This window comes from Falco rusticolus, chromosome 2, assembly GCF_015220075.1.
Source record: "Falco rusticolus isolate bFalRus1 chromosome 2, bFalRus1.pri, whole genome shotgun sequence".
Taxonomy (NCBI): Eukaryota; Metazoa; Chordata; class Aves; order Falconiformes; family Falconidae; genus Falco; species Falco rusticolus.
This window is the reverse complement of record NC_051188.1, coordinates 65042557-65186735: the sequence shown is the minus strand read 5'-3', so window position 1 is coordinate 65186735 and position 144179 is coordinate 65042557. Positions and strand designations below refer to the sequence as shown.

The 144179-nt window shown below is 43.1% G+C and overlaps 2 protein-coding genes across 4 annotated transcripts; one reads left to right on the top strand and one right to left on the bottom strand.

The window, feature by feature from the left end:
• The first annotated feature begins 23263 nt into the window (after nt 1–23263).
• On the top strand, nt 23264–64694 carry GAS6 (growth arrest specific 6). The gene is made up of 15 exons (XM_037378136.1): nt 23264–23562; nt 23957–24123; nt 38021–38045; nt 38858–38920; nt 44029–44151; nt 45714–45833; nt 47870–47995; nt 49126–49247; nt 50039–50157; nt 50548–50737; nt 56198–56362; nt 57901–58069; nt 59786–59958; nt 60493–60721; nt 64107–64694. The coding sequence occupies exons 1-15, from the start codon at nt 23493–23495 to the stop codon at nt 64256–64258; spliced, it is 2013 nt and encodes a 670-aa protein (XP_037234033.1). The 5' UTR covers nt 23264–23492; the 3' UTR covers nt 64259–64694.
• A 2035-nt stretch (nt 64695–66729) lies between these two features.
• On the bottom strand, nt 66730–142828 carry TMEM255B (transmembrane protein 255B). 3 transcript variants are annotated; one of them, XM_037375719.1, is made up of 9 exons: nt 142673–142828; nt 135007–135149; nt 130156–130218; nt 112053–112142; nt 86283–86363; nt 82276–82361; nt 79123–79282; nt 73536–73679; nt 66736–68396 (listed from the first exon to the last, which is right to left on the bottom strand). In XM_037375719.1, exons 1-9 carry the CDS (start codon nt 142731–142733, stop codon nt 68229–68231), a joined length of 996 nt encoding a protein of 331 aa, XP_037231616.1. In that variant the 5' UTR covers nt 142734–142828; the 3' UTR covers nt 66736–68228. The 3 variants fall into 3 exon arrangements, with proteins under 3 accessions (XP_037231618.1, XP_037231617.1, XP_037231616.1); XM_037375720.1 differs by lacking the exon at nt 112053–112142 and having other exon boundaries at nt 66732–68396; XM_037375721.1 differs by lacking the exons at nt 79123–79282; nt 82276–82361 and having other exon boundaries at nt 66730–68396.
• Nucleotides 142829–144179: the final 1351 nt, after the last annotated feature.

Below are 144179 nucleotides of genomic sequence, written 5' to 3'. Positions count from 1 at the left end.
AAAAAGAAAAACACAAAGCCCGAGAAGATGGAAGAGAACTGTAACTCTGAAATTAAAACAGCCAAAGGAATATCCCTGTGTCTTTCCCAAGACTCCCAACCTTTTCCCAGTTCCTTCCCATGTCACCTCTACCTGCCTGTGTCACCCTGCCAGCTACGCTGTCTGACACCCTGGCTACTGCAACATGGGGCTGGTAAGGATAGAGTTCTCTGTGGTTTCCCTTTCACAGTAGCTTTTATTTAAGTTTTCCTCCCTTACATGGCTGCTGATTTTGTAAGCATGTGGTACCTTTGAAATTGCTACCTGCAGCCTTGCCTACCCAAAACTGACAGGGGAGCATATGTGCCAAGATTTGTTTGGAAGGAGGTTAAAGACAGAGACAGGCTCTACGGCTGCATAGGTCACATTGCATTTGGAAATCAGGCTAATATGTACTTTACTTTTTGTGTGTATGAGATCTTTTGTCTTTAAATAACTGCTGTTCCAGAACTCTCTTTTCTTTGGCTGCTTTAATTATAGCATTGCAGATTTTTCTTCCCCTTGTTTGACTTTTTCACTTACTGTACTTTGCTGAATTTCCTCAAGCATGCAGGAGTGTGTTAGCTGCAAAATGACTGTCTATTGAACGAACCATGATCCTTCATTTCTAAACTTGTTTCATCATTAAGGGCTGGACTGCAGGATACATGCACAGTTGGACTGCTGCAGGTTTACTCAGAGAAGGCAGATTTCTCTTTAGAGCTCTTTGATACAGGGCTGTACATCTGACACCACAAGCAGAAAATGCAACAAGACAATTCAAACAATGCCTACTTCCATCTAAATCGTGTAGTCTCTGCAGAGTGAACGCAGTCCAATCTAAGCTGGAGAATGCTGACCGGTGAGAGGCCACAACCTACTTATTTCCTTCACAGAGAAGTGAAGAGAAAGTAAAGAGTCTAAATAACCACAGTCCATGCTGTGGATGCACCACCAAGACAGATGCAGACTGAGAGAATGACAGCAGTGAGAGGAGCAGCTGCTGTTTAGACACTGCAAATTACTTTTTATGTTTCCTGTCTGATAATGAGATACAACTTGGACTCCAAAATGGAGTCTGACACTGATAGCCAGATGGGTTGGGTGAAACTCCTCCCAGTACAGTCTTTCAGGTGATGAGATGCTGTCCCAAAAACCCTTACAGTTGAAGAAATCGAAAGCAAAGCAATATCTGTGTTAGTCTGGAAGATGGACAGGAGAACCTGACTGGTCCTTCTAATCTGTAATTATTGTCCTAACATTATGTGGAAGGATAGACCCACAATATGAATTTTATTGTGCTAGTCTCAGCCAAAACATGTTGCAGGTCCCACTCTTTCAGAGGCATGAAACAACTTCTGTTTATAAAATCCTCTGCCATTGCAGCATTGTCACCAGGACTGAAGGTCGTTTCTGCTGACATACCCAGCTAAGTCATCCTGAACCATGTTTGTCTGGGATCAGTGGTTTAACTGCTTTCCTGCTGGCTAGACATGTGTGTGCTCCTCTTCCTGTGTCTTGTACAGCAAATAATAATTAAATTAGCGACTCAGCCCTTCAGACACATGCATGGTGCACAAGCATCGCAGGCAAAGCACTGTCTTGCCAAATATTGTAATACAAAGTAGTGAACTATTTTGGATTTCCAAAACTTACTGTTTCAGCAGGGCGCTGAGCTGCACGATGAAAAGAAAACATGGTCATTAATCCAACATCATCCATGCACAAAACAGAGCTCACTGTTTTCTTTAAAAAAGAACAGTTGAAGACATTAAATGGAAATTAAGGGGTTTGGATGCCTAAATGCCATGAATATGCCATGAAAACAATTGCTGTGGAGGCTGTGGAAGTTCAGCTCTTCCAGAGAAGCAGGACTTGGAGGATGGTTCTTCACAGCTAAACTGACAAGGGAGGGCCATGTATGAAGGCTAAGGAGCACTGAAGGGCTCATGTCACGTTTGTGCTGCTTAGGGCTCCTCTAGGTCAGGCTCATGCCGCAGGCAGCTGTGCAGAGCAGTCCAAACATGCTAAACATCCAAACACAGCTAAACATGAAGTGTGCAGGCAATCAGATGTCTAGGGCTCTAGCTGACTCTCCAGCTCCTTTTCTCTTGAGCAGAATAGATGTTATTCCCATAACGTCTCACCCTGAAGACTCCAAAACTGAGAAGCTAAAACCACAAGATCCTGTCAGGGGAAAAGAAAAAAAAAAAAAAAAAAAGAAGAAAAAAAAAAAGAAAAGATGTGTTGGTGCTTGTAGTGTTTTTAAGAGTACAGGAGTCTTCTCACCTGACAGCAAAGGTTGAGCTAAACAGGACTTGCTACTGAAGCCTGAAAGCTGTCTGTGTGTTACATTTGTGGATGTGCCTTTTTGTTCAAATGGAATTTGGGCAGTGTTTTGCACTGAGTGATTTCCAGAAAATCTTGTTCTTCATCCTGCTGGAATTTTTAAGGAGGTATTTGCCCAGGCTGTCCACATAAGTGTCTCTTGTAATGTTTGATCCCTCAGAGAACAATCAGGGATGAAATCTCAAAAAACGTTGTGCAACAATGTTTTTCTCAATTAGGAGCTTGGAAATAACAAATACACTGGAATGTTGTTTCAGTCCATTTCCTTCTTTATTCGACCTCCTATCAAGAAGAAATAATATATTCTTATTCTGGAATAGAAACTGTGTTAGCCAGTAGATTGGCACGTCTGTGAAATGTACAGACTTACTTCAAAACAGTATCTTCTTTTGGAAAGGAAATTGCACTGAATCTCTTCTTGCAACCACACAATGACAGGACAGGAGTTTGTCTTGCTTTTCACCAGATCTCTGCAGTCCTCAGTCAGCTGAACCTCTTTCAGAGTGCTCTGCTTTGATGGCTCTGTGGGTTACAGCATCCCTATCCCTCTGTTTCAGCAAAGCCAGCCCTCCACCCCAGCTCCCAGCAAACCTCTTTTCACAGCCTCCTTGATCACCAAGAGCCCTGTACCTCCACCGGCCCCTTGCCCTCCCATGCCAGTGCAAGGACCACCAGAGCTGGGACCCTTTTGGGAACCAGCTGTCCTCCCACCCACCCCTTCCCTACAGCTGGGATATGCTGCTGCCACTGTGAACCCCAAAGCCTGTGTGGCCCATGGCCATAGCCAGACACTCCTGTGGGCAGGAAAAGCCATCCTACCCGCCTCTGTCTCAGCAGTATCATTGGGTTGCAGCTCCTGCAGTCTTCTCCTCACCTCCAAGTTTGCTGAAAGCAGAGGGGGAAAGCTGGGAAAAGGGGGTACAGCCAAAGAGACCTCCTATGGCTGCTTGCACCTTCTCCTAGCAGGCATTTCATGGCTCCCACACCCACATGAGGCCCTACTGCTGCACATGGGAGCACTGGTGGAGGCAACGATTCCCTCTTTGGACAGCTTGGCAAGCTCACCACCTTCACGGGCGTGTCCTCCCCCCACCCCCCCACCCCCAGCCAAATGCACACCATCCCCCTCGGATCTGCATAAAACATCTCCCACACTGCATTCACCTTTTCATACCAGCAGCACATCATTTTGGACCTATGCTTTCTCCTCACTTTCCTCTTGCCTCTGAGAAAACTTGTTTCCCAAGTCAAATAGCAGGGAGGGAGGAGGGAAATCACTGGGACATTTGAACAATTGCAGGAGGATTCCTTGCTTGTCGCCAAGGATGAGCAGGCAGTTGCTGCTGAGGTATTTCAGGAATGGACACGGAGAGAGACAAGGGCTGGAAAGAGGGTGAGAGGACTCTGTCTAGACAAAAAATTGATCATGATGTTTGGCTTGCTGATTTAGCAATTGTATTCCTAAAGACCTGGCAGGACTCTGTAGTGGGGTATTTTAAAAGCTCATAAAGGCCTTTTTTAGTCTACAGCTGTTTTTTCCAATACTCTGTTTGCTTTTAAACCATCACCAAATAACAAATAATTTAATCTTTTGGGAAGTCTCCCCCTCCTTAAATCTAAAACTATTCTCCAAACACCACAGTCGGCTGCTTAATAATCAAACTGGGAAAATGTTTGTGTTGCTATTATTGTATTTTTTCTGAAATTGTGCCTGTGTAAGGTAAGAATTTAAAATAAATCTGAATAGACAACCCAAATATATAGCAAACGTGTTCATAGACTCCTGATTTCTCAGGAAAGGCAATTTCATCATCATCCTGATCTCTCAACAGGCAAGATCCTGCCTACACTTCATTACAGGGCTATTTTGAAAACACTGACTGCTTCTTGAGAAACCTGTGTGTTAGCAGAAGAAAACGGAGGTGAAATAATTGAGAGAAGAACCACATGCTGCCTATTCGCACAATTCATCCACGCTAATCAGCTTCTCAATTTGCCCAGCATATATAGCAGCTGATGTAACTGCCCTGAAATCCACTATAGATGTAATTGAAACCTGCTGCAAAACTGGCGTTTTCTTACCAAGTGCTTGCTCAGTGGAACTGTGAAGTTTCAAAATTTTACAAGTGTGTTTTATTGCTTGTCCTGTATAGTAAATAAAATGCTGAAGAACTGGCTTTCTCCTCAGGTTTGTTGTTTTTGTAATGATTCCAGTAACCACCACATCACTGAATATCTCTTAATATGCTTGCACAGACACGAAAATTTATGATAAACAAATGGATTTTGAGAAAAAGTATGTCAGTAACTCACAGCCTTGCCTTTCCATGTTGAGCTGCATGCTTTCTTATTATTATCCTCTGTGTGCTTTTTTCCCAACCACTCAGTTATACGTTTTTAGAGAAATGCACATTCTTTTCAACTTGGAACCATGCAAGTGTAGCAAGTCACCTAATAGGAATATATAGGTCATGGTATTACATGACTTACTAAGCTCTGATTCAGTGATTTATGCTTTTTCAGTTACTTCACCAGCACTAGCCGCTGTTGAAAGAAACAAAATGGATATAAATCATGGTGGTTTGAAATAACAAAAAGGAAAGGTCTTTTTCATGACTTAAATATCTATTCTGGGTTCATTTTTTAAGATATTATTTCCATTTATTTTCAGAAGGAAAATATTATGTTTAGTTTACTTTTGTTAAGTCAAATATATATTTGGCTATACTTACTTGCTACCAAGGGGAGTATTTAGTGCTACCATTAGTCCCAGTAAAATCAGAAATAGCCTTGAAGTGACCTGCAGAACGGAGCACTTTGGTATGCAATAAAAAGCCGTAATTCTGCCAGCTCTGATGCACATGAGGAGGCTACAAAACTTTTCAGGGCTAAAAAATACATATTACACTGGCTGTGATTTGCCACCGTGCCCCTGAGTATCGCCTGCTAAGATGTGAGCTGTGGCAGCCCTGGTTTGGAGGGGACAGTAAATCATGAAGTTGCGGTTGGCAGGGGTGGTTTAAGGACAAGTAGCCACACTCATTGCATTTTTAAACTTTTCTATTCTAAAAGTCAGCCTTGACTCTCGGGATGAGAGGCCCCTGTATTTTCCAGAGCTCCCCCCAAAGCCCTGGTGGGACAGCATGGCAGGCAGGAGGGACAGGGGTCCCTGGGTGCAGGGGACGCCACGAGGGATGACAGCGCTTCCCACATCTGTTGCCTTCCTTGGCAGAGGGACTTTACATCTTCCAGCAGACCAGCTTTGGTATGTGCGAGGGAAGAGGTGTTTGGTAGGTTCTTATTTAATGTATGTATTGTTCAGCCAATTAACTGAGCAGGTCAAATACAAACCAGCTTTAAAAATCTGAGAGATCAGCCAACTTTGCCTTCACCACAGTCAGCAAGAGTTTTGACATGGTTTTTACTGGAGCAGAGGGATACTCTCCACGATTTTGAAATCTGCAGGACTTTGAATACTGCAGGACTTTGAAATCCTTCCCATACAGTGTACTCTCTAACTCTTCCTACTACAGGCTGCAGTTTGAAAGCCAAATATAATCAAATAACAGCCATTAGGAATTTAGGTGTTTTGTTAAATACTAAATGATTATCCACAGTGTGCTTTGACCAAAAGCACATCTCTGAGGACGTGCAGGTGAAGGGATGCCTATTTGCATCAGCACTTGCTCAGCTTCTTCATCCCCATTGTACATCATTGTATACCTGCCTGCTGCAAAGTGGATTGTGACCATCTTGCTTATTTTGCAAGATTTGAGCTGAATTTGCTCAATTCAGCTATTGAAAAAAATTTCCATTTATTTCTGATGGGCTTTGAATTGGCAATCTCATTTACTCATGAAAGGCTTTACATCCAGATGCAATCCAGCAATTTATAAGTCTCAGAAAAAAAACCCCAAAAACCAAGGAAAAAAGTAAAAGTTAGCACAAATTTTTCAAGGGTAGGTCATGCCAAAATAAGGCATTATCCTTTCAATTGAAGGTAATAGATTTATTGATTTATTCCAATGTACTATTTGTAGATAGGGCAGGTACAATATCTCTTCAATTTGGCAAGGTCTTGCAACCAGCTCACATGATATACTCATGCACGTTACATGTATACGGTAAATCAAGAGTTGGAAAACTGTATTCAGAAAGTTGTTATCAAGGATCTGTGATCAGAATAGAAGAATGTATGAAATGGACATTTACAAGGGCCTAAGTCTCATTGTGGACCACTATACAGGGAAGGGTAGCAAGCACTCCAGTGAACAGGACTGGAATTCAAAAAGATCTTGATAAATGAGCATTATCATTTGAAAAAATAATTCAGTAAGAGGAATGTGAAGTTTCACAGTTAGGTTTGCAACTTTCAGTGGCCTATAGGATGCAATGACTCAATATTGTCAAGCTGTTATGAAAAATAATAGAGAGTACGCTGGGCTATGCATGTCTCTTCTGTACAACAGATGACAGACTCCTCATCTCCTGACTCAGTGGATACCCGCTGTGAAAGAAGAGAAAGGAAAATAAAGGCAGAAGGGGAAAGGAAAGTGCTTTTTGCGTATTTCAGATGGATAAGGGGAACAAGGAAGAGCGCACAGTAAAACAAGTTTCAAGAGAAAATTAAGCAAGGATGGAAATAGCGTTCCTTGCAAAAAAGACAGAAGCAGAAAGATTTGTAGTAATATATAGGTTTTTCAACAAAGGGTTCGAAAATATTTCAGTTTTGGATCTCCACTTGCATTGTGGAGATGTCAGAAAAGTCTCAATTAGTGTGCTCTGAGCCAGATTATTTCTATTGACTTTGATGGAATAACAGTGGAAATGCTGTCAGAGAGAAGAAACCCCAGCACCTGAAGAAGTTATCTCCGTTTTGCTGGTGTCACTAATCGACATAGATTTAGTAGAAACATGCTCATGTCTTTAAGACATGCTTTTTATTATGGGAGAACATGTTTATATAATGGGAAAAGTACACGTTTCTGTTACTTTCTTTTTTGGGAAAGAAAATCAACTTTAAAACAAGTCAAAAAAATAAGAAGAAACCCAACTATTCAAAATGAAGAGGTAGATCTAAACTTTGCAACTACTCTAAGATGTGCCAGGTATTCTTTGCCTCTGCCACAGAGGCAACAGAAGAGGGAGAGCTGTGATATTTTGTCTGAAAAATGGAGTACCCTCAAAACTCCACTGCATGACCCCTGCACTGACACGCAACTTCCATACCAAAGTAAAGCCTTGAAGGGAAGGATCATGTGGCTGTGATGGAAGGAGGAGCTGGGAGATCAGTTACTGCCTATGAATCTTCAGAAGACTCTGAAGATACAAGCACCTCTTAGCAATGTACCAAACTTTGCTGTTTCTCTCAATGACAACAAAAATTGTCTAAACAGTAGAGAACTCCTGGAAGACTCAAGAAATCCCCTTATGTACAAAAGAAGATGTAAATTTATCATTCTTCTCTTGCAGGAGAGAAAGTGCTTAGAGTAATCCCAGACAGTCACCCTTGTACTCTTGATATAGTTGACATTTCAGGACTTTTTTCAAATATGTTGCAGTCACAGACACAAAACGCAACAGACCCACAAAACCAAACCAAACCAAAATATTAACCAGATAAGAATGTGTAAGTATAAACAGGGCTGGCAAAAAGTTCAGTCAGTCCCATTTATAATTGCAGGGAGCCATAAGGCCCTTTGAGTCAAATAGGCTGCATAAGTGTGAAGCCCACACATGAAAGAAATCCTGAGCACACTACTACTACTGGTTGTAAGAAGAACTCCATTTGATACTGGAACCTCTGTCAGCATGTACCTTTCCATGAGTGCCCTAGCCTTTCCACTTTAAGATGTTTCTATGCTACAGTGCTCCCAAACTCCCAGATAATGAGGAAAAAATAAAAAGGAGGAGATGTAAACAAACTTGAAGTCTTTCAAACCAGTCAGCATCCCTTGGGGTTTTTTATTTTCCTTACTGCAAACTCTTTGATTCCAATTATAGTCCTCTGTACACTTCCCACAGATGAAGAAACAAAAGCAAAGACTGCCCCAATTTGGGTTTCCTACTGTTACTGCCCGTGTCACTGTTAGGCCAATGGATGAGAGCAGTCAAGCTGCTGGGCACAGCAGTGCTGGCTGACCAAGCCCAGGTGCTCTGATCCTGAGATTTCTTGCATGTATTATAACTGGATCCATAAAACAACCTGTTAAAGTTGACTGTGCCAATGTAAAAATACATTTAAAGCAGATGATTCTCCAAGCTGCTCTTCTAGCTCCACGTGAGCTCTGAACCGATGTTCTGAACTGATGTGCCACTCAGGACACTGCACCTGGCAGGTGGAGGAGCATGGTACGTGGGGATGAGCTTTTTCTGTGTGGGTACAACTGCTGTGTCCCCACAGAAATGGTGAGCAGCTTCTCCTGCACAATGCAATCCATCTGTCGGCTTGTTTGGTTTAGTTTTGTTTCTTTTCTGCTCACACTCACAGAGTTGTTGCTGTTCACAAGACACAGTTTTAGTTACTGTGGCTCTGAAGTATCCACTGGGAAGCATATAAATGCTTAAATATGTATATTTTTTACACTATTCCCTTAGACTTACATGTAGGCTACTGAGATATAGTCTTCTATATGTTGCTTTTTCCACCTCTACATGCACAGAAGTTTACACATGCTTCTCTTGTTAATTTTCAGTTCCAACTGAACCAAACTCAAGAAGCCACAGGCAATTTTGGATGATGTCCAAGGACTGCTGGCAGGGAATGAGATGACTCTATGGTGCTCTGTTCAGCCTTGAGGTTCCTTGGGACCTACTGCAGAACATGTTTTTGCCATCAGCACCTGTTTGATGCGCATAAGGGTTAGCAAACACATTTTTTGCTGCAGTGGCGATGAACATCCTAGCTTATGAATGAGTATATGCTATTGGAAAAGGCTGTGTCTCACCCTACCCAGCGTAACTGAAAAGGTATAGGCAGGAGCTAGAACTTAACATGTCAAAGTACATTTTCATGCGCACAGAAGGCCCATTGGCATAGAAATTATCAGTGAGGAAATGGCATCCCAGGTCATGGCTTACTGTCCAGGCAATGGGATAGCTGGCGGGGTGCTGACACAACCTGAGGCATCCCTGGAGTCGTCATTGCTCCACCACACAGAGATTTCACAACCTAGACCTTGTTCTGGACATTCAGCCAAAGCTTTCCTTTCATAACCTCACTTAATTCACCATGCACACCTCACACTAAATCATAGTTAATCAACAAGAATTTCAAGCAGCTGTAAATCAAATGAGAATGCCCATGGCCTCTGAGGTGGGTAGGATCAGACTCTGCCCACCCTCCTTGTGCTGGAGTGTGCATCACCTCCCATGTGCTAAGGGAACTTGGCTCTGCTCGTTGTCTTCCAGCCACAGAGATACTGGGGTGCTTACTGTGCAAAAACCCTGTCTCAGCCACACAAACCTATTTCAGCCCTTCATCCTGGAAAATCCCTTTGGTCCTTTGTATATTATCTTGGCAGCATAAAATTTTATGCTCTTAAGAAACAGTTGTGCAGTAAAACCGTTGTGCTAAAGACTGGTTTATAGTGGTAATGAGTAACACTGTACTGTATACTCTTCTAAATTTTTCTGTAGGTCCATTTTGCTCTGAAGCTCCTGGCCTGGAACGCACTGGAATTTTCTAAATACAACTGTAGGACTCAAGGATGGAGGGAAAACTGTGAAACTGCATTATCTGGGGAGATAATCCCTGCCAGTCCTCCTTGTCCCAGTGCAGCTTTACACATTTGCTTTGGAGGGTTAGGATCTTATTTCTAGGAAGTGAGGTTTCTGGTTTCCTGTTCCTCCCTTTGCCACCCAGGTGGGCAAAAACTGTACAGCTCCAAATGGCCAAAGATGATGGCAATGCCACAAGGAAGTCTTGTGCTGACCTATGGGCTCTTTTGACGAAATACCGATGTTTATAACGCAGACATCCACTATGGAGTAATCTCTTTTAAACTGATAAGAATGTATTCAGGGTGTGAATCATTTAATACCAAAGCAGACACTTGAAATAGCTCAGATGAATTGTGCCCCTCAAGGTGTCTACATTCCTTTGCTTGCCATGAGGAAAGCCTGGGGTGAGTGGATCAGAACCAAACATCTGTTCCAGACATGTCTAAAGGTGGGTGAGACTTTTGCTTCCTCCTGTGCATTTTCCAAACCATGAGATCTCAGATATGTCTTCCCAAGTCATCCAACCCAACCCTGCACAGAGCGCCTGTATTTCACAACTAACCCGGGCTCTGCGAGAGCTTTTGGCTGCTGGACAGCCACTTGCTCTGTGCTTTAGGCTTTCTTCTCCAATGGAGACAATTCCAGCACAGAAATCAGTAGCTGGGCTCTTTGAGGAATGCTTAGTTTTATCTGTTCCCCCTCCACCCCTGCTTCCTGCCACGGTAAGCTAAAATAGTTAAACGCTTGGGGTTTGGTTGCATGCATTGTTTATCCATACTTGCTCTTGCTTCTATGTTTAACAGAGGAAATAACTCACTACGATAAAGTATCACTGCATGCTGGTAACATCAGATAAGCTAAGCTGGACAAAAATGTTTTCTTTGGCAATTCTCCACTTTCTTTAATTTGGCTAGAGAACCCGCTTTACTTCTCGAAATGTGAAGGCCTCAGTTACACTTGACTGTAACAAAGAGTTTCACAGGTTTTCTTGTTAAACTCCATGTAGGACAAGGAGAACAATCCTGTCATTTCTTTCCCTGGCGTACAATTGGGCTGATAAGCATCAAGCTGCACAAATCAAAAACCACAGTGAATGTCGTTTGCATTAGTTTTCTGCCTTTCCAGAAAAAAATGAGCCTTTGCAATCTGCTTACCAGCCCCTATTGGAAGCTGCACAATACTATAGTGATATATATTTAAGTTGGGCAAAGGGGATGAATAAGGGAGAGCAGCTGGAGGCAGCCTTTTTCGGGGGGAGGCAGCATTCCCAGGCACAGTAGGAGGAGCTGAGCATCTCCCTTGCAACTGGAGGGCATCAGAGGAGTCGCCCATGCCCCTCAGGAGTGGGACAGGGGCACTGCTCCCCGCACAGTGAGGGATGGGGAGAGAGGATCAGCGTGCAGGGACTGTCCCATGGGAATGGCTTGTGCTACAGCTTCTCTGTGGCTCCCATTGGTGGGTATCAGGCTGCAGGGGTCACTCAGGAGATATTTCAGCACATGAGGAGAGAGGGAAGGAGAAGGCTGCTGGAGGCTGGATGCCTCTGCCCCCTGGGTAGGCATGTGCATGGGTAAGCTTGGGGTGGTTCTGGGGTCAGGTTTTATCACTCCCTGTGTGGTGCTCTGGATGTGGCCACAGCTGAGCCTTGAGTCAAGAAACCTGACGCACCGCAGAAGGCAGTTATCTTCACCCTGTGCAATGAACATACATAGCTATGCAGGATGTATGCACATGGGACGACACATGAACTCGTGTCTGTTATGGGTTAACTGGCATGCAGGACTCACACCAGTGGCATTGCCACAGCCTCTTAACTTTATGTTTTGCACCTAACACAAAGCTTTGATCTCATGAGCCCTTTTTTGCCTGAAGGCTAGAGCATGGCACTACTCATGGGAGACACAGAGCAGCAGCAATGCAGCAGGTACATCACCATTCCCCTTCATCTCCCACCAAACACCTTGAAAAGCTCTGATTGGCCTTACTACAGCCCCCCTGCACGGTGAGGGCAGCTCCTCTGCTGATGGCGTGTAGCTCATACAGCCCATGCTCAGTGAGTCCCCTGCTTTTGGGGGGATATTGCATGCGCGATTTAGTGGACTTCACCCCAAAAATGTGCATTGGCTGTGCATTTACTGCACCTGCCCTAAGAGTGGGTGTCTGTGCAAGTGATGGACATACCAAAGATTTCTAGTTTTGACAGTGTTGCCAGTGGTATGGAAAGCTGAGCTACATTTCCAGGCAGAAAATGCACCTGGCGTATAGTGAGTCATGCCATGAGGATCCTTCCTGAAGCATATGTACAGACTGAAAGCCCTAAATAGGCTGGATTTATCTGTTGGTTTTTTCCCACCCTTTCCTCCCTCCCTCAATACAAACATTTATGTAATAAAATATTTCTAGAGCACAATGTATAAACAATGCACACTTAATAAAAATAAGAACTGGAAAACTTTAGCAAGAAAACAGCTGACCTTAATTTTCTAGCCAGATAATGACTGAAGGTGTTTTTTTCCCAGATATAAGGTGTTTTTCTTGCGATAGGTTTGACCTACCCAAGAGTATTCTGCTTAACACTGGCTCCTTAAAGAGGTACTTGGATTTTTTTCTTTGTTATAACCAACGTGTAATTTCTGGGGCTTAAAATTTGAATCTCTGGTTAAATAACTTAGAAGCAAACTGTAATTATGTGCCTTTTTCTGATGCAGCTGGTGCCAAACCATAGATGAAAGCAAAGTGATTATAGACAAAGGGCAACCACTGGGTGACTGGGTTTCCTTTGGAGAGAGTCAGTACAAGTCATTTATGAGTAAATCATTTATGAGCTCAGTATCCAGTGTTAGGCTGGGTCCTGTATATAATATACAGTCAAAAGATAAAATACTGAAAAAAGCTAACATAGGAGATACCTTATTCCCTTCTAAGTGTCCTTTCCATATGCCACAGTATCCCAGTTCCCCTCTCTATCACCTCCACTGCTTCACAGTGGTACTTTCAGGAAGCGAGGGTGCATTCCTCAGGGACAAGGGGTCAGCACCTCAGGCTGAAGAAAGCCCCAGACCGTGTCCTGCAGTGGGAATGGATTAATCTGCCCCTTGCACGAGTCTGTAAAAGGGGTTGCTGCCCCTCCAGGCCTGCTTTGCCCTGTTTATTCCTTTTAAAGGGGTGTTGCTGCTGGGGTTTATATGGCACACTGGTCTGCCCACACCAAAATACAGTGATGCTGAAATGGGTCTTTTGGACCATTGTTTTTCTGGTTCCAGTCCTTAAGATCCAAGAAGACCTTTAATTATTGTGGTCTGAGTGTAACTCATTCAGAGGCTTTCCCAACCACTTATTCACTTCTTCCTGTGGTAGAGCTTGCAGACCCAGATGTCATCAATGATATCAAAAATACGTTGTTTTTTGAAGAATCAGACCTTCATTCTTAAATAACTGCTCTGGTACAAACTAAGATGGAGAAAAGGTTTTCTCTCTCTCAACTTAAAAGGAAACAATAATTCTCTCCTTTTGTTTCAATGCTATTCTATCCCATAATTTTTCTCTCTTTGCCATAGAAGTTTTGAAATCAAGTTAAGTACTGGAAAGAGAAGATGGTATTGTAAACCTTGGACATAAAAAAAACACCTTGAACTTAAAAAAAATAGTCAGTTCCAGTTCTTCCTGGGTTTTACGTTTGAACTTCCTCACCTCCAGGCTTCAGCTTTCTAGTCTGTAAACAGGAATAATACCTTCCTGTCTCAAAGAAGTGCTGTAAGAAGCTTAACTGATTCGAGTTTGTAGGATGCTGAGACATGGCAATACGTATGTGGCTATGGGGATACATATATGTGCATATTTGTATTTATCTATGGATGGAGGTACAGACTGGTTTTATTTTTGTGTATGCATCCTGGTTTTTGTTTTCATAATATCACTGTCTTCCTAAACCACAAAGATTTCTTACAGAGCAGAGAGCGTCAATAAGTTTACCTGAAGACCAGCTCGCACACAAATGAAAAGGGTTTTCTTGATGTATACTTCTTGCATCATTGTAAGTATCAATATTAGAAAGTTTTGGTATTTGATAAATGCAGCACAACATGCTCAAAAACAGTTCTCACTACAATGTCTTGTCACATTACCATTACTTTCAGAGTGATCTGTAATTCAAAAGGGAAGCAATACTTCACCTAGATATCCCTCTCCCTCCCTAATTTTCCTGGTTAAAATAACATGTTGCTGAATGTCGTGGTTTAATCCCAGTTGGCAACTAATCCCCACACAGCTGCTCACTCACTACCCCCAGGTGGGATGGAGGAGAGAATTGGAACAGTAAAGGGAGAACACTCGTGGGCTGAGATAAAGACAGTTTAACAGGTAAAGCAAAAGCCACGCATGCAAGTAAAGCAAAACAAGGGCTTCATTCACCACTTCCCATGGGCAGGCAGGTTTTCGGCCATCTCCAGGAAAGCCGGGCTCCATCATGCATAGTGGTAGCTTGGGAAGGCAAATGCCATACCTCTGGACGTCCCCCCCTTCCTTCTTCTTCCCTGAGCTTTATACGCTGAACATGACACCATGTGGTATGGGATACCCCTTGGGTCAGTTGGGGCCAGCTGTCCCGGCTGTGTCCCCTCCCAGCTCCTTGTGCCCCCCCAGCCTGCTCGCTGGTGGGGTTGGTGAGGAGCAGAAGAGGCCTTGAAGCTGTGTAAGCACCGCTCAGCGATAATGGAAACATCCCCAATTACCAACAGTGTTTCTAGCACAAATCCAAAGCATAGCCCCATACTAGCTACTATGATGAAAATTAACTCTTTCCTACCCAAAACCAGCACACAGAACTATGATTCTTTTAATTTAAACCAGAACAGATCTTCTTTTCTTTCTGTTGACAGCACCCTCCAAAAGAGTGGATCCAGGCTCCAGGAGCAGCTCTTTGTTGGGCTGCCTACCACTCCCAAGCCCACATCAATGCCACCTTTTGTTCCCAGGACTTGTAGGCCGTTCTCTGTACCTCCTATCTCCTTTTGGTTTGCTGCTTTGGGATTTTGCAGCTTTGGGATATGGAAATTTTATGGCAGCCAATCACACAGGCTGCTCAACAGCATGACATCTGGAACCTCCTTCCCTCGGGGATGGCAGGCTTACAGCAGGATAACCATCTGCTCTGGCCTGACCACCACGACCATTTTTCTTTGTCTCCCACAAAGATGTCAACAGGCCTCATTCACTTCTCACTCCCTCCCAAACCAAACAGCTAGAATTTCCCTTCCAGAAAAAAGCAAAACCAAAACAGAACACCTTCTGTTTTAGAAATAAACTCAGAACCCTTGTTTTTATTATTACTGTTATTATTAACAAGGAAATATAAATATGCTAATTTCTATTTGGATGGAGAAACCAGCACATCAGCTGTTCTATTTTCCATTCAAAAAGTAAATCTAAATTTTGGTATTTTAATACGTATCTTTGCATGCACTTTCCAAAAACTACTTTTCAGTTCCTCAGTTATGTCTATTTCTTGTCCTGCTGTGGTACAACCCTCTCTGCTGTTACCTTTTTCCCATCCTTCACACACACCAGAGGTTACAGCATCCCACTGACATACCTTGTTGGAACAAGGAGCTAATCAATAAAAGATTACAGAAAGCCCTGTTTTCATTTTGCAACATGGACCAGCTAGAAATCTGCTGCAAAAACTCATCTCCTTCAAATAAAAAATAATTAAGTTGCAGTCCAGAGGGCAAAACGCGGTCTTCACCATATCTAGTAAACATATTTTCAGCCACTGAATCTATATGTCTAAACATACACACAAACAGGAGGCCAGGGGTGTGTGTGCACATAATATGGAAATAGTGACTGGCTTCTGTTTAAGGTTCTTCACATTTGTGGAATTTTTACTTATGTTACCTGTTTTGTTTGCCTTTTAATTAGGGACAATAAAAGAATGGATGCACTCGGCTTTGGCAAGGAGGTCAGTGTTTCCTGCTGCTAATAGGAAAAAGGCAGGTGACAAAATCAAAGTGCTGCTGCCCTGATCAGCGCAAGCGCTTACTGATGAATTACCAGCTTTTCCACCTGCCTAAAATCAAATGCATCCACAGGAGAAATGGTTCTTGCGGCAAAAGGTTGAAACGTTTTTGGTTACTTTGCCGGTAAGGAACTATGTTATCTTGGTAAACGATTTAGAGATGCCATTAAATGGCTCCTATTTTGTTATATTAAACCTGACAAATGCTAAGTAAGTTTCTATTCTGGTGTTATTTGGCTTCTTTCAATGTAACAGCTGGAAATGAGAAGGCGGCAGCTCCTTGTTACCAGGCAATTCTCCCCAACAACCAGCAGCTGCCCCAGGGACCAGGGTTTGGGAGCTGCTCTGCAGTGACAGCTCTTCTCCTTTCTTTCAAACCCAGATTGATGGACAGAGGCTGCTTCAGCGTGGGGTCCCCTCTAAGAGCTCAGAGCATTTGCAAGAGATACATCTCATTAAAGCTATGGTTTCGTCTCTCGCCATCCCATTATATTGTGTTATATAGCTGGGAGTTCACCCACTAACTTCCAATAAGCCCATTTTTTTCTATATACAATCAATCCTTAAGTTATGTGTTTATTGCTTTGAATTAACAAGCACAATAAATACATCACGGTCTTCTGCTAAGAAGCCCATTTCAAAGGCAGCCACGGGTATCGGCACAATCCCTCCTGCCTCTGAGAGACAGCTCACACTCGTAATCTCTCAGCAAGTCCACTTGCCAGCTCAGTGTTTATGTTATCCCTGGTGCAGTTTTGTAGGGCATAACACACTGTGTGGTCCTATATTTGTTCTTACCATTTTGCTGCAATGTTCTTTTACTCCTCATGTCACCCTTGAATTTATTTATATTTATTTTAGGCTTTATTCAAACAACTGAAAATCCCCTAGGAAACAAGCACATGTGGAATGCATAGGAATAAAAACCATGATGACCTCATACATAGTATATTAATATATAGCTGACCTAATAAAACACAAATCACATCCACTAGCAATATTTCTGAAAAACCTTGCATCACTCATAAGTTCATTCATACTCAGAGAGTCTGGTTTGGGATTCAGGTTTGTTGAACTCTTGCCCTCAGTGTAAGTCTGAAATGGGCTCCGTATGTTGACACTGCCTTTTCTCTTGATGTTTTCCTGACAACCAGACAGTTCACTGTAGTTTCTTCATCACCTGGATGCCCCATGTTTTAGCTCAGCACACTTCCAGCGGGATGGCAACAGAAGACAGATGTGAAGGAGAAACAGATCCTTCGATGTTGGTGCAGTGCTTCAATGCAAGATCCAACTGCCTGGGCTGCAAAGGAGCATTCAGAAGGCAAACCAATGGCCCTGAAGAGAGATTGGTCCCTTGCAAAAGTTATTCCTCTGGTCATTCAGTCCAGTGTATGGACACGGGCTTGACTAGCACCTGCAGGAAAAGGAGCCTTTCTTTTTTTCTCCTCCAGCACAATGCATCACTGTCAGAAAACTGGGTTTGGATCCCTTATTGAAGACACTAATTAGGAAGTCTTCTATAAAAATTATTTTTGAGCAAATGATGTGTGAAAGATGAATGACCTTTCTTCTACAGCTCTCTCCGTGCACCCAGCTCCATTTCTTTATCCACGTCTGTCTTTCTCTAATCTACATTTGCCTATTCTTCTCACCAATTTCTTCCTCCACTAAATTTAAGCATATTTTGGAAGTTGACCCTTTTCTTCTTGAGTCAATATATGCTAGTCGCTCAAAAGAGTTAAACATTATAATGAGACCTTTTCTCTATTTGTTTTTATTAGAAAATATTTGATTCCAACACACTGAATAGGAGGAACTTTATGCCATTAGCGTTATTGGCGACTTCTTGATGAAATTTCACATCCTCCCAGAAAAACTTTGGCCTGATCTAAACAAAGACACATGTTTGTGTGGGTCCAGGAAAGTTTTATATTTGGAAGAGGGGAGGGGAGAGTAATTTTTATATGTATCCAGGGATCTGAAAATAGCCTGCATCAAAGCATCACTTCTAATTGGTTTTAGTTGCAGTTACTCACCTTTCTGACAGATCCATTTTTATTGCCATTCTCATTCTACATCAATTCATATCTTTGAATAAGGTTTCACACATTCTTTAGTAACATTTTTCAGTGGAGCTGCATGACCATGCGTCCTTAGCTGTGCCTTGAAATCTTCTTAGAAGGTTTGCATCCTATTTTCTTACCCTTCCACCTTTCTCTTCTCATTAATAAAAACCCTTTACAATTTTTTTTTAATTATAGTCTGTCTGCCCACAGTGGTTCCAGTTTGTGCGTTCCTTTCTTTGTCTGCTCAGATGTGGGTGAAAATCAAGATTTTTTCAACCTCTACAGAATTTTAATGCCAAATACCAACATAAGGAGATATGATAGAAATATTAAGTGATGGAATGATGGGTGCTTTATCTTCAAGCCAGAAATCTATTACACCTCAATGTAATATCCTTAACTGCATAACAGACATGCAAAGGTAGGTGCATGGCAAAGGAACTGGGCTTCCTTGACAAAGCAGTTAACACCCCTATCTAACGCTTGGATCCCAGGGATCCGGAGGTCTTTTCCAGAATGGAGGAAAGCAAAGGTATCCTTTTCAAAGGGAATACGAAGTGAAAAGTTACGTAAGGGCCTCTTCCAGTTTCTCCTTCTCTGCAACCTCCTGTCATGACAAATACAACAGCCCTGTTAGGCTTCCCGTCTCCCAGTGGAAGACTTCTTCTTAACACCCTTCTCCACAGTGCTAACCGCACTACGGTGACACAGATTGCACAGAAAACAGACCTGCTGGTCCCCCATCCTCACCTCATCCTTTCCATGACCTGCAGCGGTGTTTAATGAACCAGGAGCTGTGAAGTACTGTAGGCTGGGTCAGTAGTCCTGATGCTTTTGCTCAGTGCCACTTAGGCTGACAGATCACCCATGGAGGATGGTGGCATGTTCTGCCCAGGAGTTTGCACATTGCCTCGCCTGCTGCAGAGGGAATGCCACTGCCCAGATGATCAATTTTTTGCTGGTGCTGCTATCTAAAGCCATTTTCAGTCACCATTTTGACCTTTAATAAAAGAAAATCCCATTGACCTGGAACCAAGACAGCTACAGAGGGGACAACAACAGTTGAGAGATTCCTATTCTTGAAACCTCCAGTTTATTTCCTGGCATCAGGCTGCGAATTGTAGTTCACACAACTAAGCGGCAAGTTCCAGATCTTAATGTGCTGAGCTTGTTTGGCATGTGCCCAGCCCGTAGTGTATTCAGGTCAAGGATCGTGGAATTAGCTTGCTTACTCTCACAGGGATTTGCTGGTTAAGTATCCTGCCTTCCACAATAATTTGATTTTTTTAATATTCTGATGTAGTCTCACACCCTTTTACTCCTCCCTCCTCATAGGATAGAAAAAAAATGTAGGAATGTCATCTTTGGAGCACTTTTGAAGGGAAAAGAACAAGAAGTGAATGTGGAACGAGTATGTGAAACAGTCACTTGTCCCTAAAATCTGAGGTACTTTGGCAGTGTGAGACAACCATAGGACATAGATCTAATCAAGTTTTCCTTGAGGTCAAACAAGTACATCACATGGAAATGCTGGTCCTTCAGAAGTCAACAAGAACCACCACCACCCCTCCCCATGGTGCCCCTGCCTCAAGGAATGACGGATGGAAGGAAGGAAGGGCACACTTGGGAATACCTTCCTCTTCTACATAACTCAATGTCTTTGACTCTAAAATTGTGAGGCCTGTTTACTCTTTTTAGGACATTTTAGTTTCATTCTACAGTTTGGTACCTACAAATGTAATCAGTTGCAGGAACCTAAAGGAACGTTGCTTAGTTACACTTCCTCAGCATGGCTACATACTACGCACTGGTTTTCACTGGAACGTAAATGCTACCTTGGATTTTGTTTTGGGGTTAGGTAGGTAAGAAAGACAAAGCAAATGATACTCATCAGAATTTGGAATAACTGACTCAAGTTCTGTTACCTGGCAAGTAATTTTTCAATTTTTGGTCTTTAACAAACGCCGTCTAGTGGTATTTTTAATCACTTCTCTCAACATTTGTTAATTTTGGTGCATATTTTTGGTTAGTGTCTAGAAACCAATGGAATCTAATCCTACAGTTTCAGATTTACATCTGGAAATTTCTGTGCCTAGACTACTTTAAAGTCAAAAGGGAGTCTAAAACAGGACATGCTGAGAGCACAAGCAGTTCATATAGTGCTGTTTTACTATTTTCTGAATTATTTTTTCTATCCTGTTTTTTATTTTCCCTAAGACCTCACTGGGATAGCTGAGATCAGATGGTATAAAGCCATGAATTCTGAAGAAAATTAAACTGTTGCTTTATGCAACTCATTGCTTAAATCTACCTTAAATTTTACAGTGCCAGAATAATAGAAGGTGGAAAATGTGACTGTTAAGAAGGATTTCTGGGCTCACCCAAATCAGTGTTTGATGTCTGTGCCAGGCAACTTACTGGAAACTATAATAAAGAATAGAAATAGTAAATTGAATGACATGCTGGAGAAGAATCAGCATTGCATATCAAGTGGGATGTCATGTTTTGCAAACCCATTAGAGGTTCAAGGAGTGATTTTTATGTAGATAAGGCTGGTTAAGATAAAATTACATACCTGGATTTCCAAAAAGTTTTTGACCTGGTCTTTCTCCATAGGCTCTCAAAGCGTATTCATATGGCATAAAAGGAAAAGGATAAAAAAAGTCTAAAAGAAAGGAAACTCATCATAAGATTACACAATATAAAGTATTTTCCAGAACCCACAAAAATCTCTGCTGTTTGACACCTTCAGAAATTTTATGGAGAATTTTAACGTCATGAAGACAGTTGGCAGATAATACAAAATTCATTTGCAATCTGAAACTGGCAATCAAGAATTTCAGAAGACATTAGAGAAAATAATTTTTTTCTGCCGGCTTAGTGAGCTGTCTCAATTTGCTGAGAGGTCGCATCAGTGACAAAAGCATACAAAGATCGGGCAGGGAGAACTGAGCATCTAGATACACGGCAGAAGCATAGAGGGAAGGGAGAAACAACCTGTTTTGGTAACACGAAGCTGTTAGATTAGCTTAACTGTATTGCTTGATAGCAATTTTGATATGACGGTGATAAATGACAAGTGACATTTAATACACGGATAAACAAAGTGATGCACCCATGGAAGGCAACCCTTGCCATATGTGTCCACTGGTAAAACAGCAACTCCACTCAGGGAAGAGGTTTCAGACCTTTTGTTCATAGCTCTTTGGAAAGAACAGGTCAGGAAGTGAAAAAGAACCTGCACGATGTTTGGAAATATTAAGAAAAAACAAAAGTAAGACAAAAGCAGGACAGTGCCGCTGCAAACCCACATCTTGAATATCACATGTAGTTTTGTCCACTTAGTCTGAAAAAAAAGGTATAAATAGAAAAGACAGGGAGAAGGATGAAAACAAAGACGGGGAATAGGGTCTGTATGAGGGGCACAGGCTGCAGTTCCATGGCCGCCAATGGATTTACTGCTGCAATCCCACTCCACGCTTCTCTGCCATCACTGAGCTGGTTCAGCCCAGTAACCTGGTAGAAAACATATGCACACTATGAAAAAGGAGGAGTTTCCTGCCAGGTGAGCAAGCTGAAACGGCACAGCCACAACTCCAGATGTGGGCAGGGGGACACACAACGGAGGGAGCAAAGTGGCAGCCAGTCCTAGGAAGCCTCTGCCTGCATCTGTAGCTTCACAAGCCATTTTGGCCAGCTCTGCTGCTGAAATCAGCAGGCCCACATTCCCTCCACTTGCGGCTACTCACTGCCACCCCTGAAAGGCTCTTCCTTTTGGTGTTTGTGCAGCTGGGTGGGAGAACTGTTCTGAATTAAAATTAATCATTTTTGCTGATCAGGTTCGCTGCATGCCAGCACAAGAAGCGGATGTGACCGAAGGACAGGAACAAGCAACGGGGACTGGTGGGACTGCTGCTTCAAGCAATGCCAGCTCAAAGGGGGTTGGAAACAAAGAACAGACCAGGGCTCCATGGTTCAGGAAAAGGGATGGTTCTGAAAGCATATAAGAGAGGTCTATAGAATTTCATGGTGAATATAAACAGGCATGGTAATTCAGTTTTTTAGATGATGAAAATTCAAGTACCCTATAAAATTATTAAGCACTGGATTTAAAACTGGTGGGGAGAAGTTCCTGTCTAGTCTTTGGGCGTACTTGGGACCTTACTGCCACTCCTGAAGGCCAGAAGTACCAACAGATCAAAAAGCTGTTTGACATATTAATGGAGAAGAGGTGCATTTGTGGCTGTTAGTGTGACAGTGGGCACGGTTTTGACCTAAGAAAGCTCTTCCAATGCACTTCAGAAGCTGAAAACAGAAAGACCACTCCACGGTGATTTGTATGTTTTCATACCTCTTACCTGTGTGTTTACCACTGGCCGTTTTTGGGCAGAAGATGCCAGCCTAGGAATGGTTGCTGTGAATGAGTAGGCTGGCTCTTAGGTTTTCATGTACTTCAACTGTATGTAATATAAATATGTTGTTTACATTTGTTACATTACATTTTCAGTAATTTATTGCGGAGTCAAAAAGCCTGTCTTAGGTATACCTAAATACTAAAATTACACTTTTTTCACATCACAGTTTTCTTGAAGAATGTATAGCTTCGGTGTTACTCATGTCACCTGTGCCACTCGCCCACCTGCAGGGCAGCGCAGGTAACTGGGGTGGCTGTAAAGCGGTGGCAATGGCCAGGGTTAGGGCAGCTCTGAGCTCCCACCCCACAGCTCCAGGGTACGGCTAACGGGGGACGTGTCCCACGTAACTACGGCTGGACACGGGACAGTACGGGACGGCTTGCAGTGTGTTGGTATAAACCACATCCACCTCTTCCCCCAGGAGTTTATCCTAAAACAGTGGGATAAACTGAAAATCTAGCCGTGAAGGGAAGAGGTATCGGGGTGTGGGGAGAACCCGAGTTCCCAGCATAAGGCGGCGCTGGTAGGTTTGGTGCCAGCTTCTGCCCCTCCAGTGATGGGCCCGGAGCCATTAAAAAGAAGTGGCCGGGGGTGAGGGCGCAGCCGCCGCCCGCCCATCGGCCCGGCTCCCGGTAAACACTCCCCCGCAGCTGGGCACGGCCTCTCCCCAGCGCCGGGGCAGGTACGCGGGGCCGGGCCGCTGCCCGCCGCGAGGTGTGTCCCTGTGCCGCGGCTCGGCGGGGACTTGGCGAGCGATTGGGTAGGACGGGCGAGCGGCTCCCCGGCTCCCCTGCTGGGCTCCCCGGCGCCGCGCTCCCGCAGTAGCAGCGCGCTCCCCGCCCGCGCCGCCGCCGCCGCCCGGCCCGCTCCGCCAGCGCCCGGCCCGGCCGCCGCCGCCGCATCATGCCGCATCCCGCGGCGCCCCTCGGGGCCGCCCTGCTGCTCGTCCTGCTGGCGGCGGACTCCTCGCAGAGTGAGTACCGCAGGGCGGCCCGTCCCCGCCGCACACGCCGCCGAGCATCCCCCACCGCCCCGCGCGTGTAGGTGCGGGCCGGGGGAGCTGCCGAGGCGGCGGGGGGGATGCGCGGCTTCGCGGCGGCGGTGCCGGCGGGGGCTGCCGGTGGGCGGCGGCGGCCGCGGGGCTGGCGGCGTGAGGGGCCGCGCCGAGGCCGCGGGGACCCACGGGCGGGGAGGGCGCACGGTGCTCCCCGGGCGGGGCGGCTCGGTGTGCGGGGAGGGGGGCTACGGCGCGGCCAGGCGGGCTCCGCTGTTCACCGCTGCCTCTCCTTCCTCCCGCTCCTCTCCTCCTCCTCCTCCTCCTCCTCCTCTCCCCCCCCATCCCGCCGGCCCGGCCACCGGCGGCCCAGCCGTGCTGCTGCGTGCCCCGGAGGCTGCCCAGTTCCTGCGGCAGAGGCAGCGGCGAGCCTACCAGATCTTCGAGGAGACCAGGCAAGGGCACCTGGAGAGGGAGTGCGTGGAGGAGCACTGCAGCAAGGAGGAGGCCCGCGAGGTGTTCGAGAACGACCCCGAGACGGTGAGGGCACGGAGCCGCCGCGGGGGTGCGGGTGGGCTGCCCGGCGCTGCCCGCCCCCGGCCATCTGCGGCTGGGTGCCAGCTGCATGCACAGCTGGGGAAGGCGGTTGGGGGCGGGGGGGGGGGGGGGGGGGGGGGGAGGATGATGAGGAGGAAGAATCAGAACCATTAGGTGCATGACTGAAAGCCACATGGCATAGCGGGTGCTGCCCGGTTAGAAACACCGGGGCGGGGGTGGTGGGGGTGAGCAGCCCAGCCCGGGCCTGCTGCCCGCGGGGGGAAGGGCCCTCCTCACCCCTGGTGTGATACCGTGGAGCAAGACCAGCGCGATACAATGCGGTGGGTGCCCTGTCTGGACACCTTACTGTCCCTCTTCCCTTCAGCCTCCCATCCCAGCTGTATTTAAAAACCCCTTAATGTTGTGGTGTGTGTCAGAATAGGGGTTTCTCAGAAGAAGTGTGTTGTAAACACACTTTAATCCTCTTGGGCCATGTTGAGCTTGGTCAGCATTCTGGAATCAGTAGGTTCAGGACCTGCCACTACAGCAGCAGGACAGTGTGTGTAGGGGAGGGTGGTCCTGCCGTGCTTCTAACCCTGAGTGTGGAGTCCCGCAGGCAGTCACAGCCCACACACCACCGGCGTAGCGGACTTTTCCAGCCTTCTCAAGGCTGACTTTTTCTCTTCAGTCTTCTTCTCACTTTGGACAGCATGTGGATGCAGTTGTGTTGCTTTACTAAGCTTGGCTTACTCTTCCAGTTACTTGACACCTCTCTACGCTGTTTCGGATCGGCTGTTCTCATCTCGGGGATTATCTGGCTTTGATTTAGCAGTGGGAAGTGGATTTTCTTGGTGTTCAAACTGAAGCTTGATGCTGCACAGCGTGTTCCTGTTAATAATATGATGCTCTAGGGAGAAGATAGGACAGAGCACGAGAGAGTGAGAGCGAGCGTGTGTGTGTGTGTGTACACAGACACACACACCCCACAGGCAAGGGAGGGACTCATCTGAGGAGATGTTTTATGCTTCAGTCAGACAAGTCTTGACATGTGTGCTTCATTAGCAGGCTCAGCGCTGGATATAAAGTGCTGTAGCTTGTTGTCACAAGGCAGTAGCAAGTATGGCAAAAACATTGTGATGCTGGCTTTTCTTTTTGACAGTTTTTAATTTAAAGCTTAAGGAGCACTTGCCCAGGCAGCATTTAACGGTACACCTCTTTGTGTACGTGTAGTCATATCTGCATGCAGCAATGTTTGCTTCTGTCCTGTAAAAGTGAGCCAATACATAATATGCATAACTGTAATGTGGCGAGAATGGCAGGCACAACTCTTCCCAAATTCATGTTGAATAACATAACTTTAGCTCGGTGTAAATACTAGCCGTATAGCAGCAAATGCAGGAAAAAATAACCCAAATGTGATTTTGTAGCATTCTGGAAAAAAGGTGATCTGAGGTCACCAGTTTTGCTGACTGGCTTCTGGCCAAGAAAGTAGCCAAAGGCGATGATGCATTGACAGATCAGTTTAGAGGGTGGTAAACTGCGTAAATGTGTCAGGAGTTTTTAACAATAGTCAGTACTTATTTTGTGTATTGGACAAAATATACAGCTCTCCAGCTGTAATGGAAATAGTGAAATAAAATTGGTTTAAATCTTACCATGTATAATATGATAGTTAAATATGTAAGTAAGTGTAAATACATAAATATAAGATCCAGTCATGCCGTTTAAGTGTGTTTTGCAGGACAATGCAAAGTTTCTGTCATTGCAAATGATTTTGATTTTTTTGTTGCATTTTCTTTGTTACTTCTGCTAGGTCTCTCTAGTTCTGAAAACCTCTGAAGAAATATCACTTAGGCTAGAGGATCTTCGAGTGTCTGTGCCCCCTAGCTTATTTTGCACACACTTCTACCAAAGTACTGTATCTTGTAATACTTCTAGGCCTGCAGTGACATAAGATTCTAGCTTTTCTGAGACATACACTTCCAAAGAGCTGTGAACTTGTTACGTGCAGCATGTCCTACTCCTTCCTGTTATTTTGCTTCAGTTTGACTGGGAAGCAAGTGAGCCACCACCTATCAGGGGATTTATGGCCTTTCCTATCCATTTTGCAATCGGTATGTGACATGAAGGCAGCAGCCGTGGTTGAGTAGTAGTTTTCTAATGCATGGTGGCAGAGTTCATGTGTGCAGGTTGTTACTATTCTACACATTGGATGCCTTCAGTGCTTTGTAAGGCATAGGTGACTACTCCTCCGGCAGTATTTGTGGATTTGATGGACAGACTATTAATACATACCTGAGGTAATGGAAGTGTCTCTTAAAGGCTAGGAAGTTATGCTGTCATTTCACTGATGCTGTGTTGTACGTCCTGTCCTGTTGGCTGACAGGAGAGGGAAGCTAGCTGAGACAGACTTGACTCAGGAAAGGTGAATACTGTTGATAAACAACACCTAGCAGTTGAGGAATTACAGTAACTGCAGTCATACTTAAGCATATTGTCAGGCTGTAGCTGATCCGTGCTGGTAAGGTGAGGACTTCTTATTGACCAGGGAAATGTACAGATTGCTGTTGACAGCTGCTGCTGATTCCTTGTAGTTTAGGAAGGCTGAAATTTTAGTCTTTGCCTGCTGAACCTGGTCACCGGGGCTAACTACTTAAGTCATGGCAGAAAGAAACACTTCTTGCCCTGCGCTGAGCCCTGTGGCTAACCTCGTAGTAGGCAAGCCGTGAGGAACACATCAGTGCACTGCTGATCTGTGCTGTTGTGTCTCCCAGGTTTTATGCTTTAAAGCGTCGGATGAGCGTGAATGTAGGTATTTAGCTGTTTTTACTGTCCCGTGAGAGAAACGGTCTTGCAGCCTTGACAACTGAAGGTTAGTTTGAGACTATATAGCTTGCTGCTTCTCTGTTCGACCTCAAGAAAGTGTTGTGATGTGAGCACAAGTGTTGTCTCTCTTCCCTGTCGCCCCCTTCTGCCTCGCCCCCCCCATCAGGTGATGTAATGAAATGTATGAGTCCTTACAAATCGTGCCATTCTTAACTCTCCTGTGGTTGTGTAAAGAGAATTTCAAGGTCTAATTTCAAGACCTATGACTTAAATATGTGTTAGGAAATTGCATAAACTGATTCAATCAGACAGCTCCAGAAGTTCAGGCAAGATGAAGCAAGGCTGTAGCGTAGCTTGCGTGATGCTTCCCAGGTAAAACCATAGCTTGATCCAGCCAATTATAACATCTAGCCAAGAAAAACATTTTACAGAAAGATGCCTGTTTACAGGACAGACCAGTAAATAGAAATGAAACATCACGTACCTATAGCAGAGCACTCTTTCTCTGCGCCTTCATTGTTTCAGTGATCAGCTTTCCAGAGCAACATCTGCAGGCAGTCAGCAGCAGATACACATTTTCTGAAACCTGAATGTGGGTGTTGCCACATGTGTGATTACTTACTTCAGCTGCTAAGAATAGTGTATTAGGCGGGGCCAAATGGCCATTCATTTGTAGGCCAGTGCAGCTTTTGTCTTTTATGTTACGGAAAATATAAATATCAGCTTGCCCAGACTGGAGGAAGGAAGATCAATTGAAACGTTTTTAGATTGTGGGGTTTTTTAGGAGGCAGAACAAAACTCAGTCTGTGCCATTTGTATGACTATACATGGTAAAAACAAGTGTGAGCCTGGGTTAATGAGTCTTGCAGCCTATCTTTTTCATGAAGCTGATTATAACATACTTAGATATTACTGCAGAATTCTGGGATGGTTCCTGGTTTATAATTTCATTTATGCTAGAGGTACCAAACAGAAAAATGAAAAGATAATATGAGATAGAAAACATGCTCATGGGAGGTATGAGGACTGTTTCTAAATGGTATCTATTAAAAAGATATGCTGGGTGTGATAGATGTGATGAAGTTGCAAAACATCTTGGATATAGAGATAAGAATGTTAGCTTACTTAAAATGTTGATGAGGCCTTATAAAAAGCAGTACTGCAGAAATATTTGACCTTGGTATGCAGTCAAGGTATTACAGCTTGTTAACTAACTGATAAACTGCTCTGGAATTTGGTTGACCTGTTCTAAAAATGTGGTCATCCAAGCATGTAAAACAAAGGGCAGAAGGGAGCGTAGTTGCTGGTGTTCTTGGAAATGTTGGATTTCTCTGAAGAATAAATAGACCAAAAAGTGTCCTTGTGGAGGGAATTTCTCTGTTCTGAAAGGCTCAGCATAGGGAAGGTGATTGAATGCAGCCTCTTATAATTTGATACCAGTTTATCAGTGCAGCATCTGTCACTGCACATCTTGCTTGCTGTTGTTACTGTTGAAGAATTACTGGTCTTCCTGCAGGTCACCATTGGAATTGCCATGCTGAATACTTTGAAAGGTGTTAGGCCCACCAGAAACGCTGGCCACCTGTGTTTACTCTTCATGAATTTGTCCCTCTATGAAGTACCTTGGAAAGCCAGCTGGTTTTCATATGCGTGCAGAATGAACATCTGATTCACAGGCAGGCACATGAAAAGTTCTCCTGCTTTTTGAGGCACTTGCATCCAAACTGCTGTTAAAATCTATGGCTTGTCAGATACACAAAACACTGGCAGAGAATCACAGGGTGACGTGGGCTGAAGGGCACTGAGGAGGTCTCCAGTCCACTCATCTAGTCCAGTTTCCCAGTTGTGGCAAGGGCAGCAGTGAGGCCAGATCAGGCTTTTGGGGACTTCTTACAGTCACATTTTGAAAATTACTGATCTTAACAAAATGTCCAGCAATGTCAGCAGTTTTTCTGCTAGGCTGCATTTATTGAGAAGCTGAAATGCAGATGAAGCAATGTATAGGGTGTGATAATGGTCAGTTTAATTTGTTTTCATAGTGTTACAGGCTCATTGGGGTTTTTTTCTTTATTTGTTCTGTTATGTGACGTGGTCACGATAACACAGATGAGCTGCATGCACAGACTAGAGTAATCCAAATTTTACTCTGATCTTTTAGGAGGGGTGCTTGGCAGACAACATTTAGGTCTTACTTCGAGTAGCAAGGTAGGTACACTTTTGTAAATACTAGTCAGAAAACTATGAAGGCACGTAGCAGAGGAAAGGAGTTACTGGGAGAGTAAAGCAGTGTAAAATTTCTTTGAGTAATTTAGCAAATGTTGTGTAATCTAGACACAAAAAATACTGATACCATCTTTAAATACAGATGTCATCGTCCCTGTATAGAATATTCCTTTCTAGATCCAGGCAAAAATCTGAGTACCCAGGGAGTGAAAATTCTTCTCAATATCCTGATTTGTTACGGCATTTTGGCAGTGTGGAAGAAGGGCTAGATTTATAGCTGGTATAACTTTCTCTATCTCTTCTTGTTGGTGCAGAATTCATCTGAGAGAGGGAAAGAGTTACCGGAAAATTCTGTGCTGATGGTTTTACCTGCTTGGACTCAAGCATGGAAGAATATGGAAGAATGGATTTCCAGGCACAGTGGTACCTGCTTAACAGATTTTGAGAAAGAAAATATGGGGAGATTTAGACTTTTGTCCAGGAATGGATTGAAGGAGAGAAGAAGAAAGTAGAAAAGTTTGAGTGCCTAGCTGTGTGCCACAGTGGCATCCCCTCTCTGCTGGGATGAGATCCTGGTGTCCGCCAGGTGTTCTCCCTTTCCTTTCTTCCTTCTCCCTGTAGTTTCATATAAAGGAAACACAGGATGGGAGAGTGGTGTACCAAAATCCCTTGGGTCTAACTGATCTGAAAGGCAAACAGATTGGCATTGTGCAGCAGGATGCATCTACCTAGTTGGCGGTACAGACACAGCATTTTTTTGTGGTGGTGGAGTTCAGTAGCAGGAGGGTGACAAAAATACTCCTGCCTGCCTTAGAAGGCAGGTCATACATTTCTTAGCTAAATGCTGCTTCATCAAAAGTTACTGAGAAGGGTGAGCAAGGTTTGCTGTTGGTGGAAGCAGGCACAGCTCCATCAGCTCTGCTGGACTCATGCCTACCTGATCTTTATCTGTTTCCAGTCATGTGAGTTTAGCCCAGAAATTCAGAATAGACCTGGAAATACTGAAACACCACATCGTGAAAGTACTACATGCTAATCCTCCTGTGCAGCAGGAGGGAAGGCACAAGAGAAGACAAAAGAGGCTAATATTACACTGAGGGGCTGTTTGAAGTTAGGATGGAAAAAGATGCTAAGAGGGATAAATTTAAGCAGGGACATTTTACAGGTTTGGGTCAAGAAAGAAGATAATGGAAAAAGCAGATAAAGTTAGGGTAAGTAATTTTTTAGAGGAATAGAATAAGTGTTAATAAATACATGAGAGGGGAAAAAGCCAATTAAAAAATGAAGAAAACAGTTTTGTGGCCATGGGCTCATTTAATTTTATTTTTAAATTTAAAACACAGAGAAAAAAAAAAAAGTGGAGCAGCTTACTGGGAATTAATACAGTTTGTTAGTGCAGCTGCATAAGAATCAGGTAAGATAAACATTGATTCTGTGTAAATTGGCAGTTGTGGTTCATGTGTGCTCTAAACTCCAAGTGAACTTAACAAATTACAAGCATTTACTTTCCAGTAAGTATAAAGAACAAGGATGGAATCACCATCGGAGATCTAGAAGAAACTGAGACAGGGCATAGCAGGGAGGTTTGCATCTCCTCCATTCCCATTACTTTTCAGGCTTTGGTTTCACATTTGGGAGCTCAGCTGATCTAGTTGGAATCAGCAACTCCCTTGCCTATTCTGTTCACCCTTCCTGCACAGCAATTTCTGTAACTGCATGGACTGATTTAAGTAACCAATCTAAAGAAAAGTAGTCTGGAGAGAAAAAGGATCATTTTGCAGCTGGTCCAGTTCCCAGGTCCAGTTCACCATGCAACTTCGCAAAGGGTTGCACCAACATGTTGGAAAGGACAGTGTTGAGTTTAGGCTGGGAAGGCCAGGTGCCAGGGGAGAAGCAGAAAGGATTATCACAGGTCATGCTGTCAAAGAGGTGAGTGAACAATGAAGTCTTGGAGAATCTGATTGAAGTTTTTCAGCAGGTCTCCCTTCCATATCTCTACCTTCACCACTGTTCTGTTATGACCTGCTGTTCTGGAGGCTGTCCACACATGTACACATCTGTGGGGAAGTTTCCTTATTTATTATTTTGGATTTTCTTCCTGTTCCTTTGAGCATCAGCAGTGGGACCCAGAGGAAGGGCAAAGTTGGAAAGTAAGGAGGGTACCCAGGGAGTGGGGACAAATGTTGGTGTTGTTTTCACTCTGCACACCTGGCAGGACAGAGGGGTGCATGAATGAAGAGGTAAAAGGCAAATGGGTCATGCTTGCACTGTACAAAATCATGTGCATCTGGAGAGCTACCACATTCGGCCAGTTCCAAGAACAGGGAGTCCTAATTCAATTCCAGAAAACATTTAGGACAGGAAGAGAAAAGCAAAAGTTACTTAGTTATTAAAATAATGAACAGGGAAGTATGAGATCAGATTCTGTCGAAAGGACTTAGTGTTGTCTCATATGTCACTTCCCTATTCCTTGCTTGCCCGTCCCCTCTGAGGCCAAATCCAGCCTCAGAGTGGCTGAACACTGTTAGTGTGAGCTGCTGCAACCTCTGCAGGTAAGCAAAATCCTAAGAAACAGTATCACTAGATTACAGGAAGGGGAAAAAAATGTAGTATTCTACTTCAGTGGGTAAAATGTTAACAGAGCTGCAGGAGAGATCACAGACATTTAAATCATGTTGGATGAGATATAGAATCTGTTCTATTTTAAATACAGTTTAAGTAATTGCAGAGTAGTGACAGAATATAGGATGCTGAAGGGAGACCCCTTTTACTTACACTAGGTGTTTTGTCAGATCCTGGTTTGCTTAATTTGACTGAAAATTTCTGAGTGTTAATTTAACCACACGTACAAATATTTTAACTAATGCAATGAGTAAGGATTCAAGCAAGCAACACCGACCGAGTGAAGATCTGTTATCAAATTGAGATCCTCTTTTCAAATTGCACATTAATACAGCTGGAAGGAAAGTAGCCTTTGAAGCCTGAAGCAGCGGAGGAAACCTCAAGGCACTCGTGACTGCAGTGCATTAAGAATAACTCAAAAGCACATACAGCACTGGAATCACTCCACAAATGTTCTCAGTTGGCCCTTGGCACCAGTTACATCTATTTCACACCATTACCGTCCAATCAAACCCTGCCTCAGGCTGCATATAGAAACCATCTCTCTGTGCCCCCTACATCTTCACAAATGTAAGTGTGCGTTTTGCTTGGCTGTGACACACAGAAACATTTTTTTTTTCTTCTTTTCTTTCCTTTCATGATTTTTTTTTCCCAGTAATTGTACATTCTAGTCATTGGTGAGGTTTTTCTCATTGCAGAGCAATGTCTTTTGCTGAAGTGGCACCTCAGTAAGCTGTTGGGAAATAGCCTTGCCCCTCAGAAGAGGGCAAGTGAAGCTATGACAGCAGACGTCATTTCCAGTCTTCAGGATTCTGCAGAGATACCTAGTCTCTATGAAATGGGTGATGCTGGAGAGGGTGGTCATGAGTGCTTCTTGTTTGTAAAGATCAACAACTCAGTGGAAGGGGCAGTCACAGTCTGTGCACCAGAATAGCTGGTCAGTGTGAAGTGGACGCTTTGCGAATGGACACAAAATCTCAAAGCTACCCTAAACAGCTGTAACTTTGGTGGTATGAGATGAGACGTGGAGGCTGCTTTTGGATTGTAACGTGACCTGCTTGTTTCTCTAAAGCCTTACGTGCCAAGTTGTGGAGAGTTCTCCTTGCTTCTTGCATGGAAAATGGAGATCGCCCCAAAGTAGGAAGCAAACTAACCTGGCTGAGTGTAGGGTTCCTCACAATGGGAGGGAAAGCTTGTGGAAGCAACATGGCATTGATTTGAGCATAACTTCTATACCTATAGGTTCTACATATTTAAAATTCTGAATTACAGGACGGTTTAATTACATTGTATGGGAGGAAGGCCTAATAATTCAGCATGAGATTTGCTATGAATCAAAAGCCTAAGCCTGGGTTTCAAAAAATGGAGAGAGCTCTTGAACATTAATGAGATTTGCATTCTCAGGTTATACCAGTTAACAATTGCCAAACACTAAATTATAGCAAATTATGGTTGCTAGCGGCCATTGCTTTGCAAGGGTAGTGCAGGCCTGCAGTGTGGAAACATGAAGTACATTTATAAAGGAGGAGGTCGAGCCATGCCCAAGACAAATATTCAGTCCTGAAGGAAAGAGGAAAAGGGAGAGTCATTGTATGGAAATGAGAAAAGTGCATGATGTGGGAGTTGGCGCTGCTCTCTGAGAGGTAACTAGGTAACTAAGAAAGTGCTTTTTAGAAATTACCACTGCTAACACAAGTCTGTGAGATCCCTTAGTGTTAGCAGTGCTGCAGTCACAGAATCACAGAATCGCAGGGTGGTTGCGGCTGGCAGCCACCTCTGGAGGTCATCTGGTCCAACTCCCATGCAGGGCCACCGAGAGCCAGTTTTCCAGGAACATGAGCAGTCCTTCTGTCAACTACATCTTTTGTCTGCTGCCACTGCAGCTCAAACGTGATTTTGATCGGATTCAGTGCTGATCAAGCTTACCTGACTCAAGCAAAATAAACAGAAGCCGTTGGCAGGCCCTTTTGGCTGAGGTTTCCAGTGTTGCCAATTACTTCAAGCAACAGTGAGAACATTTTCCTGGTGTAGACAGGGTCATTGTTATGTTTTCAGAAGGGCTATTTTTATACAGTGACTCATGTTGATGCCTGTTCTGATTTGGTGTTCTTCCATCTTCTCTAAAAATGCAGCAGGACTGATGCATACCCAGTATAATTTGTGTAACTTCTGGATTTTACCACTAAGGGAGAGTTTGGCCATAGAGTTGAAAATAGGTGGTGACCCCAGTCACACTGTAGGTTTCCTTTGGTGGGGAAGCTGATGAAGGTACTTCTGCCCCTTTGACTCCACAGCCCTGCTATGAATTCTTACCTTCATGGTGCTGTTCTCCTCAGTTGTTTCAATGCAGGTTATTGTGGGGGTGGCTCCACAGAAACTGTTCTTAACTGTTTCACTGCAACCATGAATGTCTGGAAGAAGAAACAAATACAAAAAAGAACAACCTGGAGTTTTGGGGTGTGTTTGTTTGGCTTGGTTTTTTTGAGGACACTTAAACTTGCGCTCTCTTTTCATTTTAGATATCGACACTAACTGTTGTAGTGGCTGTGTTATAAGGGTAGGAAAAAACTCTGGATGTAGGTGGGAGAGGAACTTCTTAACCCCATGAAAAAGTGTTTGGTGTCACTCGACCCTGAAATAAAAGCATGCACTCCTAGGTCTTGCACTACTGTTGTGGAAACCAGTACTTGTTTATAATGCATTGAAAGACTTGCTTCTAGCATGTACACATGTTCATGTGAAAGGGGTTGGGGCTGTAGAGCTAAACTCTTTTCTGTCAAATCATAGCTCTGTCTCCTGGACAGTCTCTTGAACTGAGCTGAAATAAGCAAGCCAGGACCTGCCTGGAGGGACCGGCCCCATGCCATCCTTTCCGTTTCACTGACAGGGTGGAGACTTGTAGATGTGAGGCACTTCCCAGTCTCTCCTATTTCTCCCTCTTTACCTGAGATCTCTGCTGAGCTGTACTCTGCTGAGCTATATGGTGGCACGCGATGTGTGGTGTGTAACTCATACCACATGCTGGTCTGCAGGCTGTGGGTGTCCTGGTGCCAGGCCCTTGACTATTGAAGCTCCTGGTGTCCCAGTCATACTGGTTGGTATGTGGGAGCCAGCCAGCCAGAAGTTGTGTTGGGTTACAGAAAGGAGGGGTGGAAATACATGAAGGTTTTCTTGGTAGGAGCAGGCACGGAGGCTGGAATTATTGCAACTACATTCATGAAGGTTGGTCTTCTGTGGAGGGTGGTGCTTCTGCAAGATATTGTCTTGCTCATGCATCCACTGGGATGGATTACTACCGGACAGAGCGGTTAGAAAGCTTGGTAAGGTTAGCATCTCTACAGCAGCCTATCCAGAGGATGTTTATGTCCAGCATTGTTTTGTTTATAGCTTTATATTTTAAAAGCCCATTGCTCCTGCTTTTATTTTCAGCAGTAATTAGGCAAGAAGATCCAAAGGAGAAGGGCTGACAACATTTGAATGTTGACTTCTTTTACTAGAGTCCAAGCTGAAAACTTAACACTTAGTGTATTTCCATGGTGACTTTTACTGCCACGGTGGTCACAGTAAAACAACCTCCTGCGTTTTGATCCTGTGAATACTGGGTGGCTTTCTGAATGGTGAGATGTTTGGTGAGGCTAAAATTGAGAAATGTTGATAAATTAGCAAAGTAGTAACACAGAATCTTTGCTAACTCCTCCTTAGCAAGCCTCAAAGCATTTCTCTTGGCATTTTTGATGGATCCTGAAAATACAGCTGGAGACTGCTGATGAAGGGAAGATGAGTCTCAGACTTTTAACAGGGACCTGACTCTGCAAAGACCTGACTCTTCCCTGACATCTGTGAGTCATTAAGACTAGGGCATCATGGAGCTGAGTGCTCACACGAGAAATAATGCACGTCTGGCTGTCTTTCTGTGCAGGTTAGGCACAACTTCAATTTTTAACTGGGAAAACTTGTCATCAGTGTTTTTGAAAAGGGATTGCTATTTTCAGTTTAGGCAGGTTCCTTTTCTCAAGGTGGAAGATAATTTGTCCTTCATCCTTTATTAATCTTTTGGCTGAATGGAAACCTCTTGTCATTGTATTTCCAGAAGCCTGTTGTAAGGAAAAATGATTACGGAGAAGTATTAAAAGTTCATTATACAAGAATGAGTAATGTTAGAACCTGTGATCATGTTGCTTTATTTTTGAATGGTATTATCAGCAAGTCCTGTATGCCTGGAGAAGTGCTACTGATGAGCAAGTACTTTTGTATAAGATAAGCAAATGAGGAATACAGGGAAAGAAGGGTTAAATTAATTCTATTAATAGCCTCCTGTTTAAATCACTTACCTCTGTTATGTACCTCGTGAAAGGAAGCTTGTGTGGTACAGTGTCTTGGAGTTTCACTCTTCTACTGTTCAATCGGCATCGAATCAATATACAGTCAGTTTGCATTTGGAAAGTTATTTGTGCAATGAAAATAACTAGTTACCTTAATCCTTCCTTCAAAATTAAACTCTATACAACTTTTCTAGCACTCAATTCATTCATCAAAGGTCAAGGAGAAAATGAAGTTTTATGCCTTTGCCATCATTGACTTGGAGCAATTAGGCTGGTGGCCATGAATACAAAAGCACCTATTTCTTGTTCTGTGAGTGCAGAAAAAGTTGTTCTTGCCAGTGTCTGGATTGTCCTGTTGGTGGTTAAACACATCTGCACATTCTTGTGATGCGTATTGAATAAAGGGGAAATAATGAAAAAAAATATTTGTAATATTTCATCACATGCCGCTATCTTTTTCTCCTCAAGTGCTGGCTGAAGTTCAGTTTGTGGTTATAGCACAGCTGTGCACTCATCTGAATACTTAGACTGCTTAGATTTACTTTTATTTTGACTGTATTTTTTTGACTTGTCTTTTCCAAAACTAAACCTTAAACAAAAGACTCAAAGTGTGTGCCTGTCTCTGTTGTATGCACATGCCTGTATATATGCATAAGCTTATCCAAACATCTGTAATAAAAGGAGAAGATAAAATAGTTCCTTATTTTGCACATTGGACAGACCAAAGTAATTTTGTAGAATACAGGATATTTACTGTCCCAGTCTCACTGCTGATAGTGCTATATGAAAATTGCTCACGTTGTATGAAAGAGAATTATGCTATGCGTATGCTTTCTTAATTAGCTGAGAAACGCTTTGTTTAAAAATAAAATAATTAAGCACTGGTAAAATCCACAAGTTTTCCCTCATTGCATGCCTCAATGACAATTTTAACAGTGCTTAACTAGTGACTTACACGTTATGAAATCCAGTATGAAGTGAAATTGGAAAAAAATGCTTTTTCCTGGCCATGCATTTTTGTAATTTTTTTAAGAATGTGGTTTAATGATAGCTTAGGCCAATCTCTCACACTTGCAGGTAGCACCGCTGCATTTTCCTGCTGCTTCTCTGCATTGGCACAGGCACTCTTGTGCCTGGCAAGGCTTCACTATGCTGATCGTTTTTCTAATGTGCAAGGTTAGATCCACATCACATCAGCAAACTGCTGCTCCCACTGTATGGCTACACTTTGTTGACACAAGATAGAGAACAGTAATGTGTGGCCATGTACCATTAGAGGAATGGGAATGCCTTTTGCAGTCTGGTTTTAGATTAATGAATGTCAGTTTTCCCCTCACTTGCAAATTATCATTATTCCTTTCTTTGAGCAGAACATCTCCATGATGTGATGGAGTGGGCGGTATGGCAATGGTTGCTGTTAAAGTTGTAGGGTGCTCATTGTAAAAGCAAAAGGTACCTTTTTTATTTTAGTGATGTTAGGGTGCTGCCCATGTTCTGCATGAAGCAGAGGGCCTCCGAGGAGGCACTGAGTGACTAGATGATCCTGTACTTTCCCTCGGGAGTTTTGTCTCTAGATTCCTCTTCCTTCCCTTACCTCATGCCGTCAGGACCTTTTCCTCTTGGACAGTGGGTAAGTGGCTTCATGCTCAGCCACTACCACTTACCAAGTCAGCTGTTGCCAAAAAATATCTTGAGACTGGAGCTAATGTTTCTTTCCTTTTCAAAAGACAAAATGCATATATGATACTGTGTTGCTTCTGGCTCTGGATATAAAGAAATTAGGATGCTGGACCATGTTAAATGATTGCCATGCAAGACCACCAAACTAACCGTAGCTCTTCAATGGTATGACAATAGAAGCAAATATTATTCAATAAATCTTTGCTTTTTTTTTCTTCCTTCTACAGGAATATTTTTACCCGAAATACTTGGGTGAGTTGCAGCTTTTACTTTCATTTTGTGACAGTGCTGGTATGTGGTACCTAACACTGGAGATTGTCACAGCTGAAGTCTCTGCTAAGGAAAGTAATGGAAATCTCATTGCAATAAACACGCATTGCTAACTTTTAAGATAGACTTTACGTTCCTTATGTGATTTTGAGGTGTGTTCTTTACTTAGGTATAGATTTGCATAGAGAGATCCTTTATGTGTTTTCTGCATGTTAAAGCGTTGATGTTGCAGTTGTATCTGTAGCTTGCAGCATTAGTAGATAATGTAACGTCTTACATCTTTTCCCTGCATTAATTAACTTAGCTATTAACTAATGTCTTTAATTTAAAAAAAATAAAAATAGTGCCTTTACTGATTGAACCACTGGCTTATTCTATTGAATGTATCATAGTCATGGCATTATATTGTTTTCTTTTTTTATATAAGATAAACATTTGTGTTTAATATGTAGTATTACATATCACAAATGCCAACAGTTTGAGAAAACTCCATGTGCTTTTTAGATTTTTTTAAAAGAGTTTTAGTACGTCAAATTTCAGTAGCTATTAACATGCTTTTAAAATCATAGTAGCATCTGGTTAAGTGATCACCCTCTTCAGATGGCTTATAACTACTGTACATCAGAGCTAAAAAATGTTAATGAACTGAAGAATTTTAAGACATCTGGGGGATTATAATATTGCACAGATTTTGCACCCCTGCAAATTCTTGCAGGCCAGGTATCATTTTGTATGCTTTGAACAGTTGCCATGTCATCATTATAATAATAACAATTTCATTTTCTGTTCTTCAGCTTGTATTCAGAAATATGGGTCGCCCTATACAAGAAGTCCAGATTTCCTTACATGCGTTCATAGTAAGCATTTTTGGTTTGTATACTGTAGTTAAATATTTTCTCATAATACCTGAAGAAGTGGGACCAGCTCAGCCATCTCTATTTTCGATAGTATTTTAGTACTGGTCTTCCTGTTCTTTAGGCTTGAAACTCCCTATCGCTGGTCCTGTCTGAGCAGCAAAACAAGACCTTTTCCCTTCTATAACCTATTACCATCTAGCTGTCATGTTTCAGTGCTTTGGTATTTTATGATGCAAGACATTTCTTTCCCACCAGTTTCCTAAGGTCTGAATAGTCTGAGAAGCAAGAGGGGTGAGAAATAGGATTTGCCATAAGGTTGTACACTGTGCTTGGCCTTTCATTTTCCTTTTTCTTGAATGTCAGCTTTGGCTCCCTGCTATTAAGGAATCTTTAAAGACTTTAAAAAAAGCTTGAAGTCAAACCCAGGCCTGTGTCGGACTTCTTTACATAAAAGAGATCAGTTTCACGCATCATGTGACTGTGCTTTAAATACTACAACCTTTAAAAGTTCAAATCAATTTGGAAGCCAAACTGGTAACTGTGTAGGGGAGGGAAGGGGTATTTGTTCATTACTAACATTAGAAACCAGAATTTAATGAACTCTTCTAATACCTTTCCAGTTCCCTCTTGAAGCTTAGCTGTGCTAAAGGTATAAAGCTGCATAAATATTCTAAATATGTTCTGGGAGAACATCAGTTCAAATGTGGAGAAAATCGCATGTATGCATATTTATTTTCATTTTTGCCCCTGTGGTTCAGTTTCTTCCTTAGTGTGATCAAGTTTGATTAGTCATGTGTTTATACCAGTGCTACCAAAGCAGGCTCAGGATTTAGTCGACCTTTCATGTTTATAAACTGCATTACAGCAACATTTTTTGAAGAGTGAATTCCAAGGTTACTAAGTGGCATGTGAAGACTTGCCCTCATATAATGCAGCAGTAGCACTTACAAATGTGAGTCCTTTGACTGGGAATGCTCAGACCCGTGGTGCCCGTGTCGGCTGCGGTATGTCAGCTAGTTGGAAGTGGGATGTGAGGCTGGATACTTCTTTTTGCTCATGTGTGTGGCACAGCAAAGAGATGGGAGTTTCTGCTGAAAATGGTGGCATCAACTGGGAACGCTTGTTCTAAACAGCTAATCAGTGTTTTAGAAATGCCAGTCTAAAGAGTAGTGATGAAAAAATCTGAAAAAATAAAAGCTGAATGATTGTTTTTAGGGATTTTTGCCCATTGCAGATGCAGTGGTTTGGAAATAAAATGATAATATTTTCCCCCATTAAAATATTAAAATATTTTTAAATGGTTGAGTTTTGGCTAGCCATTGTCAATTCACAGGAGAAGTAATGGAGAAGGAGCCTGAAACACTTGGAAGAACGACAGGCTTTGTGCTTGGCCAATTCCAGCATGCCTCTTAATTTTTCACAGATGCTGCCAAAAGACTATGTAGCTCTGTGGGGTTGTGCCTGCAAGATACATTTAAATTTTGTTTCTTAACAACCTTTCTCTTCTCAAAACAAGGTAGTGGAAGGCTCTTTTAATCTGGCATACAAAGACATTGCACAACCTAAGGGCTGCAGGGGGATTAACTAGACTAGTTTATTCTAGAAATAAGGTACAAATTTTAGCTGCGACAGTGATTTAGACAGCTTAGCAGAGTATTTGAGGATTCTCCATTTCATAAGATCTTTAGATCAGGGTTACAGGGAAGATTCAGCTCCAGATTCAGAGAGGTAGATGCAGGTGTTTCCAGCACAGGTGCTTACACGAGCAGTATTCCCATCACAGTCAGCAGAGAGTTTATCTGCAGCCAGTAGTTCTAGAGGGATTCCACTGACCAAACTGTGTCTGCTCTGGGGGGAGAGCTAAATCACTCTGGACTGTTTATTGCACTGACTAGATCTCCACTGACTGCAATAAGAATTTAAGGCAATTGCTTTGCAGATAGATGCTCACCTTACACACAGAGACCTGTACTTTGGTCGGCAGATCTGGAACTTTTTCTAAAAGAGATCCTGTAGGTCAGCTAGGAATTAGGGATTTCGTTCTGCAAGAGTTTGGAAAACTCTACAGGGTTTTTTTGAAATGAAGCTGCATGTGGCCTTAAAAAACACAATGGGATTTTTGTTAGGTCATGCGTGCCTGCTTTTTAACTGTGAGTGTCATAATCTTTGCCACCTACCATTTTCCTGGTGAAGTTTTATTTGCGCTATTTTGTGAATATTAAAACATGAATTCACAGTGCAGAGAATGAATGGGAAGCAGCAGTCAGTGTACTTAAGTCGTTTCCATATAGACTTCAAAAATGGACTGTATTAATGACAGCCATTGCCAATCATCTGCTGATTTCTGGCATCTGTTAGTCTTCTTCAGAAGAACAGTGGAATCTTTATTATAAACACGTACCTAGTGGACAGGTGCATTTGTCATAGTTTTTGAACTTGCAGTAGACAGTCCTTATGTCCAACTCAAATACCCTACAGAGAAACGGGCGGTGAAAACTTGTATATTGTATAATGTGATGAACATAAATAAATATGAAATTATTATTCCATGGTAATCTGAATAAACTGCAACACTGTGTTCATCCAAGTTCAGTCTTCAGGTAACTTGGTGTGCATTGCAGCCCAAGAATCTGACCATTTTTTCTTGATAACTATTAACACAAATGCTATCCAACATTTGAGCCTATGCTCTAACCTTATTTTTAATCTTAATGGCTGTCCGCAAGGCAAACCAAAGGTTCAAAAGGCGGTGAAGCAGACTGAAACACAGGAGGTTCTGCCTGAACATCAGGATACACTTTTTCACTGTGAGGTTGAACCAGCACTAGCACAAGTTGCCCAGGGAGGTTGTGGAGTCTCCATCTCTGGAGATACTCAGAACCTGTCTAGACAGTGTCCTGGGGAACTGGCTTTCAGTGGCCCTGCTTGCTTGAGCAGTGGGGGGTTGGACAAGTGACCTCCAGAGGCACCTGCCAACACAACCATTACTGTGATTCAAATCTAAGGCGCCCACTGCAAACAAAAATGTTGTTCAGTGCTTTATAAGACATCAAAAGGAGTTGCTTTTGCCTGCACTCACATAAATGTTAAAGTTTTTTCAAAGCAGCCTGTCATGAAAGTAAATTTCAGGGTCACACAGAGGAAGTTAAGAAGAGACATGCAGAAGCAGTATAACCCTGACTAAAGTAGATGTTAATCCAATTCTTCTCTCAATTTGAGAAGTCTGACGGGGCTACTAATCTACAAACAGCTTCTCTCCCTATGTGACTCCCTGCCACCGCATATGCCCATCAATTCACAAATAATGTTTCAGAATATTATGAAGAGTCTGAACTGGACGTTGGTGAGCATCGGTCTCGGTAGAACCACTGTATGAAACAGGGGCTGCTGCTTGCTTAATGTGTACCCACTGAGCACTTTTTGCACTGCAAATCTAGTATCACAGACCAAACTTGGTCTGCAGAGGGCTGTTGCTGATCAGGTGCTGGAAATGTTCCTGTCTGGTCCACTTTTCATAAACTTTTCCTTTTGTCTGCACTGAACCAGGTTTCTGCTGAGTTGTAAGCATGTGCTGCCAAAATTGTAGGATTGCAGAAGCCATTGCTAATGATAGTAGTTCTTCCTTTAAAGGCTGCTGGCTGCAGCAGCTGCCAACAGTTCCTGTATCATGCACCCAAAGAACTGGGCAGAATCATTGCTTTGCAGCTATGTCACCCCCACTGTGGGGACACAGCTGGTCAGGCAGGAGAAGCTGCCATGCATGTTCATCAGAAGAGAAGCGTGGGCATCATGCATTCAAGTCGTAGGGTTTCCTTTTCCAATACATTCCATTTGCTGGTGAGTCCGGAGGACAGCGGGACTGTTTAACTGCTCCAGTGTAGAAGGTCAGTCCCATGGTGAATATACATTCATTCAGGTTTGCTAAGGCTATGGTCAGGTTCAGACATTCTCTGTAGAAGGTGGCATCCATGGCAGACTGGACTGTGATTAAAGTTCACCCAAGGGCAGAAAGGCTGCAGAAGGCCTGTCCCTCCTGAACCCCACTGCTGGAAGGGGTATGTAAACAGAAAGGCGCTTTGACTGGGTGAGCTTTGCAGTCTACAGAACGAGCTTCTGCACTGCTCCTTCTGGTTAAGGTTGTGTGGACACTTAACACATTCATGTTTTTCAAAGATCACTGATCTAGAACACTGGTCTAACAGGTTACTACTACATGATAGCGACTAACTAATTTTTTGCAAGGGCAAGGGTTTTCTTTCATCCTTCCCTTAGCTATCTGTGCAAAGCACTGTCCCTGGGTGTTTTGCAGGTAGATGGGTAGGGTGAATTTGGACAGGTGACTTCCATTCATTGAGCAGTTACAGAATAGTTTGATATTTGTTTCCCCAGTCCTCCCCAAAGTATAGTGACTAATCTCTTGGTGCTTTCCTATGGACAAAATCCATTTGCCAACTATTGGAACTTGGCGTAAAAATCAGTGGCAGACTTTACTCTGTGCTGACCCCATAGGAACATTGTGCTGTCTGTGAACTGGATTACTGGTTTGCTATCCTTACGCTGTTAACACATTGCTATTTTTTTTTTATTCTTATTCTGTGTAACAGAAAAGCCTGAGTTGGACAGCTCTGACAAAAAATTCAGATATAAACCTTTGCTAGCCACAAATCTATGAGCCCTGGTAAATCCTCAGCTGAACTACCAAAAGTAATTGAAAAAGAGTACCTGTCCTTCCTTGAGTACTTTAGTTACTACCTGCTTTCTATTTTCTCCAAAACCAGGGAGAGTAGAATTAACTTTCTTCAAAATGAGCTACTTCGAGCTGTTTCTTTCAGGATGTGCCCTTCAGATACGGGAGTGGTAGCTCACTCCCTTTTGCAATGAAATGAATTCCACTGCACGTGCTCTGCAAAATTCCTGGCACAGCTTGTTTGGCATGTGAGCCCTACGAATTAGCTTCCAGTTTTGCCAGGTGTGAGTATTTCTGATAGTGATTCCCCATTGCTGTTTACGCTTCTTGACTTTTAATGAGAATGAAACACCTGATTGTTCAGTGACTTCAATGTATTGTTCTGTTTTGTTTTGGGGTTTTTATTCCTTACATAAATCAGATTTGCCAAACCAGTGTTCTCCTGATCCTTGTCACAAAGAGGGGACTGTCAAATGTGAAGATCTCAAGGGGGACTTCTATTGTGAATGCAAGCATGGCTGGCAGGGAAAAACATGTGAAAAAGGTAATTGGCTTTCATTATCTTTTATACTTGTAATGGAGATGTGTTGGGTTTTGCTGTATTCTCAAATGGTCACTGATACTGTGCTGCACAATTCAAGTCACAGGATTGAACCACACCACACACACTGCTCATGTTTTTACCCTTCTGTGGCTCAGGTAACTCTTTCACGTCAACATTTTCATATGATTTTAATGGATCTCAGCTTGATCTTGGCAAGGTAATCTAAGAAGTTATGCTCCAACATTTTGTCCCACCCCTCTGAAAGGGGCAGCAGAAGCAGAGTTGTAGTGACTTTTCAAGCAGAACTGCTGCGGCTGCTGCTGTGAACCCTGGTGAAACAGATCACAGACTGCAGAGCCAGAGAAGCTGGCCCATCTTCCTTTCTAACATCCCTCAATGGGAACAGTTACTGCCAGCAGGCAAGTTGGGGTCTGAGTGTGATGATGCACAAACTGATTAAATTCTTCTGTTAAAGCCTCCTTGCTAGTAGGACCTTATTCCATACTGCTTAATCCCACTGTGTATTTCCATCCACCTCTGAAGAGAATATTTAGGCAGAAATGATTTGTGCAAGAAGTTCCAAGCCCCCCAAGTGCTTTATTTATTCTTTTATGAAGTACCAAAGTTATCTTCCCTCCTCTTGTTCTCTGGTTTATGTTTCTTGCTGCTGCCTGCAAGGCTTCCTGTCAGGGCCACTGCTTTTTTGCCTGCCAATATTAAGTAATTGCCAGAAATCGCATTCAGCCAGTCCAGAATTGTGGCAACCAAGACAGCAGGAGATCCAAAGCCCTTCCCTCTGATGTAAATATTGTGGGGAGATTATAGGATCACTCACAAGCAGCTTATTTAAGCATTTGAGACAGTTGAGTGATCAGTGTGCAATCAGCTTTGAGAGCTCAGCAACTGATCGGTCTGAAGCGTATGTCCTCTTTTTCTTATGAAATGCCATGAAATGTGCTGTTCTGCCCATCAGCTAACTCTAGAGTCCCATATACAAATGGGATATAATGAGCAGTAGGGCAGAATGAGGGTGAAATCTGGGCTCTGCTGGATTTAACAGGCTTTGGCTGCCAACTCGGTGAAGCACGGTTTAGCTCATAGTGCTCAGTAGCTGTGAACTTAAAACTTCTTGTGTTCTTATGTGTTCTGTAGTAGTAAGGATATGTAGTTCTTGGTTTATTTAAAGCTTTTATCCTGAACTTACTGGTCATAGTATAATTTTAAAAGTTAGTTATGGTATAAAACACATCGGTTATAATTAGTTGGCTTCTGCAAACAAACTTCTTCACCTCCACAGTGACTAAAGATACTCTTCTGTGTTCTCAGAGCTATGAAGGAGAGACTCAGCAGTTCCTTCTCTGTCTTTTTGGGTTTTATTAAATGAACTTGAGCTAATGTACTTGATGTGTCTGAATTAAGTCTTTGTGCTTTTTGTAATCGTTGTGTTGCAGCTGTAATAGAGTTTCTTGTTTGGTCTTTCTCCTTCCCAATGCCTATCCCACACTCACCCTCCAGATTATTTAGAGGTGAAAAACTGACTGTAACACTTTCTTCTGACATAGATATTGATGAATGCAGAACACAGAATGGTGGCTGTAACCAGCTGTGCCTCAACAAGATAGGCAGCTACCGTTGCTCGTGTTACAGTGGTTACACTCTTAAAGACAGCAAAACATGTGAAGGTAAGCTTTGTGGGCTGCTCACTTTGCTACTTCAGTGGGTGCTTAGTGTCTTGTGACTGTATTTCTGAGAGCTGGGCTGCCCTGAGCTGCCCTGGTCTACTCCCTAGCTCAGCAGAGACTTGCTGGTAGCTCCTGTTAGCTGTGCTCTGCTGGGGCGGTACTGGGTGCTCCAGCCAGAACGGCATGCCTGGGCTTGTCAGCAGTCACACCATGCTGCTCTCCAATATCATAACACAGGCATGATTCTGAGAGGATTTGCGACTTGGGTTATGCTAAATTGGTTTAGCTGATCAGTCCTCATATCCTGACATTGAGAGGAGGAAGGGCTGGCCAGTTGCATCATTAGGAGTCTTTCCAGTCTCACGGTGTCATAGTATATCAGCCATTTGTTTTTCTTTTGTGTGCTTCTTATTTAATTTTTTCCTGAATTTGGGTATGTGTGGCAGCTATTGAATTCAGGTAGATACAGGTGGATGAATTCACTGCAACTGAATATTAATAGCTGTAGAAAGGCCCTAGTGAAGGTCGGTAGCTATTTTACGTAGCAGCTGAGAACAGAAAGCAGGGATCTGGCGTACTTGATTGAAACTGCAGAATGAATTTACATAACCCAAACTTAAGCAACTGAGATTTTAAAAGTGTTAAGAAACTTCAGGCTGAGACACAGACTTATTAATGATCACAAGTGGCTCTTAAAGTTTTGAGTATCTCATGAAAAAACAGGTAAGTCTGTGTATGCAACTCTTACAGATGGATGTGAGGACATACTTCTAAACAGTTTGTGTACCTGATCTGAACAACATATTAATGCTACCAGCAAAAAAACAGTGACATTTTATTTCTGTGTCATTTCCACTGTAAAAAAGTCATGGCTGTATAGATTACATGGGCTTTCTAATGGGAACAGCTGCTTAGAAGAGCCAGCATCACTTTTGAATTGTCCTCTGGTGCCAGTTGACATGGACAGGTAGACGGCAAGTAGGCTTGCAATTATGTTTGATTCTGTATTTATGTATATTTGTGTAATACCCTAGTACTCTCTATTAGAGCACTGTGAACATAGCTTGTAAGCATTCTGTAGCTTCAGCTTGTGACCCTCCTGATTGCTGAGGTTACTGTCAACTGTGGTTAATGCCACCTGACATTTATCATTGCATTTCAATTTTCTTTCACATTTATTCCTGTCATCATGTTCACACACTAAAAAGTTAGGTTTTGTCTGTTCATTTGTAGGCTACATAGCATACTACATAGACTACCATCGACCAGTTTACCCATACGTGGGAAAATCACAAGGTGTAACATGTAATCATAGTTTTAACATGTACTAGAAAGCAAAAGTAAATATCGCACTCTCAGTATACTGCAAATGTTTTGTCAACACCAGGATTTTCCTGGTTATTAGTTAACTTTTAAAAACCCACTTGATTGTTTTTATGGACCTCCAGTTCCAGTCCATTGCCTGCCTTCATGGTGAAACCCCACGACATCTCTCAGACATGACTTCTGCTCTGTGACAAATTGGGCAGCTTCAGTTTCCCTTTGCCACTACAGATCAACAGATTTAGATCTTAGTTTCGTGAATGCATGAAAAATTATTGTTAGCCTGGCTGAGGAAGGAGGACAAAAATCTATGATGTCTACAGGGTGACTGTTCCTTCTGTGTTTTGGTAAAATTCATACTGCTGTTCCTCAGTTCCTGCTTGCTGCTTTTTTAACCCAGAGTTTTAGCCCCCTGAATGAAGCAGGGCTTTTTGGTTTTGTGGGAGTTTTTTTGTTTTACAGTTTTTCTCCTGGCTCACTTTGCATTGTTTTTTCCAGTAGTGGTTAATGGCTTAAAGAAAGAAAGACAAACTGGTTTTGAAAGCCTGAAGTCACTTATAGCTAGCTAACCCTGGAAGCAGATTCTTAAAGATACTGTTTTTCAGTTACCAAAGTAATGTAGGGATCTCTTGACCCTGAGCCCACTCCAGTATGTGAACAGTGTAGTGATTATACTCCTCTGAAGTTGTGTTGTTTAATTGCTTGTTTTACAGACATAGATGAGTGCACAGCATCAGCAGACATCTGTGGAGAAGCTCATTGTAAAAATTTAATAAGCTCATACGAATGTATTTGTGGTGCAGGCTACAAGTACGATGACACGAGAAAGACTTGTCAGGGTAAGCTCATGAAATAACATCATGTTAGCATTTATTACATGATTTAAAGCTATAAACAACCAGAAATTTAATTTCAGGCTTCGGTAAAAGCTTCTGTAATCTTGCTTGCACTGTGGACTTCTGTTCCCTTTTCCTGGTCGTGGGTTTGGAGTTTGCAGTCATCTTCGAGTTCATTGAGTTTGCACTCATCTTTGATGACTTGAATCAAGCTGCACGAGCCAGAGTACTGAGGTTTCTTGAATTTATGACAAGTGTAAGATCTGGTGGAAGCTCAGAAGCATCTGTGCATGTTGCTGTCTCTCTTTGTAGGACAAGAAAAGTTACAGAGCACTAGCTGTTGTTCTTTCAAAACCTGTCTTGTGATATTACTCTGAACTAGGAGCTTAATATGCATTGGAACCATGCACAGTTCTGCTGGCTACACTGCCTGCAAGCTTTCTCAACGGAGTAAGTTTTGAAAGTATTCCAAAACTAGCATTGTTCCCTGCCTTTTGTCTAAGTTAATATAATGACTTGAACTGCACGCCAATCAGCCCTACCGGGCTCTAAGTGTTTATGTCTGCCTGAAGAGATCCCTGTGGGCCATTGCCGTTTGTTTTCCTGCATTCATTTGTGAAGCGGATAAAAAACAAGCCAAAGGGAAAAAAAAAAAAAAAAAAAAAAAAAGAAAATAATGAATGAGAAACTGAGCTTTTACTTGTCTGTTGAGGATCCACCTGCTGAGTAGCAATGATGAAGCAAGCAGTCCCTGAGTTGAACGTGAGTTGAAGGAGCCAGAGCCAGTCAGCACAGGCGTAGCAGAAGGGGCCTGAAGGGAGCAAGTCTTGTCTAGAAGTTAAAGCACAGAGCTCTGCACCAGCAGACCAGGAGTTGAGCTCTGCTTCCAGCCTTCCCACTGACTTGCTGTGTACCTTTGGGCAGCTGGAATCTCTGAAAATAGATTTGTGCAGATGCTAATTCTAACTCTTCCCTCCCGTAAAGATGTGGCGTAGGGTAAGTACTGGCTACAGAGCACTTGGGCATGCTCAAATGAAAGGTGCTACAAAACAGCACTGATACGGGTTTTTTCCCCCAAGTGATTCATGTTTAAACAAACTCAGTTGCTGTTTTCTCCCCTCTTCTTTGTGTAGATATAAATGAATGTGAAGAAAAGCTCTGTGAACAGACCTGTGTCAACTCGCCAGGGAGTTATACTTGTCATTGCGATGGCAGAGGGGGAGTAAAACTTTCCCGGGACATGAATACGTGTGAGGTATGTTAGTCTTCCTTGCCATAACTGCAGAACAGACCTTTATTTTACATTGCAGTTAAGAATAACCGGTGAAGCTCTGGACCAAAGCCACTTGAGCTGAGTGACCAGCATGAGGGAATCATATTAGCAAAGTCACATAAGCTGGGAACAGTAGCTCTCTTGAAAAGAAAATTTCTCCTTAAAGGCTCTCTTCTTGGGCTCCTCCTGTCCCCATTCCAAAAAGAATATACCAGTGATAGCCCTGCCAGCCCTCTGGCAGAGCTGTCTCATTTGGCTACGAGTTACCTCTGGCTGCACAAGCTTTTCTGAGTTAGACTCACGAGTTACCTCTGGCTGCACAAGCTTTTCTGAGTTAGACCCAGTGGGATGGTGCAAAGGTCTCAGGGTGTATGGTTTAAGTTACAGACTGACACTTGCACTTGACGCTTTTATCCTCCAGGCATTTGAGGTTGATGGGCTTCAGTGGCACGGGCTGCTTCTGCAGAAACCAACCAACAGCAAGTTCTTAGCACATCTTTTGTTGCAGGCATAATACTGCAGCAGAAAACCTGTATCTTATGAGTATGATTTCATTCTGCAATAGGAAAACATTCCCCCAAGGCAGATAGGAAGGAGGAGGGAAGGAAAGAGGAAATGTTCTCAGTACCAAAACAACTGTATTTTGAGAGTATGGACATTAAAGTGCCCTAACCTACTGTGTGTACAGCAACTGAATGAGAAAAGGAGGCATACTCTCTGATTCTCTTTCTTCTGTGTGAGAATAACCACTCAAAAATGTGTTTTGATTATAGGACATAATACCATGTGTGCCTTTTGCTGTTGGAAAAAGTATTAAATCCTTGTACCTGGGGAGGATGTTCAGTGGCACTCCTGTTATTAGGCTGCGCTTCAAAAGGAAACAGCTGACAAGGTGAGGACAATTTAGAATGAGAGTCGAATGCACTGTCTGGCTTTAATGCATGCAATGGAGTTAAGTCATTACAATAACAATTAGTCCTATGATCATCATTATTTGTTTGAATTATGGAGTCCTGTAAGGTGAAACGTTATCCAAACCAGTAATTGAGAGAGGCAGCCTTGACCGCAGGGCTCCTAGGATAGTTGCTGAAGTGCAGTAATGTATTCTAGGTGCTATTTTAAAACCCGTCTTCACAGCTTAAGTCTTTCAGGAGTGCATTAAAAGCTAGTATGTTTTAACAGAGCTTTGTAACTGCTAGAATTGATGGTATCTGTATGGAAAGTACTCTGTGGTTTTTGAACTCTGCATAACTAATTTATTTCTTGGCACCTGTGCGGTCAGACTTGTGGCTGAGTTCGACTTTAGAACCTTTGATCCTGAAGGTATCCTTTTCTTTGCTGGAGGCCATCAAGACAGCACATGGGTAGTCTTGGCTTTGCGCAAAGGACGGCTAGAGCTGCAGCTGAAATACAATGGAATAGGCCGCGTGACCAGCAGCGGACCACTTATCAACCACGGCATGTGGCAAACGGTGAGTCCAGACGATGGCTGACGTCTTACCGGTAGTTCCTTGGCTTGTTCCTGACGGGCTCTGTCACGTGCAGCTAGACTTTGTGCATTCTTGAGAAGATGCTTTTCTATCCGTCTATCCAATCAATGCATGCCAGTACATTATACATTTGAAGGAGAGAAGGAAAAATATTCTAACAAATTGCATTATACTTTATATCCATTGTACACTAGACTGCATCGCTAATTTGCACAACCAGAGCAGAGACAGTGCCTTTGAGATGCAGCAGTGCTAAGCTGACTTCACGTCAGTTCGAGAAGATGGCCCCTGGGTGAGGGCTGAAAGGGCACAAGGGGGAAGGAACTCTGTAGCTGCTCTTTTAAGGATGTTTCTAAGGGTATTTGGCGTATGGGGTGTGTGTGTTGTTGCTTTTATTTATTCATTTGTTTGTTTGTTTAGTCACAGGGTTTAAATTTTCTGAGCCCTTGACAAATCTCTTATGCTACAGTATCCTTTTTTAAAAGTCTTCAGGCTTTTTGCTATATACAATAGACCATTTCCCTTGTAAAGATACTGGGGTCTATTAGAACCTCTGTGCTTACTAACCTCTTCGTTAACATAATCCCAGCAATCTCCCCGGATGATGCACTGCATCTTGGAGCTTCTAAGGATTCATGCTCTTGACACTCTCACAGAACATCTCCTGGTGACTCTGGAAGCATCATGGCTGTTACTATTTGTGACAGGATCATGAAAAGCATCTTGTAGTATGATCTACAGTAGATTAGCAGTTTGTATGTGCCTTCTCACTTCTGCCTTTTCCTCTCCTTTCATTTTTTATTACTTAATTACATCTTTCGACTTTTAAGTTGACGTGTCTCTTGGAGAGTGGGTGAGAAGTTCTCTGCTAACTTGCACATGAGACAGATGCTAGTATCTATGAATAATTTTCTGATTTAAGTTTTGAGTATAAAAAATATCAGAACTATACATTAAAGAAAAAAGCAAGGTGGGAAAAAAATTGTTGCTATTGAATAAATAAAGAAGCCCTTGAGTGCATTCAGTGTCAACTACTGACATTTGGTAATGTTTCCAGTGGATGAGGTGATGTTTAAGTCAGTTGCTTTGCTGTCAGTGAAACAATTTTAGATTCCAAATGGAGAGCTGTAGAGGTTTAGCAAAGCTGTAGATAAAATGTATGACATGCTGTGTATCTTTACAGGTAGGAGTAGCCTCAAGCCAGTTCTTACTAAATGTGTTGTAAGATTTGTTCTGCTAATTTGAAATATGGCAATTGTAGTTGCCTGCGCAGAGAAGATGGTGACAGAAGATGTAAAGCAGAGCTGATGCCACTGGGGTGGCTTGGGAATCACAAAAAACAGCCATTACCATGCTAAACTGTTTAACATGGGAGCATAACATACTTGCTAAGTGCAAACTTCATTATGAAGTAATTACAAACTTTCCCATGTTAGTTTTGGGGGAGACAGCTAAAATGTATTTTCTTTGTTCAAGTAATACAAAAATGCTCAAACACGTGGGAGTTATGGGGTAAACAAAGGCTGTGCTTGCTTTCTGCAGGGAGAGAAGGCAGTGTGATAAAAGTAAGTATCATTTCTAGGCAAGAAGTACTGGTCTCTGGCCAGCCATCAGTGTCAGGGCTCTTACCCCCAGGTACCATCATAAACATGAAATTGCTTGGCTGACTTGCTGCAGCAGTGCACTCTTTGCACATTTTTTGAGAGTGTATAAATCCTCTGGAAACCTTTCCCCAAGACTTTTTGGGACAGTGCAGACCAAGCTGTGGGTGCAGTGCAGGTGGACAGGACCCATGCCAAAGGAGGAGCAGAGGTGGCCCTGCAGCCACCAGTGCTGCCTTGCACATGGGCTGAGCAGGGCCTGGCAGCTGCCAAAGATAGAGTATGGGATCAGGTGGGAGAGAGCACCACGCGGTGTTGGCAGAGGAGTGCTTGCCTGGAGCAAATCAATGGCCATAGCTTTGTTGACAATCTCCCAAAGTGAAACTGTTAATGCTGTGTGTGATACTGGCCAACGGCAGAAGGATTTACCCGCAGATGAGTGGCTGCAGGAAGAAGGAGCCTTTAGTCTCTTGAATTTATGGTTGACTCGCCTCTAAGTCTTGGAATGCTGCTTGCATTGCTGGAGTGCTGTTGATTTCTCCTTTCTCTGCTCTGTTTTCTTATCCCTTGCCTCCACCCTATTGGTACTTCGTTCTCTTCTGCTTAACATCCAGTGTCACCCCTGTCTCTAAATAGCATTTAATCTGTATGGCTGAGCAATACAACTCTTAAATCGGTTCCTCCATTTTATCCCCTCTTTCATTTCTCCTTTTTCCTCTGTCCAGCATGGTTTTTAATTAGAAAATCCCATTGAGGAGGGGTTATTCATTTTTATCTGTCTCTTTTTATAAGACATGTAGCCACATTTCAAGTATGGGCTTGTGTGTACTTTCCAGCTTCACCTTCTGTGAAACAGAACCCCAACAACCTTTAGAGGTCACAGTCCAGACTCAAATGCAGTTTGGGAGCTTTAGTCTGAGTCTGAACTTCAATATACACAGGATCAAGCCCTTAGTTTTGGTTAAACCTAGACCAGTGGAGTTTGGATACATGGGAGAGCTTTATAGGGGTTGTGAGAAAATAGTAATTTTACTATTTAACTTTCAGCAGAGGAAAAAACAATGGCTATTTAAAACAAAAACATGAGAAAGAGCACCAGTAGTGTATATCTTTTGGTCTCTTGAGCAAAAGTTGCATACTTTTATGGAAATATGAAGGCATTTTCAATATTTCTACCTGGTTGTTTTCTCTGATCTTGATCCCTCTTAATCTGTTTTTAAAAGATCATTCCCAGCATTGAAAACACAAACAAGCAATCCTCAGGAAGAACTTCTAATGTAGTTATTTGTGTGTAATACAGCTGGATGAAGTGGCATGTATGAACTGATGGTAGCAGAGAATGCACTTGCTTTCTGTTTGTTTTGCATTTCCAAAAAAAGTCATCATTTTGTCTTATTTTCGATGTTTAGTTTAGTACCACTCTGAGGACAGTATGGTTAGCAAAAATAATAACCTACCTGCACCGTTAAATGTCAGAACTGAAGGTTAAGCAATCACAAGCAGATTCATGTTTGGCTTTAACCCTGCGGCTGCTTCTACACCCATCCCTTTTCAGAGCTGTCCACTTGCTTTTCAGCAAAGAGGGGACAGGCTAGCTGTGTGCTATGAGTTATCCAGGGCGTGAATCCAAAACACAAAGCTGACTACCCTTATGGCTAACCATATGGGAGCCCTTCGCTAGGAGAACTCCCCATGTGAATGTCCCTAGGCATGCTGTGGCAGTCAGCAGCTAGCTTCTCCTTGCAACAAAAGGAGGGAATTAGAGCAGCCTGCTGGCCACCAAAATGTTTCCCCTTGTGGTTTGTAGGTCGTGCACCAGCAGTTAAGTTTTGAATATGAGGAACCCAAGCTGAAAGTGCCAGAGGGCAATGTGAAGCAGGGAGAATATAATTTCCTAAACTGGAATTTGTTGAGTTTCCACAGGGATTAACCCCGTCTCCTATGGAAGTTTCCACTGCTTTGCGTTTGTTGATATTAATGATCAGAAGCAGCTAAGAACTCAGACTATTTTCTTTTACATTTCTATGTTTTTACTTTCTATACAATCTAATAAAATTTTAGAAGGCCTTGAATTTGGGTGGCCCTGCAAATTGCAGGATTTCTTCACAGGAGAAGCACAGTATAGACATTGCTGCAGCTGGCTTTTCCCCATTCCTGTTTGCTCCATCGCTGCCCATGATCTGTGCTAGGAGCAGGGAGATGGCCTGTGCCAGTTCCCTCTGGCACTCCACACCCCAGTGCCTTAGGGCAGTGGTGAACGTGACACCAAGCAGAGGTGTCCGAGAGTGAGTTTTTAGCTAGATAGCCAGTGTAGCTAAGGCAGTTGGGCTGTGGCTACCAGGACCTGTGGGCTTATGCTCCCACCCACTGAGTGGACTTCACAGCCTGCCGATGCCCAAAAAAGCCTGTTTGAAACTGGCTTGTGTGTCTCCATGGAATGCAGTCAGGAGGTGTAGATGCCACTTTAAACAAGCAGGTCAAGCCAAGTTAAGACAAATAAATTCATGTCCCATAGGATACAGCACAGAGCAACACACTAGGTGTAAATAGTGTTTTAGCAATATAAACCAGGCGGTACTGGTATCCGCAGGAGAAGAAAAAAATTTGATAGTCGGTGAATAATCTTTTCTACTATCAAATCCACTTAATCTTCACTTTTGAAGACTGCAATCCAAAGGGAGTGTCCAGGTATAAACATGCTCAACCCTATCATCCTTTATGCTACAGCACTGAGCGAGATCTCAGCATAGCTGATGGAAACAATTTTAGGACAGCTATTCTTGAAATGCCAAGGGAAAGATGCTCATGACCTGGGCTGTTAGCAGGGAGAAGGAAGCATAAGTCTAAACAGCCACTGAAATAGATTTTTGCTTCTATACGTATAGCAGCTCACTGATGAAGACACATCTGGGTGTTCCAGGGAAGCTTTATGGATGAAAAGTGGGTAGGTGGGGTATCTGTCATAGAGTGGGAAAGAGTGCTATGCTGAATATTATGAAATAGTGGAGGTACGCTCCTTTCCTCTATAGGGGAAGAAAGGGGTTGTGTTCTGCTACTGCCACAGAATGCCCCGCTGGTAGCAGGACCCAGGTCCCAAGGCAGCAGAATCCTTATTGCTGTTCAGCAGCCTTCTGCGTGTCAGCTTTGTGCTTTGCCTTCTCCTCTCCCTCTGCAGAGCTAGCTGCTTTATAGTGCTTCTCTGTGCAGCCTGGTCACAATTAAAATGATAGGGTTTTTTGAAATTTCAGTGGCAATAGAATCTTCCTAAGATGCTAAGGGCTACTAGGAAGTATCTCTTCATAGACATGGAGGTAAAACGTGCAGACCTTTTGAGAGGAAAAAAACCCAAAACAATTACACATTTTTTTATTACACTCTCAAAAATCACATCTATTGTTCTTTTTCCAGGGGTTAGTATTCAAGGACTGTGGCTGGAAAGCTCCTGCATTATCTTTCACTGGTCCAACAAAAGACATCTGTTTCCAGCTTTTCCTTTAACATGCAGTTGTAATAGGAAGTTTCTCATTAGTAATAATATTGCATTTATATTTTGCGTAGAGCAACCTGCAAGTGTCATGTAGTTAATCCACTTGTATTTTTGTGTAGCTATTTTGAAGTACCTGGGCTGTCTTCACTGTTAGGGTAACCTAACGGGTTGCTTTCTAGAGTAAAGATTTAAATATCAAGGTGGAATGTAACTTAAAAATTAGACAAAGAGGCTTGAGGACAAAAAATATTTCTCTGTCTTGGGGATTTCACTGGTGGTGTCTGTCCTTTAGTTGAGGCTTCAGGTAAGTTCTTTTTATACTGAATTATTCTATTTGCAATTTTACTTTTTCAGATCTCTGTTGAAGAACTCGAAAGAAGTTTGGTTATAAAGGTCAACAGGGATGCAGTTATGAAAATAGCTGTCTCAGGGGATCTGTTTACTCTAGACAAAGGACTGTATCAGCTGAATTTGACAGTAGGAGGCATTCCTTTCAAAACAAAGGACCTTATTCTACCGGTAAGCACTATGGATCGCTCATGTTACTTTGCATGCCTGAAAGGCTTGATTTCATGTTCTCTTGGGGTAGTGTAACTCCTTCCTGAGAGCAGTTCAGCCTGCCCTGAAACAGGTGAAATAATCACCTTCTAGATATGGCTTTCTCTTTATTAACTATAGAGGGAGCCTAAGCCAGCAGCAAAGGTGAGACTCCTGATTTTTTGATTGTTAAGTTTGGGTGAGATGTAACCCATCCTTAGCCTGCAGAATTAGGACACAGCAAAACTGGAGCCCATGACAAAATTAATGGTGGTCATGCTGGCTTGGAGACCATGTGTGGCTCTGGGGAGTCAGTGGACACCCTGCTGTGTGAGGTACCACTGGGCCCATGAGGTTGGGAACCATTGGGGGCACATTTTGTGTTGTGACCAAAGTTTGTGCTACACGTATATTGTATCACAGTTTTGCTGCTTGGGTTTGCTGTTTCAGTTTAGTAAGACACAAGTAAAAACAGAAGCTTATTTTTCTGTTTCCTCCTAATACAAGTAGATAGGGCATATGAGTAAAAGCTGAGGCACTCTTTGCATGAGATGATTGGGTGGTTGCTGTGTTTCTGAAATAGCTGCTGCTCAGGCCGTTTTGAATGTCCACCACACACAGAGTTGGCACCTTGAAACCCAAATTGGCATCTCTTTATTTCTAAATGAGGTGACAAGCTTGCGGCTCTGTGACTGGGAGCGCAGCAGCTGAGGAAGGCTCCTGTTCCTCACAAGAAGTCATTCAGGGCCACTGCTTGTCTGAAACATTAAGCTCGGGGTGTGGTCTGAATATAGGATTGAGAGCCAAAAGCTCCTGAGGTTTTTATCCTGGCTCAGATACTTAATTCTCTCTCTGCTTCAGTGAACTGGGGGTAATGGTGCTGATCTAGACACTTTGCAAGGAGCCTTCTCTTTCCATGCTGCCTCACATTTTAATGCTGACATTTGGTACAGGATAACATAACTAGAGGCTGGAAGGAACAAGGTGTGTACAGAGTAGTGTGCCCGTCCTGTGGCTCAGGCACTGCTGCCTTTAGCCAGAACCCAACAACTTACACCATGATCAGGTCCAGCATCTTGTGTGTCATGAAGGCTGTTTGCAGTGACACAAAGGACTGGTTTTTCAACTTCAAGTTACCCTCCAGCATTTGCAGTGCAGAATTACAGGAGTTACATCACTTTGGCTACAGAGCTTTAGAGGTAAATTGCACTAATGATGTGCAGCCTGTAAAGGAGCTAGCAGAATCAATACAACCAAATCAGCACCTGCATTAGCTAATGCCCTCCTGCCCTGTGGAGACAAGCTGAGCTCAGGAGAGCTTCCAGGGGAGTACTGACCACTTACTTGATTGGGATTGCAGGACTGGGGCTGCCGCCAATTGGTTTGCATGCGCATAACACGTAAAAAATGTTTGCTCCTGTTTGGTATCACAATATAACTCAGTGTTCCTCTGCACACAAAATCAGTTATTCTTCACTGAACACTAGTTTGAGGCGTGAGATGCTGTTTTATCTTCCTAGCTGAACGCTCGGCTGGATGGCTGCATGCGGGCATGGAACTGGCTGAATGGAGAGGACACCACCATCCAAGAGACCATAAAGATGAATGAAAAGATGCAGTGCTTTGCTGTAGCGGGACGAGGGTCTTTCTATCCTGGCCGGGGTTTTGCTGTGTTTAATCTTACTTATGGTAAGTACTTTTATTTTTTTTTATTTCTGACCTCTTGTCCTGCCAGTAACCATGCTTGGTTAATGAACAGTTTAAATCTTACAGGTGTGCCATACTCAGTGTTGATTGATGCAGAAAAGACTGGCAGCTGTGGATGGAGAGGGAATAGCTAAACCTGTGGTTCATAGCAAAGGCAGGCCTGTGTGTGATGGTTAGAGCCAGTACGAATATGCTCATATGTGATATGCATTTCACATCCAGGCTGGTTCCAGCTCATCCTCAGCATTAGGGGCTTCACATCTCTGACAGCAGTGTAGGTGGTTCCAGCCCTATCCGCTGCTTTCTGCTAAATAGGGAGAGCTGCAAGACAGTGCTGTGTCTGGAGTTGTTGATGCACAGAAATCAATGTTGTCTGTAACTAAATGTCCAAGATTGGATTCACTTCTAATCATTGGGTGGTATTAGTTACACTTGGGACAAACAGACTAAGCATATCCCTAATACATGCTGAGTGAACTTGGCCTAGATACAGTAATAACAAGTTTCAAACCAAATTTGGCTATACTAATTTAGCGCTCAAAAAGGCACTTTTTCTTTGTTCTAGATTATTCTGTTTGTTTACATGTCCAATCAACTGACAGTATTTTTAAACCCATACAAGTGCCAACCGTCTATTTTGGTTTGGTGTGTAAGTCCTCTGCAAAAGCTCTCTGTGCACCATTATGTGGATTTTTATACTCTGTCATTGTAAATTAGGGAGTATCAGGTGTATGTTGTCTCATTCACCACACGGATTCCAAAGCTGTAATGGAAAGACAAGGCAGCATTGGAAGTGCAGGTGGCAGCACTCAGCAGAGATGAGGCCATGGAACCTGCATTTTTTTTTTTCCTGCAAACAATAACTGCTTGGTTTGGGGGGTTTTTTTGGGTGTTTTGGGTGTGTTTGGTGTTTGGGTTTGGGGTGTTGTTGGTTGTGGGTTGTTTTGTTTTGGTTTTTTTTGGGGGGGGGGGAGGGGCCAGGCGGGCAGCAGCTTTGTAATGGTAAGCTTTATAAAGAACTGACTGTATTTTAAGATGTGGTGAACCAGCAAAGGTAATACTGCTATCAAGGGAGGTTGCAGAAGCAGGATTGAAATCTTTCTTTGTAACCAGCATCACCTGTTAAATTACAAGGGCACTGGGGCAGTAAGAAAGATGCTAGAGAGTTTAGTTTAGAGTTCAGCAGGTGAGGTAAAACCTCCCATGCTTCTGAGAGGGTGGTGATAAGGAAGTGATTAGGTAGGTTATCAGTGTAGCATGCTTATATCCTTTTTCAGTTTAACATAGGCTTTCATAGAAATGTTTCCTATATGTCAGATATGGACTTAGATTCCTCAATGATCTTCAGACAGTCAAGAATGATTCAAAAATAGGGTGCCTAAGCTTGCAGTAATTCTTTGAATGTGTTGGATTGACAGCCATGGGAGTTTGAATCTCTGTGATAAAAAAGCTTAACTTTGTTCTTTGATATTCTGAAAGACAGCAGAATGCAGAAGGTAACAAGAGGAAACTCGTGCCTTTTTCTTCTCTGATTTTATGTTCAGGTGCTTTGGAATTTTTAGGGTTTTTTTTAGGAAAAGAAATGTGGCAGTCCCTCCATATGCTCATCCATCTATCCTCTTCTCCAGACAGAAATTGCACAGCCTCCCGATTTGATCTGTTAGTCCTATGTCATGCTACACATTTCTTTTTTTGCAGTGCAACCTTCTTCTGGAAATGAAACCAAGACAAGTTGGGAAATAGAAGTAAATGCTGCAATTCAACCAGCAACAGATACTGGTGTGCTTTTCGCTCTAGTTACAGAAGAAGCATCTGTCCCTTTATCACTGTCTCTGATTGACTATCACTCCACAAAGAAACTGAAACAACAGGTACAGACTTAAGCATTTTTCTAGAGAAGGTTCCTTGCTATTTCCTGGGAACTGTTTTCAAAAAACAGTTGTCAGGTTTTCTGCCTGCCTGCTTATTTACTCCCACCAGTTCAGAACGCGGTAGTTATGATGAAGTGCTGAAGCTACTGATTTAATAGTATTCATAATAAAAGGCTAGATTCTGGCATTATATTAGTGTAAATCAGGAATGATTTCACTAAAACCCATGAGCCAACCTTTCATTTACAGTACAGCAGCTCTAGTCTGTTTGGTTCCAGTGCAATACAACAACCTCTGTAAGACCCGCTGAGAAGACAGTGGTTACGACTAACGATTAGTCCCACTGGTTCATTGGTTTTTCATCTGTGCGAATGACCTCAGAACACAGCTAGCAATAGCAATAAGGCTAATTCTCTAGTGGCTTTGCAAAAGCTTTGTAAACAAGACCACAGTGGGGTCTTCCTGGTCTCGGATAAGCATGGCTGGGTGTATTTCTGCTCACTGCCTCTTTTTTTCTTTTCTCTTGCTGTCCAGTTTATCATCGTGGCCTTGGAGAACACAGTTGTGTCCAGATTGGCAATAAATTTCTGCGATAAGAAGGAACACTCTGTGGACATCCTCCTCAAGAAAGATCACTTATCCCTGAGAGTAGATGGGATAGTGGGAGAGAGTGAACTAAGCATCTCTGAGTTAGAAGACAGTCTGTCCATCTTGGAGAGCTCTTTGCAGTCAACAGTGAAGACATACGTGGGAGGGTTGCCAGGTGAGCATCCAGTTTTGTAGCATGGACTGCAGACTCCCAACTCACCTTGCTGAGCAGGTGGTCAGGAAAACTGTCTCCATTCATGCAAGATGGGAGCCTCCTTCTGTGTTTCTGCTTGAACAGGCTTTGTCTGCAATGCAAGTGTGTGGTCTTAGCAGATGTGAGGGGGTGCTTGACAGTTATTTTTTTTTCTTGAATGATTGCGTCCTTCTGAGGACAGCTGGAAACAACAATAGAAAGAGGAGATTTTGCTTGGTCAGCAATAGGAATGATTTCTGAAGGATAGGTGTAAGCAGGGTCAGTATCTTAAACCTGCAAAAATGCATAGGAGCTAGACCTGCTCCAGCAGTGCTTCATTAATTTAAGGGATGTGTGTGAGCACTCCTTGGGGGGACCACCAGGGCCTCACATTGTTTTGACTGAACCTTGGGAAAGCTCAGTGTGGTGATTCTCCCTGGCTGATGTTCTCTGTGAACTGATCACAGCACTAGACAATTAAGAGATTTCTTCCCAGAAGAGGGTACACAGGGCACAACCAAGGGCGTCCCACCATTTATAGTTTTGCTGGCTTTTTGGCAACAACAGGGATTCTTGTGCAAGGTCAGTTTGCTCCTCTGTTTGGGACCTGGAAGATCAAACTTTCCTCTGAATCACGAATTTCGGCCAAGTTTGGGAGTTTGTTTCTTGTTCTGGCTGAACTGGTTTATCAGTCCCTACTGCTGAGGAATGTAATTAAGGAAACATTTAGGTTTCCAGTGCACAGCAGTACATCCTATTTTGTTGTCAGCAGTTAAACAAAATCTTGCCCTTACTTGCCCAAGCAAGGGAGAGGCAGCAATGTTGGCCTCTTGGTAGGCACTGAAGCAGTCAGGCTGGAACAGCGTGGCTGAGGTGCCACGTGTGCTAGGACACATGGCATCACTGTTCCCACCATGAATAAGAGTTTACAGAGTATTTACGCCAATGATGTTAATGGCTTCTAGTCACAGCGACAAGGGAGAGGCCACACACTCCGGGACATTCACACACTGACAGGAGCAAGGCAGAATCCCCAAATGTGGCATTTTCTAGTGTCAGACTGAATTGTCTGAGCTGGCCATTGCGCAGAGGTCACCTGCTTTCTTTCAGGTAGCTTTCAAATGCACAGCAGAGACTTTCACAGCTCAGAAAACCATCCCATTCTGTCACTGTCCCAAGTGCTCTGTGGTTGGCTTAGACTAACCATGCTGGATGAAGCACAGTTTTTAATTAGCCAGAACTAAGTGTGAGATATCATAGCTGTGGCTGTTTAGACCCAGCTGACTTCTGTAGGTTCAGCTACTTTACCCCTTAGATCTGTTCTGCTTAGCAATGGGTATCTGTGATCACAAAGCCTGTGATCTGCTTTTGCTATTGAGAGGAAACAGCACTTGCATCAAGAAACCTTGTCATTTGCCAAACGAATAAATATTTCAGCACTCTGGGCTAAATAACTATACCAAATGGTCAGTTCGAAGAGAGTTTGGCTCATTCAAATTTTGAAAACATTACGTCGTTTTTGGTTGTTCCCTGCTTCCATACCCTGTGGAAAGAACAAAGCATAGTGGTCACACTTAATGTCTTTATTCCATTTGCCACAAATAAAGAACTCTGGGTCAAAATATGTTCCAACCTAAGTATGGTTAATATTGCAGGTGTGGAAGAAATATTATTTAGAGTTTCAAGAGATATGTGGGAACATACAGGCATTTACTACCTTTTCTGTGGTACTTTCAGTTCTGGTAAATTCTTGATTATGTAATTTATATGATGCATAGGTGTTTTTCCAGGCAATGTGTATACCACCAGGTGAAGGAGCCTTTAGATAAGACTTCAGAGTTTTTACAGGAGCACGTTTCAGACAGATCCGTTTCTAGTCAGAACAGAAAATTAAATATTTGGCCTGATTTGCAATTACAACACACAAAAAAAAAAAAAAAAAAAAATTTTAGGTAGTGTCTTTTACAAATCCACCTGAAAGTCGACACTGTCTGTCAGTCAGCCCTGCGGCACGCATAAACGCAATCTGCATGTTTCCTTAGATGCATGTTCACGCTTCAACTTCTTCTGAGTCAAAATTTAGTTTACATTCATGTGAGGTACTACAGCACAGATGCCCCCTTCTTTTAAGCAGACTTCACAGATAGAATTTGGTAAACCGGGAGGAATAGGAAATAGCCAACATTATTAGTTTAAGCAGCTAGCAAGCAATGGTACTTTTCAGCCAGGAAGCTGAAAAATTTGTAGTAACTCTTCATGGCTTACAGATCCCACACAAATGTTCCTTTTCTCATGCAGTCCTAGAGTCTGTCTGAGAAGTGTTTGATCACATCAGCTTCAAATTTGGCCCTGCAGGCAGAACCCTTTAAATTGCACATAATCTCAGGTCAACAGGACAACCTATTGTTCAAGTTGTCCTTGCTTCAGTGTAAAGATAAGGGGGTTACTTAGCTACCTGCATCACTGTGAAGTTAAATAAGCTTTGAGATGTTCATTGCTTGCCATTGCACAACCAGCTTGATTGGTTTGAAGGGTAGAGGACACAGTTCACATAATTGTCATGTTACTATGTTACTGTGTGGGTTGTTTTTAAAATCAGTGTGGAGATGACATTACAGAAGTTAGTAATAAAATTTACTAACTTCCTCTAGTCTGTTGGATTGTACTTTGTGTCTTCTTCCTTGCTATTTGTTTTCTGCCTCTGGTAAACTGATTAAAAGCATGTCACCAACGGATTGCCATAGAAAAAAATAGTTTCATTAGTCTTACTAACTCAGTTGATGTATTCCAGCACCTTTCTGATGAATGCCAGCAACCTCCTTGTGCTGATACATAGCATAGTTATGGTAAAGGTGAGTCTGGCAAGTGTTAGAGGCTGCATATAGGAGGAGCTTTGCTGTCATGAAGTCCTTTGTATAATCTTTTGGCAGATATTTTGGAGTGAGAGAGCAAGAAAGAGCGTTAGATGAGGGTGTAACAACTACACTCGTAACAAAGTAGAGGATCCAGAGATGGAGGGCAGGAAAACATTGAGACGGAAAGGAGTGTGAACACTGTGGAACTGGAGTGAAGCCTTGCTGCTGTGCAGGGTATAGTTTCATCAGGACTGGAGGCCTTGCAGAGACACAGAGAAGCTGAGGAAGAGTTCAGCCTGGGAGAAGGGCTTTTGGGCATGAGAGCAGATGGCGTTTTCCCCATGTCTGGGATTGTGCTGTCGCCTTCCAGCAAGAGGGGCAGGGGGCAGGTAGAAATCCTGAAGCAGAGAGGAGAGCTTGAATTCATTGAAGTGATAGTCATCTAATCATAGGTAGGGCAGGTATTTATTCAGAACCAGCCATCAGAGATGTTTATCTCCGCTTTCACACAGACGTTCCTGTCACTTCCACTCCCGTCACCGCATCCTACCATGGCTGCATGACTGTCAAGCTGAGCAACAAGGCACTGGACTTAGATGAGGCTCTTCACAAGCACAGTGACATCACCTCACATTCCTGTCCTCCAGTCCAGGCGGGTCAGTAGGTACCACTGCAATGCGAAAGTTTTATAGTCAGAAACTTTCAATGCTTTTTTTTTTTTTTTTAAAGATATAAATTATTCAGACCTACCGCACTGCGTGTATAGTTTCTCTTAAACACTGAAGTTATGTAGGAGCTACTGATCCTTATGTCAGATTGATTATTGAAATATTCCTTTGCTTTGAAGTTTAAAGGTTGTAATATATTTGTAAATAGTTCAGAAGACTAATAGTAAATAAGCCGAAAGTGCAGAATATACCAAAAGTGAATGTTATCTTTAGACTGTAAGAGACAGTTTTATCTGTAATGTGGAAAACCTGGTAATATATGAGTGTGGACTGGAAGAAAAAATAATAATTCTGTATTATTTTTTATTACCAAACACTGCTTTCTGATTTGCAAAATATGAGAGAATAAAATATTTACATACAAGTTTTTAATTTACCTGTACTGAGAGTATTCTTTATTCTGTTATTTGGAGATAATGACTCAGATACACCTGATGTGGAGATGACACTGCTTGGGTGGGGGGTTGGTTGTTTGGTTTGGGGTTTTGTTTGGAGGTGGAGGGTTTTATGTGCTTATGTCAGTGTTATAGATCTCCTGGGCTGCAGAGCAAATGGTTGCTGCTATTCTTATTGCTAGAGTTTCTCTTTATGGTACCACAGATAGAAGACTCAGTTGTGACCTTTAGAAAAACTCTTGGTCAACAAAAATGGAAAACGAAGTTGGGTCAGCAGGAAACAATTAGAAGAAAAGACTCAATAAGTTGAAAGCCACATGGCTTTCAAGTCAATAACCACTGAAGCAACTGATGAGGTGTCAAGAATTGGGGAATATTATCTGGCAATGACATGTTTTTGCTGCTTAATTTTTAGGCTGGCTCATTCACTGTGAGCCCAGTGGGAGCAGAGAGGCTTGAGAATCTGGGAGTTAGCCAGGCCAAATTGCAGTGTGGTGAGAATATGTGTGTGGGTTTACTCTGGCGAGGTTGTAGAGCCATAAAATGCATTCAACTTTTAAGCATTCCTCGTGAAGTTGGGGTGGGCTTTCCTAGCCTCCTTGGAGTCACTTAAATCTTGCTTTATTTGGTTCTTGTCTTGCATCAGATTAATGAGCTGAGAAGGGCAGGTATATGCTGTGGTGGAAATCCGAATAATGGGTAGCTAAGGTTACCCCGTGCTTCAGACGGTTAATGTGGAAAAGGTCTAATTCTACAAGGTCTTTTATGAATTGTTCTTGGTCATTCTACATCATGTTTTGCCTAATCAGACACGGAGATGACAGATTAGCCTAATAAACCACATATGTGACAACTGTGACCAAGCTGTGGAGATACAACTGTCCCAGAGGAAAGGATGGAAGAGGGGGAAGACTATCCCAAACATGTTTCCTGGTAAGGATCCCTGCTTTATTTAGCAGAGCAGAGGAAGGTACTCTATTAGCCATTAGACGGCATGACATCATAGCTCTGCATCGTGACCAAATCAGTCAGCAGTAATGGAGAAGGGAAGAAAAGACCAGAGCTTTATCACTTTCAACCAACCTACTCGTTCAGACTGACATTAGACATCTCAGAAGACTCTTTACACTCAGGTATGACCAGATGCAAGTTTGAGCAGACAGTTGCTCACTAGACAGTAATAACCTATTGGTGGAGTGTGCATCGATAGGAAAACACAGAGGTAGCTCTATGTATTTGCTTTCTTTTATTGAGCAAGGGAAACAACATCATTCCTGAGAGTGCTCTCTCTTGGAGTTGATTATTCTGGATCAACTTGTGATATGATGGTGAACCCAAGAAACATCAGTATCTCCTGTGAGAGCCGGGAATCCTGAAGATACTCTGGTTAATAGCACTCCCACACCGCAGTGTTGTTTTCTGTGTGTTTTTCAATGGTTATTTTGGTCCTTTACCAAAATACGTCTCTGTGCTGGTTTTGGCTGGTGTAGAGTTAACTTTCTTCATAGTAGCTACCATGGGCTGTGTCTTGGATTTGTGCTGGAAATAGTGTTGCTAACACAGGGATGTTTTCACTATCGCTGAGTGGCGCTTACACAGCATCAAGGCCCTTCCAACTCCTCACTAACCCCACCAGCGAGAGGCTGGGGGGGCACAAGGAGCTGGGAGGGGACACAGCCGGGACAGCTGGCCCCAGCTGACCCAAGGGGTATCCCATACCACATGGTGTCATGTTCAGCGTATAAAGCTCAGGGAAGAAGAAGGAAGGGGGGGACATTTGGCATGATGGTGTTTGCCTTCCCAAGTCACCGTTACATGTGATGGAGTCTGGCTTTTCTCAACCAGGTGCATATAACTCGCCTTGTCAACAATACATGTAAGGTACCTTGTCACTGATGTTAACATCACTGGCCCCAGACTTTGCATCTCAGAAAAACCTTTTTAATTGAACAAAATGCGGCTTTTACGGTCCATATAAATTAACCTCTGATCTTATGTCTATTAGTACTGAATCCCCTTTTTGTACATAGAGGTACAACACATGAATAAACAGAAATTTCTTGAAAGGTGGAAAGTATTATGAAAAAGGATGATCATTCTTTGTTTTATTTTCAGCTAGTCTGATGGTGTCACTTCCTTTTAAAGGAAACTGTCAAGTAAGCTGGTTTTGTTTATATAGGTTTTTTTAATATTATCATAATATGAAGCAGCTGCTCAAAAAATTAATGAGAAATACCTTCCTTTCCCTGCCTTGCTCTTTGGCCTTTCAGGAAATTTCTGTAGCTTCATTGCTGTCTGGACTGTAAGAGCAAGGAGCATCACCACCCTTCCTGCAGGAGCAAAATTCTGTGAAGGGACGCAGCAGGCTGATGGCTATTCATGCTGGTGTAGCCACTCCTGCCCCGAAATACGGCAGCCCTTTGCTAAGGGGGATCCCAGTTAATTTGATGCAGTGCATCAAATTAAATGGGTGCACACAACAGGGACAAGACTTTGTTCTTGCCAGTGGCACTGCTACAGGTATTGCTGCTTAGCCTTGTCAACATAATTTTGTCTTTATACAATAGGAGAAAATAAAATAAAAGTATGAAGGAATTCTGACCCTTCACCATTCTGTTTCAGTCATTGCAAAATGCCTGGATCGGGTCTTGATCACTTTAAAAATAAATCACTGGGGTTTAACATTGGTTTTGGTCGTGGTCCTCTTTTTGACTAGAAAGGAATTAATTTGAATGCTTAAGTGCAGCTTAAGATAGGTGTCTGGAAATTGCATCTTTAGCCCACTGACATGACATTTTACTACGCAGACTAGACTGGCACAAAGTTCAGACAAAATAGTCCCAATAAAATTAACCTTTCTGTTTGAAACCTGAAAGAGGGAACTATTCAGTAAGGTACTTTTTCCTCTGTTCTTTTGTTTTCCTGTCCTTACAAATGTACACAGTCTTTGGTACAGTATAAATATACACAGACAATTTTATTGTAAAATAATTGCCACACTTTTTTTATTGGTACAACACTATCACCAAAAAGGGTTATTAAATTAAATACTACAAACAAACAAACACCTGGTCTTTTTTTCTACCAAAAATGACTGACCTGGAGAGCTCCTGACTACCCACTCAGACAACACAGGCTAAAACCCCGCTACATTGGTTTATGCAAGCAGAACACGTATCCAGAGTGTTGAGTGTTTTCTTCATTTTTTCCTCTTGAAGAGAATTTATTCTGCAGTGTACTGAGAAGGAAACATCTCACGCTTATTGTAGCTGGAAAGCAACACTGCATTTGACTGCAGGCAAACTGAGTGGTGACTGGTCATGCCACTGGTGACATGTCTGCCCTTACAGTGCCAGGGTTCTGCTCTGCTCACAGTGAGATGCGGGTAAAAGCAGAGTGGCCATAACACCATCCACAGTGGGTTTCTTAGGAATTCTAGTGCCTGCACAGCACAGTTTTTAGAGGTTATTAAAATAAAATCCTACCAGCTACCTAAAATAAATACTTTGTTCTATGGTGCATATGGTGGAGGCTTTTCTCCAGGCAAGAAGTAAGTCGGTGTATAGAGAGCTGGAGCATTGGGAGCAAGCCCATAGCTGGAGCTGGACTGGGATGGAGGCTGAGTTTCTTCTGATAAAGAAATGTCAGTAGATGATGTTCCTGGAAAATTGCTGGCAGGCTGTATATAGACAAAGAAAAATAACCTTCAGTAAAGGATTACAACCCCATTTGCAGCTCTCCATTGTTTGCCATGTAAGTGTTATACAATAAGCCCCATGATTAAATTTCTTATGCATTGCAGCACAACACTCAGTTTTAAAGCACGTCCTTAAGTATAGCAATGACGGTGTCTAGTGAAACAAGACAGATTCCACCTGTAACCCAAGCCATTTTTAACAGACATTGCGCATACAGCTAGGCAATAGAGCAGAACAGGAATTTCTGCAGGAAAAGATGCTCTGGCTTCCTGGGTGAGGCACTGCACCTGACTGGCCAATTAGGTTACGTGTAGCTGCTTTTTTCCAAGCATCACTGTGAGATGTGAATTATCTCAGATGTAATTAACCTCAGTTATAATGCTTGCGTGAGTGCAAGGTCTTATTCCTGTGCCAAATGCAGATGACTCTTAAGAGAAAATTTTACAGGTAGGCATGTGTATCCCTTGTGGATCTTTTCACTTTGGCTGTCTCAGCTATAATGAGGTTCAGCTGAAAGGGTCATGAAAAACAGAGCTTATGAAGCAGCTCATGTTCAGGAACAAGCAGAGTTTGTTAAAACGAAAGAATGCATGTAGGGACTGATGTTCTGGATAAAATCCTACTACTGCTTTAAACCAAGTTTTGCCATTGATTTCAGAGGGGTCAGGATTTCACTCCTCCCCTCGTATGCCAGCACATGCCAATCCATGGGCTTCATCAGAAGAGTTGTGCGCAGCTCCCCTCAGGTTCAGGCTTAAAGTGCCTGGAATTTAAAAATCAAAACAAACCGAAAAATAGTAATCATGGATGTTTTCCAAGGGAAATGAAAAATCTGGGCAAGTAAACGCTGCTCCCTGCTGCTAAAAAAATTAATAGTCGCCATCTAGAAAGCCAGTGCCAGGGCTGGCACTTGGACAACGAATGGCACCTCAGAGCTGCCCAGGGCTGGCAGACCCCATGCCATGGTGCCTGGCTTCTCTGGGGGGCTCCAGGTGAGCGGGGGCTGCTGCCCTGGGCCAAAGCCCCATGGTGAGGAGAATGTTGGCCTGCGTTTGTACCACAGGGTGACTTGGTGAGTGAGAACGGGGATGTCCTGACAGGGAGGTCGGTTGTGCCCTTCAGCTCTCCAGGAGGCAGTGCAGGTACGCTGACAGACCTGCTAGCTACATCAGCTCCAAACTGTTGCAGTTGTTGTGGTTTTGGGTGGTTTGTTTTTGTAATTTATTTTGGAGTTGTTGCTTCCCTCGCGCCTCAAACTGCAGCCACTGTTTCCATCTGTCTGCCTGGAATTGCTTCTGTAATGAGCTCTCCTCTGGCAGGAATGACTGGCACAGCCTTCACTGCTGTCATCACCACCAGCCCCTGCACAGCTAATCATTTACCTGACCAGTTGGCAGGCCTGCTACCAAGACTAGTTGTGACTGAACTGTACCAGTAAGGGATGAATGATTTTGTTAGCACATGCCACAGTAAACAAAAGAAACCCTTCTCAAAATGCATTCTTGTTATCACCCTTTCTTTTATGCTTTTGGCTGATTTCTGCTGGCGGACAAGGAAGTATGAGGGAACTGAGGAGCGTTTACTGCCAGCTCAGGTTGTGGGTTTTTTAAAGACTTTGTTTTCCTCTCCAGCAAGCACTTATTCAGTGAGATACCAGATTCCACAGAGGGCTATGAATGAATCTGCTCGATGGTGGGAGCCACAGGTGAACTCAGGTTCATAGCCTGTGGGCTTAAGGGAGCTTTAGTCCATGCAAGTGGGGGCAGCACTTAGGCTAGGTGTGCTGCATGCCAGAGTAATCCAAGGTGGGTTATGTTCCCAGGAGGTGGAACTAGGGCTGTGGATTTCCTCACTTGAGCTGAGGGTTCAAACTAAAGTTATTAGTTGGTAATTGATTGCTAACTGCTTTACTTCATTAACTGGCATCAATTCACTTTTTTTTCCACCCCTAGCTCTTAGCTGAAGAAGGTTTTGCTCCTTTTGTTGCACTGAACCACCACATGACCCTACCCCAGCCAGGGGCAGGTGTAGGGCAAAGTGAAATGCAGGGCCTTAGGAACAGTGTTTAGCCAAAGCTTTGGTGAGCCAAAGGGAATGCTGAGAAGAGAGGTGCATCCTGGGGCTCTTAGGTGGATCTTGGTTGACGTGGAAGCAAAAAATTACACTTTTTGAAGTGCCCAAGGGCACCCTCTTGCCAGCTGCTCCAGAAATATGTGTGAGTCTCATGCAGCCCTTGAGCCACAGCAGCCAGCACTGTGTGGATATTTTGCAAACATTAGCCCACCTCAGATGCCATACCTTGAACTGCAGCCCTAGGATACAGGGTTCAGCTTCAGATTTTAGTGTCTCGGTTGAAGGCTCAAGAACACAGATACCTAAGCACACAGCATAGTGCCACGTAGCAATGGAATCCCACCCCTAGTCAGTGGAAAGGCCTTCAGGGTCTTTTGTAGCACTCACATCATACATCTGTAGACTGAAATAATCCATGTGTGGCTCCCTCTGTGGACTCCAGGCTCAGGCAGGGTCTTCTGCACTATGGACAGCTAGACCTGAATTCAGCTGCCCACATGTAAGTGTCCAGCCCTTCTGGGATGCCGTGGGATATCCCAGACATCCACACAGATGGGACGCAGGGACTACAGGACCTGGACCCTCCCAGAGTGGCAGCAGGGGCCAGGTGGCTACCTGACCTCATTTTCAGGCAGCACTAGATCCCTACCTGCCAACAACCCCTGTGTTTAGCCAGATGAATCCCAGCCCCAGGGCCTGTAGTTGGCTTAAGGACTAGGACCAGCTGAGCAGGGCTTGTGAAAGCCTGAATACAGCAGCGGGGTACTGCCTGGAGCACCTAGATGGGTCATGAAGACCTCCAGCTCCATGGATTCAGCCCACAGCTCTCAATTAATGGAAGTGGATGACAGTTAAGTTTCTGGCTGTTCTTAACTGGGCCTGCTTCTAACATTCACCATTTTTAGCTTTGAGTAAGTTTATTGTGATTTTTTAACTCATATACTGATGCAGAAATTACTTCTCTCCAAACTACAACCTCATGAGCTCATACAGGAGGAAGGTGGCTTGTTTTCTGTTTTTTTTTTTCCCAGGGAAAGGATTAAGTGCTCTCCCTTTTGGAGCCCAGTGCTTCTCACTAACCTCTCCTGGCTTGGGAACAGCTGGTGGTGTCTGCCTCTGACATTATGAAGGGGAGAGAAGACAAATGAACACACTTAGATAAAGTAGAAAAAGAGCTGTGATTATTTTGGAATGCAGTTAAGAATTTGGGGTAAATGTGATGTATTTCTGTTTCTCAGTGGGCACAGGACAGAGCAGTTACAATTGATCCCCATGACTACTTACATGCATATTTTCAACTTAATTGCTTTCTTTCATCTGTTTTTATCCCCTTCTCTCTCTATTCTTGGCTACATGCTAACTGAACTCTGCAGAACAGCACAGCTTTTCAGCTAAAAGCAAACAAAAAGAGACATTCTTGTTTTTCTCTTAACTTGTGGTCTCCCAAAGTGCCTGGCCCCATTTATGTTAATAAATATGATGTGCCAAGGACTGTTCTCTGGCTGTGAAGCCAACTGGCACAGCACATATCACATCCCCACAGCTGAACTCTTAACGCCAAATGAGTGTGACTGCATGCACACTGCCTACTTGGAACAGTCCATTGCCCTTGCCATCTTCTGACCCCTTCCCGAGCGTTGCTGGAAGACTGTTAGGTGGTTTGGCCCAACCCCATACCAGGAGCATGCTAACAATTCCCTGGTGTGGGTGATCATTGTGTCCCAGTACTTGTGCCTGGCAGCTTATGGGCCCTGAACAGGTGTAGCTCAGGAGGCTGTGGGGAGCTGGTCCACAGCACGTTCATGCTGAACGTGCAGCGTTTTCAATTAAGAAGCACTGCAAAACTTGTGGTACCCACTGGTCTAACACTACACAGCCAACGTATAACAAGCCATTAGATGGAACAAAACAGTTTTACTGTGCTTTAAAAGATCTAAAAACTCCTGTGATTGCTTCAGGGTCTCAGTACACCCAGTTATTTCCCAGCTCACCTCATGTTCTTCACGTCGTGGGCCGGGGGGTGGGGGGTGGAAGCAAACACCATCCTCAGCACCACTCCCTGCATTTTCCATGCTAGCTCTGGCTGGACACAGCACAGGCTTGGGGCATGACTTGCACCTCATCCTTCTGAAGGTGGCATAGCAGTGTTGACTCAGCTCATATTGTATCCCTTCCCACAAGGGGAGAAAGCTGCATCTCTGGAAGCTTTCTCTCCTACCTCCAGGCACCAGCCTCTGCCAACTCCTATAGCAGCTCTGTACCTGTCTCCCAGCAGTGGCCTGTAGCAGATACTTATAGAAAGCTAGAAGAAAAAGGGCTTGATCTTTTGATGAGCCCCCATCGGTTCTTATGGCAGGCAGCCATTTGGGGAATTGCTGGGCTGCAAGTGACACCTGAATCCCTGTATTTAACAGCAGCTGATGTTCCTAACCCCTCATTTATACTCTTCCACAACAGCCTGTGCCATTTGACTCTTCTCTGGTGTGTAAAAACACTTCCTATTTCTGGCTTATATTGCCACATAACAGTTTTACTGGGGCAACCAAAACTTTGTGCGAATAGATGTTATCACTAATAACGATCCACAATCCTCTCCGTATCACTCAGTTTCATGGACCTCTTATTTCCTTCTGGTTTTTGTCTCCTTTCCATTTCATGAGTCCTAATCTACTTATCTCCGTATTAAGAATAAGGTGGGCTAAGGTGTGCAAACTTTCCTGCCAAATCCTGTGTTTGTCAGGTGCTTTTGTTGGCTTCCCCAATGCTTTGGCTGCTGCTTTATCGTGCCCAACATGGGGCCCATGTTCATCTTAATGACTACTGTAGTGCAGCTCTAATCCCTCAATGGGATTCCTGGTCAGCAGAGCCCAACCAGAGAAAGCCTGAGGTCTGAGAATTAGGGTCAAGACTAAGTTACCCCAGAGACAAGTCTGTGAGCTGTTATCCAGCTTCCTTGCCTCATTTCAAACCCCCAGGTACCACCGAGTTGGTACTGAGTAGCATCTTATGCTTTTCTGATGGAGTAAGGACACCATTGTGTACTGTACCTGAAGAGGTAATGGGTAGGATGGATATGTAGAAATAGTTGCTGCAGAAGGACAGAACCCAGTGTATGTCAGGATCTGCTGGGCAGGATTGTACAGGATCTGAGGAGGAGGTGCAGCACTGAAAGCAATTTGGGACAGAGGTACCTGTTAAACACAGAAAACAATAAAACATCAGCATCGCGCAGAAGGGGCTGGAGCAGGAACCCGTCCTAACACAAGCAACTAGGTAATTTAACAACTTTCTGTTTTCCAACACAACACTGGTACTACAAAAAACAAGGAGAAGACAAAATGAGAGGAGGATGTATCTGGAGTGAATTTCTCTGACCAGAAATACACAGCTATTTTAATCTTCTTCCCTTGGAAAAAACCTGCTGGTGCTTCTCTAGCACCAGTTACAGAAGCACTGGCAGGACTCCAGACCCGAGACACCCTGAAAAGCACAGCATACAGCTTTGACCACCTCTTCTTATTCACTCCAGCACCAAACACCCAGTCCTTCACAATTTGCTACAGACTCTTTCCAAGCACAGCCACCCAATGGTCTACCATCTTTTCTCTCTGCCTTCCTATGTAGGTCTACAAAGGTTTCCCTTTCCAGACCGCTTGCTCTTCTTTCACAGCTCACGCTGGTGAAATGGAGTTTGCTGCTGACTGTCCACTGACCCCCCAGGGGCATATCTCATTCCTACTGCATAAAATCTTTCATCAGAGCCCATGGCTTTATTGACATGTCCCTCAACTGCAATGTGAGCGAAGGTCTGCAGGAAGAAGTAATGGTTCATATTAAACCAGCTAATCCAACCTAAGGAAGGGAAAAAAAAAAGAGAACAAAAGCTAAATGTGAAAGGGAGCTTGTGTTAAACCCTAAAACTCCGTGCTGTACAACCATTTGTGGAGGACAGTAAAGCTCTGCGAAAGATTTTCATGTCCCTCTCCTTTGCAAAGTGAGACAAATCTAGTGGTTTCTTCTCTTTCCTTTGTTTTCATTAGCAGATTCCTCTATATGAGAGCATGGAATTTTATTTTTACTGAAATAATAAAATATGGTGGTTGCTAGACAAATGTTCAAAGCACCAGTCTGGATTTTTTTTTTTTTTTTTTGGCATTTCCTTCTAGATTTATCAGAGAGACACATAAACCACTGCATCCTCTGGAGATGGTGTGAGATCTCTCTGTGATTGAGAAAGCGGTATGTTAATTGTGTTTGTACATGGAAAACATCTCCTAGGTCACTGATGTACCCCATGAGGTTACATGACAATCTAAGCCTTAGCTCTCTGCAGAAACTTAGCACCCCAGGAGATGGTGCAGAGAAAGCTGGGGTCAAAAGGCAGAAGGCAAATCTCTCATCTCCAAGGTACCCTCCTCAAAACACCTCCTTTCTACCTGCCCTGCCAGGTGGATGTGGTGGGGAGAAACAGTAGCAGTGCCTTTCAGACAGGAATAGCGAGAAGCAACCAGCTAGCTTGCCTCAGACCCAAAGGTCTGGGGCCAGTGACATACCCCACACCCAGAGCATGCCCTTCCTCAGGGGAGGGAGGTCCTGGCATGATCAGATCCTTCTGGCTATGGACATGAACACGGCAAGAAACCCTCGTTTTGCCCAATTTGAAACACAGATGCCTGTTCTGCATCTGCCACCGACTTTCTGGCATGGGTCTCTTTGGGTGCTGCTGTCCTTCTCCCAGAAACCTCTCTCAGTCCTCTTACATTGTCTCCATCCATAGCAGCCACACTCTGCGACTGCTAAGGATGAACATCACAATGGTTCTGGGCATTCATCCACCCCAAGTTCACTGATCAAAGCACCCTATTATCAGGCCATCTGGTCTCAGCCTGGAGCCAGCAACAATTTGCAGGTATTGAAGCTGGTTTGATGCTTTGGTCAAGTATTCCAGTAATGACACTATGTTAAATTACTCACATTAGAATGTTGCCAACCTACCCTTATATTTTAAACTGAATTACCACCCAAGTCAAAGAGATAAGGAGCTATGAACTGGCCAGGGAGCACTGCCAGTGCCATGCAGGCACTTCGGGTCAGGGAGTGTGGGGAAACTGGGCTGTGGCCGGGGGCTGTGGCCGCCCTGCTCCGGCCGTGCCAGCTGCTGCTGGCTGCGTGCTGGGCTGCGCCGCTGCTCAGCGAAGCAGGTCTGCTCACCCATCTGACACAGACCTGCCAAAGCCTTTATTTCTGAGCTTTTTTATGACTTCTTTTAATGTCAGACTGCACCTTTGGTTGCGCAAGTGCTGAGGCATGAACGCATGGCAAGTAGCTCAGTAATTAGGGGTTCATTTTCTTTCTTTTTAGAACAGGGTCAGGGAAGAGGATAGGGGATAAGGGCATGATATTTAATCTTTTCACATTCCCTTGAGAACTCCAAGAAGGAGACTAACTGGAAAAAAAACAAAAAAAACCCACAAACAAACAGGCAGCAACCCTCCTAGGACCATCAGTAGTTCTGATTACTGCAACCCTAAGCTCAGGGCAAGCAGATTCCTTGGCAAGGTGTGTCAGGAAAACATCTACAAGTCATCAGATGAATACTGGGGCAGGGAAGGGAATTTCTAGATAAAGTCTTAGTACCAACAAGTGAAGTTTTCCATGCATTTCTTTACCTCTGTCTTTGGTAAGAAAAATTCGGGGTGTTTTACCATTTTGGATACCTCAAGTGCATACTTCTATTTACATTATGTATCTTGTTTGTTAAAGGTGACTTTAAGGTAACTGCCTACCCAGTGTCCTACATCCAAGCACAGTGCAGTTCTGAAAAAGACACGGTCATAACCACTGCAGCTCCCCCAGCACCCGGCAGATCATAGAGGATGGCCCCCCGGGTGACACAGGGGCCACCAAGAGCTGACACCTTGGGGGTCAGGAAAGAATGAAACGTTTCCCACTGAGCCAGCACAGCCCCCTGGCAGGCAGCAAAACCACAGGGAGTGTGCCAGAGTCTGCAGGGAATTTGTCACAAGAAAGAAAACCCGCAACAACCAAAACAACACTTCCTTTTTTTTCTGTCCAGGAAATGTGATGGGTTTAGAGGCAACAATGCTGTTTTGCAAACCCTTCCCTTTGTAACATGTTTTGCCTGCCAGGGTTCCCCAGAGATAAACATGATGTTTTTTATTTGACTAGTCAGCCTGGCCTTGTGTTTTCTGGAAGTCAACCTCAGAGCAATGCCCTGAGGTGTTTCAGCAGGCTTTGCAGCTCTCCCTGCAAAATGCCAGTGAGCATTTCTGTGGGAAGGTGACGTCCTGAAAGAAAGAAAATTGTTCTCCCATACACTTTGAAGGGTTTTTTTTCTTATTTCAGTCCCATGCCCCTTTCTCTCCCTTTTCTCCTTGATGTTTTCTTGGCCCCTGTCTTCCCCCAAGAGTTATCCCTTTCATAACAAAAGCAAGCAGCAATTAGCAAACCAGCTCTGGTACATCACTCGCAGGGACCCTGAAAAAGCACAGGCAGGAGCAAGGAGCAGTCATTGTATTTTGGATTGCTGCTTTAGTAAGATTTTCATAAGCATAGCATGGCTCCTGTGCTGAGGTAACTGACACAAACTCATCCTTCCCTTAAACTAGTGAGGGTTGTTGGTTTTTTTTTCCCCCACTCATGCTGCAGAGGAGGCATTAAACAGCTTATTCAGATCAGGTTTTTAGCTGGAGCCCTGACAGACTTGCTCCAGCCATGCCTGGGGGGAAGCTGCACTGCTGCTGCGATTTCCTTGCATGGCTTTACACCGCCCAGTCAGAGGACCCAGACCTTAGCTCTGCCTCCTGGTAAGGGAACTTGCCAAATCATGGAGACCCCAGTTCTCCCAGGAACATCTCCTTGGCTTGGTATCCCTCATGAGCAGTGCAGTATGGCCCCTGCACATCACAGAAGCATGCCTGGGCTGGAGCTTGCCCTGCTATGAAGCATCAACCCAAATCCCCTGCAAGCCTCGGTTTGTGTGAGACAGAACAGGTGGCCTCAGGCTGGCTCTCTGCTCCCTTCCCCATCTCAGGGTACCACTAGCAACTCCCACAGCTGCTCTGGTGGAGGCACTCGCACCCATTTGCTAGGCAGGGGAAAATACTAGCAGCATTAGAAAGCTGCAGTGCTCTGCCAAGGACTTACTGTAGGTGAAGCCTGCCTGCCTTCCCTTCCTCATGGAGCTGCTTTTCCCTCATTTCCCACCGCAGTTGTTCTTGCTCCCCTTCTGCCATTGCTGCTCTCACAGGCAGGGGATGCATTAAGCTGGGAAAACTGTTTCCACTCTCTCTTATTGGGCTGCTGCAACTCTTTAGCAGCTGCCTGCAATTTGTTATCAGCTTCTTGCAACAGGCCCCTCACATAAAGGACAGCTCAGCTGCACATTTCTTACATGCAAAGACTCAGCATGCTTGTCTGCCTTAAGCTAGAGAGAGGAGTATTTCCAGTAAACATTTTGAAACCCTTAACAAAGGTGAATGTCAAGTGGCTCATATAGGTCTGCTCTGTCACATGATTTTTAAGCATCCTACACATGTTGTAGATAGCCTGGATGTGCTTGCTAAGGGATGCTGGGTGGCCAGAGCAGGGCCTGGATGGCCTCCAGTCTGACTGGGTCCTTGGCTCATGGGCTGCCAGCTCGGAGCAGCCCCTTCCCTCCGGTTTGCCCCTCTGGTGTACAGCTCACCTGTCTCTCACTTTCCCTTCTCTGCTCCATCCCTCTCTTCTTTCCTTTCACTTGTCTTTCTAGTTAGTTTTCTCCTCTGGAAAAGTCACCAGAAACATCATGGATCCAAGATGACCTGTACTGCTATCATACCTCCCTTTGGCTCCTGCATTTCACCATCATCCCCATGCCTCTGCCCATGTCTGGAAGCTCTTTGGGCTCTGGGACCATCTACTCTTCTGAGCGCCTAGTAAATCATGAGCTTTAGCAAACATGACCATTGACAGTGATAACCCTAGGAACAGCTACTTCACCCTTTTAACATGTCAGAAAATCTAGGCAGATGAGACACCGTATTACAGAATCCCTCCTAGCACACAGCCTCTTCTGAATGCAGTGGTGCGCATCAGCACAGCACAGTGGTGTGGCACCGGAAGCAGTTAGAGGGTGACATTCCTTAGGAAAAAAAAAAAAAAAGAGAGAGGAGGTTAAGGTGACCTGAACACACCTGTTGAAATAAAAACTAGCTTGGTACTTCAGAGTTGATCCGTTGATCCTCCTTCTTGGCAAAAGAACTATGAAAGGTTATAGGACTTGAATTTTACATGTTAGCTACAAGCTAGCATCCTGGAACTCTGTGCTGACCCACATGTTCAGTGCTGAATTAGAAGGAAAAAAAAAGATACCATGAAGTGAATTGCCAGCATCTGTTCACACAGGCGCCTGTTTTTTCCCGTCCTTTCATGTATTTGACAAGGCTTGACCTACTTAGCTGTGAGCAGCTGGCAACAGCTTAGCCTAAAGATGTGACTCCAGACGGCCAGATCACACAGGAAACATGTATAAAGCGCCTCCTTTGTACGCTCACACTTCTGCGGTTTTAACCCATTTGATAATGTCAACAAGCACAGAAGTCCTCACATAAAGCAAAAGGCTGTGAGCCTTACCATGTCTTTAAATGCCCCAAGGATGGCTGCCGTAATAATCCCCAGAAACAACCCGATGATGTTGAGAACTGTGGAGGACCACAGCAGCCTATACAGGTGAACCACGTCCTGACAGCTGCTCACGCCGAGAAATTCATAGTAACTGGAGGACTGTTCTGAACTGGAAGAGAACGCAGACAATGTCACTGCGGTGGGAATGGTTTTGCACAGAGCACCAGATGACCTGAATCCCTCCTGCTTACTTTCCTCTTTGGCAAAGTATTTCATGCATGCTCCCATCAAACACCGCTCACATGAACTGGAGAAAGCTCTATTGTAGACACAAATTGGCTCTGCTAATGCCAACATTCAACATCTAGTCCAACTAATACCAACCCTAGTTTGGCTGCAGTGTTGTGCACCAGCAAGGAGTCTTTTTTTTTTTTTTTTTTTGGCTTAGTGTCTCTGAACACAGCCATAGCCCTGGCATATGGATGCTGGCCTTATCATTTAGCTGCCAGCTAAAGCATGCTTAGCATTGCTTTTTTTCCCATCTCACCTGGAAATCTACTGGCATCTCTGAAACTGAGGAAGGCAAGTTGCTTAAGCATTAATTCAACCCCAGGAAGGGAGATTTTGCCAGCTGGCTACATTTGTTTATGATATCTGTGGTTCCATATTAACAAATGCAACACAGTACAGCATGAAGATGTGCCTTTACACTATGGATTGTACTATCCAGAAATCTTTGTTTATATTTCTACACTGCACCAGTTACTGTAAATCAGGCATGTTATGAAGTTAATCCTCATTGTCTTGCTGAGTCAGAAATACCCTACTGCAAAATCTGAAACCACAGTTTCCTGCAGTTCTTTCCAGTACCTACCTTAATGCTAGCCCACTAATGAGCTCCTAGAGCAGCTACTGGAGTTGGGAAGATGTTTCAAATACCAAGTCTGTTTCTGCACTGTTAGGAAATTGCCATCAGATTATGGCAGAAACCAGAAGTGAGCAGTTTGTGCACACCCTTCTGTTCCTCCATCCCCAGCACATGAGGCAGCAGTGGAGATGGCGGTTAGGGAAAGTTCTGCAGAAGATGGTAGCAGTGTGGAGAAACCCACATTTCTGGGGAGAATTAAGCCAAGCACAGTAATTCCTGGCACTGTGGATCATCTACTGTTGAGTTCACTTGGGCCCTACCATGAGCCCAGCTTAACTAAAGAAACCTATAGCTTCAGCTGGCATGAGGCTGAGGAAATCTCACTTGCGACCCTGCCTGCGTACCAGTCTACTGCATGGCTGACACCACGTCACTCCACATGAGTGTGTCTCCTCCTTCTCTCTAGCCATCCTATGAACTGGAATTGCCAAGTTTGTGGAACAGCACAACCGCTTCTTTGCTCTGGATTTGTCCATGCCAGTGCCGTGAGATCTTGCTGTCCACTGTGGATTGCTGACAATGGCAGAACACACATGTTTAATTATATCACTGAATACTGTCACAGCAGTGATCAGTCCCACATGTTTCAGACAAACGCAGTGTCTTAGAAAAATGGCACTGGGGATCTCCATCTGGAAGGGGAGTATTCCAGATAACTCCTTGTTGTCAGCTTATGCATTAAGCAACAGAGTTTCAGTCACTTTATTCGATAACTCTGAATGCTTTCGCCCCTCTAAGACCCCTCTTCTTTTCTGTACTGGGTTGGGCTGTTTGATTCGGTGTTAACGTGCAGCAGTTAGTTGTGTACCATGGAAGAAAGCATTCTCAGTGTGAACATACTGTATTGCAACTATGATGGTCCATCATTTTTCTATCATAGAAAGGTACCAAAGCTGTGCATACCCAACCTTTCCCATTTCATTTGTTGTATAACTCCATCATGCCCAGATTCAACACTTCTTACACAAGCAAAAGACTATAACATTCATAGCGGATTTTAATCCATTCCATAGACCTGCAGTCACTTTGTGACTGTTGTGTGCACAAGACATGCGCATGCAAAGATGACTTCCCTCTAGTCCCGAATTTCATTTTTCTTCTCTAGTTGAGGCAGGATCTGGGCAAGAGCTACTCTTCTATGCAGAAGCCTTATGTAGAAGCCTTGTTGTGCCAGCCTTATTCCCTTACACCTAAAATGTTCATGTCTGGCTTAAGATGACTGGGGTTAATCAGGGCTGCTAGCATGTGAAAAGGAAGGAAAACCAAAACAAAACAGGAGATGTAGGAAGAAAGAAAGAAAGATGAGAAATACACGGAAGGAAAGAAAGAAGAGTGACTGTGGGTAGACTGTAGAGGATTGCAGAAGATGCATGAGAATACATGGTAAGATGATAACTGAGGTGTGCAGAGGGTAAGTCAGGCAGAAGATCTGCTCTGGGAAATCCTCCCCAGTTTCTTGTATGTGGCAAGACATGATGCTGCTTGCAGTTGAAATCTCTATGTGCCAGGTGGTCAGTCAGTTCTGCAATATCATTTCATCTGTCTTGCACATTACAAACTCTTGGACTTTGCTGTGATGTAGTGTTCCTCATCACCTTTTTTACTCCTGTTAAATCACTCCATGGCAACCCTGTGCTAATCTTCAGCTGATCTTCGTAAGCATATCCAGATATTTCCCTTCTTATCTTCTGACATCTCATGCTTTGGTAATGACAAATTCAAATGTACAGCTTCAGAAAACACTCACAAAACTCTGTATCTATCCTTTGACAATTCAGCAAAATCTCATGCCTACAGAAGCTATTGCTAACAGAAGAGCTCTGCCTGTGCCTACAACTTGATCTCTGCTCATGGACACCTGTGTTCCTATTCATTTTATTTCCCCAAGTCTGGCAGAAAAAAAAGAAAGGCTTTATTAAATCTAATGGGAAAGCTGCATTGCAAGATCAACAGTAAATCTTGACAGGGCTATGACTGAGCGGTCGATTTTGATCACACACTAAAGACCTTATGGACATATTTAAAGAAAAAGAAACTGAAATAATGCCAACACTAATACCACTGACCTCTTCTCTGCTGGCATCGGGACTTCAATCACAGAGGAACTGGATTGCTTAGCATACAAGCCCCTTGTGTTGCTTCTCTAGGCCTACAGGCACTCCCCTATCATTTTAACAGCAACAAAAAACAAACAAGGAGTTCTTGGAGACCATTGACTGCACACAGGTACTTACTTCTCACAGTTGTACAGGTCACAGCAATAGCATGTGTTACTCTTTACTTTCAGCTGGCATTTGTTGTTTAAGGTATAACATGTCACCTGACGAAAAAGAACAGACTGACATTTATTCTCAGTGTTTCAGTGTTCTGAGTCCATCCTACTGACTGCAAAGAAGCAGCTACTGCAGTGTCAAGTTTTATTACCTGTTGTGGAGAAAGATCCTGAGATTCCAAACTCCACGACTGCAGGGCAGAAAGACATCCCTGAGCCCTCAGAAGTTCCATTTGGGACATCAGCCCCTGAGTCCTGGGGCATTTGCACTGTGGAGCCCAGAGCCGACCTGCAGCCACGGCTGCCAGTTTTCCACCCCTTTGCTGCACCGCTGGGTGCTATTTTGCTGAGACCCAGAGTCTGCAGCTGCAAGATGTGGATCCCTACAGCTGACACTGGGACTATGGGTCTTGAGAGATGCACCACAGCAAGCCGCTGAAGTGGATAAGAATACCACTCCATTATAGTGGGGAAATGGGCAAAGCAGCCAATTTATCTGAACAGATTTCAATACATGGAAACTCTCTCCTTTCAGTAACATCCTCCTGAGGAAGGAAATAATTAGGAACAACAACAAGAAGAACAATCTCTAAACCCAAAACCAAAACCACTCAGAAAAGATCCAAGCACTCCAGCAAGTAAGTACCATTCACTGCAGGCTCTTGAACAGAAAACTGAAAAGGTTTATTTGTGTGAGCAGGAATTGCAGGGATGGCCAGATGTTAGAACAATAAAGGTAGGCACATGTAGGCCACTCTCTGCCCAGACAAGAAATCACCTCTTCAGTGTGGTAAGCATTAATCACTTCTATATGGCACTACAGACCCATTGAAATATTTTATATGAAAGGCTTTTTTTCCCCTGAGATATTTCAGCTTATTGATTTTGAAATCCTGGAGAACTATCACTTTTAAAAGCTAGCAGGTCAGAAAATACATTATTTCTATAGCTTTTATTTTGATAGAAAAAAAGTACTGTAACCGCTGAGAAGTATTTTGTTTTCAAAGTGCAAGTAAAATGTATTATTGCACCGAAAATTCCTCATAATGAATAAGTAGAAGGAACATGCTTAGGAACACATGCCTGCTTTTGAAAAGCAAACTGTCAGACAGTCAGAAACTGTCAGACAGTTCTGCTTAGCTGTGACTGTGTTAGTCTGTGGGACAGTCTCCACAGGAGTTGTGAAACCCCATGTTTCTCAGCTCCTGAGTTCTGGATCTGTGCATCTCTTTCAGTGTGAAAACCACCACTGTTGATGAGTCTGTACTCCTCACATGTTTGTTCCCAGCAAAAAGGGGAAAGCCTTAAACACACAGACTCCACACCAGAGAACATTCGCCTTGCAGCTGGTCTCAGACTTGCCACACTTGTCTTTAGCAGGATTTACTTGAGCAGTGGAAGTTGGGTGACAAAGCTAAAGTTAAAAGGAAAATAAAATGATGTCTTGGGCTTGACTTGCTGCCCGGGACAAGGCTGTACCTGTGGTTAGTATCTCTTACAAAACACCTCTTCTAACCCAAAATGGAAGTTTGGTTATAAAAGAATGGTCTCAGTCTAGGTTGCAACTTGGAAATGGAGCTCACGGCTTGATACAGACACATCCCACTGGTCACAAGAATATCTCACCCTGAGATAGGACCTTGTTTCATCCACCTTATTGTTGTGCCAGAACTTACTGGAATTTAACATAGGGCTTTGCTGGCCTGAAGTCACATTCAGCTGCAGCCATCCTCAGCCTGAGCTGCAATTTGCTGTGTAACAGGAGCACACTATCATCAACAACTGCTTAATTAAGATCCAGCTCAGAAGGGACTGAAACATCACACCTGGCTACTTCTCAAAGCAGTTTGAAAACTGATCCTGGAGCAGAGTGCGCCAATGAGTCTGCTACCACAGCCATTTCATTGGGACACTCTAATGCTTTTGCACTGAGTGGAACTTAAAACTTTGGGGTTGACCCCCCCCTGTATGCAGTCAAAATGGCCTAGGACTGGCATAGTTAAAATACCTTTTTCCCATTACATGTGCATGGTTGGGATTGAAGGGCTTTCTAAGATGGAGTGGGTTGCTAAAAAGATGGTTTGTTCTGATGTATGGCTTTGGGGACCACTTCTGATTGATAGGAAATAAAAGTAGTTTATTCCTCTCTAAACATCTTATTCATTGGGCCAGGTGCCCCTTTTTACTGTAGAAGGCTAGAAGTACAAAAGGGGGAGATTGGAAAGATCTTAAACATGTTTTTATCTGCTTTTAGGCTACAAGACGTATTATATTATTGGCCAAGGGAGTTACTGTATTTGTCTATTTTTATCACTGCATTTTTAAAACACGCAAAGAGCAAGACACTCCTTTTTAGGAGAACAGCGAATAAAGCAAAATAAACAAATCACTGTGTGGTGTGAGCAAGGGTGGTGGAAACAGGCCATTTGTGGGTATTACGCATGTCAAGACCTATTCATCTCAGCCACCAGACTTTTAGCTTTTTCATGTTCTGGCTGTTTGTGTCTGCCTATTCCGTCAGCATCAACTGAAGAGATGTTCTCACCTCATGGTAACTGCAAGAAAATCAAATTCTTTCTGCTTTGAGCAAAGAGAAGGACTGAAACAGGCAAACTACATGAGCTGGAATCACTCACAGGCTAGAGACGGCAATCAAAATGAAACTTGCACTTAGTATGCAATCTGCCTTCCTAGTTAGGTGTTTGCCTGGCACGCAGAGCATGTCCCTTGCTCACTAGCTGGCTAACTTTGGAAAAGCAAAAGGCAAGTTCAAAAGCCACGGATTGTTGACTCTGAATTAGCACATAATGACTCTAGATTAATGGACAACCAGACAAGAATGTTATTACAACCTAGCTACACTTTTAAAAGATAAGGGTTTTTTGCCAGAATAGAGCAAGGAGCTGTGGGTGGCCCAACTTTAGACATTCCCAGAATCTGCAGAGCTGGGGAAACCTGTGTGGCCATAAGCCTGAAGTTGGGGTCACCTGCAAGGAGTTGTGGCCAGCTACATGCTTATTACAGGAATCAGAGGTATTTCTCAGGCTATGCCTGTGTCTGTGTGCATGCATACTTTAGAAAAGGATGGAGTAAAATTTATAGGAAAGGGTGTTGTCACACGTCATAAGTTTATCTGGGTAGGTCTTTAGGTAAGGAGGTCAATGAAATATTTTCATCATACATTTTCTGGAATCAACAACAAGGTACCCTAGCAGCAAGATTTAAGGGGTATTAGCTGCTTAACCTGGCTAAGTTGCCTAGAATTATTAATGGTAACATTCCCCATATACTTTTTCTTCACCATGGGAGGAATGGTGATGAAAGACATCTGGCTTCTTGTAAGTTATACCACTGTTTAACTGTTCTTACTCCTGCTCTGCTTGATTTTCTTCGCACTCCCACGAATTTGCCACAATAATGAAATGAAAAATAGAAAATAAACTAAAACTGGACTTCTCAGGAGGCTAGCCATTTGGGTATGGGCACTTTTCCGACCATGTTAATGTCATTGAGATAATAAAAAGAGTGCCGTTCAAACCACTGACATTCTTGGCCTGTTCTGGATAAATACATGAGAAGATTTGAAGTCTTCTGGACAATGAAAATGGATTCATTTAGATATTTCCTATTCCACTTGAAGTCTACAAAAACCTCCTTAGAGAAAGATGCCAATGTGACAAATACATTCCAGACAGCTATTATACAGTATGGAGGGACTAGGAAACATTCCAGTCCCGGAGTAATGTACTGGATAGAAACACTGACGATGACTCAAAACCTCGCTGATTGTAATGATTTGCAATCACCAGAGGCTTGGACAAGAGAGGGGTCACTTGCTGGAAAAAGAACAGTAGGGTCTATCAACCCATGACCTACATGCACAAACATGCTCTCAAACACTTGCCTCCCTCCTCCCCAACCCCTCGAAGTACAGCAGAAATAAGCATTTCATGAGGTGGATTTGTTTACCTCTGTCTGGTAGGCATCATAGAGGAATCCAATTCCACTTGAATAAAACTGGCACCTTTTGTTATACAAAGGTCTGGGTTCCTGCAAAGAGAAAAACAGCCAAAAAAGACTCAGTCTGGAGGCAGTGTGAAGGCACCATGTCCCCATGCCAGATGCTTACAGCTCTGTGGAGCTGAAGCCAATGCAGACACTTGGGTAAGTGGCTCACACCCCCCGACATTGGCTTTCTTTCCAGAATGGCTCTCCTCAGGGTTACATTTTCCTTTCTCACTCTGCCACTAAGCTATGTTAGTATCATTTATTTTTCTCTATACCAGTCACCTCTTTTAAGAAGACATCATCCCTGGCATTTAGCCACTTCCTTGCTTGCTGTCAACTCGTACTGCCCGATGAGAATGGTCCAGTCACTCTTTTTGCTAGTACACAAAGAATTACTTTGGTATTTGTCTTCAAGGTATGTGACTTCCTTTTTAAAGGACTTCAACAATGTCCATAGTGAAAACAAAGTAAAATAGCTAATACTTTAAGCATTCCACTTACTACACACACTTCAAGCCCCAAAAGCAAAACAAAGAAAATGAAGAAATGAAGGCATAAAGGGGAAGCAATTTGCACTGTTTGGTTTTGCCTTATTTTCCATTTATGCTTATTGCAAAAAATACATTAGCTGCTCATATTTCTTATTTTGCTTGTCACAGTTCCCACAAGCTGATATAAAGGAAGAACACAATGAAATATCCTTGGCCAGATGGAAGATGTGTGTTGCCAAACTTGCCAAATAGCCACTTTGAAGGCTAGAGGATGCATACTTCAGTCAGTTTCAGGACTAGAACATATGTGCCTATAGAGGATTTAACAACTGAAGAGTCCTCTGTGATCAGATGTCTATTCCAAAGCAAAGTGTGGGAATGACTTATGTTGGCAAAAGAAGTCTTTTCCAACCTTCTGTCACTTACCTAGCCTGATCTGTGTCTTTAAAAGCATTTAAGTTCTCCCCAATATGTAAATCAGACCACTTCCAAGAAAGATGGAAACTCACTATCTGCCATCCTCTCTTTCCATGCTGACTTATAAGCAAAGGATTACTGAAGTAGTTAGCAGAAATCCATGCTGAGTAACTTTCACTGCACTTTAAAGCTTTATGACCCATCCAGGAATAACCCTGAAACTGCAGAAAGATCTGCACTATTTAAGATCACTTCTGAGTATTCTATGCTTGTTAGATAATGAAGTGTGAACCATATAAATCTGCTGACCCAAAATACATAATCAGTTAAAATGCAGAGCTAGGCAGGAATGCAGACTGGTCCATGAATAAAGCTCATCCATCAGCTTGTTTGCCTTTCTGATTACTCTGGCAAACCCAAGTTTGTACACCAACTCCCAAGGGTTAGTGAAAGGTTAGCTTCCTGCATCCAAAAACACTTATTTATATTACACAAGTTTAAGAAAAAAATGCTTCAGTAACTCTTTTTCTCTAGAGGAAAAGCAAATACCACACAAACAGTATGCCATGTCTTGAAGTAGGACACTATTCTCCCATAGGTCTGGGAAAGCATTAGCCTTTAGCCATGATTTCCAAGGACAGATCTGGTTGAGAGGACTAACAGGATGTAGTTTCTCTGCTAGCACAGCAAGCACAGTACCAGCCAAAGGCTGTGCTGCCCTTCTTTCGTAGAGTATCATACTCCAGCCCTGTGTTCATCTGTTGCAGGGGGAGGAAATGAGAGAGAAGGGCAGTGAGCAGCAGAAATGGCTTTTTCTGCCATGAGCAGCAAATCCATGAGAAAGTGCTGTCCACCATATTCATAACAATAATGAGTTTCAATTGGATACAGAAGATCCTGGAAGGCGGTTATGGTCAAGTGCATAGAGTCAAAGTGATGTTCTCAATCCTGTTGGTCAGGAGAAATGGCTTGAAGAGGGCTGGACAGATCCAGCAGATTAAGAACTGGTTGTGCATCCGGTGTCAGCAACAGGAATTTGGCTTTTATGACCTTTATGACCACAAGAGAATCTTTCATGATCAAGGACTTCTTGAAAGAGATTGGATCCATCTGACTAATTAGGGAAAATAAGAGTTTTGGCTGCAGTAGTCAACTGGTGATGACAGCTTTAAATTAGGGACAACAGGAGAGGGACATGAGGAACAATCAAGTGAGGAAATAGTGGATGAATAAGTGAATTGAACAAGGTGATGTGGACAAGACAAATCTCATCATCAACTTAACAGGGCTAAACGGACAGCACAAGGGAAACTTTCATCTGTTTTTTGGGATGCTTACCACTCATTGAAGTGTCTCTACACTAACACACACAGCCTGGAGAACAGTTTGAGGTTTGCGTGCAGATCAAGGCAAGGATCTCACTGGGATCACAGAGACATGGTAAGATAGCTCACAGGACTGGAATGCTGCCACGGATGGATACAGGCTTTTCAGGAAGGACATGTAGGATGGTGGAAAGGGGAATTGATCTCTATGAGTGAAAGCAGCAAGAATTCATGGAGCTCTGCCTAGGAACAGATGAGGAGCCAGCTGAGAGCTTATATGTCAGTATTAGAGGCCAGACTAAGACAGGTAACGTGGTGGGTGTCTGCTATAGACTGTCTGATCAGGAAAAAGCAGATGAGGCTTCTTATAGAACTGGAAGAAGCCTCACACTCATAGGCTCCAGTGCTCGCAGAGTACTTTAACTACTTTACTACTTCAAAGTAGTAAAGGACTTTACCCCAATATCTGGGGGATGCTCAATGTACCTTCTGTAAGGGAACACAGCAGGGCACAAGTAATCCAGGAGGGTTCTGGAGTGCATTAACAACCACTTCCTATTGTGGGTGATCAAGGAGCTGACAAGGAGAACAGCTCTGCTGGACCTCATACAAACAAGGAAGGACTGGTCATGGATGTGGAGGTCAGGGGCAGCCTTGCCCCTGATAATGTGATGGTGGAGTTCACAATCTGGAGAGGAGGGAGCAGGGAAAAAAGCAGGATCCCAACCCCAGACTTCAGGAAAGGAGACTTTGGCCTATTCAGTGATCTGCTTGGTAGAATCCTACGGGATGCAGTCCTGGGAAGCAGTGAGGTTCAGGAGAGCTGGTTGATATTCAAGGATCACCTCCTCCAAACTTAAGAACAGTTCACCCTAACTAGTAGGAAGTCAAGCAAAGGCAGCAGGATGCCTGCGTGGATGAACAAGGAGTTCCCGATATAACTCAGACATAAAAAGGAAGCCTACAAGAAGAGCAATCAGGAGCAAAACACCAGGGAGGAAAAGCGGAACAATTATATGAGCGTGCAGGGATGGGGTTAGGAAAGCCAAAGCCCACCTGGAATTCAATCCAGCAAGGGCTGCGAAGGGCAACAAGAAGGGCTTCTTTGAGTGTATTAGCAACAAAAGAGAGATGAGGAAAAATATGGGCACACTACTGAATGAGGCAGGCAACCTGGTGACGAAACACATGGTAAAGGCCAAGGTACTCAATGTCTTCTTTGCCTTGGTCTTCAGTGGAGGCCAGTGGGAAAACTGGGGGAAGGAAGACTTACCCTTGCTGGAGGAGGATCAGGTTAGGGAATGTTTAAACAGACTGGAGATACACAAGTCCACGGGACCTGATGGGATGCACCCATGAGCATTGAGAAAGTCTCAATGATGTCAATGCAAAGCTGCTCTCTGTTACCTTTGAAAGGTCATGATGCTCAGGGAAGATTTCTGAGGACTTGCAGAAAGCAAATGTCACTCCCATCTTCAAGAATGGCAGGAAAGATAATAAAGGGAACTACACACTGGTGGGAAGGTGATGGAGCAAATAACCTTGGAAACCATTTCCAAACATCTCAAGGACAGGAAGGTGACTGGGAGTAGTCAACATGGATTTACAATGGGGGAATCACGTCTGACCAACCTGTTAGTCTTCTGCAAGGATGTGACTGGCTTGGTGGATGACTGGAGCTTCTCACTCATCTGCTTCTGGATGTTGTTTATCTTCACTTCAGTAAGGCCTTTGGCAGTCTCTCATAACACTCTCAATAGACAAGCTGATGAAGTACAGCCTAAATAAGTGGACAGTGAGGTGGACTGAAAGCTAGAAGAACTGCTGGGGTCATGGTGTTGTGATCAGTGACATAAAGTCCGGCTGGAGGCCACTCAATAGTGGTCTAGTCCAGGGTCAATACTAGGGACAATACTGTGTAACATCTTAACTACTGAGCTGGATGATGTGTAGAGTGCACCCTCCACAAGCTTGTAGATGATACAAAACTGGGAGGAGTGGCTGAAAGACCAGAGCACTGTGCTATTGTTCAGGGCTGGGATGGAGAAATGGCCCACAGGAACCTCAAGAAGTTCAGCACAGTGAAATGCCAGATCCTACACCCAGGGGGAAATAATCCCATGCACCAGGAAAGGCTGGGGGCTGACCGACTGGAAAGCAGCTTTACAGAAAAGGACCTGGGGGTCCTGGTGGGCGGCAGGTTACACATGAGCCAGCAGTGTGCCCTTGTGACAAAAAAGGCCAGCAGTATCCTTGTCTGCATTAGGAAGAATATCACCAGCAGGTCCAGGGAGGTGATCCTTCCTCTGTACTCAGCACTGGTGAGACATACTGGAGTGCTGGGTCCATTGCTGGGCTCCCCAGTATAAGAGGGATGTGGATGTATTAGATGAGTGCAGAAAAGGACCATGAAGATAATTAACAGACTGGAACATGTGTCTTAAGAGAAGCAGCTGAGAGAGATGGGACTGTTCAGCCTACACAGGAGAAGGCTCAGGTGTACCTTATCAATGTGTATCAACACCTCATGGGGGAAGTAAAGAAGATGGAGCCAGACTCTTCTCAGTGGTGCCCAGGAAAAGAGGCAATAGACACAAACTGAAATACAGGAAAATCCATTTAAATATATGAAGAAACTTTTCACTCTGTGGGTGATTAAACACTGGAATGGGTTTCCCTGAGTGGTTGTGGTGTCTCCGTCCTTGGAGATACCCAAAGCCCAACTGGACACAGTTCTGAGAAACCTGCCCTAGTGGGCACTGCTCTGAGCAGAGAAGGTTGGATTAGACAATCTTCAGAGGTGCTGCTCAGCCTCAGCAACTCTGTGATTTTGCGAAGAGGGTCAGAGCCTACCTCAGGATAAGAGTAGACTATCATAGGTCATGGATTTAGCAAATATACCTTAGCACCTGGAGCCAGATGCTCCCTGACCTTACCTTCTGGGCATGCATGCTCTTGCTACAGGTTGCTGCTGAGTGATGCCACTGCATCACACTGTGAGGCTGTGTCTGGCCCTGAATGCTAAGATCCTCCCCTCAGACACCTCAACATCTTGTTAAAGGCAGTGAGAGCGTTGTCTAATCTGCTTCCAAGTACAGGAAGACCCTCACCTTGGCCCTGATCTCTGGGCTCACACAGCTTTCCTACCCTTTACGCCTCCTTCCTCTTAAAAAAGAACTTGGTCCTTTTATTGATTTGATCTTTGAGGGAGAAGACAAAGATGCTTTTCATCCAAGCGTGCTTGTGACTGGAAGGAGCACTGTTTCCTGGGGAGAGAGGTGACTGATTAATCTGTGATTAACGTTTCATATTGCTGTGCAGCAAAAGGTGAGAGCTGTGACATGGAAGTGGCCACTGTGAATACAGTTAATGCATTTGCGTGCACAATCATGGTGCTTTCCTTCATGCACCTGGGTTTGAAAAGCAAGCCCGCTGCACTACTGAAGGCAGCTTTCTGCATTCAGTCTGCTCTTCTAAATGCATCTGTATGCGCAATCAGTCTGGCAACTCCAAATCAAAATAAATGAGTGATGATTGAGTGTATAAAAATAACAAAGATTAGGTAACATTGACTCCATCCAGACACCCACAGAACTCAACACCTAAAGCAAGCAGCTTTTAAGTAGAGGTACACTGGGGATGCTGAAAGGATGCATTGGTCAAAGCTTTCTTTTTTTTAAATTAGATTGTCATGCCCCAGAGGTGCTGTGGTCTCTCTGTCTACTAAGGCGTTTATATGAATAAGGCCCACACAAACATTAAAAAGTGTTTAAAAATTATCCAACCGTACATCACACCGCATTAGCACCCCTTGGATTTTATAGGCCTCCCTAATAACGAAGGCAAATGAGACATACTTCAACGTTATAAAACTATTCCTGACAGACTGCTCATAAAATACTTCTGTGTTTTCATATTGTTCATGGCAGACTGTGTATGAATATAGGATACCTGCCAATCATTGATTCTACTTGATTTTACTGCTTATAGCAATACTAGTAGATACAGACCTACTTTTATATACTATATATGGAAGTACATGCATATACTTCAACTATTAACGCTTGCTTTAAAGTATATAGCAACAATATTCTGTTTAACTAACTTGATATCCTTTGACAGCAGTAACTTCCTCAACCACTGTTATTGGAACAGAGCTATGCAATACCTCCCACTAATGTGTAATATTAAGGTATTAATATATAATGAATAATGTATTCCCCTTCTCTGCTGCTTTGAATAACTCTTCAACTGGAAATGGGCAGGTGGGAAAGATCTGTTGGTTACTGCTCTGCTGATATGCACAGAGGACAAACATGGGTAGGCTGGCAAAAAAGAGGAAAAATTCTGTATAAAAATGTAGTTGCATGATTGGGTTTATTTATTGATGTAAAGGAAAAAAGGATGGGTTTTATTCAACCCTTCTGGGCACCGGAAGAGATGATTTCTTAGCTAATTATGTATAAGTGTGTTTGTATATAATGGGCAGATAGTCAGATTGCCATCAGGCTAAGTTTAGAAAATTTTCAGAGATGTCCAAAAGTGTCCAGACACCCAGTAATTCCCTTGAATTTCAGGCACATCAGAACTGCTCAGTCTTGAACCCTACAGAGCAAATTGTAGCTCTCCCTGCTCTTGAACAGTTTTTATTTCAATATTTTTCTTGCATGTGTATTAGAACCTGGGAGTGACGAACAGATGGCTGAGAGGGAAGGCGTTATGCCAAGGAAGAGGAGATTTGGTCCAAATATAGATGGGTTTGGTTTGGTTGCTTGCTTTCTTTTAAGTGCATACAATAAAAAATCCACATTCTCTTTGATGGTGGGAACATTGCAATACATTATTTGTGTAAGGGAAGTATTCTTTGAACAGTATCTTTAGTGGATTTGATACAATGTCTGTGGGGAGGAGGTTGTATGGATCTTGACTGAGGTTATGGAAACTAGATTTTTCTATTCCAGTTTTTGTCTCCTTGGAGAACACATATATTTCGGACAACACAGGGAAAATTCCATCTCCCTTATGTTGAAGTCCACTTTCAGAAAACTGAGATATAGCATAAACTGTATTGACTGAAATTTATGCAATACTTCACAGACACAAAACATGGCTAATAATCTATTGAAATAATTATACAGTGAGGGCTATTTTTTCCAATTACGTTATTTATTTAGTCTTAGCTTCCATGGCTGCACTGATAGAAGTGTAGTTCAGTCAGGGCCAGGGAATGTTCCCAGGTCTGAAACTCAATCATCTAGCCCATTAAATTGTTAGAACTGTGCCTGTGATGGCTTTGGCGTGGGCAAACTGTCACTCTTCCAAAACAATTTCTGGGCATGGATTGAAAACTAGCATGGGCCAAGAACCATTCCCAGTAAGTAATCTGGACATTGCCGTGCTGCTTGTGACTCTATGAGGCTTTAAGGACACGGACTTCATCATGCCAGTTGGCCTGAGGACCACAGAACGGTCCTGGGCACAAGTGAAAGACAAATATAGATAAAATTGAGGAGCCTAAAACCAGACTAACGTTTTTAGTGGCTCATTAACTTGAAGTTTCTCATTTTCTGTTTTCTTGCTACAACATTTTTGTAGGTCTTTTCATCTACAGCTCAGCTAGCAATGAATAGGAGAGGGAGCTGCCAAGATTTCTCAAGTTTAATCCTAAAAGCAAACCGAAACGTAACCCTTCAGTGCCAGCTCAGCCCTGTGCCAACAGCTGGGTGTTCTGGAGATTATCACTCCCTTCAAGATGCAGCTCTCTGCTAACTTTCTGAAGGCAGGCATGTGAATATGAAAAAAATAGACATTATTAGCAACTAGCTTTTATGCTTTTCTGGAGAGCTAGGTGGAGCATAGGTATCCGTGCCTGCCTCACACTGACTATCTGAGAGCACATGGTAGATGGGAGCGTAGCGACCCGAGAGCTTTCAGACCAAGGACAGAAGAATCTCATGAGAGAAGGTGCCAACATATTAGGAGTCTGGGAAAGCAGGGGGACAGGATCACTGTCTGTGGACCTGAGCTAAAACTGACTGGATCCCACCCTATACAAATAATGAGAGGAAATATTACAGATCTTTTGTCACTGCCTCTCTCTGACGAAGAGCTTTTTCTCCGTCTTTTTCAACAATATTCTCAATGAGATGGGTGTCTCCTGAGGAAGACCACTGCGAGGGGATCCCAGGGATGCATCGGAGTGATTAATACAAACATCTTTGTGCTTTCACTCATAAACAAACAAACAAACAAGTTGTTCATTTTTAAAATGTTATGAATAGCTTCTATATTGGCTGTGACAAGAGGGGTATTAAGGAACATCTGAGGCTAAGGTACAGATCAGTATCCTCAACACAGTGGTGAGGGGTTATCAGCTTTAAGAAACAAAACATCCTATATTTCTGTTTGCTCCCCAGCCTGGCAACTCCCACATAAAGCACATGATTATACCTTCTGGAATCAGGAACAAGGGTGGGGTTTTTTGACAATTGTTTTGGGCTTTTACTTGTTGGCAGCTAAACATGCAATTCAGTTTTCAGTTTACAATTTCTGCAGCAGAAGAGCCTTTCAGAAAACAATTTATATTGCATATTTCACTATTTTAAGAAAAGAGCAGAAATAATAACCCCCCAGACTCTACAATTCCAGATTTCCAAATACTGAACCTACATCAACTGATGGAAAAGAAAATAAACTACTTACAATAACCATTTCAAACTGGCTGGTTTCTTACAGACCTGTATCTTCTCCTGGTAGACCAACCAGAATGCCTTACCCTTAATTCATGAGCTGTTACATTTTTGTACATATATTTTACAGATAGTTATTAAAATACTACTCTTCCTGTAAGTAATGGCATTATTTTCAGAACCTTTGCATTTCAAAGAGCTGCTCGGAAGAGAGGGGTCACTGCTCAACTGCAGGAGCCTCTGGGCAGTATGGAGCATGTGTTCCCGCAGGAAAAGTTGCCCCCTTGGACAGGCCAGTGCCCTGGGGCTGTCCACCACCACCACAGGGTTCACTGGGCTGCTTTTCTATCCCTTCAGTGTCAGGGACTGCTCTTATGGGAGTGCTGGGCATCAACTCCTGGCCTTTGATGCACCAGGTTGAGCAGATGTGCTATTTCAGTCAGTGCTAGGGATGCTAAAGGGGCTGGTACTTGAACCTTGGTCAAGAGGTGCCTGAAAGACAGGAATTGTCAAAAAGAATTTGAATTTTATTCAAAATTAAGGAAGTTGCGAAAATACAGTTATGGGAAGAAAATGAACTGCACTGGTGGACTTGGCAGTTTAACTTTACAGCTGGACTTGATCTTAAAGGTCTTTTCTAACCTAAATGATTCTATGATAATCCCTACCTGCTTCACGTTTTGACAATGCACCAAGACAGACTCTTCTAGAGTTATTAACAGCTTTTATCTCATTGCCACATTGCCACCCAGCTCATCATCAGCTTTTGAATCCAAATGTCAGTTTGGTTTTACTTCATCAAGTGGGCCGCCAAGTCTATCCATTTCTGCATTTCAGCAGTTTTCCTCCTCTGTGATACTAGTGGTTTTTTCCTACTTTTTGTTTGTTCCGTGTTTTTTCCTCTTGAAAGCATCACCTTGACTAGCAACATAATAAGGCCTGGGCTGTCAGGGAGTGCACAGTAACTGCTGGCTGGGATTTAGAAGGGTGAATGCTAAAAATAAATAAATAAATAGATAGATAGATAAATAAATAAATAAATAAATAAATAAATAAGGACTAAGCCATTTGCCATTTCTGGATTCCCAGAGTTCTATGTCTGTGCAGCAGCCTAGCCCTGAGGTCATGCTACTGCCAAGGGCTGCAAAGGACTGGACCATCAGAAACAGAATTTTTTCAAACTTTTTGCAATTTTGTCAAAGTTCAGCTGACAATTAGCAATCTATATTAAAAAACTACAGGCCCTAGAATCAGGTTTTCACGTGTTCTTTTGACCTAAGCTGCAGACTTGGCTAGTGTGTCTTGACTCAGTTTCTATATTTATTACCCCTGCCTTAAAAGTCAAAGGTTCACAAATGCACAGTTGAACAATCCTTTCAAAGGGATGTAGAGTGAGACAGAGAGATGGGATGCTCCTGTCCATGCCATGCTCCTACTATAACGACGACACATTAGTGATCCCCTGGTGCAAATAATACATTCCCAACTTTGTTTAAATACTTAGGAGGCAGGTATGACAGTATTTGTTTACATGCTTTGGGTGAGGTCATGCCATGACAGCAGTGCTGAGAGTTTCACTCTAGACTGCAGTCAGCGATTACCTTTCCTCGTGCTCCTCCATCTGCCCTGCATGAACTTAAGAGCTAATCTTCTTCCAGAAATGTTGGGCTCCAGCCTAGGGACCCTGCCTGTCTCATCTGCTGTGCTGAAATAACCCTACTACTGAAAATAGGAAAAGCAGCTGGTGTGGCTTAAACACTTCTTTACTCTCACAAACCAGATTTACTTCAGACTGTGCTTTCCAGGGGCTCTTTTTAGGATTTCTATCTGATTCGAAGGACTAGATCCTACAGAATCCTCTTCTCTTAATGCTTGGGAGCAGCAGATACTCATTTCAGGTCTTTCAAACCAGCAAGTACTCAGAGTACCTGTAGAGTGTCATGGCTGAAAAATACACATACATGGATCTGTCTCAGTTTGTATTTCCTCCTTGATTTTTCTTCTATTTAAAATATTTTGTAACGGTAGCCTCAGTCTCACTCTCCTTTATCCTGGAGAGATTTGTGGGCTGGTAGTACTCCTACAATCAAATGAAAAGACTCCAGATGCTGGAGCTGCCCCATTGCTAGATGATGTGCACAGATAGGCCTGTTCTCAGATGGATATAGCTCTATTAGGAGAGGTTGAATCCTTTTCAAATAGTTGTGTTTTTCTCTTTCAGCAACTCTTGGCCACACTCTCCCTGGCATGAAGGTGGGAGGAGAGGTCCATCAGCCTCCACCAGCATATGTAGTACAGTGGGACAAGCTGACTCCCCTGCACATCCCCATGGAGGTTCAGCAGCCCCAGTGTTTTTAGCTGATGCAGATGTAGGTAGTAGCAGAAAGAAAAGAGGTGTATGCAGAGCTGCTGAGCGACACCGTGGCCTGTCTGCTATGCTGCAAACCAGTATGGCATCAGAGGCAGCTGCTCTGGCTGAACTGGGGAGCTGGGGCCACACAAAACTCCAGCGAGGAAGCCTACTCCTGCCTTAATAACTCAGACCTCTGCCAATCCAAGCGTTGCGCTGGCATATGACTGCTTTTCTTTAGTCAAGTTTTGCTAGCTAATGTCTCTCAGGATGGGGCTGTAGACCTTCCTGTGATACCTGTAACAGCTATTTTGCCGAGTTAAAAACTCAGATTTACCATTGGCTTTTACACAAGTTTCTAATGATGCAATTAGCTGATATTATTCAAAGCTGTTATTTTAGTTATTGCTTGATGCAGTTAGATATTTAATTGCTTATTATCGTTGATTACTTACATTGATTACATTACCTTGATTATAGGGTTTGTTATACAAACTGATTGCTCTGTCTTGATTATAATGATGTTGTGCCATGTGAGTAATTAACTTCTCCACAAAAATGCATGAATTGTTTATTCTGTTTCTGGCAATGTAACTCAAATAGACTATATACAAGCCAGCTCCCCCCTTTCACCTTAATGCTATCAGAATATGTAAGAAATATGTAACTCTCTGAGTATACCGCTGCAAGAAATGTCATTTTGCAAGACATTAACGTTCACTCATCTGAAATACTGTATACCCTGCTAACTGAAATGTAGGCGGTTTACATTTATAATGCTCTTTTGGATTTATTTTACACTAAAGAGAAAGAAAAGAGCCTGCATTAAACGCATCTAGTTGAGCAATATATATCTTGAATATCTACAAATACAAATAAAATGCTGGAGGTTTAATTGATGTTGCAGTGTTGATTTTAATTTTCAGGGCATGGCACACCACTGAAAGGGACCTTTAAATATTCTCATTATAATCTAAGCAATGTAATAACAACTTTATGTATGATTTTTCTGTGTTAGGTATTGACAGAAAATACACAGAAAGCAAGTGTTTATGCCCATCAATTTGCCATCAAAGCTCCCCATCATCCCTGTAAAAGGAAGAACCCCACTGACACACATCACAGGCCAGGCTGACAGGGCTTGTCCAAATGGAAGGGAATGCAGAAGTAGACCCCAAATTGTAGCAGAGTAAAAAGCCATGAGAGAAACCCCAGGAGGAATGGAAAGACACCAGTTAGAAAATTATGGTGGTCTAAACAATTAGAGAAACGATTCATGCATACCCTGATTGCTCAGGTGCAATAAGCTTTTCCTTATCTCCACCGGCTTGTCATTTTGAAGCTCACATGCATTTCAGAAGATCAGAGATGTTCAGATACATGTATTCAGTGCTCCAGAGGCAAAAAAGTCACTGGATATACCACTGGCTGGGAGTGCAGAGAACTGCACTGAGGCATACACACAAGGAAATTCTAGGCAAGTTTGGTAAAAAAAATAATTAACAATGATATGTAAAAAATATACTTTTCAAACTTGGAATTTCTCATCCAAGGCTAAATAATTATAATAAAAGAGAGAACTTTCATAATCGGTCAATCCTGGTGCAACACATATTTTTAATAAACTCTTAATAGGACCATAAATAATCATGAAAAAAACTATATTGAAAACCTGGGAACATACCTTTCATGGACATAATTTGCAACTGATTAATCATCCACCCAGAGAAACAGAAATTCCTGCTACATGCTATTATTATTCATAGTAATAATGGTTTCTTCTTAAGATGAAACATAAAACCTCTGGCTTTTTGAAACCTTTTGCTAGGGCAAAACACAGCATACTTAATACCCTAAATGTTTACTCCAGTAGAATTCAAGGACTTTTACATGCTTTGCCGATTTAGAACCATGTGAATAAATAGCCTTTTCCTTTTTTTCACTCCACTAGTTTCTGTATAGTGTAACTCAAAGAATTGTTTTTCCTTTGACAAATGATGGGGAAAAATGCCAAGTATTTTCACTGTTGTCTGAAGTCTGCAGGTGGTTACTCCCTCTCCCCTCTATGTATCTGTGTAAAAGCTTTGATTTTTTTCATAGAACAGAAACATCTGTTGACAGTCTAGGAACATGTCTGAGAACAGGAAACAGTGAAGGAAATTATCTTCTGCTGGCAGCACATCAGAGGGCAGTAGATTATACTATTCAGAGCACACTGCAAGCCCTTTGCCCCAGTCACCCACCTTTCTTAGGACTAAATAGTAATTAACTTGCTTTGTATGCTTTGCATAAATTCTATCATGGCTAGTGCTTTGAACAGTAAAGGTTAAAGATGGAAGTAGACAGTAAATCCCTCCTGACTCAAGCTGCTATTCTACATTGCTAAAAAAAATCCACCCCCCAACTCATTTTTGGATGTATAGGAGCCACACATGCAGAAGACTACAATCTATAGAAACAGATGCAGATTACAGAAGGCTATAATCTACATACAAATGCAGAAGACTATATACTATGGAAACTAGAATACCAGTGTTATTTTAAAGATGGGTCAAATCCTGCTTCCTTTCTCACCTCTCATATTATTTCTCACATTCATAATATGACTATTAATGTGAGTAAAATGTGTAGAATTTCCCTCCATATCTCTGGAGTTTATTTACAACATACTCAGTGGAGTTCACACCCACCTATTTACACTGGAAGGAAAGCTAAAAGAAAATTATTCCATTTTCAGAGCCAAAGCAATTGAAAGTGGCAAATTTGCTATTACCCAAATGCACTAAATACTCTACCCTGCTGTGCATTGACATTGCAGTCTCTTTGAGACAGGATCATGCAATCAAATGGCAGTGGCATTTAACCATTAGCTTTCATATACTCAAATGTGTGGGTCATTCCCTTAATGTTTTCTGAGAGTGCAAACTCCTAATTTAAAAGAGTAGTCTTCCTCCCTCACTATTGCAAGCAATTGTAGTAAGATGTCCCTTACTGCACCTTCAAGGAATTTTTACCTCAAAGTTGCATTACTGCAGCTTGAATGACCAAAATACTAACATGAATGAGGAATCTCAATGTGGGCTATTACATCTCCACGTGGGAAGCCAATGGACCCATGTTCACGTCACGGGGCTAGAGGAAGCTGGACCAGTCCTTGGTTTTGCCAGCAGTGAAGGCTTTTGTCCTACACAGTGGTGCAGATGAAGAGCCAGGAGGGTCTGACACAGCCTTATCTCTGCCCCCACCCCCGGGGCTGCGGAACAGCACTAGGAGACCATGTGATAGATGTAGAGAGATGCTGCTGGGAAAGGAACTGGGAATCTCCTTTTCTTTCCCATCAACAAGCAAATAGCTCTTTGGCATCTAAACACAATGTGTTCTGTCTTAATGGTTTAGGCATTTCTGTTTGGTTGGCACAATACCAGCCCTTTTCCCTCAGGGAAACAAGTCACAGCAGGGAAGAATAAAGGGATTTTAAAGAATCTGCAATTCGGCTAAACCTGAAAGGAATTTCAGTAAAAAAAAACCACCAAAAAAACCAAAGCAGAAAGAGGAGCTGTATAACCAAAGGGCTTTTATCCCTGCCCGTGTGAGAGGCTCTGCAAACTGGAGGGAGAATCTCAAGAGGTTCTCCATAAAAAAGGCCTGACATTATTTTTCTTACTGGAAAATATCTGGCAACCAAACTAAAGCATCCTACCAGCTCCTCTGTAATGTCAATATATTCAGGCTGTATGCATAGTACTTACCTGTCTGGAAACAGAGGAATATCAGACTGCAGATTCATGGGAACAAATACCCTGAAGCCCTCCCTTGCCTCTGCGTTCTAGCCCAGAAAACACCAGTGAGATGATAGTTTTTCTGACAAGCCCTTCGATGCATCTAATATATTTATTATTGGGTTGTCCTAAGTGTCACCCAGTATCTGAGGAACAGTGGTTTTATTAGAGATATTATTTCAGTTATGTTCATGTTAAAGATTGTAGTTCCTTTGCAGATTTGAAGACCAGCAAACCTGGATCAGAAATCTTGATAAATGGTTTTCAACCAATTTCAATCTGTGAACCCCTAGACATTTTCTAGCAGGACAGGTCCTGGCACCACACAGAGAGACCTGCTGACAAGAGGCAATAGAGTTTTCACCTGACCATAAAAATAGTTCACAGGACCCTTCTTCAAAGACCCTTCTCTAGAATGATCTTCTGAAAAACATAGGCTAAATAATTTCATCCCAAGACACCTGCATCAGGTTCGTAACTTCTGGATAAGCTTCATAAGATCATGTTAAAAGAAGCTTGGTATTTAAATACTTCAGTGACAGAGAACCATCAATAACCCTGACAAAGCTGTTCCTGTAATTCATTATTGTCACAACTGTCTGCCTCATGGTCTGAATCTGTTTAACATTGACTTCAACCCACTGCACTTGTGCTTTTGTGTGAGAGATTAAAAGCCCTCTGTTATCAGAAAACCTTTGATTATGTAGATACCTTAGAGGGGCCAAGATCAATTTGCCTCTCAAGCTTTTCTTTGATAAACAAAATAAATAAAACTTGTGAGTACTATTGCTAATAGGTGCCACTCCACATTTCAGGTTTTTATTCTCTGAACTCCTTCCAGTCGATAATGCCCTTTGCAAAGCACAAAGAAACACCAACCATAGCTGGAGTCAGTAATCTAGCAATGGTCTCACAGGCTATATCTACACCGCCAAATAAAGGCCACAGACCAGTCTCTGGACCTGAGGCCACATGGTCCCATCCACACTGCTCACACCTGCACAGCTTAGCATTATCCCTCTAGTTCAGATTTGTTCAAGAGAGCTTCTGGGGGTGCTCTGAAACTGAGCTGACGTGGCAGTTAACCATTAGACAGAGGTCTGATGTTTGAGTTTATATTCCACAGCAGCAGAGTAGACATGGCCACTAACATGTTACCAAATACCTGTCATTATAGGTAACTCAGCTTGGTCTTGCTAGTAGACACTACTGTCCAGTTATACTGTCATTATATAACATGGCTTATGTTAGCTCACTTAGCTACAGTATCTCCCTGGAAGATTCCTTTACGTTCAGAATTTTTTACCACATTGATGTTTCATCCCTCCTTAGACTTGCTGCTTTCCAAAACACAGTGGCTCCATCCTAGAGCTACAATGTCCTTCTTCTCTACTCTGCTTATGCATCAGATGAAAATACTAGCATGACAAAAAGGCATCCAAAACCCCCTCCTTTGGTCCAGGAAGGTTCTTCTGGCAAAAGCACAATTACATACAACAGCACCAATGTAACTGTGGTTACTGTCAGGGAGACCTTTACCTGAAAGCAGGTGATTTTGATTGTGTGCCAGAGCAGACAGCAATGCAGAGCTTCCAGGTTCTGATGTGGCTGGAAGCAGCAGACATCTGTAGATATCTGTAACTCATTCCAGGGCTCTCAGTTAGGCTGGAGACCTGTCCAGCATGAGGAGCTCCTCTACCATCTGGATTGCAATGTTCAAAGAAGAGTTTTCATCCTTTGATTTAAAGTGTACTCAACTGCATTCGGATGCATGAACATAACTGTTAAGCGAACGCGGTCATCTTGCATTACAAAAGAGAAATCTTGGCAGATTGCCTTAAGCTGGTTGCAAGAGTCCTCCTTTGCTCCAACCCTTAAATTAAGTTCATAAAAAGTAATTCATTCCCCCTTGTAATTAATTGGTACTGTAGAAATGCTGTCTGTGCTTCCCATCTCAGTGTCAGATGCAAGGTCTAATACTACTATTAACACTGTGGGATAGCTGACCGTTGGCTTCAAAACGTACTGCTTACAAACTTAAGCACTTTGTGTTTAAGAAGTTTGTCAAGAAAACATTTTTCACCTCAGTGGACCGTCATTATAAAAATCACTACTGAAGTAGTGCTAGTTTTTAGTTATAAATGTTTAGTGCTCATTCTGCTTAAAAAAACCAACCCAACAAAAGTCTTTATGGAATATTCTATGCCATGCTATTATATTAATGAGTCATACAGGACGAAAGTGGAATTAAAAGTAATTAGCTGTAATTTCATCTCATGTAGCACCATGGAGAAATTAAAATGCATTTACTGTTCTCCAGAGAAGCTAGCTAACTTAATTGCAATGAGAAATTACTTACTGAGTTGTGTTTTCTACCACCAGTCGTCAAGGTAACAACTTCGTTAGACATGGAATATGACTATTTGGTTTCTTCTTCAAAGGAAAGGCCAACAGGCTTGCTCAGAACATTTTCAAATGGCTTTTTAGGAGATCTGGCCCGAAGCACACAAGGCTTTGGGGCATGACAGAAAGCTTGTGTTACATGCCATGGGCTTATGGAGTCACCCTATAGTAAAATGCAGTGGTTGTCAGCGAAGCTCCTGGGCTGCTGCGACTCTTGCCTGCCTGCAATCTGCAGAAGGAGCTTCGAAGGAGGGCAGGGGAGTGATGTCCCCAGGCACTGCGTGTGCGATGCTCAGGCAGTGCTGGAGGTGCTCAAGCATCGCGCACAGGCAGCACCTGCCACCGCCACCCGCAGCGCGGGGACACTGCCGGGAACCCGCAGCCGGCTGTCGGGCAGGCATCCCAGCCTGCAGCACTGCGCTGGCGGCAGAATCATCAGGTCTTCACGGCATTTCACGCTGTGCTGCTCTGACTGACTGATGCCCCGAGCGGAGGTACCTCGTGCTGTTTCATTGTTTCAGCCATCATCGGGCTCACCGCCTCTAACCCAGCCCAACACTGGCTTTAAGCCGAGCCAAGCCAGCGCTGCAGCCCCAAGACCTGCTCCTGCCTTCCCTCTGCTCCCAGCCATGCCTCCCCACCGCTCGCCTGGGGCTGGCACCCACAGGTGACTGCCTGCCGGAGATGAACTGGATGGGGCACTCCATGGGAGCCAGCTTAGCGGGGATGAAGCACAGGGGTGAGTTTTCCCTTCGCTCTGCCTCAGGCAGGCTCCCATGGCTTAGGGCAAGAGGTGAGGCAGAATAGTGAAACCAGGAGAAGGAGGGTGCCACTTTTTGACCCACATTTAAAATCCCACAATCTATTCTTTTTTTACTGCAGACAGCTGGCCTGTACTCTGTAACCCAGAAAACACCAAGCGCTGACGTTTGCCAAGGCTGATAAACCTCAGGGTGCTAATGGAGCTTCCCTGCTCTCTTCAGGAGCTTCCCTCCTCAGGAGCACTGTGTGGCCAAGGTGATTTTGCAGCTTTTCAGTCTAAAGGCATAGAATACTACATAACTAAGAGTATTTCACATGTGGTCTCTGTGAGAAAAAAAGCGGCACTCAGCTCCCTGATCTGGTTTCTGCAGCCCAGAAAGGCACAACACAGAAAGAAGAACAGAACTAAATCCTTTTGGACAAGCTGAAGGAACCAATACCCACACCCACTCACATTATTTTCTGCTGGGATTGGCTGGGACTGCAGTTTTATAGTTATTTGTTCATTGGATGGGGGCTGCCATCTCAGTATTACTTAGTACAGCAGCTTTTGAGCTCTACCAACTCAATTTGCATCAGCATCCTCCAGATGAAAAGCTCCATTTTCCCATTGCCATGTCTCTATGCTTCCCTGAAGGTAAGTTTACATAATGCCTGTCTTATTAAACAGTATAAACATACATAAAGAGAAGACAAATATCTCAAGTTTAGAAACTGAACTCCCAAATCTATAGGTAGTTACCCAGCAGTCTACAAGTTGCACTTAAACCACGTGGGTCCTGTTCAGCTACAGGTTCATTTCAGGGCTTATTGCCTGATGATATGTTCTATTTTAATTAATTACTTAAGCCACCTCTATTAAGAGGAAGAAACTAGATTATCTGAAAATGAAGTTAAATCAATGTGTCACAGAAGTGGCTTTGCAGAAGAGGAGAGGAATCCAAGGAACAACTTAACACTGCCTGGTTTTATGTGCATTTTACATCTCATGATGGACAAGCAACTCTGCTTTTCCACAGCACCCTCCTTTCCCTTACACACATTTCCATCTAACATCTACATGAGTTTTGATAACTTCAGTCATCAATGTCAAGCTGGCACATAAGGTCAGAAGGAGTGCAAAATGGGACCCCAGGACTGGAGCCTGACTCTTTTTCTGTTCCAATTCTTGCACAGCTGAAGAGCTGAAAATAGATTGCAAAAATCTGCTATTGTAAATCAGAATATAATGTGTTGTCTCTGCTTTTAGGCAGGATGGGATTTGAACCTTTGCTCAAAGTGAGTGATGTCATGCCTAGGGCACCAAGAAGCCTCTCCTCTATTCATATGCAGTCACATTAAAATGCCTCCACTAGACAAGATCACTTATCATGTTTATATATAATATATTCTTTCAAAGCCACACATTTTTACCCCAGAGGTGCTACAGTTGGGACCTAGTCTCCTTCAGAATAACTACTGTTTGCAGAATTATCTTATATCACGAAAAACCTACAGATGGTCTCTTATTTCACTTCACCATTTCACTACTATGATCCAAGGCAGTCTGTAGGCAACCATTTGTGTTTGTGCTTTCTACAGAAGATGAGCAAACTGCCACTAATCTTGGGCAGGATAATCTTACAGATAAATGGATTTTTTCCTTTCTCTGGACCAGTTTTCCAAACATTTCACATTTCACCACTTTCTCAGTTTCTTATTTGTGGACACTTAAGAAAAATCTTGAATGGATTAGGGTCTGTATGTACAAAACTAGCGGTTTGAAATTGCAAAATAACTGAGCAAGATGCTCTTCTCCTCTGGCTTTTATAACATGATTTCCCTTAGCATAGTTCATTTCAGGTTTCAGTTCCTAATACAGTACCTTATCATACTGTTTTTTCAAATTGCTAGTGATAATGAAGTACGTCATGTTGCTGGCTACCCATAAAAGCTAACCTGAAGTACATCTGATTATTCTGCCCATTTGTCACTTCACCATTCACAATCAGAAGTTGTAAGCAGGTTATAATCTTTCGAAGGGTCACCATCCATTACACTATCCAAGCATTCATTCAAAGATGAGTCCATTCAACCCACCCAGATAAAAAACATGGAGACTGCTTTTAGGAGGCCCCTGAAATATGAACTATTTCAGAGGAACATCCTGGAAGCACTTCTAAGATACTTCAGTTAGACCAAATAAGCTAAGCTTTTCACTGGATCTTACAGGTGGTTCTCCAGAGGAACCCAGCTCCAAGCACACGGGGACAGACAGACAGGACAATGCACATGTGCAGCAGTTCTGATCCTTCCATTGCACAACATAAAATCAGTCTCTTAAAAACCACTTCCTTTTAAAGCAAGTTCATGCCTGACCATAAACTGCATTAAAACAGAACTTCAGCTAAGAGGATGTAGCAGTAATCAATGATAAGGTACATAAGGATCATTATCAAAGTCTTAGGCTTTATTAACACAGAAAATTCAGCCCAGTTCATGCTTTAAAGAAAGCCAAAAATGGTAATTAAAGGGCAAGTAATAAAGCATCCAAACGTTTTTTTTTCTTTTCTGTTGGTGATACACATTTAGAAAAGAAATCTAGTGCAACTTTAAAAATAGTTGAACTTGAATATGAATTCTTTAATTGTACTCTTTTAGGTTTTGTACAGCATCAATGTAAAATCTTGCATCTGGAATAACTCCGGGCAACAGTTCAAGCTGACTAGGTGGCAGCTTGGCAAAGAAAAAAAAAAAAGGGATGTGTTTGTGGACGAGTTGAATATATGGGTGCATTTGCAAAAGTGATGGCCAAGTGCATAATGGGCTGCATTAGCAAACCATCACCAGTAGGCTCAAGGAATTGATTATTCCTCTTTGCTGAACGCTCATGAGGCCACATCTCAGTACAGCATCCAATTTTAATCCTTCTCCAATATAAGAAAGACCTTGACAAATTACAGTATGACCAGTGGAGGGCCACTAAATGATCAGAAGACTGAAGGACATGATATACCAGGATGGGTTGAAGGAACTGCATTTGTTGAGGGGAAAGGAAGGCTTAAGGGTATATTTATTGCTGTACTGAACTACCTGAAGAATTGTTATAGAGAAGACAAAGCCAAAGAGATATGTAGAGAAAGGATAATGGCAACAGTCCCAAGTTGCAATGTCACTGTTCTATGTTCCAGTGTTCTATTGGTATGATCTCCAAGCTCTGCAAGCTCTGCTTTTTTGCCTTTTTTTATTTTTTTCCTTTTATTAGTGGATCCCCTCCAATAAATCTGTCTGGATACGGTCCATGAATTGCACTCAACAAGATCAAAAACCAGTTCTTAGAGTCAAACAGAGAATACTTCCCTGGCCCTTGCTTTCTCTTAGAGCTTTCAGGTATATCCAAGTTTATCCCATACTTCAGGAAAATGCAACTGGCCATGTGTCAGTACTGATGTTCCATGATTCCCAGCTGAGCAAACAAAAAGATGATGCAAAGTCTTTGTCTCCATAGCTTAAAATATCTGCCCATGTTTTCGCTACCTGCCACCTCCCTAACATTCCTAGGAAGGCCTTGCAGGTAATTTCCTCACTTCCTAACTGGATTTCTTGCTGTTGGCTATTTTAGGTCCTGCCTGGGGGATAACTGCAAAGCTAAGAGTCATGTGGCAATGGTCAGTGCTTGCAGTCATGGATAGGAGGGTAGCAGGTACTGCAGAGAATGTGTATGTGAGGTGGGATGGGGGGGTTCCCTGTGTGGTGAGAGGAGGCTGCTCAATGATCTCCATTAGCTGTTGTACAACTGAGCTATTTGCATCTGCTAAATAACAAAATGTCTCAAGCAAACTAATGGATTCCTGTGATCACCATATTTTTTCTGAAATAACATCACTGCACATTAACTCCACCTTTGATTTGTTTCATTTGGTTCTGGATTCTTCTTTTTTTTTAAGGTGAAAAGTGCAGCTGAAGGGACCAATGGTGAAATTAACTTTACACAGTAAATTACATCTGCATTATATTTTAAGTAAGCTACTGCTATTTTAAATCAAGCTACTTTTTCTTCAGTGTTCTTAATTTTACAGGTGCTGTGCTCCAGAGCTTTCTATTAAGCAAAGTGTTTTAAAATAATCTTAAATAATTTAAATATCTCTTTTCTGAAATACATCCCTTCCCTGGAAGAATTTTTGTCAATTTTATGCCTTCTTGGGAAGAACATAAAACAGAGAAAGTATTTTATAGTTCTATTTTTTTACAAAAGCAGGAGAAAACATGCAACATTTTGGAGACAGTACTAGTCACCGTTCCACAGCAGGCACACACTAAGGAAAAGCTATAATAACGTGATTTGTCCTCTTCACACCCCTCCCATCTTGAATGAAGTTAAAAATAAAATGAAAAACAGGTGACATTTCTTATCCCAAATTGATGTGAAGGATGGTGTGTTTGTTGGCAGTCTGAAGCCCGCCTGGCTTCAGCTAGTACTTCTCCCTCCAGGAGAAAAGGGACCTGGAGCCTTGGCATCAGTACCCTGATACTGGAGACAGAAAAGTGAACGCTGCCCAGCTCCTCTTCATGAAAAGTTTATAGCTTTAGTGTAGACCTGGGCACCTGCTCTGACATGTAAGGAGTCTGTCCTTTCCCTGGACGAAGGACAGTTTAGTCAGATCCTCCAGCAGTTAATCCTCATAGGAAGTGGCCAAAGTAGTGACAGCACGACACAGGTCAGAAAATGGCTGGTGCTGGCCTGTGGGGAGTGGATTGAACGCAGTGTTACTGCTCTCCCTGAAGGAAATTAGCTGTGACACAAAGTGGACATAATGCAGTGGCAATGACACCATAGTCTGCCCGACGCACCTTTTGATAAGCCCCCACCATTTCAAATTGGGAGCGCGCTTACACTACCGCCCCTACAGATTTCCCTAGGTGTGTTAGTCAAGAGAAAGTAGGTGATGTACCTCTTTATTTCACCTGATCCTATTAGGCTCCTTATCAGACAGAGGAGAATGAGATGAAGTGAGTGTGATCACATTGACACATAAATTAGTTTTCCAACAAACGTCACTATTAAGTACTTCTTTCTTCTGTAATATGGGAAGGAGACCAGAAGAGACAGATGCGATAAACAAAACTCGGCCCAAACGTAAAGAGTGGGAAATGGATTTCCATGAAGCACGTCATGCCATGACTGAAGCAGGTTCATGTTATCTCATTGTACATCTCCAGCACTCTAAGGGATAGCTGGATGGTGACCAGCTCCTTCCAGTCTCCAGCTCTGCACAGGTAGTGCAGTCATGCCCAGTCACTGACTTAACCAGGCACAGAACTGCACCCAAGACAGCAAGATGCTTTCTTCTTGGGTGAGTGCAATGACTTTGTGCCTCGGTGCTCTCCTTCGACAACTCGCTGGCCCACTTTCTCCCCAGAGAGCACTGCAATAAGCTGAAACTTTTAGTCCGTAACAACAGATCACAGGCATGCTTTCCCAGCAAGCAATGCCACGCAGCTGTTTATGCTACAATAAAGAGGCAGCGAATACAAACTCTAGGTACTACGCATGAGATGTTGCTTCTTCAGATACAAGAGTACAATAATATTCTACTATGATACTGTTTAACTAGCCAGTAGTGTCATTTCTAGAATAGCTAACTAACATGTGAAAGAAACTTAAAGCCAAAAGAGCGTAAACTTACAAAGAAGATGCCTAGAAAGACGACAGGCCACACACTGTCCTTCAACACCGCAGCTCACCTCAGAGGAGGCGACACCATGTCTAACCTCAGCAGTGCGGGGCTGTGGCTGCATGGTTGCATTGAAGTTAAAAGGTGTGACTGTACAAGTGCCATCTGAACACCTCCTAATTATCACATCAGAGCAGGATAAAAATAAGTCTGGTTCCTGGGAAATTAAGAGACGGGTCCAGTATTTGAATAAGTGACAATGGTTTTCTGGGGCACAACCACTTAATTTTCAGGAGCAGGAAACCTAAATAGAAATCTGCTCCCCTCCTCTTTTAAGCAGCTCCCATGGAAAGGCTCCCTGGCCTTACACTAATCAGAGACAAAGTTATACCAGGTGTCATCCAGAGCAACAGCAGGGCAAGTCCAAGTAAAAGCATGACACTTCAGCATCATGCAGGGTCTGTATAGCACAAACCATGATTACAATCCAGAGTGTTTATTCATGCTCACATTGCACAACTCAGTTGTTTATACCAGTAGATGTCTCCTCTCTTGTGCAATGCACGTGAAGTTGTGAAGCCCACATTTGGTTTAAAGTCCTCTTCAATAACAGTAGAAAAGAAATCACTTTACAGGTTTATGTGCCAAATGATCCAAAGCCTAATGATTCTGATGAATCTGCTAACAGAAAATAGTTATACTGATGCCAGCAGAGTTATGCTGCCCCTCAATGAACATAAGCAGAAAGATGAACAGGCCCATGGTATTTCATAGCAGTGGGGGGTTATATACCATCATACTTGCTGTATTATGTAGCACACTACATGTGAGTTCAGACATCTATTAAAACATATAACTAATTATTTCCTGATGCTTTTGGAAATCAAAGCTCAATTAGAAGATTGGGTTTAGATTGATTTTTGGGTATTCTATCACAAAAGACAGAACAGCAAACAACACATATCTAACAGGTAAACTGGCATATTCAAATGACCCCACAACCTAGTCTGTCTTGTTCTTCTATTGATCCTTTCTGTCTAATATTTTAATTTGAACTTTGTGAGCCAAAATAATTTAAAAAAAAATGTTCTGTTTGTCTAGTGCTTACACAAGAAGGTCATGAGAAAGACTCCTAGGGACTTATAAACAGTCACAAACTACTAGCAACACTACCGCAACTGTAGTACTGTGAACACCTACAAATGTCCTTTTGAAACAGAGATAGCAATAGGTTTGGGGGAAGAAGGAGGATTGGGTTTTGAAGACACACTGGAAATACCAGTTGCTCTGGTTAAATGACCCATCCACCCCTTTGATAGCAGGCAGATGGTGAATTTGGGTTGTTTGTCATTCAGTAGGTTCCCCCTTCATGTTACATCTAACCAAAGCCTGCCGCTTTCTCCACTGTCTTTGCTCCAGCAGAATGTTCCCTTTGTGCTGTTGCAATCCACCTCCTTCTAAAAATCCCTTGGGGCCTTCTGGTGCTCATCACCATCTGGTGTATTCCATATCCTTCCTGTGCCCACAAAACCTTTGTGCAAAAGGAAAAAAATGCTGGTGGTGGTTCAAGTGCCTTCCCTTTCCTAAGCAGGTATGCATTTTAGCACATCTGTCATCACATCATTTTACATCATCTATGTATTTGGAACTCCCTGAGAGATGAATAAGCAATCGCCACTGTTTCTGGATATTGGCATGACAGGCTTTCCCGCTGATTTTTTGCCAAAAGACATTTCTCCAGCAAGCAGAACTATCAAAAAACCTAATATACTGCTAGACATAAACCAAAACAAAATGCTTTCCTGCTAGAAATGACATAAGTAATAAAAAATGAAAGATGACAGAAAATCACTGTACTTACTATGTGTCGTGCTGCAAACACTCCATCAACTACTGCACAACAGAATGCTGCCACCACGCCAAAGCTGATAAACACAATGGAGGCTACCAACTGAGAAGAGAAAAACAGATTGAGTAATGTTTTCAATACAAAACTTTAAGTAAAATAATTACACTAATTTTTCTAGTATTCTTAAATGCTATAGTTGACTTTAGATCAGTGTGGCAAGATGTCAGTCACAGACTAGTAAAAAAGCCAGAAATTCTTGATGCTGAGTTGACATACCATCAAGGTTACTAGAAAAGCTTAAATCTTTCTAGAGAAAATGAGGTCAGCTGCGAGAGTTATTAAATTCAATGGTGATTTCTTCTAAATCAACTTGTTAAATAAAACAGCAGTGGCATCCATAGGGAGCACAGCAAAAAGCCACATCCCTGTTAGCTCACATAAATCTCTAGAGCTGTATTGCCATAGTAGTAGTTCACACATGCACATAAAGACATTGTAGTAAGTTAACTAGCCCATGAACTCTCAGAAAGCTTTTATCATCCCAAACCAAAGCTTATGGTAACTTAACGCCAGAACAAAATCAGAGACTCACAGGACTGGTACCTCTGGAAGGGCTGTGCGCCGGTCCCTGCCCTTGCTGGGGCTCCCAGCCTGCACCTCAGTCCCAGGTGGGCATAGCAGAGCTCAGTAGATGTCCCAGCCACAGCACAGGGAGCGCACTGCCTTTATTAGCCTACCAGCCACAGCTTCAGGCTCAGTCCGCCTCCCAAGCTACTTCATTTATTAAATGCTAATTCTTTACCAACAGGACTATAGATGGCACAAGACTAGAGCACTGCTTTAGCATAAATGGTGGTGGTGCAGAGGGCTCGGGGGGAAGGGCTGTGCAGGTTGGGCATGCTGAGCCCCTGGCTAGCCATGCTCACTTTATCTCCGAGGATGACCACAGCTGCAGCTCTAGCAGCAACTGCAGGGATAGCACAGCCCCAGACAGAGCAGGCTTACTGCCCAGTTCACTCTGAAGGAAGCAACAGAACTCAGAAAGGCCGAGCACTGGTGTGCGCCTCCATCAGAGACCAGTCAGCATGCTGTTACCATACACTCTTGAGACAACACTGGCTTATTCTGAGGGCAGATCTAAAGGATGTAGCACTGTGAGCAAGGTAAGATGAAGTAAATTCTGAAAAAGAAACCCCATGTACACCTGGCAAGGCACTCCCTTTGGGCTCATTAGCCCCAATGCCATCACTTGAGGGAGAGATGCTGTCACTCCCTCTCAGATTAGAGGGTTTTGTGACTTTGAGGACTCTATACCTTGAGTCTGGATGAGTAGGTACCTGCAGGACATAAGGTGAACCCAATCTGCACTCTCTGGCTATGTTTTTAATATAATTTAATGTACATCTCTCACGTCTCTGGCATTTCTCATGCAAAGACACAAGAGGAACCCTTTGAAGCAACCTATATGATAGGTTAATTTCAATTTACAACACTATTAAGTTATAGTTAATAACTGCAACAGCTTAAAAAAATTCCTTGAAAACTGAGTGTCCTTAATTGATAGAGCGCATGGACCACGGTTTCAGCTAAGAATTTGGAACTTCTTTGCTATTTACTAGTCATTAACTACTCCTTCACAACATGTATTTCAGAAATGCCCAGGTATAGATTACCAAAATGTCCTGGTCCCAAAATTAACATCCATACAGTTCACATATGCCCTTTGCCTATACAAAATACATACCTGCATCACCTAAATACTGTTTTCACATGTGTAAAATCTGTAAGGCACCACAAACCCACTTGAAAAATGGACGCTTTAGCTTATGTTAGGCTAAGAACAGTACAATGTCAATAGTGTCAGCAGGGGACACAGCACTGGTGATTTCCTTAAAAAAGTTTATATAGGGCAAGTAAGAAATTACAGCCATATAAGCCCATAGCACTGTAGACACAGTCAGAGAAACATATGGGAATAAGAGCTCTCAGTGAATCAGCAAAAAGTACAACTTAAAAGCAAAGAATCACAGCTTTCAAATGCTTTCTGATACAGTCCTTTAAATCTTTCTTTAGCTCATGGCTCTTAGATCATGTAATCAGAGGTGAGCCAGCACTGCCACAGGGATTGCTGCGTAATTGGAATCCTCAGCGTGGGGAGGAACTGGGCACACAGAAGTGCCTGAGGCTGATGGTACCAGCTGATCATGGGAACCTGCAGCGTTCCCCTTGCAGCCAGCTCCATCCTGCTGTAAGGAGGTGGAAACCCTAAGAAAGCACTGTTGGCTGCATCACCCTCCGATCTCTGCCATCCCTTGGCTCTCCGGTATGGCAGGTCATGTCTTATGAATCTGGCTGTCGAGATCTTGGCATGCAACTCATCAGATCAAGAAGGCTGTGGGCTCTCGTAGAGAGCTATTATCACTGCAGACCAGTGGGCTGTGCTGCCCTGTGGCAGCTGCATTTGCTACAGACTCTGATCTCTTTATCTCAAAAAGCAGCAGTGTTTAAAAGTTCAGATTAAGTCATTAGCATCTGATACCTCTATCTTGTTTTTCAAGTCATAGCAGTCAATCAAATAATTAGTGGGCTTAGCCAGGTGTTTCCAAATTGCCTGAGCTCCACGTGAATTTACTGGAAGCTGACCTCAAGGTGGCTTTTCATTTCACACATGAGCAACTTATTGATGAACTACAATCCCCAAACCAACGTTTTCCACTCGTGCAGATCGCTTAAATCACCTAATGAGTATGCTGGCCTTTCAGCATTGCCATATAAGCTGTCAGAGACTGCATATAAAGGTGGACAGTAAACAGTAGTACAGACAGGAGCTATGGAGTTGGCTCTGCGCTCCCCAGTCATGTTAGTGATTATCTCTACCCATTCAAGGAGCTGCATGCAAGTTCAAGGTGGTCAGCCAGTCTGCTGTTCTTATCCATGCCTACTAGCAATTACTTCAGTGAGTAGTCCCTCTGAAATAGAAAAGGACCATTTCTTGACTGAAGACATACTAATAACAACGCCAAAGTGGCAGAATTAAAATTACACATTTATATTCTCTTTCAAACCTCCCAATGCTTATTAAGAATGTGAGAAACATAAACAAAGTAAAAAATTAATTACTTCTAAAAATCGCAGCCAAGAAAGCCAAATGAAGAGCTGTTGTAAATTGAAAAGCTAATTTTCCTGAGTGGTATGTGATTGCCAGAGTTGTGAGTTCATGAGCCTAACAGTGTCCAGAAAGAAAAGCAGTGCAGTTCACTTAAACATAGAGAATTCTTTTTGACAGGTAAAAGAAATAGCACTTTTAAAAAAATAAACACTGACCCATCACATCATGTCATCTCCATTTTTAACAGCAGTAGGTTTTGTCAGGAAAACTATTATTTATAACAACATATTTTAACAGTTATTCAAGAAACAGTTTTGCTCTTGCTGTTCCATTGCTGGGCAACCAGGCTTCTCTGCAGCTGTTACTGTCAGAATGTGTTTACTCCTGGTTCTGGTACAGCATACAATAATTTGGTTACTTGGAAGGCAACCATGAAGCCAGTTACTAAACACTGAAAGCTATACTGTGTGGGCCTAACAATCAAACCCAAAAGCCAGTTGTTTAACAGAGGTGTTTTAGCAAAAGGGAGAGCAAAACAGCACTTGGAATGAGGAACTTTAGGACACAGTGTTAACTGAAGAGCTGTTACTTAACTTCAGTCGTGTCACAGAAATATGGAAACACTCAAAAATGCAAAACTAGTGAAAGGCTGGATTGCTAAATTCTTACATGCTGCCTTCTTTCAGGAGTGTCATGCATTTTATTGCAGAATTCACCTGTCTTAGACAACCTCTGGTCCTTCAGCAGGCACAGAGCGCCACTGGCTGCACTGTGCAAGTCAGCCTAGTGAAGGCAACAGAGCCAGGGGACACCCTGTGGCCACAGAAGCTGGTCACAGACACTGTTCAGCTGTCCGAAATGCACCTGGCACAGATACTTGGCAACCAACAGTTTCCCACAATGATTCCCAGGCATGGTTTTGGAGTTCAGAGATGGCAATGGACCAGATCCAGCAGGGACTTTGATGCGGCCACCCTGGCTGCAGCCACACTCTCGTGTAAGCACCACACCTCAGGTCCCCAGGCACTTGGTGTGCTGAATCACATGCTGCTGGCACTGTGTCCCTGCTGTGTGACACGTGGAGATATGCAGCCAACATTTGCCAGCAGACACACAGAAAATCACATCACTCCCCAGAAGAAGCACCTGCTTGCTACAGGCTGGTGCATCGCTGGCTGTTTCCAACATCCCTGTGAAACACCTCTGTGAGGCTCACTGGGCTCTAGGTCTCCATTCTTGCATGTAACTGGTTTCCTCGTGGCTCTAATTTAGCCCTTACCTGTTCTCAGTCAAAAGGCACAACTGCCCAGATAATGACAGTCATTTCTAGCCCCAGGTGCTGTGTGAGATGCCTCATTCTCTTGATTTAAACTAAGTAGATGTGAGAATTGGAAACCTGGAAATTGCACGGATTTATGTTTTTGAAATCACCTCGGTATTGGATGCAAGTTACATTATATCTAACAGACTCACTTCGCTCATGCTAAATGGCTAGTTTTGCATTGCACAGCCTCCAGTGTCTCCAAGCATTCTGCTGTTCATCAAATCTCTCTGGGATTTTTCCCAGGCAGAGGAAGAATCACAATTACCCTCATCAATGTAAATTGAGAAGCACTGCCATCTAATACACTTTGCTGTGGAAAGTGAAGGCTTTGCAAAAGGCTGTGTAAATGTTATGCCACAGGTTTGTAAAGCCCTTTTTATCCCCACACAGTTCAAGCAAACGTATTCGGAAAAGAAATACATAGGGCAGTTTGTTGTAGACTGCCCCTAATATTACATTTGCCAAAATACAGTTTCATTCTGTGGGCCTTTTTACTGGTTTGATTTCCATATGTCTCCAAGCTCAGAACTTAATACAGGCTTAAATAGATCTCCTGCACTTTTTTAGTACACTGGGGATGAAGAGGCAAGAGCAGATTACAAAAATTGTATCACAAATCCAAAACAGAGAAAGACTTTCCACCCCTGGTGCAACATCAACCAGGAGCTGCATCTGTTACCATGGCACCTCGGCAGGGCTGTAGATTAATAGTCCGCAAAACTAAGGCAATTAAACTCATTGCATTGCATTTTGGATGCTGCTATCAACTAAACGCTGCCTGTCCTGTGAGGTGGGCAGTATAAAAGTACCTTTAATTATGAGTTAATTTTCTCTAATTTAGAAAGTCATCTCCTGTGTGGCCCCTTCTCCCCCCCAATGGCCACTTTTTTTCCCCTGCCCTTTGGCACAGACGTTTTGCTGCTGTGATGCAAATTAAACTCAAGCAAGGCTCCTACCACACTGGTTTTCACAACTAGGCTAATTAGGAGGTTTCTTACTACACCAGGTAATGTGCTTTACAATTTATGGCCTGCCAACTTATTCTTTCCAAAGGTTGGTTCTTCAGTAATAGCACTGCTGTAATTGAGGCTCTGCTGGAGGGTTGTCACACTACAGGAGACAGGATTATGTCATGTTCGTTATTCATTAATGCCAATTCCAGTTACAGCAGTAGTTACAATGACATGAATTCGTAGTGATGAAAGACTTCTATGACTGCCCAACCTATGCCTGCAGAACTATGTCCTAGACTGGCTTCCAGATGAAGGAAGGAAGAAAAAGAAACACAAAATGTCCCTTAATTTCAAGAGCACCAGTTTTGATACAGCTCAGGAAGACAATGGCTGGGGCTGGGATCCCATGCATAAACACGTAACTTGCTTCTGACTGTAATATACCTAATAACAGCAGATACCTTTATTACCAGGAAGGCCTCCAGACAGAGGTGTCACACACATGGTGTTGTCAGGTGTTTACATCAAGTTTTGTGTCTAGTCCAGGTGACCAAGTTGGAAACCTACAGCCTTTCCGCAGTATCATCACTATTGAATTCAGGAAGTCCAGTCATAATGCTGCTGAGTATTATCAGCAACAACACAAATCTTTGATTCTGATTTTCTTCCCTCTCGCTGTTGGTAATAGCACCTCAGGGCACAAAGCTGAGCCTATGTGACTGCCCACTGCCATCTGAAATGGCATCTCACTCTGCCGCCCTTAGTTTGGTTCCCTGATGTCCAGCCCTCTCTCCTGCTCTCTCCCAAAAAGGTCCATCCCTGCATGTCAGCTCCTGTGCTTGCCCAAAAACACAGCAAGCCAGTGCAATTTACTCACTATGCAGAAAACTATTTGCTCCCCCAAACGAGTTACATCAGATAACTGTAAGGAGAGAGGAGCACTAGATCCGGTGCAAATGAGAGGGTGAGACCATGTGGCCAAGACAGAAGGGAAGGAGGTAGAAGTGCTGGCAGCAACCATCAGGGTGTCTCACTTCATGTTACTTGTACTCCTAGAGATTATCAAAGTAGAAGCTAGGTTTTAGCCATAATGAATAAATGTTAAGGACTGGGCTTATTTTGCTGTCTGTGGTCAAGGAGACTTCTCTTTTACTGCCTGTAAAGAAGTCTGCTGTTTTCCAATATCATGTCAGGGATAATTAGGAAAAATAGCAACGTGAAAAGGCCAGTTGGTGTAACACAGGCAGGGGAGAGGTCCCATGAGAAATTTAAGTAACCTCACATGGATAAAAAGGCAAAATTAATTAGATAAACAAATGCTGGGAAAGAATACAGAAACCACATGAGAGGTATCAGGGAGAAAAAACAAGATCAAAATCCACTTTCAAAATAAAGGTGGCATTTTCATTCAGAAAATTTATCTTTTTTTCTTGCCCCACATCCTGAAGGGCAAAATATTGAAAGGCAGAATTCACAGTATCTTCTGTCATGCCTTAGATACCCACAGTTAATTTATATCATATGCAGGCATAGTTAATGCATATTGCTTTCTCTTTTTCTCTTCCAGCAGTGTTGATGCTCAACTTTTGCAGATAATTCATCAATTAGGCTACTCACAAGGGCAAGGGACTGTAAAAGTGCCCATGGACAGGAAATGTGCAACAGGGTGACTTAATGGTCCCAGCTCTCCCCCAGCCCAAGAGGGCTTATGCAGCACAGTTAAGAGAAGAAAGGGAGCACAAGTTCTCAATCTGCTTATTCCAGCTCCTCCAGGCACACACAGAGATCTTTAGGACAGTGACTGTTTCTTTACTAGTCAGATAAACAGACTTCCATAGTTATTGGGGACTTCACTTGCACCATTTGCTGCAACAATTAGTTATGGAGGTGGGGGAAATCAGCATCTGATCACATCAACACATGCTCAGGGTTGTGTGATGGGTCCCATGACAGGAGATGGCTCACACAGCCATCTTTACTTCCCATTTCTCTTTAGAGTATGAAAGCCCATGGTTCAAAACTACCCCTTAGTATCCTTGTTATTAAGCTGCTCAGGGGGCTTCACCAGCCATTCACGCACAGACCATCCCTCCCGTCCTCCTTCCCCCACACCCCGTCAGCAGCAGCTGTGTTGTTCTTACAGGTGTTGAGCTTAACTCTTTTGCAACTCCAGCCACCTAGAAAAGTGGCATGGAAACATTCTGCCTTAACATTGTACTGTCCAAATAAAAACCTTGTATGTTAACTCTCATAGTTCTTAGCCTAAGTGTATTGATTGATTTCACCTTCTAGAAAAGTTCTCTTGACCATTAATCCTCAATTTATACCAATCCACTTTGCAGTACTCTTTCAGTAATTTATCTTTTCTTCTAACCTGCTAAAGCATTGAAGATATAGTTTCTGAGAAAGATGCTATATGAAATAAAGATGAATTTTCCTGTATTTTTATCTTTGAACAACGGAAGAATGGCGAGAACGAAATCAATAGCCATTATGAAACATGAAACAAAGTTATTGAGAAGGATTACCTGATTAATACCATCTTCCTTCTCTCATAATCTAATATCAGCTACAAAACCAGACCTAAAACAGCCAGAAAATTATTTCAAATTGTTTTACAAGCAAATCTTTACCAGAATGACCAATCTACCAAATGAAATAACACACACCAAGCAGTTTCTGTGCACTTAGACTTCAAAACTGGAGTCACCATTACATTGCAAGCAAAGAATGAATTTGATATATGTGTAAATGAACACATATTAAATTCAATATAATTCATTCACTGATGAGTAAACGCTTGTCTTGACTCAGTTAAAAATGTCACCACTGATGACGTACTATTAGGTCTCCTGAGAGTCTGGGAGAGTCTTAAGAGTTCCAGCCACAGGAGTCCAGCAGACATGACTAAAACAATGTTGGAAGAAAGACTGAGCTGTACTTGGCTCACATTTTCCAAGACAAGAAACAGAAGGCAACCTAAAAATGTAATATTTTAAAATTCCTGGGGAAGGGTTAGGTTTTTTATTGGTGGTCTTTTAAGCCCCCACAGCATCTGAGAACCTGGGTTTATATTCCAGTAACCACAGCTACCAGTTTCCTCCTAGTGGTAGCGCAGCTTAGCTTCATTCAGCTCATTCAAACAGCACTGCTGTATTTTCTCCTCTGTCTGAGCTGATAAAAACCACCCTAATGATTCACCCTCTCTAGTTCAAGCAGGTGCAGTATACATGCTCTGTTCCACCCATGTTTTAGCTGCTTTTAAAGAGAATTGTTTAAATAGCCGCTCTTTTCTTTCAGTCGGTTACATACGGTGCCGACTATATGATAACTCCCCCCCATTTCAGCTTGTTACTGCTAGGTAGAGGGGCACTGAGGCTTCCCAGGGCAGTTCAGACGGTGCGGGCTTTTATAGGCAATGCTGCTCTCTGCTCATCTTCTCCTGGTTTTGCAAGTCCTCGTTTCCCTATTCTGAATTCACTTTCAGCATCAGACTTGGCACCCCCAAATTACAACTTTGTTTCAAGACCTGTTTTTTCAGAATGTACTTTTTCATTCATTTTCATCTTTTTATATCTGTATGGTTTTTAGCTTTTCATTTCATAGAGGTGTGTTGCTGTATTCTATGACAAATCACATGAACTGGTTCCAGATGACTTTGGAGACCAAAATTACTGGAGCATTTTGCATTATATCCTCATTACTTGATTGATTTGTGCAGATGTAAGTATAGACTGGGGGATACCAAAAACGGGAACAGCATGCCTTCACAAAGCAGATGGGCCTGCATTTAGGAATCAGCTAGGCTCTGCTCAGTAGAAGTACAGGATGTGAAGCCTCAGCATGTATTTCTGAAATGGGAATGTTGCGGTGCTCCACCCAAAGCGAAGCAGTACTTTTTATTCAGGCTGCTGGGTGGTACCAATTGTGGTGTTCTGTATGTGGTGAAGCTGCTAAGAAAATTCTCCTAAGGGGTAGATTTCATTACAACTCTAGCTACTTAAAGCGTAAGTATTTGTCTCAGGTGGTTGTCTGTGCTCCTCTGAAATGAACAGAAAGCCCAACACTTCCAGATACCTTCTACACTTACTGTACAATGCAATGAATTGCTTTCTGACGCTATCTCTTTTTTCCGCTGGCTGCAGAGAGGAAGCATCTGTGCTGCCAAAATCAACGTCTTGTCAATACTTCTTTCATTCCTTTGATGCTGGCTGCTCTCATTTGTGCTTTCTCTTCTCCACTCCAGAACACTCCAACAGTCATTTGCCTGGGACTTGCAAGGGAGGGAGGGAAGTAACGCTGAAGGAGAGAAGGATGTCTGGGATTTGAGAAGATGAACTGATGTTATATAGAAAAGAAAAAAGAAATCAGCTGGATTTCACAGCTGGAGAAGTGCTAATGGATTTGGAAGCAGCCAGAGCAAACCTTAATGCAGTAGGCACTTCAAACTGGTAAAAACTCCCCCTTGCAAACATCAACAAAATCACTTACCTAAGAATGGTTAAAAACAATTGCAGATTTAAGAACAGCAAATACAGTCGAGAAGCAAAACCTAAATACAGTATTAAAAGGAAAGGGGACAAAGAATGAAGCATAAATTCGCATTCAGTGATCAGCAGTGCTGACATTATAGGAATCCATCACATACTTCCTTTCATGGATGCTCTTTTATTGATTAAAATGGAACACCCTCATTTCATCACTTAAACAGAAGGAGCTGCTCAGAGCAGTACAAGAACAATAAACCAGAAATAAGTAGCATACCATGTGTCATAAAAGTTTATGCTTCCTAGTAAAAAATGGTGAATTGACACAGATCAAGACTGCAACAGCTGACTGTTTTAGCAGCAGGCACTTTTTTTTTTTTTTTTTTACACAAAAGTCTGTTAGTGTCTTTACAAATCCACTTTCATGTTACAGTGATTGCATTGGTTTCTCAAGACACACACACTCTTTACCAGAAATGTATTACAATAAAATCACAAGCTTACACGTAGTGAAGTTCTATCTGCAGTCTGGAAGATTTTATCTGGCCAACAAGGATATTCATCTGTTTAATTTAATCTAATTCTTCAACAAGAGGATCAGAAACCACCTGTCCTTTTGACAGGGCACACCCCACCTTACCTTCCCCACCTTGCAGACATGAGCACTTATCCTAGATTCCTTACTGAGACTTTTTATCCCTTGCTCCTACTTGCTAGGGAGAGTAATTGATTTCTTTATTGTTCCACAAACACATTTCATGGGTCATAAAGTTTACTTTTGTTTTCAGCTGTGTGACAGTAATGCTTTCATTACATAAACAGCACAAGAAAACAAACTGGCAGTTAAAAAATGTCCTATTATGCACTTAATTCTGTGTGCTGTTTCCAAGCACAGATCTTAAAGGAACCACATCCCAAAAGACTTCCACTAAATAAGATGGAGGACCTAAACTGCATCGGTAGCTGTCTCTGACTTGAAAGAACAGTGCCAGCCTTTAAATACCTGTCAAAAGTGTCAAAAATAAGCTGAGCTGGTGCATGCATATTTTCATACATATGTATATACATGTGTGTTACGTATGTATCTCCCTTCTGTTTCTATAGAATTGAAGCTTCCAGAAGGAAACTGAAGCCATTTGGGTTGCCAAGAAAGCTCTCCAAATAGAAGCCAATGTCTCTCTTTCCTGAATTTTCCCTTTTCTAATAAATTTTCCATTTCTTTCTACAAACAGTAACAGTAAAAATATGGTAGTTTCTTATCTGAGACTGAGCTACTGCTGTGTTGGGTCACAAGCTGGAGAACCTGGGTGGGTAAGGCCTGGGACTGGTACAACCAACAGACCAGCAGAGAGTTTTATGAGAGGGAAAGAACACTGTGCTAGGCTGCAGCTGGACACACTGGGTGGCATCTCTCTAGGTACCTCAGACAGACACAGCCCTGATGATGGAACAGAGAGGTCCCTAGAGACCTGACTGTACTTCCCGTTAGAGCTTTACTAGCTAAGCCATCCTGGCAGGCATCTACAAAGAGTGCAAAAAGCACTTTGAACAATAAAGACATAGTGCATAGGCTCTTTTGTCATTCCGCCAGGTCTTCACCAGCATTTCAGCTGCAAATACATATATATGTGTGTGAACATATATTACAAGTTATAAATTATATGGTTAAAATACAATAGTACATTTATGTATTATAATATTTACATATAAATAAACATTTGCTTGACTAGCTGAGGAGTCCTGGGTTAATGGTTGGACTTGATCTTAAAGGTATTTTCCAACCTAAATGACTCTGTGATTATGCACCGGTAGAACCTGAAAGCATAGACCTGCAGATATGTGACATGGAACATTGATCCATAAGGCACTAGGCAGAGAAGAGCTGAAACATCCCACACACTTCCTTTGGTACTCACACAACGAGAGCATCTATTTTTGTCTTCGAGTCCCTGAACTTCAAAGTTCTCGATACATTGTGCAGAAATTTATACTATCTAACTTCAGGTATTTAACTCACTGACAGCACGCTTAGATGATGGTTTCACAGCATAGTGAGTTGACATAACACTTAATCCCAGAAAAAGGGACAGTTCTTGTTCCCTCTTCCCACAGACTCCTCTCTACTCTCAGCCATGCAGCCTCACCGGTTACTTTTGCTATGTCTGATGCTCGTTTGGCTATGAACCTTTTAGCTCACTAATCCAGTGGAAACTATTTTTGGCTGGGGCAAGGAAGAGGAGAAGAAGGAATCGGCAAGGTAGAAGGAGGGAAAGAGGGAAGAGGAGAAAGGAAGACCTCTCTGTGTCAGTGTATAATCATATTTATCACAAATCGGAAATCCTCACTTTAAATGCACAAGGTCAAAGAACTGTCTAAAAAAAATTCCAAAATATTTACTCAGCCCTTCATTCCTGGAATATATAATGCTAATAACAGCAAAATGTCCCTCATAATACTGTACTAACTAAAATAAATTATAAACAACTTTTCAACTATTTACAATTTACAATTTTATTGCCCATAAAACTTTCTTCTTTTAATTTCACTTGCCTTCACTTTGGATGGTGCTTTCATACCCAGACATACACCTGTTCTCCTCCTCTTCAGCTGAAATAACTGAGCCTTCAAAACATCTCATTATTCATCTCACTTCTACCCATGACTTTGCTGAATATTATCTGCATTACAAGGAATAACATAGATTTCCTAGACCTACCATGGATAGACCACATTCAAAATCCTTCTCAAAAAGGATTAAAAAGGGGTTACAAAGCTGATTCCTGCCAAATAAGGTAGGTCATACCCAAGGCTGCACCATGTTTATAGCACAAATGGAGACTGGACAGTCTATACATAGGCTGCTCTGCTCTAAACTCAAAACTGGGCATAGTTATTAGTATCTCTTCTGTAATATCCTCAATATAATAGAAGATAAATATAATTGTCACTTAACACAGGATTCTTCTTACCACACTTTAGCTGCCTAAAACTCCAGAGTCTAGTCTAAATCACCCTTCAAAGCTCCTTCTAGAACCTAAGGAGAGAATGAGACGCCTCCAAAGGGCACCTTGTTACAGAGCTAGGCATAAGAGAGCAGGATGATGCTCTCAAAGAATAAGCTGCTTGATCTTACCAGCTAATACAATGCTGGTATATTTTGAAAAGAATGCAGATACCTGAGCTCATACAAGTGTCAGTGTCAATCTATACTGATTATCTTTATATAATCTCCTTGTCTGTTTCTGAAACGTGCAGTTAGATCACACCACAAAATCTAGAGCACATCTATGACTGAAAAGATAGTAGTAAGACTTTTCAGTTCTAATCATTTTAAAAGTCCTAAACAAGACAAGGATGATTGCTAATTTGTTCCATTATTATAATTTTTACATCAGCATTAATTATTTTTCCCTGAACTATGTGAACTACGAGGGTGCAAAAAATAATCAATGAAAAAAAGAAGTGCTGTTGACTTTCTCAGAAGCTTGAGTTCAGGGGAGAAATACCACCTTGGTAATGTCAAAGATTGCCTTTATCTGCATTTCCCCTGAAGGACAGTAAAGACTTCTTACATTTATTTGTGAAGGAATATCAAAGATAGTCTCAAGAGATCTACAGAATTTCAACTTTTTTTCTCTTTATGTAAACAAGCTGCTTTAATTAGCTTAATATGTGATATGGAATTTATCAGCAATTAGCATCTTTGATCAAAATCTGCACTAAACCAGTTTCTTCCAGAATGTTTGATTTGCATGAAAAAGTAGATGCAGCATGGTATGTTTGAACCGAGCAAAGTATACATATCAGTATCTTTTTTGGTGTACATATTAATAACTACCACCTTTACACAAAGCGTCCAGTGGGAATTTTCTGATGGACATAACATATTTACAAGATAAAGATTGGTTTTCAAAAGCAAAAGAGGTTTGTTTCTTCTGAAAACTGGTTCACACATGTAAGTCCTTTAAAAAAGCTTTGCTTCTGAAACAGATGCAAAGTCTAATGGCAAGAAAATAATCAGAGGTAATATTGAAATACTACCTCACATACATCTCAATGCAGGGTAGGAATGCATGCATTATCAGGGAAGTCTATCAACTAAAAACAGAAGAGAAATGTATTGCTTTGTTTCTCCAACTGCTGCTATAGTTGCTTTTCAGCACTTAATTTGAAATCTAATTATTGTTGACAGAGATGGGGATGCAAGCATATTAAGGCACCTAAACTTAGCATCCCTTGAGAAGTCTGAAGAAATAGCTTTGCCTTTTCTGTTTGTGTGCAGAGCTCCTTGTTTTAACCTCCCTCATGTTTTCAAATCCTGTTTTTGTCAGAAGCAATGCCTCCTCAGCTAAAATCACTACAACCATCTCTGAACAAGTCAAGATCAGGTTGAGCCAGGTTGAGCCAGCTGACCATTAGATTCATATCTGAGTATGTCCTAGACATGTCAGCAAGAAAATTAACTCTGTGTTAGCATGAAGAAAAAACAAGCAAGACTCATCAATGGATGTATTCAGGTCTATTCAGGCCTCAGACCTGCTGCAGACAACTGCATTCATCCTAAGCAGTACTGCAGTTTGCACTAAATCACACCTCCTGAGGGGTCACTCCTGCTTCTCTGACCATCCCCGTCCTCTCTGTGTCCTTTATGCTCCTGTACCTCCTCCCACCCCCCTCCTGCCTTTGCCTCTCTCTACTGTAGCTGCACTGCTGTCAGGGTGACTCCCACAACCCTATGGAGAGCTCTTGCAGGCAGCACTGTGATACTGCAAATATGCAAAACCCTGACAGTTATTATGGTGCCCTTGCATCAACCACTCAGTCTTGCAGGCACCGCAGTTCCATCATGCTCATTTTCTGTCTTGGGAACAGCATGGCTTGATGAGACTGGCATTGGAAAGACGTGTGAGTGGAAACTGTGAGCGAGTGCTTGGTTTATCCATCAGGTTAGCTAAAACTGTATGTATGGTGTCACATCGACATTGCACATTTAGAGACAGATTTATTTCTGGGTGCTAGCTCATGCCACCTCCACATCTTATCTGAGGAGAAACCTTTTACAGTACTCCTTCAGCACTACTCACTGCTCTCAGCACTGAACCCCCTGCACACCCAGCCTTCCCCATCCTTGTATGTAATTTCAGCATCTCATTTTCTAACTGGAAATACTTTGTACTGTAATGTGAGGAGATGGCAAACAAGCAACCAAGGACACTTCATGTCTTACAATCAAATCCATTTGATCTGAGCAATATCGTATTTTCCACCCACCCAGCTGAATTAAGTGTGCCTTTGGAACAAAACAACGTACAGCTATACTCCGCTCTTCAGTCCCTGACGTGTGTTGCAGGGGGCAAGAGAGACAAACAGGGACAGCAACACATTATTCTTCAATTTCTGCTGTTTGCCAGTTAGAAACATCCCATATCAGTGCAAATCTTTAGTCAAAGGGAAATTTTGTTCTGCTGGTGCCAAGTTTTGCATAGCACAGCCAAGCACGAACGCTAAGAGCTGAAGTGAAATCATGCTAGTCAATGAGGCAGAGTCTGCTTGTGCAAGCACCAGTTCCTTTGAATTAAGGGTTATACCTTGGTCAGCACATTGAACTCCCACTGTGGGCCCTGGGATGCCAAGAACGAGGTCAAAGAGGTGCAACGTTATTAATGTTGTGTTTTAAGAACAAAACGTTGTCCATTCACCCTAAATGTGCTTTTGTCCTTTCTCAAATAGTTCTGCTAATCATTACATATTTCATGTTGCACTTAGTATTTCATCGACCATGAATAAATCTGGACTTACAGAGGATAGGTCACAAGGAAACAGAACTTCAAGACAAAAAGAGAAATAGACACACAGAAAAGGTCAGTTTGAAATAGATATTTTTTCCTAGTTAATTCATTTCGTTTAGAATTAATTTTCAATTAAAAACAAAACAAAACAAAAATGAAGTATTGAGTCATTACAAGGGCCAGACAATTGTCAGAGCTACACTGGGTTAAATTATACTGCAGTAACTGCTCAGAGGAAGTCCAGTTAAAATCGAAGCAACTGAGTACTTTTCAGTTTCTTTTCAGTACATTTCTTTCCCTTCCCACCCCCTTCTGTCCTCCTGCAATGCATAGATTTTTTAGTTACAGGAATACGACATTTTGGTTACATTTCTATGCTTATGTAAGTCCTTACAATCTTATTAATCAATGCAACTTTTTTTTAGGCTGCCCTAAACCCTTTCAATCAAATATACTCAGTTACAGCCCAGGGAATAATTACTGCCCTCAGTCATAGTATGACATAAACCCTTTCAGTCTCATTTCCGCAAGACTTGAAAACAAGCAGCTCAGCCTTAGCAAAGACAGTGTTAAAAGGCTGTGGATGGTACTCAAGGCAAAAAGCATAATCAAACTTTTAAGTTATTTTCTTGGTCTGTTCCCCAGAAACCCAGACTTTCAACAGCCAGATCATCACTAAATGTTATTAGCAGAAAGCAGTTTTCCTTGTTCCATGCTGGGAAATGCAAGCAGGCACTAACACCAAACATACTGGACACTTATTTCTCCACGGTCTTTGTGTAAATGACACAACACGTTGGGTATTACATGGTTTAACCACTGCTCACCCGCCTTATGTCTTTTTCAGCCATTTTACTTTATGCTAAGGACAGAAGCAATAGAAAACTAAGAGGCAGATTAGAGGAAAACTGAAAGATAAAACAACCCTAAAATGTTATGACTGTTAGTAAAGTATCATGAATGCTGTGGAAGACAAAGCTATTTTCATTTGCCCACTGCTGAGTTTGCAGCTTGGAACCTGCTGTTCCTCCTGGTCTCTGACATAGAAATCCAGGGCAATAGTTCTTAAAAACAAATAAACTGTTTTGTTAGTAGCAAAATTAACGAGGTCTGGCCTGCCACAGATTTTTGTCTCACAGGTCATGTCCCATTTGGATTCTCTAGTGTTTAACAAAAGGTGAGCTGACACTGCAGCCTTTACCACCATGGGGGAACTAACTCACAATCCTCTACTCTACCCATCTGTGAATTTTCATGAAACTTGAAGGAACTGCACACCTTTGAAGTCTCTATCTCCCTGTTGAATTCATCTGAAATTGGTCAACAAGTTCAAAAAATGGAATAGAGTACAGAGAAAGACACAGACAAACATCATGGCTTTATAAATTTCACTCCTTTGGGAATTCCAGCTAGAAACACAAGCTAAAAGCAGGGGAATACTTGCAAATACATCACTGAGACTTAAAGGCAATGCAGAAAAAGCCCCCATATTATGGAAGACATTTGCCTACAAATAGTGAGAACAAGACTGCATTTACAAAGAAGAAAACAGGAAATCACAATAGACTACTTGTAAGTAAAGCAGGTCATTGTTAGTAAAATGCAAGGTAAATCCATCTTTTTGTCCTCCGAGTTTAACACCACTTTTGATTTATAGCAGTGAAGGCTCTGCATTATGAAATTAATCATATTTCATGATGCTTGGCTATAATCAGTCTACTGTGAAGTGCACATTGGACATGCTGTTATTCAACCAAGACACTGCTAAATTTTGCCAAGAGCAAGGGAAGTGTAAGACTTTCCACAAACCCACTCCTATACACCTTCCTTTACCCAGATGTCCCAAGGACTTTCTGTGACTTCCTTATATAAATAAAAGCAAGGGGTTTGCAAAGCCAAAGCTAAGTCTGAAAAAAACCCACACAGTGTCATCAGATCTTGTCTGACCTACCTAGCAGGTAATCCTGATAGCAAGAGCTCTGGGGTTTTTTCTTCTTTTTAGCACATATAGTTTCAGGAAAGCATTCCTGACTTAAACTTCTTGTGCAGAACAAGATCACTTGTTACAGTTGAGCCGGTCGTGTGGGTTACTGCTGCCCAAACTGGCATGATCCATCATTTTGTCTCTCTTTCCATCCTTTTCCCAGCTACATGGTCCTGGCCAGGGTGTGGCCCTCATCTGATCCTTCCCTGGGTTAATTCAACTCACTAAACCAGCAGGAAAGTAATTCAGTAAAAAAAACAGGCTGCTTCTGTCAGAACTGAAACCATCCCTTGCCTGGTACAGATGGAGTCACTGGCAAATTCATGCTTCTCTGAAACTTCTTAGAAATAGTCAAACAAATGGCTAACATTTTGAGGCAGATGCAGCATTTTCAAGTTATCTGGAAAACCCTGCTTTTCATGTATTTAAGACATTCTGAGAAGATAAAATAAAAAGGATTGTTACTTACTATTTGTCTTCTGTTCTCTACCAGGTGGATGCCAACAATCCCTAGGAAAGATCCAAAGCCAAGCTGAGGCAAAGAACAAAAACCAACAGAAATGCATGACGTCAGCTTATTTGGTCAACATAGCAACTCATTATAGTGGTATCTGAGCTCATATATTGTATAGATGGGCTAACTGGGGTGGGTCAGGGGAAAGGGTAGAAGTTACTGCTGGACTTAAATTGTATAATATAATAGGGAATGACCATATATAATTGTATAATATAATAGGGAATGCAGCTCTTTGCTATTTCAGAGCAGAACTTGTCATGTAGTAAACAGAAGCCTGTACAGACATACACTTCTACAACCTGCCTACTGTTACCATAGTCACATACAGTTTTACACACTGTAAAGCAAAAATCAAGCAAAGCAGGAGAAAGGAACACTCACATTTAGCCCATACATCATTATTTTTGGAAAATTACAAAGCTTTAGGCAACTGTAGACAAACAGTTTTCCTGAAAAAAACAGAGGTGTGGCTGCCATCCAGCTTACCCAAGTTCAAACTCTTCGGGTTGGATTTGTTTGATTTTAATTTCTAAACACCACCACACTTCCCAGAGAAAGTCCTTGCTAAAATGCCAAAAGGTCCAGTACAGTTAGTTTCAACATGGGACAGCTGTAGCACCAACAGCCACAGGAGAGAGAGGAGAAGAGGACACTGGAATAAGCTGGCCTGACTGTTCCTACCAGTGCTGCTTCAACACTAGGCTGGCAGGAAAAGCCCCCTCCTTATGACGGGTTCACGGAGGTTTGGAGAGGTAACAACTCCTTGGATTCGTGCTTAACAGGAGGTAAAGCAACAACAGGTGAGACCAGCCTTTCATCAGATCTTCCTGGAGTCAGGACTCCCGCTGGGCTCACGTGGGCTTGGAGAAAAGGGCTCTCCTTGGTGCCACACACCTGAGACATAGCTGGCCACAGCCTCAGAAGCAGCCACAGCAGGAGTGCAGGTGTCAAGAGACTCTTTCCAGAGAGCTCCCTCCTCGCACACTGCCCTGTGGCCACCTCAATTTCCCATCACTTAGACGCTCCTTCCCCCCCTCTTCACCAGGGCTGACACTCCTCCCTGCCCAGACACCCTCCCCAGTCACCCCCTCGGCTCCCATACAACCCACCCCATGGACGGGGCATGATGTTTCTGCTAAAGAATCTAAGCCCCTTTCTGGAATGTGGTCTCTGAACCTGGTTCAGGGCCTCTCCTCCAGGCACAAGTTAAGTTTTTAAGGACCATGTGTCCCAGCCAAGGGCTTGAGCAGTGCCCGTGAACTCCCTGCCATTGTGCACAACTGCTCACAGAAGTTACAGAGAAAGCAAATCTCCTGCAAGCACTTTATTTGTGCGGTATCACAACAGGAATCTGTCACTCTCTTTCAAGAAAGCAAATGTAAGGAAAGGAGATTTGCTCTTGAGTGCTGTGGGAAGATTCATGTGAAAGGGAGGCACAGGGACTAAAAGCAGAGACTTTGAAAAAGGAAGAGTGCACAAGTGCATTCATGCTGACAGCTGAATAGGAGAGAGACTTGGAAATGTGAGCAAGGACACTCTGTTCAGGGAACAGCAACTTTGTAAATTAAGATAACTACATCAAAATGACACCTGGTTCCAAGCCCCATTTTTCATCCCAATGGGAACAATCCATAAAGCCCCATTTATGGCTGATGCAGGGGACACACAGCAGAGTAATAGCCACGTGAAGTAAAAATGAGCAAATACAGAACAACAGCAATTAAATCAGAAGAAGCAGAACCACAGAGATCACAACGTAAGCCACGGCAATGCTGAGACTGGTTTAGGGTCATATGTGCTGCTTTTTTTTTGTCTGTTTAGACAATAGGCTATTTGGGTTGGGAACTCTGGGAGTCCAGGTCAGTATGGTGACTTGGATAATTTGGCCCTGTAGACTCCTGGTTGAAAGAGTATAAAAATAGCAAATGAAAATAATACAAGCAGTAGTCATAGTGAAGTGACATTAAATATTTAAGTATAAACTATCCATAAGGAAGTCCAACTCTGACTTTGCAGCCCATTCCACAAAAACAGCCCTAAACCCAAACCGATGACCAAGCAGTAATCTACTAAATACAGGCATGTTCCAAAGTGGAACATTATACTAACTTGTCTACACACAGAAATATTTTGTTCTATTACTTTGGATGTATAAATGCAGGCAACACCTAGCACTATAAAGATGTATTTAGAAAAAAGCTTTTTCCAAAACAAATGAGAAATCACCACATCTAGAGAAATTAAGGCACCTATCTCTTCTTGAAGCCCAAATTATATTATGGATCTAGCCCCGAAGCCATGCTCTGAAAATGCTTCTAGGTGCAAGTAAATCCATGCAAGTGGACGGTCTTACTCACCTTTGTAGGTGTTTGCAAGGTAGGGCCTAATTCTGCGTGGTTTTTAAGACCAAAATCCCTTCCCTAAGGTTGATGGAGATTTGGATCTCACCTACCAGCTCTGAAGTTATTATTTTACTACTGAATTCTACTAGACCTCATTTTTAATTGTAATTAACACTGTCTGTCCACATAATCTCTCTTTTCTTTGAGCCCAATAGTTAATTAGGTAGTGTTGAAATAACTCCCCTAGCTTTAGCTATCTAGAAGTCTGGGATCAGTGCTATGTTGGTTTTCTAAGCTCCCTCTACTGTCAGCAGGGAAGAGAAGCACCTTCTGAGGAGAAGCGCCTTCTGAGGAGAAGCACCTTCTGAGGGTGGTTCAGCTCATCCTGGACGAGGTGGCTGACTGTGCCGAGGTGGACAGGCCATGGCACAGCCCCTCTGCCAGGCTGCGCTGGAGCCAGTGACCTCTGGAAATGGGGCAGGAGCACAGGGCACTGTCACCCACCTCTGGCTGGGCTTTTGGCAAGGTATCACGCAGGGGTTGCACAGCACCTTTAAATCATCTTAAATGCGTGTGATATTTAGCGTATTAATGAAGCTGGCGCTGATGATTACACATCAGTCTTTCTGTTACTTTAATAATCCAACACATGTGCAAGAAATTTTCATAGTTTCATAAAATTCTGAATTTTATGAAAACTATTTGGTCTACACAATCTTTTGAGGGGGAATATTATTAGTAAAAGGTTTTGGTTTTAGACTGTTCTGATAAATTCTAGCTATACTACCTGGTTATTAATGACTCCAAGATTTTTTTTAAGTTAATTTAGAATATTAGTTTAAATTTATTTTAAAATTTATATTTTAATATTTTATTTACCTTTTTAATTTAAAATTTATTTAAAATAAAATAAAGGTATTTATTTAAAAATCATTTTAGTAGATTATATTTTTCAGATGAGTGAACAGACATTGTGTTATTCCTAAAAGAAGCTAAATGATGAAATAAGTTGTTTTGTGCACATGGATTTATTACCTGTTACACTCACTAAAGACTACAGTTTAAAAACAAAACTTCTTTCTAGGTAATGAGTGCAGATAATATGGTCTTCTAAAAGATTTTAATTCAAATTGCGGAAGAAGAAGAGACTTTTATCAGTATTAATCTATCTATTTTAGCTTAATGAAAGGAAAATTCATCTTTTAAGGTTTTATTCTTGGAACTACTTCTTGTTCTATTTTTAAAACAACACTCCTTATAGATCATTATCCCAAAATTATCTTTCCGAAAGACCTCTTCTCAGCATGACACTAAGATGCAAGAGGACTTGCTTAGGAGGAACAGTTCTAACTCACAAATTATTAATGGCAATGCAAAATGTATGCACAGTATTAAAGACACATATCCTTCTCCTCCGGGCCTTTGATTCCATGGAGAACAAGAAATAACGGTACTTTACAACATGTTTTGGTAGTGGTGGATCTATGTACCTAACCAGGTGCCTGACTCCAAGTACATGAGTTTCTTTCTTCCCCTTGTACCCTCTGCTTCATCCTGGCTGGCTCGGGGACACCAAGTAGGGCAGACGGGCCTTTCTCTACCTGCTGCCCATGTTCCTCTTTTTTAAAACTCAGTCCAGGCATTTGAAATTTTTTTTTGCCTACAGGGGTTTCCACATTTCTGAATATGGCCGATCCCTTCTTCTGAGATCAGAAAGGGCCACAGGGGTTGAACCAGGCAGAGCTTGGCAGGGCTACCCTTCCCCAAAAGTCACAGGCACCACAGGGCAATGCAGATGCAACTTGAACCTTGTGCCCAGTGCAGGAACGTGTTTAAGCAGCCTGTTGCCAAGGCAAAACCAAGTTTTTTTCCTTGTTTCTCCAGCAAAAAAAAAAGGATTTTTTAAGGGGATCTCATACGAGCGGACTGGCATCAAGACTGCACAAGAGGACATTAGGCAGGCTCCCGGGAGAAGCTTCCACGCGCCCACCTGCACGGCTTTCCCTGCAATGGACCCAGCAGAATTCCTGGCACATGTACACGAGAGCGCAGTGGCTCTTTCTGCCATCAAAGTAGTAAACCTCTAAAAGGCTGTTTAAATCTATCCCATGCCTACTGTCCAGTCACTTACACACCCACATTTAATAGAGATCAGTCAGAAGTCAAGCACAGGTTCCCACATTGGCCCCTGAGCCCCACACGCTGCTGTGCAGTGCAACCTCGGCCTCCTCCTGCCCCCGAACAGCCTCCCCTTTGGGGCACTTCAGAAAAACAGAGTTTACCCCCCCTACCTTATCACACACTAGAATTAGACCAAAACAGAGGAGCATCTCTCTCCTGCGAAATGCAGCAAGCCTGTTTTGTTTGTTGGGTTTTTTTAGTCAATCAAAGCTTCCCATATCCAGCTGATAATAATTTATTTGGATGTACCAAATAATCTAAAATAGGTTTCTTTACTCACAACGATGCCTGGGTAGTAGCCTCCCACGGTAACATTTTCCGTCCTTGTGGTAGCTGCCAGACCTATGGTCAGTATGAAAACAGACACTACCAGCAGAGAGACTGTGAACCAAAGAGAAGTCTTCTTCCTTTTTGCAAATTGTCCTGTAGGGAGGGGGAGCAAGAAAAAAAAAAAAAAAAAAAAAAAAAAAGAGAGCTTTTCATTGCAGTCATGGCAAAACAAATACAAAATGATGGAAGACTTTGTTAATCCTTGCTGTTGTTAACCCACTGCTGTTCTCCCACTAAGGAAAATTGCTGGCAGACAACAGAAGGAATTAAAACCAGTTAGCTAGAGCTCAGCATAGCTAAATGCACACGCATTGAGTACATGCATGAGATGAGGTTTTATTAAGCTGAACTGAAAGTCACTGACAATGATAATTATGCCTTGTCTTCAGTAATGTTTATAATTAAGTGTTGCTCACATCCGTAAGTCAGATCCTGCAGGCACCAAACGCTTACCTATGTGAAATACCAATTTGACTCTACTGGGACAGAACATAAAAATTCATGTTTTAAGCAAGATTAGCAGAAGCTCTGCATGCTATCATGAAAATGAATGTGTTCTTTGTATTTACAGGTAAGGAAAGCAACCTGTACCTCTGCAGCAAAGCTGTAACATAGTTGATCAGGTAGCGATACATGGGACTACCTTTTTAAACAGTAGCTGCTCAGTGAACTGCATTAAGTCTCACTGGGAATTAGGTTCCAGATACTCAGAAGTAGAAAAAAAGCAGGCTCATCTACTGCTTTCAGCCTGCTTGAAGTCACTTAACCTTGTTGTGGTGGCATATCTGAGCTGCAACCACAGGTTATTCACCAGAGCCCTAGCCCATGGCACAAACTTCGGTTAAGACTTTAAAACCAGCAGCTGATACATGACCCTAACTAACAAAAGGCACCCAAATGAATCAACCTGTGGTCCCCCTTTCTGGCGTTTTTGCTTTGAAAGGCAAGGCAAGAGTGTGCAGGATTAGCCCTGAAACCCTGGGCCATGCGATTTCACGCTACCCCCATGCTACCCTAGGCTGGAGCTGGGCAGCACGGAGCTCCAGCGAGAGCACAACCTGTCCCCAGCACGGGGCCGTGTCTCTCCCCTCCACAGCCTCGTGGCAGAGACTGTAGCGTTGCACTGGATACCGGCGCCAGGGAGGGGTAGGTGAGAGGGGAAGGCAGCCTGGTGTGGCTCATGTTCTGAGGGTGCTGCTGTAAGCAGAAACAGGGCTAATGCGGGAAAGTCAAACAGCAAGCAGAAGCTATTTGCAATGAGTCACTTGAGTGACATGGCCAATTTAAAGTCAGGTAGCTCTGTTAAATGTTTACAGTTCAAAAGCCAGGCTAGATTAGTGATGTTTGCAAACTAAGTCAAATAATTTCAATGAATAAATGCATTTATAATAAAATCTGTATGTTTGCTGACATTTCACCAGTAGAACAACCAGCCAAAATTAGTCCAGTCTTTTAGTATGAAATGCAAGCAACTTCACTGAAGACAAACATCTTCTGTTGAGCTTATGCAAGGCTCTTTCACCTGCATGTACAAAGTCTTCCTGCTAAAGATCAATAAATAACTCACAAGACCCTCCTGACATCTCCACTTCCAGCCTGTGCCCCAGCTGTCTGCCTCTGCAATTCCCTGTTAATCCATGGAGGGTCACTGGGGACATGGAAACGGAGAGCTTCTTCATTATCAACAAGTTCTTCACCAGCTGTATGGGGTTAAAGGCAGTTCTTTCAATGAGGCCAGCTCACATGGCCAAGAGGGGAAAGAGGACTTCAGACTTGTAACTCCACAAATCAGTTGCTCTTCCCATAAACTGAACTGATTCATTCAAAATATTGACCAGATTTTAAATAATACCTGACGACCTTACTGCAGGCTATCATCTTTGAAAAGTTGTGGAGATGGAGGAATCCCCAATAACTGAAGAAAGGCAAATGCTCCACCTAGCTTTAAAAAAGGCCAAAATGATGATTCAGGGAATTACAAGCCAATCAACCTCACTTGCGTTCCTGGGAGGCTAGGACCAAAAATATGGAGCAAATCCTCTTGCAAGACATTTCCGGGCACATAAGGAAAAGGTGACTGGCAACAGTCAGCATGGATTTACCAGAACCTAATCATGTCTGACCAACCCAGCTGCCTGCTATGAGAAAATGACTGGGTGTGTGGAGCAGTGGATGTCTTTTACATTAAATCTAGCAAGGCTTTTAACATGGTATCCCGCAACATTCTCATAACTCAGTTGGGATGTTGTGGCCTGGATGAGTGGACAAGCAGATGGTTAAAAAATTAGCTGGATTGTTGGGTTCAGAGGGAGTGGTTAATGGATTGTACTCTACCTGGAGGCCAGTAACAAGTGGAGTACCATAGTGGGCCTCTGTCCTGGGACCTGTCCCATGTAATGTATTCATCAATGACCTAGAAAAAGTGGTAGCATGCCCTCTCATCAAGCTGTCAGACAACACAAAACTGGGGGCAGGCAGTCAATAACCTGGGGGGCAAGGCTGCCATTCAGAGGGATCTAGGCAGGCTGGAAAAACGGGCCAGCAGAAACCTTGCAGAATCAAGCAGCCAGATGCAAAGTCCTGAACAAAGGAAGGAACAATGCCTTGCAGTGGTACAGGTAAGGGAGTGCCAGACTGGGGAGCAGCTCCACTGAAAAGGACGAGCTGAACATGAACCAGCAGCGTGCCCTGGGAACAGCATCCTGGACTGTATTAACAGAGGCACCATTAGTAGATCAGTAACTATGCCCCCCTAGTCATCACTTTTCAGATCACATATAGTATTACACCCAGTTTTGAGGCTCCAGTACAGGAAATACTGTATTTATTTATAATACTGTATTAATTTATAAAATTAACTGCAGTGATTCAACAGGGAAAGAAGGTCAGGAGCCGGCAAACTCACTGTGTGAGAAGAGGCTGAGGGAACAAGGCTTGCTTTTGGCTTTTGGCAGGGCTAGCAGAAGTCTTCCAGTGCCTGAGGTGGTTGTCAGTAGGACAGACTCAGGCTTTTCATAGTGGTGCACAGCAGGAAGACAAAAGATAGTGGACTTAAACCGAAATACAAGAACTGTTTCAGTCTGGGTATAAGGAGAAAAAAATTCAACATTAGGACAGTCAAGCATTGGAACAGGTTGCTTAAAGAGGTTATGCTGTCTCCATCCTTGCAAGTTTTCAAGATTTAACCAGAAAAAGCATTGAGTAACCTGGTCTGACCTCACAATTGACCCTGCTTTGAGCAGGAGGTTAGACTAGAAACTTCCCCAGGTACCTTCTCACCTGAATTATTCTGTGATTTTATGGTAGTTGAGACAGCTAGACTAAAGGTGGCTTGAATATGTGTGCTCATATCCACTGTTACAAAACTGCAGCTGCAATGTAGACATACTCTAAAGGGACACAGGAGCACAAAACCTCTGAAACCCTGTGGGAGAGATGCTCTTTAGCCAAGTGCTTCTAAAACTATTGAATGCCTTTATAAAGAATGCCTGAGGAGCCAAGCCTTCACATTTTTCCAAAACACCTGTACTGGCAAAGGTTAACCAGATCACATGGAGTTAAACGAAGGGTACAACCTGCCCTCCAGAGTTTTGGTTGTCAATAACAATGTGCAAAAAAGAAAGAGATCAGTTTGATGGCCCAGACTGAGTTTGCTGGAAAATGTCTTAGGAAAAGCATGCTCTTATTTGTAATTGGAGTAAATTGGATGTGGATTTAGTGAGATAAAACAGAAAAGGATGTCGTTATCTGCAGGCTCATTTTTGGACTGAACTACATTTTGAAATGTACACATGCCAGAAGCCATTTGCATACATGATACCCTTCAGCCCTCACATTCATTGATCTTTACCACCTGCATCTCAAATCAGAGGCAAAGATCCAATCATATCTCTTCTTTTTCATACTCCAGTTCGGAAACTCTTGTAACTACATGCAGTTAGCTACAAACTCCGCCCTCAGTAGAGATGACTTACAGACAGGAGCACAGAAAGGCCCCTTCTGGAGCAGAGACCACACACACAAGACCCTGTTCTCAAAAACTGCCATGTACTCAGAGATGATGGGTAGAAATCAGGTCTAAATTGGTTTCTGCTCTGGCTGTCTGGCTTTCCTTAGTTACATCAATAAAAATCTTCGCTGTATCTATCAAAAGGTGTATAATTCCATGTACAAAAGTTACCAGCATATTGTGAGGCCTAAGTAATATTTGTAGAGCAGTATAACATCTTCAGATTAAAAAGGCTACAGCTGCAAAGGGTTCCTACTATTAGTTCCCTTTTGCTATTTCAGTCATGTTGGCTCCCAGGATTGTTCGAGTCTTTGTTTACTGCTGTTTGTAGCAGTTGCCATGCAGTTTTTTGGATCTGTGTATAACGTCCCTACCAGCCAAAACCCAACGCCAAACTGTTCCCTCAGGAGCCCTGTCTACAGCACAGACAGCGGGGCTGGCCCAGCCTTCTTCCCTGATGCTCTCTGTGGCAGGGCTTGGACCGAAGGCCGACCATACACAAGCACAGCAGTTAAACTAAGAGCAGAGGAAATGTTGCTGTCAGTATTGTTAGGCTGAATTTTCTTCCAACACCAACGTTCCTATAGTGCAGGAAGCAGTTAATGTAGCTATTGACTTTCCAATTTTTTAATATTGAAGTGACTCTCAAAGTAATTTTGACATTTATCCTCTTTAAGTTCTCTAACAATGATCCAGTACGGACATTATAAACTCTTAGTCTGGACCTTAATCCAAGCTAGTTATAGCTTCAAATTTTTACCTCTAGCATACCAAAAATCAAGCGTGTAGAAAAAAAATCTTCTTGTCATATCCTTATTAGCGTTAGCTTGAGGCTATGGGGTCAATAGAGGGTGCAAACATGTTATTACCTTCTATTAGCAATATTCCTCAGCAGTTTTGGCCAGCAAAGTATTAACTGAGTTTTGATACTGCAGCAATGAGCACTACGGTAACAACTGGGTGATAAATTAGAGAGGTAATGCTGCTTCCGCACCACTGGCTTGTGCTTTGCCTGGCATAGATTGAAATTGTGCACAAAAAGGAGCAGTCCCAGAAACACTCCCTGCTTTGTTTGCTAAATGTCTGTCAGGCAAAGTACCTGCTTGAACCACTCGTGCTGCTGCTTCAATGGAAGGAAAGAGAAGGCTGTCAGGACAAGCAGGAGAGACACCGGGCTGCGGACAGAGAAAGGCCCGTGAGGACAGAATTTGATATCACCCTCCAGAAAGTAAAAAAGAAAAAGTGCCTGCTGAAGACCAAGCTCTGCTGGACTCAGCAAAATCTTTAGTTCATTGACCAGCTGCAGAAAACAAAATTATGTTTACAGTGCTCTGTTCATGATGGCTGAGGGATACATTCAATTTGTAGGAAGACTATAGAAAATTAATAGTTGGGGGATGGACACACATAGATCAGATTGCTGGTAGAATGCAAAGTGGTGGGTCTAATGATGAATGGCAGGGTTTGGATTCGAACGAAGCAAAAGGTGAATTTAAAAGAAGAATGAAGAAATCAATAATGAAACCTGTCCACAGTACGGAATGCGTCCAATGGTCAAGGGAAAGAAAGAATAAAATGCAATAGCATCTCTCAACCTTGGAAAATTTGCATACGATCTGCAATTTAACTCAAAAAGAAGTCTACATTTAGACCGAGGTAACTATACTTTGCTAATTTCACCACCCCTTTTACAATCCAGCTTCAGACATCATAAAGTCTATTAAAAAGTGTGGAATGAATTTTGGAAGGGAAGAATTGTGCGTGATGTAGCAATTTTCCGGGATCACAATAACATTTGCTGAATATTAGCACCACACCATTTCATACTTTCCTTTTTGATCTAGTTAAGGTGATCTATGATAACACTGGTGATAGGTGGAAACATTTATTTCAAGTAATGCCCCAGTCCAATGTATATTAGCAGCCTAAATGAGAAAAGATAAGGGAGGAAAGTTTTGCAGCAGAAAAGAATGGTGCATTTTTATTACCCAGTGGATACTACTAGAAATTGTGACATGTTTCAGAGAATGGCATCAACCATATATAATAAGATAATTTAACCAGAAATTTGCCATAGACAGAGGATTATAGTATCAAAGGTATCCACTGCTTTGCTGCTGTCGAGAAAATATTTAAGGGAAGATCTTCGGAGCTAAATTAATAATTTTTAATTACTGCAGTTCTCACTTCAGTGCCATCTCTCTCTTGGCTACAATTTTCATTGTTTATTTTCAAAACTGGTTTATGCCAGTCAAATTGAATTAATCCTACATTGCCTCCCAAAATTAAATGTGATGGACTGAGATGTTTAAATCAGATATTCACACCTGCTGCTGGTGATTACTTTCCCTCTTCTGATTAAATGCTTGACTTGTCCAGAGTGCTGAAGTAATTAAACCAAATGCAACAGCATTCATTTCAAGCCACAAGATAGCAGCTTTTATCAGGCCCATTTCTTATCTTTATTTTGAATTTGTTGAGGAAGAATCCATGAGTGTGTTACATATTCAAGACCATAGGAAACACTGCTGTGCTCTTTCACAATTCTATTACACACACACACACAAAGAAAAACAAAAAACACACACACAAACCCTGCTATGCTATATAGTGTAGCTATAGTAAGTGATACCATGCAGCATCACTATGACTTCATTGCTTTGGCAGCAAGTGTTTCACTAATAAATAATTGAATGAGGAGCTAATCACTAGTTTAAAGCTAGTATACAGATTCTTCGTTTTCCAGTGATTACCTGAAAATATTTCTAAGTTACAGCATATCTTCCACCGCTACCTTTTCAACACCGATATCATCATTCTTCTTCCAAGTTCAAGACAATAATTAAGATCTAATACATTTTCAAACTGTCTGTTAAGATCCTTGGGCACACAGCAAAGCCTCCGCTTACCCTTTCAAACACTACACGGAGCAACTCCTAGCACTAAGTTCTGTGTTTTCTCGACTTTAACGAGTATCGCTGGAATAATGACCTGTTTCTCCATTTTCCTATTTTCTGCACGTCTTTATTTCTCGGGCCGTACGCGGTAATAAGCACAAGCAGCACACCACTCCAGCAAAGAACCACCGACACAGCGGACCCAGGAGGAGGGAAACCCGCTGCCGCCTGGCTCCTGCGGCGCTGCCCCGGCCCGCCCCGCTCCCGCCCGTACCGCCGGGCGCGCAAGGGGTCTCACGTTAACCTCAGCGCCTCGTACAACGCCATGCGTTCCTACGCCAAACCACCAGCGGTTCGGTAAGCGCGGCGGCAGGCTCACAAGAACTGGTATTTGTGAACACCCCAGTGAGCGAGAGCAAGAGACAGCGTGAGCGCCCACCCGGCCACCGAAGCCCGAAGCCCCGGTGCCCCCGCTCCGCGGGGCTCCCCGCTTGCGCCTTCCCGGGCCGCTGACTGACGCGCGGAGGCAGACGCACCGACCCCCCCGGGGCAGCCCGCCGCCGCCCCCAGCCTCGCCCGGCCGTCCGGCCCCCCTGCCGGCGCCCGCTCTGCCGCCGGGGTGGGCACCGCGCCGCGCCGCCGCCGCCTCCCCGCGGCTCACGCACTCGGCGGGGCGGGAAAGTTGCGGCGGGGCAGGTGCCGGGGCTCACCTGCGGGGTCCAGCAGGGCCAGCGGACCGGACACCGCGGGGGCGGGCGGCGGCGGCACCATCTTCCGCGGCCGCCTCCCCTCCGCTCCGCGCCTCGCCGCGATGCGATGCGATGCGGCCGGTGCTGGCCGCGGGGTGCGGGCGGCCCGGTGGGCCCGCCCCGCGGGGGAGTGCGGCGGGGGGCGGGGGCGGGGCGAGGTGCTGCCCCCGGCGACCGTCCTTTCCCGAGGCCGAGCCGGCGCGGCCCCCGCCCCGCCCTGCGGGGAACGGCGGCGGTGCCCGCGGCCTGGCAGGGGGAACTGGTCCCGCGTCGTCCGGGCACAGCGGCGGCCCGGCGGGCACCGTGCGTCCCCCCCGGCCTCGCCTGCCCACAGCCCCCCGGGGCAGCCGCAGCGGGCAGGGCGGGCGCCGGAGGCTCGTCCAACGGCCGCCCGACGGCCCGTGTCGAACAGAGCAGGGCGGGCCTGTACCTCCTGTCCCGGGGCCTGGAAGAGGGGGAGCTGCCTTGTGACCCCTGAGGGCAGGAGGGGGTCACCAGGTGTCTCAAGGACCCTCCGCTGCTGCACACTTCACCTTCCTTGGGTAAAAATTCACCCACACTGGGCAAAACGTATGGTCAAAGTATCACAATTCACAGAATGGTTTGGGCGGGAAGGGACCTTCAAGACCATGTAGTTCCAACCCCCCACCATGGGCAGGGACACCTTCCACTAGACCAGGCTGCTCAAAGCCCCATCCAGCCTGGCCTTGGACACTGCCGGGGATGGGGCATCCGCAGCTTCTCCGGGCAACCTGTGCCAGGCCCTCACCACCCTCACAGTAAAGAATTTCTTCTTAATATCTAATCTATATCTACCTTCTTTTGGTTTACAACTATTACCCCTTATCCTATCACAACAGGCCCTGCTACAAGGTTTGTCCCCATGTTTCTCATAAGCTCCTTTAGGTACTGGCAGGCTGCTGTAAGGTCTCCCCGGAGCCTTCTCTTCCCCAGGCTGAACAACCCCAACTCTCTCAGCCTGGCTTCACGTGAGAGGTGCATAAAGATGTGGCACAAAGTCCCAGAGGTCAGCTCGGGGTGCAGGTCTGTTCCCTCCCTGCCTTCTGATTCTCCTTTACAAGTCACAGCTCTCCTTGTGTTGTGGCTCTTCCCGACTGCCCCTGCGCACCATGAGCAGCTCATTTCCAGGCTGACCCCTGAGCCTGGCAGGGGGAGTGAGTGGCATGGGCTAGGTCACCATCTGTGCGGTGCTCAGTGACTTAATTCGTTATATGTTCTACCTGTGTTCCAGGCTTGGCTTCACTGCTTGATTTGTTCTTGGCCTATGGCAGGGGACCAGTTTGTCACCTGGTGGAGATCAGAATTATCAAGCTTGCCTTTCAGCTTTCCTCTTCCTTTAAAAAAAAAATCAAGCAGAAAAAAATATTATAGTGACCAGAAATATTAATAAAATTAATAACAAACCCAGGCACCTCAGATGCATAGATTAAGGTAGGTGTAGGACAGG

Excerpts from the sequence above, each read along its gene's own strand:
- GAS6 (XM_037378136.1), top strand. The coding sequence starts at position 23,493 with ATGCCGCATCCCGCGGCGCCCCTCGGGGCCGCCCTGCTGCTCGTCCTG. Across the intron at positions 23,563-23,956 it reads GGCGGCGGACTCCTCGCAGA|CCGTGCTGCTGCGTGCCCCG; the intron begins GTGAGTACCGCA and ends CCGGCGGCCCAG. Across the intron at positions 56,363-57,900 it reads CAAAGGACCTTATTCTACCG|CTGAACGCTCGGCTGGATGG; the intron begins GTAAGCACTATG and ends TTATCTTCCTAG.
- TMEM255B (XM_037375719.1), bottom strand. The coding sequence starts at position 142,733 with ATGGTGCCGCCGCCGCCCGCCCCCGCGGTGTCCGGTCCGCTGGCCCTG. Across the intron at positions 82,362-86,282 it reads ATGATGCCTACCAGACAGAG|GTGACATGTTATACCTTAAA; the intron begins GTAAACAAATCC and ends CTTTTTCGTCAG. Across the intron at positions 79,283-82,275 it reads GACCTGTACAACTGTGAGAA|TTCAGAACAGTCCTCCAGTT; the intron begins GTAAGTACCTGT and ends GTTCTCTTCCAG.